General features: G+C 44.5%; 1 protein-coding gene across 3 annotated transcripts; it reads right to left on the bottom strand.

Annotated features, from left to right (window-relative positions):
- Positions 1-46,512: 46,512 nt before the first annotated feature.
- LOC143934347 (cdc42 effector protein 2-like) lies at positions 46,513-109,903 on the bottom strand. Of its 3 annotated transcripts, XM_077458111.1 has the most exons (3): positions 109,723-109,903; positions 80,186-80,307; positions 46,513-48,450 (listed from the first exon to the last, which is right to left on the bottom strand). In XM_077458111.1, the coding sequence occupies exon 3, from the start codon at positions 48,307-48,309 to the stop codon at positions 47,611-47,613; it is 699 nt and encodes a 232-aa protein (XP_077314237.1). In that variant the 5' UTR covers positions 48,310-48,450; positions 80,186-80,307; positions 109,723-109,903; the 3' UTR covers positions 46,513-47,610. The 3 variants fall into 3 exon arrangements, with proteins under 3 accessions (XP_077314237.1, XP_077314153.1, XP_077314066.1); XM_077458027.1 differs by lacking the exon at positions 80,186-80,307 and having other exon boundaries at positions 109,564-109,903; XM_077457940.1 differs by lacking the exon at positions 80,186-80,307 and having other exon boundaries at positions 109,723-109,902.
- Positions 109,904-144,179: the final 34,276 nt, after the last annotated feature.

Raw genomic sequence — 144,179 nt, 5'->3', positions numbered from 1 at the left:
CACAGCCGCGGCGCGGTACACAGTGCAGCAGGCGGTGTTGGCGCTACCACTACCCATGGGTGTCACCCCTCTGGTAGGTGTTACCCGGGTGCGGCCCGCACCTGCCTAAAAACGCCACTGATATTCAGGCAACTGACATCCTCCTTATCAACTGATGATGTCATTGGTCAGGAGGCTGGCAGCTAGAAGGCTATAATGGTGTACAATGAAAACTTGTGGCTTTGTGTAACTAAAAGGCAGGTTTCAGCCACTCACTTGCGTGTATACCATTTTGGGGAAATTTTTAAGCATTTTGCTAAGGCACCCCTGAAGAAACCTCAAGGTACCCCAGGGTACCTGGGCACCCTGTTTGAAAAAGGCTGGTTTAAGGATTGGGAAAAAACACTGCTGCAAGACAATAGCATGAAAAGAAAGCATTCTTTGTCCTTAAAAAAACAATATGTCATTACCTTGTTTTTTAAGTAATGATAAAGGTATTGCTAAATAAGCAAGTCCATAGCAGAAATGGAAAAATTGCTCCGGTCCATAGGAGATGAACAGGTGTGAGAGGTGAATTGATTAAAAAGGAACTTTGCTCTGGGAAGGAAAAAAAATGTAAGTCAGCAGCTACAAACACTGAAGACAACATTGTCTCTCAAAACCACCTACAAAGACATCACCCCAACCTGATATATTTGCAGACTCAGGCTGGGTTTACACCTCCGATGGATGCGGCTTGAAGCAGGGGCCTGGTCGGTGCATCCCTGTTCTTCACTTCAGGGCCCAATTTTTGCCTGAATTCGGCCCTGAAACTGAGCTAAAGATGTACAGCGTTCCTGTGTAAGCCATTCCGCAGCCGCAACGGAGATATGTGAACCGGCTCCGGTCACAATCTCCTGTCATGCAAGTTGGATGTGAGGAAAACCGCATCCAATTCGCATAGGAGTGAACCCAGCCTGAGTCTGCACCTCTCACACTTGTTCATCTCCTATGGCCTCCTGCAGTCCTCCTCGACAAGGGCAAACAGATCAAAGCTTTGGTTGCCAATGCATTAGCGAAAGTAGCTGTTGTTGAATAAAATGACTCCTCAGTGTAACATAGCCAAGTCTGGAAGGTTGTATCTCAATGGGAATCTCACATTAGAGTTGTCAAACCATACGATTTCCATGATTATGAGGTTGCTTATTGTTGCAATTGGTGTAATTTGCCTCAGAACTTGCGGATGAAAACGCAGACAGATATCACTTCCAAGTAAGTCGGTAAAGCAAATAGCTAGTAAAGTAACAAGTCCGCTGGCAGCTACTTCATAATAAGGCCCATAGTCTCTATGGGTATCCCTGGGTTGTTTTTGCATTTATGACTTTTAACACCCACTTATTTTTGTCCAGTACTGTCCTCATCTGGGCTGGTTCTTCACCAGTCTTTGGATCCCCGGTGTCACCTTGGATGAGGGAAGCCAGTTGTGATTTCTTGGTACTTCCCACTACACCAGTACGAGTAGTGCTACGCTTTCTCAATGGACCCACAGCCTCCTAAGACAGGAGGTTGCGGGCAAGGGGGGAAGTGGGGGCGATCCGATCAGAAGTGAAGTGGCTACCTGTCAGAATTAGGTACCTGCTCCAAGAAAAAAATACAACCCTCCAATAGTGGTAGAGGAGGGGGGCAGAGGAGGAGACATAGTGGAATTTCCCTTTTTAGGGAAAGTTACACTTTAAGGCTACATGCACAAGGACATAATTATTCATAAATTATGTCTTTTGCCATTGCATGCATGTACAATGTATTTCACTGTCGCATTTGTGAATTTTTGTTGTATATGCATGTGTTGGTGAATTCTTATGCATACAAGCCTGAGTGTTTACACAAGTACAGGGGTGTACAGCCATTAATTTCTTTGGCCGCTGTATACTGCACCTTTGGCTTCCCAACTGCAAGAAAACAACATGCTTTTAATGCTAGGCATGTCCCAGTTCATGTCTTTCGCTTTAAACTAAGTTCCAGGAACGTGTATAAATACTAGGCAAAATAAAAGTTGACCAAATTCAGACAGTTCTGGAAAATAATCTAAAGATACAAAAGTTTTTTGAACCCTTTAAAGCCGAGGTTCACACCAAAATTTAACCTCCGCTTTTCGGAACCCTCCACCCCTCCAGTGTCACATTTGGCACCTTTCAGGGGGGAGGGGGGTGCAGATACCTGTCTACGCCTCTTCCCGTCCTCCCGTGATGTCTGCTGGGACACACACAGGTCCCAGAGAAAGCAGGGACCATGCGGATTGCACATTGCGACTCGCGTATGCGCAGTAGGGAACCGGGAAGTGAAGCTGCAAGGCTTCATTTCCTGATTCCCTTACCAAAGTTGGCGGCGGCAACAGTATTAGTAGCTGCTGACTTTAAAAAAAATAAAAATTGCGGGACTTCCGCTTTAAGTAAATTTAAATAAATGTGTTTTGCACAGATACAAAGTCACTTAAATGGGAACATAACTCTGGAAGCTGTACCCCAAAAAAATGAAGGCAGAAGGCAAAGAACTAGTCAGTGGTATTGCCTGTGGTCACCCTGCAATGATCTTTCTCCATTACAGACTTACAATGCCTTACAATCTTGGTAGAGACACATTTCCCATGAATGTTTGCATTACTAAGGTGCCTCATGACTGTGCACTTATTTTATATTAATCATTCTCATTAAAATAAGTTAAAAAAACGATGGTGTCGTGCGTTAAAAAATTGTCATTCTCTTTGCATCTTTATTGTGCTTTTATGTAAACGCATGTCAATGATAATGCAGTGATCTGGGCCAAATTCACATTGTTATTCAATGTAAAAAAGCAACTAATTTTCATGAATAAAAAACTGCAGTTTCTCCAACCGCAGTCAAGGCAGTTTAGATCATCAAAATCACTACCATACATTATTGCAGATTATACACATATGATTGTTTACATTAGATTCATTTGATTTGCATGTACAGTATAGTTATAGGAATATTTTGCACTTTGCGTTTAATTCTATCGACGTGATCTTTCAAGAGGGAATGCTGCCCCCTCCTGGCTCCTCTGGGAATTCACATGAGAGGATTTGCTTGCATTCTCTTAGCCCTTGTACACACAGTCGGAGAATCCGTCGGAATGTGTCCTATCGGACCGTGTCGTTGGATAATCCGACTGTGTGTGGTATGCATCGGACTGATTCCGTCGGAATATCCGTCGGACCCAATTTTCCAACATGTTGGAAATATTTCCCGACCAACTGGTTCGATCGGACATACTCTGATCATGTGTAGCAAATTTTGATCGGACCAAGTGCCACGCATGCTCAGATCAAATTTCTACATCAAAGCTATTGGCTACTAGCCTGAACGTAGTCCCATCGTAACGAAATTACGCCATCACGTTCTGAAAGATCGGATTTTTCAACAACTTAGTCCGACCATGTGTATGCAACAGTTTCGGACACAATCCGTCAGACTAAATCCGACGGACAAAATCCGACGGATTTGGTTGGCAGAATCTCCGACCATGTGTACAGGGGCTAAGGGCCCATTCATACCAGAAGCTGCACATAACTGAGCGTTTTTGACTGCATGTTTACATGCATTTGTAATGCACTTGCCACACGCTTGACGCATGCTTGAATATATTTAGTGCTGCTGCGTTTGCAGTGCATTTTTCTATACATTTTTGGGCTTGGCTTTCTTGGCTTAAAGGGGCGCAGTGCGGTGCATTTAAAATGTTTTTGTAGTGCATTACCTGCATTCGCCGCGCAGAAAAATGCAGCATGCTCTACTTTTTTTAACTGTGCTGAACTGCTCTGCAATGATGTGAACTATGCCCATAGGATTACCTTGACTTTGGGCCATCTATGCAGCTGGAGTGCAATTCAAAATGCATCCAACTGCATTCGGTATGAAAGGGCCCTTAGGCTGCATTCACACCTAGTGTATTTGAAATGCACATTTTCAATGCATTTTTCATATGGCAGAGCAGCTAACTGATTTCAAATGGCTACCCTATGTGCGCAAACGCAGCAAAGTCACTCATTGAGCTTTTTGCCACATTCCAGTTGTGTGTTTTTTGTGGAGCTTTTAACGTGTTTGCTGAAAGTTTTTTTTTTGGCAGAAAAATGCATATTTGCGTGCTGTGTTGGGGTGCCATTACTAAATAATGGCGCCTCAAGCACGTCACATGTTTTGCACACAGTCCTATAATGTCCTGATGTGAATGGAGAAATAAAGTAAAAGGTGACAAGGGGAGAGTCCTCAGCTTTGCATAAGCTCCAAGCCCCATAGCTGGTAGAATCAACATTAAGATAAACCCTTCTACTCACTCCTGCACCATTTAAATTTGCCACAAGAACCCTCAGAAATACATGTTACCGCCAGGTATATAGGAACACTTGAAAAACAATAGTGTACCGCCAATATACAGAATATATAAATTTGATGTGCAATAATAAACATAAAAACTGGTGCAAAAATAAAAAGCACAAAACTCCAAATGTGACAGAGAATTAATCCCATGGCATATATAATTGGTGAAAAATACAGTTGACACAGCAATGCCAATATACGTGTAGCATCGTGATGTTTAGGCAGGGTTGGTATCAAATTTATTTGCCAGGTGATAGTTGCCTTGGACAATTGTTAGGAGATCAATTGATTCCTCTCTAAATCTGGACTCTTCTGTCACTAGGTGGCACTATGCTAGTGGCATTACATAAGACAGGGGCTTTGCAAGCTCAGCCAATGGACAGGGATTTTCTTTGGTCCCTTGGCCTGCTGGGAGAGCCTATTTATTTGGGTGGAGTCAGGTGATCTGGGTTCTGTGCCACCTGGATGGCTGTCTGGGTGGACGTGTGTTATGCTGCCCCGTGCTGCTAGGCCGGAAGCCTTACACCTATACTGGGGACACCTGGCTGAGGCATATCTAGGAGCAGGAGAAGCAGCATAGGGTTGGGACTACTGGCTTGTAGTCCAACCAGAAGTAGTGGTTCAGCCAGACGGGGAACCAGTTGTGGTCAGAGGTAGAGGGGAAGCTGTCACCATTAAGGGACCATACACCTTGTTACCGGAGACCACTGTGAGTAAGCTGAAGCCAGTACCAGAGCAGTCTTCTCACCAACGGGGGACAATGAAGAAGTGGGAAAACTTCAGCGAGTGCCAAGTCAGGGACCCAGCGGGACAGCAAAGGTGGCACTTGTGGAGCATCAGTGTGTGCCAAGCCAGAGACCTAGCGGATCAGCAGGGGTGATGCTTGAAGAGTAACTGTGAGTGCCAAGCCAGGGACCCACCAGGGAAGCGGGGGTGATGCTTGAGGCAGATACTGAGTGCTAACAGTGGAAGAGCTCAGGGATCCAGTGGCTATTGGATCTCAAGTCTAGTGAAAGACTGGGAGTTCATTGAGGGAAGATCCACAGTGAGTGATTGTGGAGTAAGAGGAGAACTGTTTGTGTTGGCAATAGTTGAATACAACTACCGTTAGTAACTGCTACAAGATTATTGCCATAAGAGACAGCGGTCCTACCTATACAGAAGTGGTGTCCGGCTGGAGACCTTCACCTGTATAGCTGTCTACCTATAGAAGTCTCGGTGTTGGCCAATTATCATTGCATCTACCTAAGGGTGTCCTGGCCCTAACCCTCTCTCCCCTGTTCTGTTCAAGAGACAATAAATCTCTTTGCAATCAAAAAGTGTCTGACGCCCACCGTTTCATCTTGCATTACACCCACCATGTCTTGTAACCCACTCTACACAGAAGGATGTCAGCTGTCCCTTACTCTGGAGATCACCATTAGGCCTCATGGGAACCAGGACCTGGCTACATACGTGAAGATACTTCTCAAGGTGTTCAGATGTCCAGTCACCAAGATCAAGTGAATTTGAAACTCACCAGAGCAAATGGCTACCATTACAGTAGCATATGTGCCTACTGTATGTATGAATAGAAATCCCTCAGGAGTGAGTACGGCAACCCACTTCCAATGGCACCTTCTGATGTACTCCAACTAGGGATAAATAAAGCTCACCACAAGCCTGTCTAGTATCCTTACCACCTGTCTGCAGATCAAATCACTTTTTTTTTGTTTATTATTGCACATCAAGTTTACATAATCTGTATATTGGTGCTACACTATTGTTTTTCATTTACTGTTTACTGTTTAAGGTTGAACATACTGGGGCAAAATCAAAAGAATCTAAATATAGGGAAATGTGCATGTATCACAGAGATGTACAAAATATGTTGTTTTATACTTTGCCCTAACATACCTTTTAAAACTGATGGCCACAAAAGCCAACTTTAGTATTGGGAGGGCAGTGCTGCTTGGCCTGTAGTGGGAATATCCAGTCTGAGGATCACTCCAGTCTATCTACAGCCATTGATTGGCAGGCTATGCAAACACCTACATCTGAATGTGACATAGATCCCTTCTCCCAGCTGCTGGAATCCTAGAAGGAATGTTGTGATGTTACATAGGCAATACAACTTAAATCTCCTGGACTCAGGAGTGAAAATGACCCCACATGGTAGAGTGAGTTTTGTAGCAAAAAAAAGATCCTGCAGTTCAGCCTTAAAGGGGACACATGTTCGCAGGAATGGATATTTTATACACAGTTACAGAGGCCCAGCTTGGACCAATGTAACTATGTATATACCATAATTGGGCAATTTCCCTAGAACATACCTCACAACTTTCTGAGAAGGGAATGAGGAACACCTATTAGCAAACGTATGTAGGCATGTAGTCCTCACCCCTTATAGCAGAATTGTACAAAAAAAAAAAACATTGGTTAAACCTACAATTGCTTTTTTTGCTATTCCATTATACTGAGTTTTGGAATTTACAAATGCAGCAATTTTGAAATTGGATGAAAGGTTTAGCATTGGGAAACACTTTTTGAAAGATTAATAGTGCATTTTATATACAACTCTAAGGCCGCGTACACACGGGCGGACTATCCGTCCAACTAAGTCCGTCAGACAATCCGACAGACAGTCCGTCCTACTTTTGAATGAACGGACTTGACCACACACGACGAACAGACAGTCCGCTGAAAGCTTGCGCGATGGCGTGTATGGCACATACGACGGGACTAGAAATTCGACGTCCAATACACTGCAATGCAACCTTCGGCCGTGTAAATCCTTTCTGAGCATGCGCCATACTTAGTCCGTCGAACTAGCCTACTCACAAGCGGACTGTCCGCTGAAACCAAGTTTGGACGGACAATATTACGGAAATTCCGAAAGACTTAGTCCGCCAGACTGTCCGCTGAAAAAGTCCGCTGAAGCCTACACACGAGCGGATTGTCCGCTGAAACACGTTTCAGCGGACCAAGTCCGTCAGACAGTCCGCCCGTGTGTACGCGGCCTAAGGATCAGACCAAAAAGAGGGACAAATGAGGAAAGAGGGACAGAGGGACTTTGTTCCAAATCAGGGAAAGTCCCTCAAAATCAGGGACAGTTGGGAGCTATGACCTAGAACAGTGATGGCGAACCTTGGCACTCCAGATGTTTTGGAACTACATTTCCCATTACGATTGTGATCTCCACTTGCTTCTGGATCCCATGCGAAGCAGCTGACCCACTGCATTCTGAACACAGAAGCTTTACAGATCAGCACAGGCACCATTCCTAGAAGGTTTTGTGTTTTCTCAATAAATGCAAAGCATTTTTTGACTGGATGAGATAGAGAGGCGGGGCAGTGATCTTCACTTCATCCAATCATAAAAAGCTTTGCATTCTTTCAAAAAATGCAAAGATTTCTCTAAATGGTGCCCCTGCCCAATGGCCGATCTCCTGTGTTCAGACTGTAGCGGGCCAGCCGATCTGCACCGGACCTGGAAGCAAATGGAGATCATTAGAGTAGGGGTGTCTACTTTAGTGATTTCCAGCTTTCAGCAACATCAGTCAAGTACAGTATATACATAGTTACATTGGTCCTAGTTGGACCTCTGCACCTATGTATAAAATATCCATATGTGGAATTCTTCTTCAAATATCACAAAAAAGGAAAAAGCGAATGTATAGATGGCATAATGCATCAGGTTCATTCAGCTTGCATTTGAGGTCAGGTTGAAATGCTTCAGGAGTCCTCCTTGGTTTCATTGTCTTGGAAAAAGTATGGAAATTAACCCCTTGGCACTGGCTCCCGCCAGCCCTTTAAAGGGGTTTAGTATGCCTAGTGGCGGGGCTGGGTTTATGGCCATGTTACCGCCATGACTGACTGTCACAGCAGTCACATGATCAGTGGGATCAGGAGGTTTCTGTTAACCCGCTGCTTACTATGCCAAGAGCACGTGTTATTGCACTCAACTATGCGGCTCGGTGTAGCTGCATGTGATTGTTTTGGTCTATTCTGTGTTTCACTGGCTGCAGGGTTGACTGCTTCCCCCTGCCTGGAAATGTTCTGGAAGATAGCGGGCTGGGTGAGTTTAATTAGCAGCTGAATATTTATGTAGCTTTGGCCAATTCCTGGGGAGAGGTGCCCAGATGGTGGCTGGTTGTATGTATAAATAAACTTGGAGCAGAAGTGTCATATCCCTGTGGAAGAGATCACATTCATTCAGGTACTACTTGGAAAGTGTCTGGAAGACATTGGAAGGAGGCAATGAATTATGCAAGGACAGTAGTGAGTACAGGCTGGAGTGAGAGACTTGAGACTGTGTGCTGCTGCCATTCCTGTTGCGCTAGAGTCAGTGTTTTTCAAAGGAGACATTGTCTGTGGTGTCCTGAAGAGTTCATTCCATTAACTACTTGAACAAGGACATTTGCTCACAATACTGCTGCTGTTAAATCTCATCTAATAGAGTTAGTTCTACCTAAAGGGAATGCACCATTCTAGTGTTTCTCAAAAGTTCAGTCCAAAATTTGCTGTAAACAAGGACTCATCTCACATTCCTCATGTTTGCTGCTAGATGTTACTGGAATATCCTACAATTACCCTCTACATATCCAAGTTCAAGTTTTCATTAAAGCATCAAAAAGCATACACCTAGACTGGTTAATGAGTCTGAAGAGTGACTGGATCTGTGTGCCTGGCTGCGGGGCAATTACTGGAAGCACTAGGGTCATCAGTTTGGATCCCAATCATGACACTACCTGCCTGGAGTTTGCATGTTCTCCCTGTGCCTGCGTGGGTTTCCTCCGGGTACTCTGGTTTCCTCCCACACTGCAAAGACAAGCTGGTAGGTTAATTGGATCCTGTCTAAATTGGCCATACTATGTGTATGCATTAGGGACCTTCGATTATGAGATCCTTGAGGGCAAGGATTGATGTGAATGTACAATATATATGTAAAGTGCTGCATAAATTGATGGCACTATATAAGTATCTGCAATAAATGAAATACAGTGCCTTGAAAAGTATTCACCCCCTTGGCTTTTTACCTATTTTGTTACATTACAGCCTTTAGTTAAATTTTTTTTTAATGTGAATTATATGTGATGCATCAGAACACAATAGTCTAAGTTGGTGAAGTAAAATTAGAAAAATATATACATAAAACAATTTTTTAGAAATAAAAAAATGACAATTGGCATGTGCGTGTATTCACCCCCTTTGTTATGAAGCCCATAAAAAGCTCTGGTGCAACCAATTACCTAAACTCTTCCTTTTTACTTACCAAATCAGGGTTTTATATAGTGTGTGTGTGAGGTCACGTCCATTTACTGTATACAAAATATCTGGGTGGAAGACACCCGTTTACAGTGACCTGTCACACCTAACATACTTTGTCAACTTCTGTTCATTGTCCTTATACTGGGCCATAACAGTGTTCAGCGATTGGTTATTAGATTCATTCCCTATTTCCAATAGCTCCCCATGCCATTATTTCCCTAGGTATTATCTTCGACCCATTATCCTTTTAAGACCACTTCCCAACCCCTTGTCCAGTTCAGCTTGGATTTGATGGGGGTTAGGTGTCTCCGGGGTTGCGATGTGCAGCAGTCCATCCCCCCACCCATTGCTGGGGGCGGGGCTTGGCCTCCTGCTCATCGGCGTCATGCTTCGACACCGCAAACAGCGGTGTCATTGACGTTGATTTAATGTCTTTTTCACATCCTTAGCCACGCATGAGATGGGTGGAGACCCATTGCTGATGGCTCCTCCCCATGCAGCTGGGAATCCCCTCCCCACCTCTCTTGTGCAGATTGGCCAATCAGGCATGACGTTGACGGGGCCCCTCCCTGGGAATGGGAGTATAAAGTAGCCTTGGAGCAAACGATGGATCATTTCCTTGACTCAATTACAAGGAAGCACACACTGATCCCACACACAGGTTACCCTCTTCACTGGGAGATCAGCCATCTTCTTTTGGTATGTTTTTTTCTTCCCTCTACTTGGTATTATTTCACATACACCCCCTCACGTAGTCCCTTTGTGGGAACACATAGACATTTTGCCACTTTATCTTTACACTTTTACACATGAATCCCTTTTTGACACATTTTTTTTAGGAACACTATGCACTTTTTGTGCACACATAGTCTATTGGATCATGCTGTGACCGCTGTGTTGGGCTCTGGGCACTGTTCTCCGTCTTTGGAGGGTTCCCCCATCTCAGCCCCGGGGGAGACATTATGCCTGTTACCCCCATCTTCCTTGGCGGATACCGGACCTGGCCTTGAGGCTGTGTAGTAAGTATCTCAACCCATCTCCATCTTGTTGGGATACAATCCCTCTGTCCTCCCTTATTCTAAGGGCATTATCATTAACCCCTGTTCATTTCCTTTCCAGTATATTATTTCACAACACTCCTGATGAATGGCTGTAATGCCAGTAAACGCATTGAGTGCCACTAGATGTCAACAGTTACTTGTCTCTATTACATATGTTTTTCAATCGATTTATTATACCATGTATATTTGCCATGTCTATTTTCTATCTGTATTGCATGCTATGAGCAGCGTATTTAGTGTAATGCCGCGTACACACGATCAGACTGTCCGCTGGACAATTTGATCATGTGTGGGCTCCAGCAGACTTTTTCTTTCCAAAAGTCCAGTGGACTTAGAAAGAAGACTTGCTTCAAAATTGTCCACCAGACTCGGCTTTTAGCGGACAATCCGTTCGTCTGTGTGCTAGTTGTTGAGGAGTACAAGTCAGGGTTAGGTTATAAAAAAAGTATCCAAATCTTTGATGGTCCCTAGGGGCACCATAAAATCTATTATAACCAAATGGAAAGAACGTGACACAGCAAACCTCCCAAGAGACGGCCGCACACCAAAACTCATGAACCGGGCAAGGAGGGCATTTATCAGAGAGGCAGCACAGAGACCTAAGGTAACCCTGGAGGAGCTGCAGAGTTCCACAGTTGAGACTGGAGTATCTGTACATAGGACGACAATAAGCTGTACGCTCCATAGAGTTGGGCTTTATGGCAGAGTGGCCCAAAGAAAGCCATTACTTTCAGCAAAAAACAAAATAGCATGTTTTGAGTTTGCGAAAAGGCATGTGGGAGACTCTCAAAATGTATGGAGGAAGGTACTGTTGGAATGACCTAGTCAAAGCCCAGACATCAATCCAATAGAAAATCTGTGGTCAGACTTATGCTGCGCACACACGATCAGATTTTCCGACAACAAATGTTTGATGGGATCTTGTTGTTGGAAATTATGACCATGTGTAGGCTCGATCGGACATTTGTTGTCGGAATTTCCGATAACAAAAATTTGAGAGCTGGATCTCAAATTTTCCGACAACAAAATCCGTTGTCGGAAATTCCGAGCGTGTGTACACAGTTCCAACATACAAAATTCCACACATGCTCTGAATCAAGTACGAGATGGAAGCGCTCGGTCTGGTAAAACTAGCGTTCGTAATGGAGATAGCACATTCGTCTCGCTGCAAATTTTGTAATCTTTCAATGCAGCACATTCTCTTCTTCTTTATAATGCTAGAATAACTAAGTTGTTTTGCAGCTGATATTCACACAGAGTTCTGCCAAACTGATTTCTTTCTGATTTCTTGTGCTCTCATGAATACATTTTTTACATCACATTTACACAAAAAACGTAAAAAAAATTTCGCCAGATCTCCAGAATAATGTTTTTAAATTTTGTTTATAGTGATCTCCTTTTTTTTTTTTTTTTTTTGGAAATCAAGATCTCCTGTTTTGTTTTTTTTCTAGTGATCTCCATAATATTTTTTTTTCGTTTTGTGTGTCAAGTTAGCACAACACCATTATTATCTTGTATTTTTTAACCTCAAGGAGATGGTTGGTGTTGGTGTCCCTTGTTAATTTTACATTGGCTTTTTGAAATGAACCTGCCTACTCACAAACAAACTGTCCTTTTTTAATTATAACACATAGCCAATGATTTAAAGTGGAGGGCCACCCTGAAAAAAAAAAAAAAGTGATGGCGAACCTTGGCACTCCAGATGTTTTGGAACTACATTTCCCATTACGATTGTGATCTCCACTTGCTTCTGGATCCCATGCGAAGCAGCTGACCCACTGCATTCTGAACACAGAAGCTTTACAGATCAGCACAGGCACCATTCCTAGAAGGTTTTGTGTTTTCTCAATAAATGCAAAGCATTTTTTGACTGGATGAGATAGAGAGGCGGGGCAGTGATCTTCACTTCATCCAATCATAAAAAGCTTTGCATTCTTTCAAAAAATGCAAAGATTTCTCTAAATGGTGCCCCTGCCCAATGGCCGATCTCCTGTGTTCAGACTGTAGCGGGCCAGCCGATCTGCACCGGACCTGGAAGCAAATGGAGATCATTAGAGTAGGGGTGTCTACTTTAGTGATTTCCAGCTTTCAGCAGCATCAGTCAAGTACAGTATATACATAGTTACATTGGTCCTAGTTGGACCTCTGCACCTATGTATAAAATATCCATATGTGGAATTCTTCTTCAAATATCACAAAAAAGGAAAAAGCGAATGTATAGATGGCATAATGCATCAGGTTCATTCAGCTTGCATTTGAGGTCAGGTTGAAATGCTTCAGGAGTCCTCCTTGGTTTCATTGTCTTGGAAAAAGTATGGAAATTAACCCCTTGGCACTGGCTCCCGCCAGCCCTTTAAAGGGGTTTAGTATGCCTAGTGGCGGGGCTGGGTTTATGGCCATGTTACCGCCATGACCGACTGTCACAGCAGTCACATGATCAGTGGGATCAGGAGGTTTCTGTTAACCCGCTGCTTACTATGCCAAGAGCACGTGTTATTGCACTCAACTATGCGGCGGCTCGGTGTAGCTGCATGTGATTGTTTTGGTCTATTCTGTGTTTCACTGGCTGCAGGGTTGACTGCTTCCCCCTGCCTGGAAATGTTCTGGAAGATAGCGGGCTGGGTGAGTTTAATTAGCAGCTGAATATTTATGTAGCTTTGGCCAATTCCTGGGGAGAGGTGCCCAGATGGTGGCTGGTTGTATGTATAAATAAACTTGGAGCAGAAGTGTCATATCCCTGTGGAAGAGATCACATTCATTCAGGTACTACTTGGAAAGTGTCTGGAAGACATTGGAAGGAGGCAATGAATTATGCAAGGACAGTAGTGAGTACAGGCTGGAGTGAGAGACTTGAGACTGTGTGCTGCTGCCATTCCTGTTGCGCTAGAGTCAGTGTTTTTCAAAGGAGACATTGTCTGTGGTGTCCTGAAGAGTTCATTCCATTAACTACTTGAACAAGGACATTTGCTCACAATACTGCTGCTGTTAAATCTCATCTAATAGAGTTAGTTCTACCTAAAGGGAATGCACCATTCTAGTGTTTCTCAAAAGTTCAGTCCAAAATTTGCTGTAAACAAGGACTCATCTCACATTCCTCATGTTTGCTGCTAGATGTTACTGGAATATCCTACAATTACCCTCTACATATCCAAGTTCAAGTTTTCATTAAAGCATCAAAAAGCATACACCTAGACTGGTTAATGAGTCTGAAGAGTGACTGGATCTGTGTGCCTGGCTGCGGGGCAATTACTGGAAGCACTAGGGTCATCAGTTTGGATCCCAATCATGACACTACCTGCCTGGAGTTTGCATGTTCTCCCTGTGCCTGCGTGGGTTTCCTCCGGGTACTCTGGTTTCCTCCCACACTGCAAAGACAAGCTGGTAGGTTAATTGGATCCTGTCTAAATTGGCCATACTATGTGTATGCATTAGGGACCTTCGATTATGAGATCCTTGAGGGCAAGGATTGATGTGAATGTACAATATATATGTAAAGTGCTGCATAAATTGATGGCACTATATAAGTATCTGCAATAAATGAAATACAGTGCCTTGAAAAGTATTCACCCCCTTGGCTTTTTACCTATTTTGTTACATTACAGCCTTTAGTTAAATTTTTTTTTAATGTGAATTATATGTGATGCATCAGAACACAATAGTCTAAGTTGGTGAAGTAAAATTAGAAAAATATATATATAAAACAATTTTTTAGAAATAAAAAAATGACAATTGGCATGTGCGTATGTATTCACCCCCTTTGTTATGAAACCCATAAAAAGCTCTGGTGCAACCAATTACCTAAACTCTTCCTTTTTACTTACCAAATCAGGGTTTTATATAGTGTGTGTGTGAGGTCACGTCCATTTACTGTATACAAAATATCTGGGTGGAAGACACCCGTTTACAGTGACCTGTCACACCTAACATACTTTGTCAACTTCTGTTCATTGTCCTTATACTGGGCCATAACAGTGTTCAGCGATTGGTTATTAGATTCATTCCCTATTTCCAATAGCTCCCCATGCCATTATTTCCCTAGGTATTATCTTCGACCCATTATCCTTTCAAGACCACTTCCCAACCCCTTGTCCAGTTCAGCTTGGATTTGATGGGGGTTAGGTGTCTCCGGGGTTGCGATGTGCAGCAGTCCATCCCCCCACCCATTGCTGGGGGCGGGGCTTGGCCTCCTGCTCATCGGCGTCATGCTTCGACACCGCAAACAGCGGTGTCATTGACGTTGATTTAATGTCTTTTTCACATCCTTAGCCACGCATGAGATGGGTGGAGACCCATTGCTGATGGCTCCTCCCCATGCAGCTGGGAATCCCCTCCCCACCTCTCTTGTGCAGATTGGCCAATCAGGCATGACGTTGACGGGGCCCCTCCCTGGGAATGGGAGTATAAAGAGCCCTTGGAGCAAACGATGGATCATTTCCTTGACTCAATTACAAGGAAGCACACACTGATCCCACACACAGGTTACCCTCTTCACTGGGAGATCAGCCATCTTCTTTTGGTATGTTTTTTTCTTCCCTCTACTTGGTATTATTTCACATACACCCCCTCACGTAGTCCCTTTGTGGGAACACATAGACATTTTGCCACTTTATCTTTACACTTTTACACATGAATCCCTTTTTGACACATTTTTTTTAGGAACACTATGCACTTTTTGTGCACACATAGTCTATTGGATCATGCTGTGACCGCTGTGTTGGGCTCTGGGCGCTGTTCTCCGTCTTTGGAGGGTTCCCCCATCTCAGCCCCGGGGGAGACATTATGCCTGTTACCCCCATCTTCCTTGGCGGATACCGGACCTGGCCTTGAGGCTGTGTAGTAAGTATCTCAACCCATCTCCATCTTGTTGGGATACAATCCCTCTGTCCTCCCTTATTCTAAGGGCATTATCATTAACCCCTGTTCATTTCCTTTCCAGTATATTATTTCACAACACTCCTGATGAATGGCTGTAATGCCAGTAAACGCATTGAGTGCCACTAGATGTCAACAGTTACTTGTCTCTATTACATATGTTTTTCAATCGATTTATTATACCATGTATATTTGCCATGTCTATTTTCCATCTGTATTGCATGCTATGAGCAGCGTATTTAGTGTAATGCCGCGTACACACGATCAGACTGTCCGCCGGACAATTTGATCATGTGTGGGCTCCAGCAGACTTTTTCTTTCCAAAAGTCCAGTGGACTTAGAAAGAAGACTTGCTTCAAAATTGTCCACCAGACTCGGCTTTTAGCGGACAATCCGTTCGTCTGTGTGCTAGTTGTTGAGGAGTACAAGTCAGGGTTAGGTTATAAAAAAAGTATCCAAATCTTTGATGGTCCCTAGGGGCACCATAAAATCTATTATAACCAAATGGAAAGAACGTGACACAGCAAACCTCCCAAGAGACGGCCGCACACCAAAACTCATGAACCGGGCAAGGAGGGCATTTATCAGAGAGGCAGCACAGAGACCTAAGGTAACCCTGGAGGAGCTGCAGAGTTCCACAGTTGAGACTGGAGTATCTGTACATAGGACGACAATAAGCTGTACGCTCCATAGAGTTGGGCTTTATGGCAGAGTGGCCCAAAGAAAGCCATTACTTTCAGCAAAAAACAAAATAGCATGTTTTGAGTTTGCGAAAAGGCATGTGGGAGACTCTCAAAATGTATGGAGGAAGGTACTGTTGGAATGACCTAGTCAAAGCCCAGACATCAATCCAATAGAAAATCTGTGGTCAGACTTATGCTGCGCACACACGATCAGATTTTCCGACAACAAATGTTTGATGGGATCTTGTTGTTGGAAATTATGACCATGTGTAGGCTCGATCGGACATTTGTTGTCGGAATTTCCGATAACAAAAATTTGAGAGCTGGATCTCAAATTTTCCGACAACAAAATCCGTTGTCGGAAATTCCGAGCGTGTGTACACAGTTCCAACATACAAAATTCCACACATGCTCTGAATCAAGTACGAGATGGAAGCGCTCGGTCTGGTAAAACTAACGTTCGTAATGGAGATAGCACATTCGTCTCGCTGCAAATTTTGTAATCTTTCAATGCAGCACATTCTCTTCTTCTTTATAATGCTAGAATAACTAAGTTGTTTTGCAGCTGATATTCACACAGAGTTCTGCCAAACTGATTTCTTTCTGATTTCTTGTGCTCTCATGAATAAATTTTTTACATCACATTTACACAAAAAACGTAAAAAAAATTTCGCCAGATCTCCAGAATAATGTTTTTAAATTTTGTTTATAGTGATCTCCTTTTTTTTTTTTTTTTTTTGGAAATCAAGATCTCCTGTTTTTTTTTTTTTCTAGTGATCTCCATAATATTTTTTTTTCGTTTTGTGTGTCAAGTTAGCACAACACCATTATTATCTTGTATTTTTTAACCTCAAGGAGATGGTTGGTGTTGGTGTCCCTTGTTAATTTTACATTGGCTTTTTGAAATGAACCTGCCTACTCACAAACAAACTGTCCTTTTTTAATTATAACACATAGCCAATGATTTAAAGTGGAGGGCCACCCTGAAAAAAAAAAAAAAGTGATGGCGAACCTTGGCACTCCAGATGTTTTGGAACTACATTTCCCATTACGATTGTGATCTCCACTTGCTTCTGGATCCCATGCGAAGCAGCTGACCCACTGCATTCTGAACACAGAAGCTTTACAGATCAGCACAGGCACCATTCCTAGAAGGTTTTGTGTTTTCTCAATAAATGCAAAGCATTTTTTGACTGGATGAGATAGAGAGGCGGGGCAGTGATCTTCACTTCATCCAATCATAAAAAGCTTTGCATTCTTTCAAAAAATGCAAAGATTTCTCTAAATGGTGCCCCTGCCCAATGGCCGATCTCCTGTGTTCAGACTGTAGCGGGCCAGCCGATCTGCACCGGACCTGGAAGCAAATGGAGATCATTAGAGTAGGGGTGTCTACTTTAGTGATTTCCAGCTTTCAGCAGCATCAGTCAAGTACAGTATATACATAGTTACATTGGTCCTAGTTGGACCTCTGCACCTATGTATAAAATATCCATATGTGGAATTCTTCTTCAAATATCACAAAAAAGGAAAAAGCGAATGTATAGATGGCATAATGCATCAGGTTCATTCAGCTTGCATTTGAGGTCAGGTTGAAATGCTTCAGGAGTCCTCCTTGGTTTCATTGTCTTGGAAAAAGTATGGAAATTAACCCCTTGGCACTGGCTCCCGCCAGCCCTTTAAAGGGGTTTAGTATGCCTAGTGGCGGGGCTGGGTTTATGGCCATGTTACCGCCATGACCGACTGTCACAGCAGTCACATGATCAGTGGGATCAGGAGGTTTCTGTTAACCCGCTGCTTACTATGCCAAGAGCACGTGTTATTGCACTCAACTATGCGGCGGCTCGGTGTAGCTGCATGTGATTGTTTTGGTCTATTCTGTGTTTCACTGGCTGCAGGGTTGACTGCTTCCCCCTGCCTGGAAATGTTCTGGAAGATAGCGGGCTGGGTGAGTTTAATTAGCAGCTGAATATTTATGTAGCTTTGGCCAATTCCTGGGGAGAGGTGCCCAGATGGTGGCTGGTTGTATGTATAAATAAACTTGGAGCAGAAGTGTCATATCCCTGTGGAAGAGATCACATTCATTCAGGTACTACTTGGAAAGTGTCTGGAAGACATTGGAAGGAGGCAATGAATTATGCAAGGACAGTAGTGAGTACAGGCTGGAGTGAGAGACTTGAGACTGTGTGCTGCTGCCATTCCTGTTGCGCTAGAGTCAGTGTTTTTCAAAGGAGACATTGTCTGTGGTGTCCTGAAGAGTTCATTCCATTAACTACTTGAACAAGGACATTTGCTCACAATACTGCTGCTGTTAAATCTCATCTAATAGAGTTAGTTCTACCTAAAGGGAATGCACCATTCTAGTGTTTCTCAAAAGTTCAGTCCAAAATTTGCTGTAAACAAGGACTCATCTCACATTCCTCATGTTTGCTGCTAGATGTTACTGGAATATCCTACAATTACCCTCTACATATCCAAGTTCAAGTTTTCATTAAAGCATCAAAAAGCATACACCTAGACTGGTTAATGAGTCTGAAGAGTGACTGGATCTGTGTGCCTGGCTGCGGGGCAATTACTGGAAGCACTAGGGTCATCAGTTTGGATCCCAATCATGACACTACCTGCCTGGAGTTTGCATGTTCTCCCTGTGCCTGCGTGGGTTTCCTCCGGGTACTCTGGTTTCCTCCCACACTGCAAAGACAAGCTGGTAGGTTAATTGGATCCTGTCTAAATTGGCCATACTATGTGTATGCATTAGGGACCTTCGATTATGAGATCCTTGAGGGCAAGGATTGATGTGAATGTACAATATATATGTAAAGTGCTGCATAAATTGATGGCACTATATAAGTATCTGCAATAAATGAAATACAGTGCCTTGAAAAGTATTCACCCCCTTGGCTTTTTACCTATTTTGTTACATTACAGCCTTTAGTTAAATTTTTTTTTAATGTGAATTATATGTGATGCATCAGAACACAATAGTCTAAGTTGGTGAAGTAAAATTAGAAAAATATATATATAAAACAATTTTTTAGAAATAAAAAAATGACAATTGGCATGTGCGTATGTATTCACCCCCTTTGTTATGAAACCCATAAAAAGCTCTGGTGCAACCAATTACCTAAACTCTTCCTTTTTACTTACCAAATCAGGGTTTTATATAGTGTGTGTGTGAGGTCACGTCCATTTACTGTATACAAAATATCTGGGTGGAAGACACCCGTTTACAGTGACCTGTCACACCTAACATACTTTGTCAACTTCTGTTCATTGTCCTTATACTGGGCCATAACAGTGTTCAGCGATTGGTTATTAGATTCATTCCCTATTTCCAATAGCTCCCCATGCCATTATTTCCCTAGGTATTATCTTCGACCCATTATCCTTTCAAGACCACTTCCCAACCCCTTGTCCAGTTCAGCTTGGATTTGATGGGGGTTAGGTGTCTCCGGGGTTGCGATGTGCAGCAGTCCATCCCCCCACCCATTGCTGGGGGCGGGGCTTGGCCTCCTGCTCATCGGCGTCATGCTTCGACACCGCAAACAGCGGTGTCATTGACGTTGATTTAATGTCTTTTTCACATCCTTAGCCACGCATGAGATGGGTGGAGACCCATTGCTGATGGCTCCTCCCCATGCAGCTGGGAATCCCCTCCCCACCTCTCTTGTGCAGATTGGCCAATCAGGCATGACGTTGACGGGGCCCCTCCCTGGGAATGGGAGTATAAAGTAGCCTTGGAGCAACCGATGGATCATTTCCTTGACTCAATTACAAGGAAGCACACACTGATCCCACACACAGGTTACCCTCCTTACTGGGAGATCAGCCATCTTCTTTTGGTATGTTTTTTTCTTCCCTCTACTTGGTATTATTTCACATACACCCCCTCACGTAGTCCCTTTGTGGGAACACATAGACATTTTGCCACTTTATCTTTACACTTTTACACATGAATCCCTTTTTGACGCATTTTTTTTTAGGAACACTATGCACTTTTTGTGCACACATAGTCTATTGGATCATGCTGTGACCACTGTGTTGGGCTCTGGGCGCTGTTCTCCGTCTTTGGAGGGTTCCCCCATCTCAGCCCCGGGGGAGACATTATGCCTGTTACCCCCATCTTCCTTGGCGGATACCGGACCTGGCCTTGAGGCTGTGTAGTAAGTATCTTAACCCATCTCCATCTTGTTGGGATACAATCCCTCTGTCCTCCCTTATTCTAAGGGCATTATCATTAACCCCTGTTCATTTCCTTTCCAGTATATTATTTCACAACACTCCTGATGAATGGCTGTAATGCCAGTAAACGCATTGAGTGCCACTAGATGTCAACAGTTACTTGTCTCTATTACATATGTTTTTCAATCGATTTATTATACCATGTATATTTGCCATGTCTATTTTCTATCTGTATTGCATGCTATGAGCAGCGTATTTAGTGTAATGCCGCGTACACACGATCAGACTGTCCGCCGGACAATTTGATCGTGTGTGGGCTCCAGCAGACTTTTTCTTTCCAAAAGTCCAGTGGACTTAGAAAGAAGACTTGCTTCAAAATTGTCCACCAGACTCGGCTTTTAGCGGACAATCCGTTCGTCTGTGTGCTAGTCCGGCGGACTAAAACCGACGCTAGGGCAGCTATTGACTACTGGCTATGAACTTCCTTATTCTACATCATCATGTTCGTGATCATGTGTGGCCAGGTCCGTTCTCTTGAAAGTCCGGCAGACCTCAGCTGCAAAGTCCGGCGGATATTCTGATCGTGTGTATGTGGCATAAGTCTTGTGACTACTTACCTATTTGATACAAAATATCTGATATGTATTCTAGATTGTAATAAATCATGTACTGTAACTTCACTTCTATGTTGTTGTTTTCTCCTGACATGGCGGTCCCTCATTTAAAGTCCCATAAACTCTTCCTTTTTATATACATAAAACTATTTTTCAGAAATAAAAAAACAGATAATTGCCATGTGCGTATGTATTCACCCCCCTTTGTTATGAAGCCAATAAAAACCTCTGGTGCAACCAATTACCTTCAGAAGTCACATAATTAGTGAAATGATGTCCACCTGTGTGCATTCTAAGTGTCACATGATTTGTCATCACGTATACACACCTTTTTGAAAGGCCCCAGAGGCTGCAACACGTAAGCAAGAGGCACCACTAACCAAACACTGCCATGAAGACCACGGAACTCTCCAAACAAGTAAGGCACAATGTTGTTGAGAAGTACAAGTCAGGGTTAGGTTATAAAAAAAGTATCCAAATCTTTGATGGTCCCTAGGGGCACCATAAAATCTATTATAACCAAATGGAAAGAACGTGACACAGCAAACCTGCCAAGAGACGGCCCGCACACCAAAACTCATGAACCGGGCAAGGAGGGCATTTATCAGAGAGGCAGCACAGAGACCTAAGGTAACCCTGGAGGAGCTGCAGAGTTCCACAGCAGAGACTGGAGTATCTGTACATAGGACGACAATAAGCCATACGCTCCATAGAGTTGGGCTTTATGGCAGAGTGGCCCAAAGAAAGCCATTACTTTCAGCAAAAAACAAAATAGCATGTTTTGAGTTTGCGAAAAGGCATGTGGGAGACTCCCAAAATGTATTGAGGAAGGTACTGTTGGAATGGCCTAGTCAAAGCCCAGACATCAATCCAATAGAAAATCTGTGGTCAGACTTATGCTGCGCACACACGATCAGATTTTCCGACAACAAATGTTTGATGGGATCTTGTTGTTGGAAATTATGACCATGTGTAGGCTCGATCGGACATTTGTTGTCGGAATTTCCGATAACAAAAATTTGAGAGCTGGATCTCAAATTTTCCGACAACAAAATCCGTTGTCGGAAATTCCGAGCGTGTGTACACAGTTCCAACACAAAAAATTCCACACATGCTCTGAATCAAGTACGAGATGGAAGCGCTCGGTCTGGTAAAACTAGCGTTCGTAATGGAGATAGCACATTCGTCTCGCTGCAAATTTTGTAATCTTTCAATGCAGCACATTCTCTTCTTCTTTATAATGCTAGAATAACTAAGTTGTTTTGCAGCTGATATTCACACAGAGTTCTGCCAAACTGATTTCTTTCTGATTTCTTGTGCTCTCATGAATACATTTTTTACATCACATTTACACAAAAAACTTAAAAAAAAATTTCGCCAGATCTCCAGAATAATGTTTTTAAATTTTGTTTATAGTGATCTCCTTTTTTTTATTTTTATTTTTTTGGAAATCAAGATCTCCTGTTTTTTTTTTTTTTTTCTAGTGATCTCCATAATATTTTTTTTTCGTTTTGTGTGTCAAGTTAGCACAACACCATTATTATCTTGTATTTTTTAACCTCAAGGAGATGGTTGGTGTTGGTGTCCCTTGTTAATTTTACATTGGCTTTTTGAAATGAACCTGCCTACTCACAAACAAACTGTCCTTTTTTAATTATAACACATAGCCAATGATTTAAAGTGGAGGGCCACCCTGAAAAAAAAAAAAAATTTTAGAAAAAAAATGAAATTTTTTTTTTTAAATTTACCAGAAATGCCTGTTGCTAGGCACATCATCCTAATCTGCCTCTTCCTCCTCCGCGGTGATCTTCTGTCTTCTCTCCTCCGTGCGGCGTCTTCTGGGTAATGGATCGCCCTGTGTTCTGGGAACTGTGTGTCCCAGAACACAGCGTGCCCCATTCACAAAGCGCTGCGCGACTCACGCATGCGCAGTAGGAAACGGGCAGTGAAGCCGCAAGGCTCCACTGCCTGTTTCCCTTAGCCAAAATGGCGGCGCCGGGACCCGGGAGCCGAGGGACGGGTCAGCCTCGGGCGGCCAACATCGCGGGCGCCCTGGACAGGTAAGTGTGCTTATTAAAAGTCAGCAGCTATAGTGTTTGCAGCTGCTGACTTTTAAGAAAAACATTTTTAAACCGGCCCTCCTCTTTAAGAAAAAATATATACATTTATTAGGGGTCATAACAAAATAAAGAGGAAGGCAATGCTGGATAAACTGGTGAAATTAGCAAAGCATTTGTACCCCAGGGCACACATCAACTATTTGAGAGGCAAAATTGGGAGCCTGAGGAGTTAATTTAATAGGGAGCACAATCCGGTTCAGGACTCCGAGAGATCAGGAACAGCAGCATGCGACATATATGTCCCCAGACTGTGGGCTTACAACAGCCTGCATCTTTTGCCAGACCAGACTGAACCCAGGTCATCACTCTCTTGTCTTCCTTACACGCTTGCTTCCAGGCTGTGGCTCTGGTGTTGAAGTTGTGGCAAGAGGTGGAGGAGGAGGATGGTCCAACTCACACAGGTGGGTTTTGCTTGTGATTTGGCCCCTCAACCCCTTATTTAGGGCCATATATATCAGTTCCTCACAAAAGAGGCATTGGCCCACCTCCATTTCCTGCATTTTGTTGGCAGCCATGCAGGCATAGGCCTCCAGAAGACTGGTGGGGGTTCTGAGGGCCGCAGAAGCCTGCCGAATTAACCCAAGTGCTGACTCCTTCATGCTCCTGGGCCTTTTTTGTTGAAGGTGGAGGGGAGGGACCTGGGATTCACTCAGGCTACTGGGCACGGACCCCTCCTGGCTGCCACTTACCCCTCGCCAGCTCCTGGCTGCCACTTACCCCCCACCACCTCCTAGCTGCCACTTACCCCCACCACCACCTGGTTGCCACTTACCCCTGCCCCCTCCTGGCTCCCACTTTTGCCTGCCACCTATAATGCTATACCTGACTCAAGCTGGGCTCCTCCACATCTTCTTCCTGGGAAGAAGGCCCAGGTTGGACTTTTGAAGCCTCAGCTGGGGTGGAAGGAAGGTTGAAAGGAAGGGTTGAGAGTGATGGCCTGATTTCAGTCTGGTCTGACAGAAATCGTAGTCTGTCATAGTACCACAACCTGGGGACATAAATGTCATCTGCTGCTGCTCCTGATCTCTGGGAATCCTGTACCTTCTTGCGTTCCCTATTATATGTGCACCTCCTGCCACCAATTTTGCACTTCAAATAGTTGATGTCTTCCGTGGGGATCTGCAGCTTCACAAATTCCAGTAATTTATCCAGTGCTTCCTTCCTCTTTAGTCGATTTGTATAAAAGGTGTGTTTTGTCTGCCACAGACAGGGCTGCTCTCTGTACAAATCAATGAATTAGGGGAGGAAATCATGATCGTTGAATCTATCCATTTTCTCTGCAAGAACAACACAAGACAAACCCTAATGTCAGGCTAAACTCGCATAATCTTGTCCCAATATAGGCCTCATTCTATGAGCAGTATAGGCCACTGATGCCTCAAGTTAAAATTGTACCTTCGTTAGAACGATTGGCGCTTCTCCGTGCTTCGCTCACAGATCATACGTACAAGGCACACGTGTTACGCTTTATATACACTGCACATGCGTGAAACTCCACCCGCCCCAACCTTCTTTCTAGTCTATTCCCCCCCCCCTTGTCTTTCGGCGCAGTGGGAGAGCACATGGCGGAGAGACAACGGGTGCATGAAGACAGCAGCAAAGTCAAAAGCCCGGAGCCACGAACCTCCTGATCCCGGAGGAGATTTAAGGCCTCTTATGTGTCCTTTGTAGAGATGGTGGACATCTTGAAGAGGACCGACTATGATGGGAAGCATGGACCTTACCCAAACCCAAATGTGAGAAAGGCCAAAATCATGACTAAAGTTGTGAAAAGTCTGCAGAAGAATTTTGGGGTGTGGCGATTGAAGGATCAATTGAGGAAACGCTGGTCAGACCTCAAATTGAGGGAGCAACATCAATACAGAAGAATCAAGAAAGTGCTGCAAAAAAGTATTTTGTTGTGTGTTCCTATTATTATTATTATTATTATTACGTTCGTGCTGCTCCATGTGCTTTTCTTTACTGTTGTATTGTTGTACAGTTTAAAATGGCAAGTTTTAGGTTCGTGGGCACAGTAATCGTTCGTAGTAAACATCGTTCGTTTACTCACTTATACAATGTTTTTTCCAGGTGCAGGTTAACTACATTTGTTCAGGCCTATTTGTACAAAAAAAATTTTTTTCCAGGTTAACTACATTTGTTCAGGCCTATTTGTACAAAAAAAAAATTTGTACATTGTTGTCTAAATGAGTTTGTTTCTTTAAATATCTGTGTGCTATGTATACCCTTATTTTATTCACATAAGGGAGAAAAGAATCGGGACGTCAGAGGACACAAGGGACTCCCAACCTCCTAAAGAAGGGGAAGTCACCACACCACAATCTCAGGATGTGGAGGAAGGAGGGGTTTATGAAGTGGGCGAAATAGTGACCACAACAGGTGAGTGTCTGAGACCACTGCTTCAGGTAATAGATGTATGCCTGCATATTTATAATAAATGGTGTGTTTTTTTATTTTAGGTGATGTGAATGTTGTGGAAGAAGAATCTCATTTCACTAGTGCAAGTGCCCAGATCCTCATTGGGGTAATCATGGTGTGCAATTAGGATTTACAGAAGATCAAGGAAGACTTCAATGTTGAAAAAATACTCAAAAACATCATTGATATTTTAGGCAGAATATAAAACACACCAAAATGTTATAATTTTTATTAGAACTTTTCTAAAAAATGTTGAAAGCCAAACTTTGAAGATGCACACAGTGTGTCAACATGTGCTATCTGCCATCACGGGATATCAAGGTACGCGTTTTGTGGGTGCAACCCCTTCCTCGCAACTCAAATAGCTGAGAGGAAGGGGTTGTACATCCGAAAAACACATCCATTGATCCCCCATGATGGGAGCTAGCACATGTTGACCTTAGGCACGGGATCAGGAGGGAAATCCCCATTTTGACTCTCAATTTGTGTGCATCTTCAAAATTTGGTTTTCACAGGGGTGACATCACCCCATCTGATGAAGGCAAGATCAACACAGTTTGGACATACTAATGTCTGATGTTGCCTTCAATTGATCAAAGTTAAAGATTGGAGGTACCTGTACGCCAATATGCCTGTCCGTGTCATTCTGCCGAGGTACATCGGCTTGCGCTGGTCGGGAACCGGTTAAATACATATAATGTGATGTTAAAGGATAACACTTACCCTAATATAGTCCTTCTGCAGGACCTGAATGATGGCAGAACAGGTCTCTGGAATAATGATTCCCAGAGCCTGGGGGGAGATGCCTTTCGAGAACTTGATGTCCTGCAGACTTCCCCCCCTTCGCCATGTACCGCAAGGTGGTGACTAGCCTCTGCTCGGGAGTGATGGCTTGCCGCATGCAAGTGTCCTGCTTCGTAAAATATAAGGGTACAGCAAAGCCAACAGACGGTGATAAAAGGGGTCCATCATCCGGAGATAATTCCTGAAATCATCAGGATTATTCTCATGGATCTCCCGCAACAAAGGCATGTGCAAGAATTGGTCACGCTGGAGCAAACAATTCTTCGTCTATGAATTCCTCCTCACCCTGTTCATGGACTGGACTTGGGTCAAAGTAAGAACTCCAACACCAAGCCCCTGCAAAGCACTAACTGTACGATGAGTATGTACATGGCTTCAAAGCAGTCGGCTGCTCAGAACAATATAACAGAATGCACTGAAAATCAGAAATGAGCAGACAAGAACACACTGAAAATCAAATACGTAATATAAAAATACGCACTGAAAACCAGATGCAAAATGACTACACGCACTGAAGAACAGATATGAACCCACGAGCACAAACTAAAGAGCAGTAATAAACTGAAAAGCACAATGCTGAAAATCACGAATCGTCTCTCACCAAACTTCTAATAACACAAGATTAGCAGGAGCCCAAAGGGTGGCACACTGGCTATTGAACTTCCTCTTAATAGTGGCGTCGTACGTGTTGTACGTCAACGTGTTCTTGACGATCGGAATTTCTGACAACTATTGTGCGACTATGTGTATGCAAGAAAAGCTTGAGCCAACATCCATCAGAAAAAAATTCCAAGATTTTGTTGTCGGAATGTCCAATCGTGTGTACGCAGCATAAAAGATTGCTGTTCACAAGTCTAAACCATCCAACTTTAAGGAGCTGGAGCAGTTTTGCAAGGAGGAATGGGAAAAATCTTAGGCCGCGTACACACGGGCGGATTGTATGGCCTACTTAGTCCGTCATACAATCCGACGGACAGTCCGTCATACTTTCGAATGAACGGACTTGACCACACACGGATGCACAAACAGTCCGTCGAAAGCTTGCGCGATGACGTGTACAGCACGTACGACGGGACTAGAAATAGGAAGTCCAATACACAGCAATGCAACCTTCCGCCGTGTAAATCCTTTCTGAGCATGCGCCATTCTTAGTCCGTCGAACTAGCCTACTCACGAGCGGATTGTCCGCTGAAACCAAAGTATGACGGACAGTATTACGGAAATTCCGAAATACTTAGTACGCCAGACTGCACGCTGAAAAAGTCCACTGAAGCCCACACACGAGCGGACTGTCCGCTGAAATGTGTTTCGGCGGACTAAGTAGGCCATACAGTCCGCCCGTGTGTACGCGGCTTTAGTGGTAAGATGTGGCAAGCTCATAGAGACTTATCCAAAGCGACTTGGAGCTGTGATAGCCAGGAAAGGTGGCTCTACAAAGTATTGACTTGGGGGGGGGGGGGGGAGATAGTTATGCACATTGGCTTTTTCTGTTATTTTGTCCTATTTGTTGTTTGCTTCACAATAAAAAAAAATGAAAATATCTTCAAAGTTGTGGACATGTTCTGTAAATGATATGATGCAAATCTTCAAACAATCCATGTTAATTCCAGATTGTAAGGCAACAAAACACACAAAATTCCAAGGGGGGTGAATATATTTGCAAGGCACTGTAAATTAAAAAGAACCCTGGGCATCTATTCAGTGGCTCCTGCAGGGGTAGCACTACACAGGAACCAATTTGAATCTCTGAACCCACTGGCCAGTAACAAACACTTTTTTCCAATTTACACATATACATGCATACTATAGTTATGACACAATGTAGCAAATTATTAACACATCTTTAAATGAAACTAAGAAATATCTAATTAGAATGTATACTTCCAGATGAGTAGGAAGCATCTTGTGCCCCATAATATAGAAACAATGATTTAAATACAAAACCCTTATTACAAAGATTACAAAACAAGGGTAAAAAGCCAAATTAGTCTGATTTATTATACTTATGCAGAACTGAGTTTTGAGTGAAAATATCCAACAAAGCATCATACAAAACAGAATATGTAGCATTACCAATGTGGTCCAGCAGAGGGCACAATGACAGGGAGAGAAAGATGGCTGCCTGAATGGAAGGAGATAGTCGGGATGTGACAGTTATCGGATAGCATGCTGAGCTGACAGGGCGGGGTAGAATTTAAAATACATTTTCCCATCCTAGTCAATTACTGCCACTATTATTGCTTTTGCATAAATTCCTAGTAAGCTTGCCCTGTCCTTTGACCGTTTACATAAAACAAGTGCTGTCAGCCACGGTGTCAAGAAGGACATTCTGACCACCTGCCTGTTCCCAGAAATCTTACCTGCAGAATCTCCAGCAGAAGAGCCAACCGGCTCACCCTAGTGCACGTTAACGCAGGTGGGTGCATGTGGGTGTGCGAGGGCGCATATGGACGCACGCAGGTTCGCTCTAACGCTGTCGGGCGCATGCGGGAGCGTGCTAACGCTGTCAGTCACACGCGGGTGCGCGCTAACGCTAATGGTCACACGCAGGTGCGCGCTAATGATAATCTGAGCGCGCGAACGCGCATGAGTATGCGCGAGCACAGGCGTGTGTGAGTGCGCATGAGCGCGCGCGGACGTGCAGTATGACGGATCTTGGCGCCAAAGGGGCTATTTAAAGGGACCTGTCACCTTGCCTCCCTGCTGTCCCGTCTACAGCCTTCCTGAGAGACCCCTCTGCTATACCTTACTTGTTACCTGATACCTGTTACCCAGCTTGCCTCTGACTACCCTCTGTTTGCTGCCTGCCACTGACCCCAGCTTGTCTTGACTATTCTTCTGCCTGCTGCCTTGGTACCTATCCAGTCCGCCTGTGTATGACCCGGCTTGTCTCTGACTATGCCTTGCCTGCCGCCTTGATGCTGTTCCTGCCTACCAGCATCCAACCCAGCCTGCTTGAAGATCTGCTAGTGTCCTGATCTACCAGACACCTTCCCCTCTGTTCCGGTGTTCTTGCTGCTCCTGCTCTCTGCTGATCCCAGTTCCAGCCTGCATTTGGTTCCCCGTCTGCTACTCGGAGTCCAGACCAGCTCTTGCATTTGTGACCTGCCAGGCACTTGTGCCCCTTCTGTGCTCCTGAACATCTGTCTTCTCTACCAGGAGTTCTTGAGCCAGAGGAATACGAGAAGCTGCTCCCTGCATCCGTGGGCTCAACCATCAGGTACGTGACACACGGTCAATATAAATGAATATTTATCCCAAAGGATTTAAATCGGTGTTCCGGACAACATTTTTATTTTTAGATAAAAATACCCCTATAGTCCTCATGCTTAATGTATTCTAGTAAAGGTATGCTGTAAGCTAAGGTCCGTTTTGTATTTTTGATTTCTTACATTTGTAAGTCCCAGCAGGCCACGGTCATCTCATGTGTGGGCATCTGAAGCCAGACATGTGGGGTTATTTACTAAAGGAAAATCCACTTTGCACTGCAAGTGCACTTAGAAGTAAAGTCGTTGTAGATCTAAGGGGGACATGCAAGGAAAATAAAAAACAGCATTTTAGCTTGCACACGATTGGATGATAAAATCAGTAGAGCTTCCCCTCATTTCAGATCTACCCCTTAGATTTAGAGCGACTGCACTTCCAAGTGCACTTGCAGTGGAAAGTGTATTTGCCTTTTGTAAATAACCCCCTGTATCTCTTCCTGTATTCCATGCATGCTGGTTAGCCAGCATGCACCTCCAGATCTTGCACATGTGCTTAGAGCAGCACGAGCGGTGTAATAGGTTGTAGGTCGGGTTTCCATCATAGCTATGGAGACCTCTCCCCCCCCCCCCCCCCCCCAGCAACCAGGAAGTTTATCTACATTTACTGAGTTCATAAATATAGAAATAGAAATAGAAATATAAAAAGCTCCTGCAAAAGGTAATTACTTTTTTTAAAAGATGCTAATTGTAAATGATATCCCTTGTTTCTGTGCAGATTTTATATATATATATATATATATATATATATATATATATATATATATATATATATATATATATATATATATATATATAAAATATATAAAATATATCTTGTCATATATATATATATATATATATATATATATATGCACAGAAACAAGGGATATCATTTACAATTAGCATCTTTTAAAAAAGTAATTACCTTTTGCAGGAGCTGCCCCAAATTGCCCCAATCAAAATTGCCACATCATATTGCCCCATCAAAACTGCACAATCATGCTGCCTCCATCAAAATTGCCCCATAATACTGCCACCATCAAAATTACCCCATCACAACTGCTCCCATCAAATTGCCTAATCATACTGCCACCATCAAAATTGCCCCATCATACTGCCACCATCAAATTGCACCCAATCGAATTTGCCCCATCAAAACTGCCCTGAACAAACTTGCCCCATCAAATTCCCCCATCATACTGTCCCATCAAAATTGCCCCATCAAATTTGCCCCCATCATACTGCCACCATCAAAACTGACACATCAAAATTGCCCCATCATACTGCCACCATCAAAACTGACACATCATACTGCCACTATCAAAAGTGTCCCATAAAAACTGCTCCATCATACTGCCCCATCAATATTGCTCCATCAATATTGCCCCATCATACTGCCCCATTTAAATCATCCCGATCAAAATTGCCCCCATCATACTGCTCCCATGAAAATTGCCCCCATCATACTGACCCATCAAAATTGCCCCCATCATACTGCTCCATCAAATTTCCTCTCTAACTGGTCAATGAAACAGGTACCCGCCCCCCTCCTTCCCCCTGAAAGGTGACATATGTGTCATCATAGGGGGGGACAAATAAGCGGAGCTTCCCCTTTCGGGTGGAACTCCGCTTATGTATATATTGTAGTAAGCCCTTTATACAGGTGTCACCTACTTATATTTCTGTTTGTTACAGCTTTACAAGTAATCATCTTCTAGATTGTAAGCTTTAACAAGCAGGGCCCTCTGATTCCCCCTGTCTTGAATTGTATTGTATTGTAATGTCTACCCTAATGTTCTAAAGCGCTGCGTAAACTGTCGGCGCTATATAAAACCTGTATAATAATAATAATAATAATAATAATGTACATAGAAATCACATTATACCAATAGATACAGTAAAAAAAAAATATATATCCATTAAAAGCTAAATACAAAATAATCCACTAACTCCTGTTTACAGCAAGCACGGCATAAGCCAAACACAGAAGTCATATTGTAACAACAGAATATTACATAGTTAGGTTGAAAGAAATTATTATTACTATACAGGTTTCATATAGCGCCAACAGTTTGCTCAGCACTTTACAACATGAGGGCAGACATTACATTTACATTACAATTTGGTACAAGAGGAATCAGAGGGCCCTGCTCGTTAGAGCTTACAATCTAAAAAGGAAGGGGCAATTGATACAAAAGGTAATAGCTGTGGGGGATGAGCTGATGAAGGAAGTAAAACAGTGTTAGTTAGAAGCAGGATAGGCTTCTTTGAAGAGAAGGGTTTTCAGGGATCGTCTAAAGATGGATAGATTAGGGGACAGTCAGACAGATTGGGGTAGGGAGTTCCAAAGGATGGGAGAAGCTCTGGAGAAATCCTGGAGGCGAGCATGGGAGGAGGTGACAAGGGAGCTAGAGAGCAGGAGGTCTTGAGATGACCGAAGAGGGCGGTTTGGTTGGTATTTTGGGACTAGGTCAGTGATGTAGCTGGGGGCAGAGTTATGGATGGCTTTGTAAATTATTATTAGTACTTTGAATTTTATTAGTTGGAGGAGTGGAAGCCAGTGCAGGGATTGGCAGAGAGGGGTGGAGGACACTGAATGGCTGGTAAGGTGGATGAGTCTGGCAGCGGCATTCATCATGGACTGGAGGGGGGATAGTCTGTGTAAAGGTAATCCAACGAGGAGGGAGTTGTAGTAGTCGAGGCGAGAGATGACCAGGGAGTGAATTAGAAACTTGGTGGTGTCATTAGTTAAAAAGGGGCGTACTCTGGAAATGTTGCGGAGGCTAAGGCGGCATGATTTGGACAGGGCTTGTATGTGGGCCTGAAAGGACAGTTCGGAGTCTAAGGTTACCCCTAGCACCCTGGCATGTGGGGATGGACTGATAGATGTGCCATTGATCTTGACAGAGAAGTCAGGCGAAGGGGTACGTGGGGGAGGAAATATTAAGAGCTCGGTTTTAGATAGATTAAGTTTGAGGAAGTGGTGTGACATCCAGGCTGATATGTCTGTTAGTAGATCAGTGATGCGTGAGGAGATTGATGGGGTGAGCTGAGGGATATTACATAGTTAGGTTGAAAGAAATCAAATGTTCATCTAGTATGATAAGTAAAGTTGGTCCAGTTAAAAACAAAACAAAAAAAACAACAAGCAGTGAGACTGTTGTCAGGAGACAATATAAGGGTTGTTGTTCAGGACCAGATCAGTGATCTGTAAACCTTCAAACTGAGAGGAAGCAGCTTGCATTGCTCCTGTGAATTTGTGACTTTCAGTGATTGCTATTGCAAATTATCTTGATTTTTTTTAAATTGAACTGAATCAGTTTAACAACATCTATTAATGTGTTTCACAAAGACAAAAGGCCATGCAAAGAAATGCAGGATATTTAAAAATAACATTTTCGATTTTCTGAGAAGGAAGGACCCCCAGACACTGGAAGAGGAAACAAAACAAGGTAAGTATGTTGGACAGAACACCCAGGTGCCAACAAAAATGCCAGACCAAAGAAAGCACGATGAAAAGGTGACCCAGAAAAAATTCTGGGTAAGACCATTTGCTTCGCTTAGACTGACAAAGGATGAGAATCCTAAAGAGAAAGATGAGAAAAAGACTCCAACAAAGAAGGCCAAACGAGGCTTCAGAGAGAGAGAGTTCCAGCTTTCCTAAAGCCTAAAAAGAGCCCTACAGAAAAGGCAGCAGTTCTGGAGACCCCAGAAATGCCAGTAGCTCCTGAGACCACAGAAAAGGCAGTAGTTGTTGAGATTACAAAAAAGCCAGCAGTTCCTGATACCCCGGAAAAGCCTCAAGGTTCTCCAGAGAATGAGAGAAGGAGCTCCACAGAGCATTTTCCAAAGGAGTCACAGCAAGAAGAATTCCAACATCAGGAAACACCAGATGTCATCACTGGCTCAGAGCAAAGAAGTAGCTCAGCATCCGAGGAGCATACAAGCAGTGATGCATACCACTCTTCTGAATCAGGTGAGGAGATAGGGGGAAAGATGAATTCTAAGTCAGAGGGAGGCTTAGTTTCAAGACAAGCATCAAGTAAACAAGAACAAGGCACTTCAGAAAATCCAGCAACTATAGACCCCGAACCTGTACCCTTGATTGCAGAAGGCACTTCAGAAAAACCAGCAGCTATAGACCCTGAACCTGTACCCTTGATTGCGGAAAGCACTTCAGAAAAACCAGCAGCTATAGACCCTGAACCTGTACCCTTGATTGCGGAAAGCACTTCAGAAAAAACAGCAGCTATAGACCCCAAACCTGTACCCTTGATTGCTGGAGAAGATGAAAAACCAGGGCAGTCCTGCACCAGCCTCCAGACAGACCCTGTTGCATTCTCGGCTGAAAAATTCACCTTCCACAAGCTACTGGGGCCAGAACACTTTGGGAGCGTCTTGCTGGCTACCCATCATGAGAAAGGAAAACATGTAGCTGTAAAAAGATTGAAAAAGAGGAGACTGCTACGTTGCAAAGGTTTCATTGGGGAGCACGATGTCTTACAACTAACACACGGATGCCAATTTTTTATTGCAGGGTATGTGGCATTCCACAATGAAAACTATGTATATTATGTTATGGAACTGGCAAAAGGAGGGACTCTCCATGACCTGATATATCAGCGCAAAAGAAAACTGAGCTTTTCAGTGGTGAGATATATCACTGCGGAACTGGTGTGTGCCATTCAGTTTTTACATAGGAAAAACATTATCTATAGAGACATAAAGCCTGACAATGTCTTATTCACAAGCGATGGACATGAAAAACGTACAGATTTTGGCCTTGCCATAGAAAATCCTGATTGGAAACCTAAAAAATATGGAACTGCTGGGACGCCACAATTTACATACCCTACAATGTGAGTGCTGATTGGTTTTCACTTGGAGTAACTGTCTTCGAGATGCTGGCTAAAGAACTCCCCTTCTATGGAAGGACAATAGCACAAATACATGGAATGATTGTTCACAGGGATCCAGACTTTTATGTTCTTAATCTAAAAGGAAGTGGCCTTGTGAGGAAACTGTTGATAAAAGAACCAAATGATAGAGCAAGGTTTACCAATAGGATAAGGAGACACCCATTTTTTTGCACTATTAATTGGCAAAATCTGGAAGCTGGCAGAGTGCCTTCCCCTGTAAAACCTACTAGAGCCTCCTCTGAAGCAGATTTGAAAGAAGAGGTAAAGCTATCTCGTTATGAAGAAAGGAAGACTCCTCTTTCAAATGAAGCACAGTTAGAATTTGAGGACATTGGCTTTGTCTGCCCCAACTGAGCTGACCATTATTATGTAGATTCCACCAATGAAACCCTAAATCCTTAAAGAGGAAGAAAACTTCCCTCTAATGTTTGTCCCTATAGGTAAGTCTATACTAACGCTTACCTATACAGTGGTGTGAAAAAGTGTTTGCCCCCTTCCTCATTTCCTGTTCCTTTGCATGTTTGTCACACTTAAGTGTTTCGGAACATCAAACCAATTTAAACAATAGTCAAGGACAACACAAGTAAACACAAAATGCAATTTGTAAATGAAGGTGTTTATTACTAAAGGTGAAAAAAAATCCAAACCATCATGGCCCTGTGTGAAAAAGTGATTGCCCCCTAAACCTAATAACTGGTTGGGCCACCCTTAGCAGCAACAACTGCAACCAAGCGTTTGCGATAACGTGCAATGAGGCTTTTACAGCGTCCTGGAGGAATTTTGGCCCACTCATCTTTGCAGAATTGTCCTAATTCAGTTACATTAGAGGGTTTTCGAGCATGAACGGCCTTTTTAAGGTCATACCACAATATCTCAATAGGATTCAGGTCAGGACTTTGGTTAGGCCACTCCAAAGTCTTCATTTTGTTTTTCTTCAGCCATTCGGTGGTGGACTTGCTGGTGTGTTTAGGATCATTGTCCTGCTGCAGAACCCAAGTTCGTTTCAGCTTGAGTACACGAACAGATGGTCGGACATTCTCCTTCAGGATCTCTTGGTAGACAGCAGAATTCATAGTTCCTTTTATCACGGCAAGTCTTCCAGGTCCTGAAGCAGCAAAACAGCCCCAGACCATCACACTACCACCACCATATTTTACTGTTGGTATAATGTTCTTTTTATGAAATGCAGTGTTCCTTCTACGCCAGATGTACTTGGACACACACCTTCCAAAGAGTTCCACTTTGTCTCATCGGTTCACAGAATGTTGTCCCAAAAGTCTTGGGGATCATCAAGATGTGTTGTGGAGAAATTGAGACGAGCTTTGATGTTCTTTTTGCTCAGTAGTGGTTTTCTCCTTGGAACTCTGCCATGCAGGCCATTTTTGCCCAGTCTTTTCCTGATGGTGGAGGCATGAACGCTGACCTTAACTGAGGCAAGTGAGGCCTGCAGTTCCTTGGACGTTGTTGTGGGGTCTTTTGTGACCGCTTGGATGAGTCGTCGCTGCGCTCTTGGGGTAATTTTGGGCGGCCGGCCACTCCTGGGAAGGTTCACCACTGTTCCATGTCTTCGCCATTTGTGGATAATGGCTCTCACTGTGGTTCGCTGGATTCCCAAAGCTTTGGAAATGGCTTTATAACCCTTTCCAGACTGATAGATCTCAATTACTTTCTTTCTCAATTGTTCCTGAATTTCTTTGGGTCTCGGCATGATGTGTAGCTTATAAGGATCTTCTGGTGGACCTTACTGTGTCAAGCAGCTCCTATTTAAGTGATGCCTTGATTGTGAACAGGTGTGGCAATAATCAGGCCTGGGTGTGGCTAGAGAAATTGAACTCAGGTGTGGACAACCACAGTTATAGTATGTTTTAACAAGGGGGGCAATCACTTTTTCACACAGGGCCATGATGGTTTGTATTTTTTTTCACCTTTAATAATAAACACCTTCATTTACAAATTGCATTTTGTGTTTACTTGTGTTGTCCTTGACTATTGTTTAAATTGGTTTGATGTTCCGAAACACTTAAGTGTGACAAACATGCAAAGGAACAGGAAATGAGGAAGGGGGCAAACACTTTTTCACACCACTGTAGGTGCTGTAAACATCTTCTAAACTTGCATAGAAAGAGAGAGGGGGTATAAAAGACGGGGTGGGGGGTGAGAGAGAAGGAGTGAGATATATAGAGGGGGGTGAAAGAAAGAGAGAGGGGGTGTGAGAGACAGGGGAGGAGAAATAGGGAGTGAGATATATGGGGGGGGGGAGGAGTGAGAGAGAGGGAGTGAGATATATAGAGGGGGTGAAAGAGAGAGGGGGTGTGAGAGACGGGGGGGGGGGAGAAGAAGTGTGATATATAGAGGGGGGGTGAAAGACTTGGGGGTGAGAGAGAGGGGAGTGAGATATATAGAGAGGGATGAGCGAGATAGAGGAGTGAGAAAGAAAGAGACGGGGAGAGGAGGGTGAGAGATAAACAGAGGGGTATAAAAGAGAGAGAGGGGGTAAGGGAGAAAGAGTGGGATGGGGGGTGATGACAGATAGGGGAATATGGGTGCGGCCTTGAACGGGGACAACAAGGGCTTTGTTTGCAGGTAAGTTTCAGATAATGTGCTAGTATATGCATACTAGCACATTATGCCTTTACTTTGCAAGTAAGAAAAAAAAGATAAAAAAAAGAGGGGGGGGGGGGAGATAAACAGAGGGGTATAAGAGAGAGTGAGAGAAAGGGATGGGGGGGGGGGGGGGTGAGAGAAAAATAAAAAATGGAGGTGAGAGAGAGGGGGCTGAGAAAGGCGGGGGGGGTGAGAGAGAGAGAAAGGGGAGGATGATACTGTATGCAAGTTTGTTTGTGCAGTCTGATGGTTGGATGATGCTGTATGTATGCACAGAAGGTGGGCTGGGATCTCTTTGCTCGCTAAGTCCCAGGGGCTATATGAGTACAGAATGGGCCCTGTGCTCAGTTCAACAGCCGGATGACTCTCCCGCTGCTCTTGTTAAAATGCACATTATTACAAACCCCCAAAACATGACATTTAATTTGCTAAATCACGGTGTTGCTGGTAGGGGATCTATTGTTTGCTGGGGTGGTATTTTGTTGCGTTCATTCACACACTGAAGCATAGTAAACACAGTTACTATGCTTCAGTTATAAACGAATGCTGTTAGTGTGTTCATTTAGAAAAGGAAGGGGATAGTAACTTACAAATTTACTAGCCCTTTCCTCCACTCTCCATTTTGAAACATTCCCTGCAGGAGCTGAGGGGAAAAGAGAGGAGGGTAGCCAGCAGTACTGCAAGAGGGAGCAACAGGGGAAGCCCAGGCGATAGGGGGGATCAGCACCACACAGTGATTAGGGTGTACCCAGGCACACCTGGCACACTTTTTGCGCACACCTATGGATATACTGTATTTTACGGCAATTTTTGTTATTAGCAAATTCGTCAGATACCCTCATATATTACCTAACAAAGGTTTTAACCCCCCCCGCCCAATTGCCCCCCAAATTAACCCTTTCACCTCCTGTCATCAGTGATCACCATATTAGTGTTACGGGTAAGGCTGGTTAGTTTGTTTGTTTTTTATAGCATCGGGGCACCCACCGTATATATTACCCAATAAAGGTTTAACCCCCTGATCGGCTCAACTGTGATATCAGTTAGGTTTCAGCGTCAGTCAGGGTCTGCGTCACCCAGTAGCGCTAACACCCACGCACCATACACCTCCCTTAGAAGTATAGTGTCTGAACAAATCTATATATTTGATCTGATCAGAACTATATTAGCGTCCCCAATAGTTTAGGGTTTCCAAAAACGCAGTATTAGTGGAATCAGCCCAGATACCTGCTAGCACCTGCGTTTAGCCCCTCTGTACAGCCCAGCCCACCTAAGTGCAGTATCAATCTATCACTGTCACTTACAAAATACAACACACATAACTGCATTTCGCAGAGTCAGGCATGATCTCTGCAAACGCTAACTTTTTTTTCATAGCATTTAAATCAGTCACTGACAGTCAGGAGCTCTTTTTCCTGTGAGTCTCACTAGTGTACCAGTAAATTTAGAGACCAAAATGTCAAATCGAAGGCACACTAGAGAAGAGGCCTACACGTTTCTGAGCATGACAGTTGAGAGTGAAGTGGAAGTCACCCATCTGTCAGATTCAGGTTCAGAATATGACCCTGTAGACAGCAGCAGCACCCTGACAGATAGCTCTGACGACGGAGTTGTGGTCCCTGCCAAGGTCAGCCGTACCTGACCCCGTTCTTCTATTGCTGAGGTGCAAGAACCGCAGGGCTCTCATATGTAGCAGAGAGCCAGTAATAGTGCCACTCATCCTTCTGGTGAACTGGCAAGCATGTATGCCCATCATTAGAAGTGGGTGGATGAAGGGCGGTATTCTAATGGTGGGCATACCCACCAATCAATCTCTTTTTTCTGTGTATGCCCAACAAGGACCAGCAACGTACTGGTATGTTGCTGGACTTTGGTTATACCAGAATGATGCCTGCCGAGGTGACGTGGCGAGTGCCATAACTGCAGTTCAAACTGGTGAGGTGACTAGCACAACTAATGTCCCACAGCCACCAAGAAGAAGACAAGCACAGGCTTGTCGAGCCCATAGTGCCCTTCCTGCTGCATTTGCCAATCCTAATTGGGAGTCCACCACTTCTGCAGCACCCATACTTCCCCCATTCACTGGTCAACATGGAAATCAGGTAGAAACAGTTGATTTTATGTCACTTGATTTTTAGTCGCTGTTTTTCATGGAAGATCTCTATAGATCTATTGTGGACCAAAGCAATTTGCATGCTGGTCAATTCATCGCCGCTAATCCCCATATATGCTGAAACATGGGGGCAGAGGTGGAGGGAGGGATTGCCCCCATGCTTCAGCATATATTTTTTAGGCACAGATTGTGTTAAAAAAAATGTTATTTTTAATGTTTTATTGCCTTTGCGCTTTTCAAGTATGGTATGTCTTACTGTTATACTGTAATGTTACTTTGTTTTATTGTTAACCATCATTTTCTTAGCAGGTACGCCATTCAGCTGCAGCACTGATTTATTTATCTTGACAGCAACAGCGTTTGCTCCCACAATAGGTAAATCAGCGACTCCAGCGCTGTAGGAGGTGATTTCACCACCACAGTTAAAAAAAAAATGGTGCACGTATGCCCATCATTAGAAGTGGGTGGATGAAGGGCGGTATTCTAATGGTGGGCATATCCACTGATCAATCTCTTTTTTGTATGTATGCCAATTTCAAAAAAGAGTACCTGCCACTAACTATTGCTATCATAGGGGATATTTACATTTACAGTTAACAATAAAAATAAAAAAAATAAAAATTCAAGGAACAGTATAAAAATAAAATAAAAATGCAAAATAAATCATGAAAAAAAAAAGCACCCCTGTCCCCCCGTGCAAAGGCGAATGCAAGCATCGGTCTGGTGTCATATGTAAACAGCAATTGCACCATGCATGTGAGGTATCACTATGAAGGTCAGATCGAGGGCAGTCATTTTAGCAGTAGACCTCCTCTGTAAATCTAAAATGGTAACCTGTAAAGGCGTTTAAAGGCTTTTAAAAATGTATGTAGTTTGTCGCCGCTGCAACTTTTAAAGCATGTCGTGTTTGGTATCCATGTACTCGGCATAAGATCATCTTTTTTATTCCATCAAATATTTGGGCAATATAGTGTGTTTTAGTGCATTAAAATTTTCACAAAAAATTGGGCTTGAAAAATTGCTGCGCATATACAGTGAAAAAAGATTTAAACACCCACCTTTTTAATCTGTAGGGCCTTTGCTTTAAAAAAATATATGTTTGGGATTAGGGACAAGTATATGGACAAAAAGAAAAACGGGGGAAAGAGGACTCCAGTGCAGGTCAAACCAAATCACTAAAATAAAAATGGTATATAAAAAAAATGGGGTGCTAAGATTTACTGCACCCCACATTGCTTTTTTATATACCATTTTTATTTTAGTGATCACTTTTATCTTGTCATTTGGCATATATGACATGTCTTAATAAATCTGGAGTCCTCTTTCCCCCTGTTTTTCTTTTTGTCCATATGCCTGTTTGGAGCCTATGAGGAATTGTCTGCAGCGATAATATCCTACCTTTGGATACACCTGTGGAGTCCTAGGACCGAGTGCCGAGGATCCTATACTGGATTGGATTGACCATCTCCGAGGTACAACATCAGCTTGAGACCCCATAGGAACTGGAGCCTTTTTGACCCACTGTCATATGACATGTTTGTCCACCTGATTTGGTAAGAGCATCCATTTACTTATTCTTGAAGTATCTTGAGAACAACTACAGACAAGCTGTTTTCTTGTCCCCATTTGGTTTGGTGTCACTTGAATAAGAAGATCATCCTTTGCACATTCACACCTTTGTGGACTGATCTTTTGTATTGATTTATGCATTTTCAAGCTTTTTCACTTTGATTTCGAACATTTATATTTAACGAGTCCCTTTATTACATTGAGATAAATATACACATATGCACTTTATTTCACATATTAGCGCTACACTTTTTGATTTACCATTTATGTCAAACTTTGTTTGAGTGTTTGGCAGTTTTTTCATTTTTGAATTATTTATTTGTGTCTTCAGCGCAGTCTTTCCCCCATATACAATATTACACTGAGAAAAAAAGCTGGAGGCTCTAGTTATGGCCTTTCCTTAGGGCATGATCAAACGTTTTTAATAATGCCGTTAGCATGCTCCCTCCAGTGCAGCCCACCTAAATCCCTAATTGTGCTGCTTATCCCTCCCCCACTGTACTGACTTCAGGCCGATACCAAATTATATATATATATATATACATATATATATATATATATATATATATATATATATATATATATATATATATATATATATATATACATATACATATACACATACATACATACATACATACATATATATATATATATATATATATATATATATATATATATATATATGTACAAACATACACCACACACACACATAGAAACAAGGGATATCTTTTACAATTAGCATCTTTTGAAAAAGTAATTACCTTTTGCAGGAGCTGCCCCAAATTGTCCCATCAAAATCGCCACATCAGTATTTCCCCCGTCAAAATTGCCCCATAAAAACTGTACAATCATACTGCCCCCATCAAACTGCCCCTATCAAAATTGCCCCATCACACTGCCCCATCAAAATTGCCACATCATATTGCCCCCTTCAAAGCTGCACAATCATACTGCCCCATCAAACTGCCCCTATCAAAATTGCCCCCATCATACTGCTCCATCAAAATTGCCACATCATATTGCCCCCATCAAAACTGCACAATAATACTGCCCCTATCAATTTGCCACATCAAAATTGCCCCATCATACTGCCACCGTCAACATTGCCCCATCAAAACTGCACAATCATACTGCCCCCATCAAAATTGGCCCCATCAAATCGCCCATATCAAAATTGCCCCATCATACTGCCCCATCAAAATTGCCCTCATCAAAACTGCCCCCTTTAAAACTGCCCCCATCATAATGCCACCATCAAAATTGCCCCATCAAACAGCCACCATCAAAATTGCCCCATCATACTGCCACCATCAAAATTGCCCCATCATAGTACTCTTTTATAAATGATTAGTAAAGGCTGTGCTGTCCCCAGGGCTCTGTATGTAATCAGAGCTAAGATGTTTCAGCCGCCTCCCCTACCGCCCATCACTGTGTATAAGAAGCTTTGGTAACCATGGCAACAAAAACCTGGTAACTCTTTTTAAAAATGGTGCTGGCCGCCACCTTGCATTGCGTAATTTATGTAATAGATGCCTATTGCCTCCTGGGATTTATGACACACATCTCCCAGGAGGCATTGCAGACAGGAAATGAAGTGCTCAGTCTCGACCCAGAGGAGGAAATGAAGATTTCAGTCTTCATTATAACAGTGAGTTTTCAGCACACACAGCGGCTTGGGATGTAGGGGACTTTAAAAGGTGGGTGGAACTCCGCTTTAAGTGCTTATCATTAAACAAACAAATGACATGAGACTAAATTGTAGCTTGGTGTGACAAATTGATTGTCTGTGATATAAATTACCATCATAAGTCTGTTTTTTTCTGAAAAAATTATTTTAATTTACCACCACAAATAGCGATTCGTTTTTTCAAATTAATCATTTTCAACCCTGCATAACACTTCCACATTGACATTATCTATTTACAAATGACCCATGTCCAAAATACTATTCTTTTGCCCTTGCTACCTGCTAAATCTAATTACTGGGTGTATATACTTCCAATTAGCTGAGCAGTTCTACTTACGACTGGCATAACTGGGTCCTTGTAAAAATCAGTGGGAGTAGGAGGTGGAGCATGTATAGCAATATGCGCCAAAATGTATTTGAAAGAAAAGCATATCTTAGGGCACCATATTACAATATTTGTGCCTTTGTTTATTGAGAATTACCATATCTCCCTGTAAAAACAGGCCATCAATGTCACCTGGGGACATATGGAATGCTAATGGCTCAGAACACAAATCTAGTCCCAGAAATGCAGCAGGCCTGCTTAGCTCTGTGCCCTACACCAATGGTATTCATAGCAATGGGGCACGGTCTGCAGAGGAGTAAGCACAGGCCAAGTACCAACAGCACAGCAGGCCAGCTCAACACCATTGCCCATGCTGACGATTTCATGAGAGCCAGTCACAGCAATAAAAAAAGATGATATTGTTGCAAGAGAACCAGCAAGCTCCCAGGTATGGCTGGCGAGCCTAAATCTAATTTCTGTCTTTACTCTCCTACTTCCGGTCTTAAAGGTAAACTCCAGGCACACTGAAACATTTGCTCATAGTTCACACAAGTATTAGCTGAACGCTAGACTCAGATGCATTGTGTATAGGGTATATTTAAATCAGTGGCCTCAAACTGGTGGCCCTCCAGCTGTTGCAAAACTACAAGTCCCATCATCCCTCATGGGACTTGTAGTTTTACAACTGCTGGAGGGCTACCAGTCTGAGACCCTTGATTTTAAGGATAAGTACTATTTTAGAAATAAAAAAACTTGACCCTCATCAATGAGCTTAGATGTCAGATTCAACTCTTTGCTGCTAGTAGCAGTATTTTTACTGTAAGGCAGTGATTCTCAACCAGGGTTCCTCCAGAGTTTGCTAGGGGTTCCTTCAGCATTGGGCAATTTCTGCCTCTCAGATAAGTTCCTACTGATATTTTTAACTATCTGTAAAGAAGTAATTCTTCCCAATGACCACAAGTGTAAGGACCAATCTTCCCACTGACCAACACACTCCTCTGTGTTGAAAAGGTTGAGAAAGGCTGCTGTAAGGTGATCCCACCTATAGTGAACAACAACTCCAGCCTGGTTGAATGAGCCCAGGAATGGCACTTTTTATTCTATAGAGTAGAGTGATTTTTTTTTTTTTTTTGTAAAACACCACTTATCCGTTAAAAAAAGATTCAAGTTGTTGTCTCAAAAGCTTTTAAAGTGAGCCTATAGTAACATAATCAACACCAAAGCAAATAAAATGCTTTAATGGGCTTTATTGTATATACTGATTGTTGCATCTTAATAGTGTGTCCCTGGTAAGGTATAGCTGAACTCTAGGCAGATATAACAAACCATAAATAATGCAGTTATATATTCTTAAAAGTAAACATGAAATGTTTTGAATGATTTTAAAGCGGTAGCTAAGTCCGCTTTATGCACAGTTTAAGAGATATTCACCCTTGATGCAGCCGATGACGATCAAACCTTGCCCGAACTTTAGAGCTTCGTTGTGGAACCAAGGGCTCACGTGCATGCATGGGAGTGACGTCATCACGGCTCTGGCCAATCACACAGCTTGAGTGCGCAAACCCAGGGGAAGACATCAGCCATTTTAGCGGTGACTGCGTGCCATGGGAGAGCTTCGTTCTAAGGTAAATATTTCATAATGTGCTTGTGTGTAATGCAAACTAGCATAATTGCCTTTCAGGTTTTTTTTTTTTTTCCAGCCCGTTTTCAACAGCTTTAAACGATAGCTGGGGAAGTACCTGAAGCTGTCTTGATATCAGCCTTCTGTAATCAGCTGCACAGCAGTACCGATAGAGGGAGAGGCAGCAGTAGGAACTAATCATGTGCTGACAGGGAATATGCTGACAGATGTTGAGAGTGGATGTAAGACCCCTTTCACACTGGAGGCATTTTTCAGACACTATAGCACTAAAAATAGCACCTGTAAAGTGCCAGAAAACGTCTCCCATGCCTCCCCAGTGCGAAAGCCTGGGTGCTTTCACACTGGGGAGCTGCACTGGCAGGATTTTAGAAAAAGTCCAGCAAGCAGCGTCTTTGGGGAGGTGGAGGAGGGGTATATACACACCTCCTCTACCGCCCCTGCCTATTGAAATGAATGGGCACCGATGTCAAAGCGCCTGCAAAGCGCTTCAGCGTTTTTTGGGTGCATGTAACCCTTTTTTCAGCCTCTAACAGGGGGTTAAAAGCGCTCCACTAAAACTATGGTAAAGGGCTGCTAAAACTAGTAGCGCTTCACCGCTAACATGGCCTGTGGCTCAATGTGAAAGGGCTCTAAGGGAAGACTTAGGCAGGCCATACAAGGTTTGAATCTTGGGAAGTCCCTGCTGAACCGGCTGAAATTCGAACCGTGTATGGGCAGCCCGAATTTACAAAGTTGATTGATCGATCAACTTTGGTAGAACCAGCATACCAGGTTTTACTTGTGATCATCACTAGTGGCTACTATAGCTGCTAGGAACAATCCCTGTCTTCTCCCGGCGAGGACAGTTTCCCCCCGCCTGGAGAAGACAATGGCCCGGCAGGAGGGATACCTGCATCAACACTGTCTGTGTTGATGGGGGAATCGAGGGATACTGGAGGACTGAGGTTAAGAACCACTGGTCTACAGGTAGGGATGGGACCAAGCACAGGGACAAGTTGTTATTTGTGAATTAAATGTAGTTCCAATATCTCCGATAGGACATCTTATTCCGAAGCAAGAGATACAACAATTAGATGGTACAAAAAAAGTCAATTAAAACCCCAGAATTGATTTGTTTTCCAAATGACTTCATCAGAATATTGTTTTTTTTTAGGACCCTTCAGCTCAATTGTTGGAAGGTTGAACACAGCTCTTATTGTGTGTGCTAGCTGTAGCTTTAATATAACACTTTTTTTTTTTTTTTTTTACACAAGCTTCAGTTATTGCTGAAAGGGGTTCCAAAAGTTGTTTAAAGCTTGTAATTTTTTTTTAAAATTTGCTGAATCTGATGTTCTCACACTAGTGTCTACAATTGAATAAAAAGCAATGCCTGTGTGTATATGACATTTGCAAGAGGATATAGTATTGTAATTTTGTACATTTTATTAGTAATTTTGGGGTGAGTGGAGTTACCCTTTAGGACTGGAGAATTTTAGCGTATATAGAATACAGTATTCTATATACGCTAAAATTTTTCAGTAATAAACATGTAATCTGTATCTCCTTTACTGATGGCCATCTATATGACTTTGCACCTTTCAGTGAAACAGTAGACTTCACTTTCTTCTAACCACCCAATATCATCAACCGGTTGAGAACCTAAAGTGTAATTGTGGTTTGGGCAATCATCTGGATGACAATACCGACACCTCCTGATGTATGCACCCACACTACGTTAACTTCCAGACCCTGAAAACTGCTTTGCTTTATTAAGCTATCAGTGGCCCTCTTCCTGCTTCACATGCTTCTAATAGATGGCCTTAAGGGCCAAGAGGGCATTGGGTGCAGCAGTAGGAGGTGGGCCACAGTGTGACTAGTATAACCTTGGCTGGTGGTTGCCTAATAGAGTGTAGTAGACTGCTCTGGAAAGTAGCCAAAGGACACTGCATGCACTCAACTTCATCTGCCTTATCATCCTTATGCTGTTTTAGTATGACAATGGAACCCTCAGGTCTCTGTGAAAAGCAGGATATTATTTTAAATATTAAACTATTGAAATTGTTAAATTTGGCCAATACCACTTTTACCTACTTAATTTTATTGGCAAAAAAATATGCAGTACCAAATCTGGCAATCTGAAAATATATCCATCACATCACTATGCAAGACATTTTTAACTTAATTTTACTACCTTACATTTTCATTTCAGTCTGTAGCCAGCAATACCTTTCTACAGCTTCCCAAACTGTAAATATACCTTACTTGTAAACATGACAACAGTGTTCAGTTCGTACTTGGGATTCCTGGAATTATCATCCCGCTTATTTAACTGGCTTACTGGGTTTCCTAGAAGCATGCACAAAGCTTGAGGTCAAATAACAGTCGTCCACTGAAGTGCCCTGCATTAAAAGTTTTATCTGTAATCAGATTTTACAAAATACTGCATATCTAAAAACAATTCAATGGTTCATATTGCTCTATTGGGACTGATCATATAATTATAGTAGTTACACCCCCCAGTCACTTTTAGCAGTGCATTGGCAGTGGCGACTTCAATGTCTATAGAAAAAACATAAGAAAATCCAATGGAATTATTGCAATTTATATAGCCGTAGTAGTCTTTTTACACAAGATTATTATAAAAAGAAATTAGATTGGATAAGCTTTTACATTTATATCAGATGTGCAACAGTTATTGGACATTTAATATTCATAAATTGAACTGTAAATTGGAGCTTGCTTTTTTCTCTCATTTATATCAATGCAGCACATCTCTTGTAAACCACACCAAAGATAGATTATTGGTTTGGGCACAAATTTCCTGCACTGAAAGCACAAAACATGCATATGGTGTAAATGAGCCATGAGCATTTTTTGGGCTGTAATATTTTGTAGTTTGCCTTTAGATCTTCAACCTGTTAAAGAAATGTGTATAATAAATAGTATTATTCGGAAGTGTCCATGCCAGCAAAATGTCATTCTATAATATATTGTAATATTCTTGGTGCTAATATGAAATACTGTTGTCATAATAGGAAACCAAATATCCATAGGTCTAGTAGGCAGGTGATGTTCCAACTCTACTATTTTGTCACTGGTTCTTTTTGCAGAACTTCTTTACTAATAAATAGTGTCTGTTCACAACTATTTACAAAATGTTTATGTGTTGCCAATGTCATGAAGCTTTATAACCATCCATTATCCTCAAGACATCATCCAAGATGGATGGGCCAAGGTCCAGCTCCAGCCCAAACAGTGACTCAGATGGAGTGTCCACAATCTTAGAATCCGTGTAGTCTGGCTTGTCTTGAGATGTATCTGTCCCATGTTCTTGGGTGAACATGCTTCCAGTAATGGAACCCTCAGAAGAGCAAGCTGAACTTGTCAAAACCCTGCTGCTCTCCTCCTGTGAGATAGAGGAGAATGTTTCTTCTTCTCTATGAAAGCGTCCCTCTCCATAGCTTATAGACATAGAACGTTGGCTTGGAGCATCATCCAGGTGGAGCCTGGGGGGTTTTGGAGGTGCCTTCTCCTTACTTTGGGTACCAGTGAAGACTGGGAGAGACACTGCATTTTTGAGAAAGGGACGGAAGCTTCCATCACTGTCATGAGAATGAAACTGTTGGTCGAGACTGGTATCTGTGCTCTGCAATGTCAACTTCCGGCCCAAGTTTGGAAGTAGATCATACTTTCCTTGCAAAAAGGACAATTCCCCAAACATGTCTTCTTGCCCTTCCAGTCCTATGTGAGCACTATGCCTGAAGTCTCCCAGAGGTGGGCTTATCATCTCCCTTGATAAAACATCACGTAACTTTGGCTTTTTACCCCGCTTGGGGGTTGAGGTCTTCAAATAAATTGGAGTTTTAGCTGGCATTCTGCACTGACAAGGTTGCTTACAAATAAACTTCTTCTAAGTACCTCCACAGGAAGTATCACCAAGGCAATTAAATGTATGTGACGGACATTGTCTTCAGTTGGATAAATATCTTGCTTGAACACTAATCTTCATTTGAACCTGAAAGAAAAACATTCTATATTAATTTGGGAATGTCAATATACAGCATGTATGTAATTGTAATCCTATCACATGTATGAGTTTGCATGAATACATTCTTGACTTACCACAATATACAAAAACATTTTTCAGAAAAACTGTACCTTTTATTACCTTGATTTCCTCACTTTGGAGGGATTTACTCTCGCTTGATTATTAAATCAAGCGAGAGTAAATCCCTCCAAAGTGAGGAAATCCCTACTTATCAATAGTATCACCTGAACTAGCATCACCTTTGGAAGATTTCCCCTCTATTCCTTTTCTAGTGACAGCCCAAAATTTGGAACTTCCTTTTACTTTCACACTCAGTGGTAACAAAAAAAAAAAGGACAAATTGAGAGAGTGTATCTCCTTAACGGGGGTATAGACAACAATAAGAACCCGGCAGGCATTCTAAACCCTCTGCACTCTATCCAAAACTAAAAAACGTTTTGCCTTTAGTTATACTTAAATTAACTGCCGTGACGCAACTTGCAAGAATGTGACGTTGCGAATGGGCTCTGAAAGTGGAACAGACTTTGGGGACCTCAAATGTAGCACAAATTCATATATATATATATATATATATATATATATATATATATATATATATCTGCATAAGATTTCCACTGTTTATTAATAAAGGAAATAAGCAAAAATAGTGCTTCACTTTCTCTTACACTTTGGACCGTCTTTCAGGTGTAATGGCATTCTAATACAAGGCACTGTTGACATTCACTAACACTATGTGCCTGTGACCTCTCAAACAGCAACAATAGAGATTTGTAAATCAATGACTGGTGTGCAGTCATGTTGCAACAGGAAGGGATCATCCCCAAACTGTTCCTACAAAGTTGGGAGCATGAAATTGACCAAAATGTCTTGGTCTGCTGATGCCTTAAAAGTTCCCATTACTGGAACTAAGGGGCTAAGAACAACCAAAAGAAGAAATGGCCGCAATCTGTACTCAATCAAAATTCTTTTATTCAGCACACTTGAAGTGTGTGAAATGCATCTACCAGCTTTCTGTTGACACTTTGGGATGTTATGAATAAAATAATTTTCATCGAGTACACAGTGCGCCCATTTCTTCTTTTGATTATATGTGGAGGCGAGCCGAGGCAGGCACCTGTCCAGATCATCAGGCTTTTAAAACCTCACCTGGAGCAGCGAGTCTTCTTGTTTGGATGGCTAAAAACAACCCCTGAAAAACAACCCCACACCACAATCCCCCATCCACCAAATGATTTGGACCAGTGCACAAAGCAAGGTCCATAAAGACATGAATGAGTGAGTTTGGGATGGAGGAACTTGACTGGCCTGCACAGAGTTCTAACCTCAACCCAATAGAAGACCTTTGGGATGAATATGCGTGGAGACTGAGAGCCAGGCCTTCTTGTCCAATATCAGTGCCTGACCTCATAAATGCACTTCTGGAAGAATGGTCAAGCCTTCCCATAGACACACTCCTAAACCTTGTGGACAGCCTTCGCAGAAGAGTTGAAGCTGTTATAGCTGCAAAGGGTGGGCCAACTCAGTATTGATCCCTACGGACTAAGACTGGGATTCCAATAATGTTCATGTACATGTAAAGGCAGGAGTCCCAATACTTTTGGCAATATAGTGTACCTTTAAGGGAGTGCTGCCATGAACATTGTGTCATTTGTTTGGAGGATTTTCTCAAACAGGTAAGCTAATTAATGTGACTGGTGTTCAACGGCTTAAAAAAGAGCTTAAAGCACGCTTAACATAATTTCGCTAGACACCCCCACTGCCCCGATCTACCACAAGGCCACCTGTTCTCATTTTATGTCAGTTAGAACAATAAAAAAAGTGACTCATTGGTTGTTAGTAGTAAATACACACTGTACATAACTTTCTGCTGTATTAAAAAAAAGGAGGCCATCAGCTTGTTCTATAGGGCATAAAAATCAAAAATCACACTAACAGGAAATGGCATGGTGGGGGGCATAGTTTACTGAGCTTCAGAAACATCATACAGTAGGAATAATCTTTATTTAATCAGGGAGGACAGGCAAAGATAAATATAACGATGGTACACGTTAATTACATGGGATCAGTATTAATAGATTTCCGGGGGAAACCAGGGCTGGCTTTTGGGATAAGCTTCCTTCCCCTTAAACAAACAGGATGGACAAGCCCTCCCAGAGCCTATCACAGAATAATTGCCTGTCACAGTCACTTTCATTCCACTTGGCCAGAACTTTCTCTTGTACTGTTGTTGATATTCTTATGAACTAATTTGCATTGATTAAAGACATACAGAACTTTGGTATGGGTATCAGTACAGATAGGCACCAGTAAATAAGGGTTTTCCCCTCGTTCTAATATAAAAAAAAAAACTTCCACAATCCACTATTATGCAACATATGCTTTCAGCCATAAACTGAGTGATATGCTGCAACTATGAAAATAAAGGATCTTTACTTAACCACTTGACCTTGACCTTTTTTTTTTTTTATTGGTTTGCGCCAAAGTTGTAGCATCTACAAACTATGGTATATATACTGGAATTTTTTTTTTTGATACCAGTAATGATGGTGAACAGCGACTTATATACTATCACTGTCAGGGACAGTGATAGTATGGCAAGCAATCTGATACTAACTGACACTTTGTGGAAACCAGTGACACTAATACAGTGATCAGTGCTAAAAATATACACCGTCGCTGTACTAATGACATTGGCTGGGAATGGGTTAAACATCTTGTGCGATCAAGGGGTTAAATGTGTACCTAACCAGTGTTTATGTGTGTACTGTGAGCTGTTTTTAACTAAGGGATGTGCTTTGCAAGGAAACAAAAACCGACACATCCCCACTGACAGGACAGAGCTCTGCATTGTTTGCATTCCCCGGCGTGAGGGTCAATTTTAGCCAATAATTTATATCTTGTAGCACGTTTTACTTTGTATTTTTGTGTGAACTTCTGTGTTATGCTTCATGCTTGTGTAGCGGCAGCTCCTGAAGAGCATGCGCTATGCGTTTTTTTCAAAGTTAAAATTGCCTAAACTGCAGTTTGGTTTGGGTACAATTATCTAAATTAGACTTCAGCATCAGTCTGACTGGACTGTGAAATGTTCAGCCTGGCCACAGGGGGCACTGTCTCTTCTAGCAGGCATGGAACTATGGTCTGGTTAGGTGTTTAAGTTACTCTCTTGGAGCCCGCCCAGTGGGAGTGGCATTCTCCCTGTGCTTTCTGGGAGAGGGTATTTAAGATGCGGACGTCATGTGGTTCGGGGTTCCGGTCCAGAATGATGTACTGACTTCATTGTCCTGGTCCTCCTGACCAGCCCCCAGGAAGGCTATGGCCTGGGGTGCGGCTCCACCCGATTTTGATGTCTCAGGGCTAGCTAGCCTGAGGCAAGGAAACTGAAGAAGGATTCTGAGGTAGTTGGGTGCCGTCACCGATTTGGGAGAGACCCAGTGACTTCAAGCAATCCAGGGGAGGACTCTTCAGAAGAAGACCACATACGGGTTGGTTTCTTAGTAAGAGCCTGGAAGGGCTGAAGTACCCAAGAGAATCCGGTCTTGTGGATATCGCCAAGCTGGCTGAAAGATCCAGGTATCCTACAAGTGTTTTTAAGCTTAAGTTTCCCTACATGTTCTACAACAAGGGCAGAGACATTATCTTGTACATTCTACAACAACGTCTGTGGCAGAGACTTGTTCCTGAGTAGGGATAAGCCGAACACCCCCCGGTTCGGTTCGCACCAGAACTCTCGAACGGACCCCGCGTTCGTAACGAACGTTAGAACCCCATTGAAGTCTATGGGACTCGAACGTTCGAAATGGAAAGTGCTAATTTTAACGGCTAATATGCAAGATATTGTACTAAAAAGGGTTTGGGGACCTGACTCCTGCCTCAGGGGACATGGGTCAATGCTAAAAAAAAGTTTTAAAGATGGCCGTTTTGGCGGGAGCACTGATTTTAATGACGATTAAAGTGAAAAAAAAAGTGAAATATTCCTTTAAATATGGTGCCTGGGGGGTGTCTGTAGTATGCCTGTGAAGTGCCACGTGTTTCCCGTGTTTAGAACAGTCCCTGCACAAAATGACATTAAACGGAAATAACACCATTTAAAACTGCTTGCGGTTTTAATGTTATATCTGGTTCCTGCAATATGGTTGAAAATCATTCAGAAAAATGGCATGGGTAGCCCTCCCTGCCCATTACCAGCCTATTTGGGTCTTGTACGCATATTAAGGGGAACCCCGTACCCATATTAAAAAAAGGAAATGCGTGTGGCCCCCAGGCCCTATATACTCAGAACAGCAGTATACAGGCGGTGCAAACAAGACAGGGACTGTGTAGGTTTGTTGTGTTAAGTTGAATCTGTTTGTCATTTTCAACTGGTACATTTTTAAAGTGTAGCTCCAGTCAAAAAAACTATTTTTAAGCTTTTTGGAAAACATGGGAAGGGTTATCACCCCTGTATAACTTGTTTTGTCGTCCATCTTTTTTCATCTCACTTGCTGCTGTCTGATGTTTGTAAGTTGGATGTTTGAAAGTAGGGGCCTGCCCTATATGCTCTGCAGAAATGGCGGAACAAGGTGTTGGTTTTGCCACAACATTGTAAGCCCTCAAAGTGACTCTTGGTGGGCGCTGGAGCGCCCTGCTGTGAACGATTATATCAAGAATTGTAATTACATGCCATTGTTGAACAGTGGTAGAAAAATTGACCTTTGGTGGTTGTGGTGCTGGTGCCACAACACTATAAGTCCTCACCGTTACTCTGGGTGGGCACAGGAAGGGGCCCTCCTGTGAAATATTATACCAAGAATTGTAATTACATGTCCCTGTTAAACAGGGGCAGAAAAATTGGGCCTTAGGCACTGGTGCCATCACACTGCAACCTCTGCCATATACTCTAGTTTTATTGCAGGAATTAGCCCTGCTGCAAAGCATTGCATCAAAAATTGTACTTAAACGCCCCTGTTAAACAGGGGCAGAAAAATTGGGCCTTAGGCACTGGTGCTGGTGCCATCACACTGCAACCTCTGCCATATACTCTAGTTTTATTGCAGGAATTAGCCCTGCTGCAAAGCATTGCATCAAAAATTGTAATTAAACGCCCCTGTTAAACAGGGGCAGAAAAATTGGGCTGCTGGCATCACCCAGAACCAAAAATGTTCTTCCAACATATCAGCGGAGGAGGAAGAGGATAGACAATCAACATAACAGGACAGTCACTCAGCATCAGCATAGGCAGTCTTGAAGGGATGTGGTATTTCAAAAAAAATTATTCGATTACATCAGCTTCAGGTGCTTGGTAGCTGTGGGTGATCCAAGACTGATTCATCTTGATGAAGGTCAGTCGATCAACTGAGTCGGTGGACAGACGCACCCTGTGATCGGTAACAAAGCCACCAGCAGCACTGAAGGTGCGTTCCGAAAGAACGCTGGATGCAGGACAGGCCAGTAGCTCAATTGCATACTGTGCAAGCTCTGGCCAGTGATCCATCCTCAAGACCCAGTAAGCCAGAGGATTTTCAGTGGGAAAGGTGTCCAAGTCTGACCTTGCCCCTAGGTATTCCTGCACCATGTAAATTAGACGCTGGCGATGGGTGCTGGAACCAATCATACCTTGGGGCTGCGGACTAAAAAATTGTCTGAAAGCATCAGTCAGACGGCCACCTTCTCCACCGCTCCTTCTGACTGATGCCTCAGCAACACGTTGTCCAGGACCAGGAGTTTGTGACCTCCCAGTCTCTGGGAACGCGTTGCACAGAGCTTTCTGCAAGGCCTCCCGGAGATGTCTCATCCTCTGCTCCCTCTGCGATGGCAAGATAAGGTCGGCAACCTTACCCTTGTACCGTGGATCAAGGAGAGTGGCCAGCCAGTAATGGTCCCTCTCCTTGATCCGAAGAATACGAGGATCCTTCCGCAGGCTTTGCAGGATCAGGGAGGCCATGCAGCGTAGGTTAGCTGAGGCATTTGGTCCGGAGTCCTCTGGGTCACTAAGGACAACATGATCCGCAGCTACCTCCTCCCAGCCACGTACAAGTCCACGTGTTTCTTGGGACTGTAAATCATCCCTATAAGACTGCTGCTGCTGCTGATGCTGATGCTGAGTGCCAGCCTCCACCTCCATGCTGACACAATCATCCTCCTCCTCCTCTTCCTCCTCCTCACCCTCTTCCTGTGTGATGGGTGGCACAGCAGGAACACTGTCTGGATAAAGGGGGCCTTGAGAGGCAAGGAAGTCCTCCTCTTCCTGCCTCTGTTCTGCCTCAAGTGCCCTGTCCATTATTCCACGCAGCGTATGCTCCAAGAGGTGGACAAGAGGTACAGTGTCACTGATGCATGCACTGTCACTGCTCACCATCCTTGTGGCCTCCTCAAACGGTGACAGGACAGTGCATGCATCCCTGATCATGCCCCACTGGCGTGGTGAGAAAAAACCAAGCTCCCCTGACCCTGTCCTGGTGCCGTAGTCGCACAGGTACTCATTGATGGCCCTCTGCTGGGTGTGCAGCCGCTGCAGCATGGCCAATGTTGAGTTCCATCTGGTGGGCATGTCACATATAAGGCGGTTCTTGGGCAGGTTCAACTCCTTTTGGAGCTCAGCCAGCCGAGCACAGGCATTAAATGATCGGCGGAAATGCACACAGACTTTCCTGGCCTGCTTCAGGACATCATGTAAGCCGGGGTACCTGCCCAAGAACCGCTGCACCACCAGGTTAAGGACGTGAGCTACACAGGGCACATGGGTCAGTTGTCCCTGTCGGAGGGCGGAGAGGAGGTTGGTGCCATTGTCGCAAACCACCATTCCTGGCTTAAGCTGGCGTGGCGTCAACCACCTCTCGGCCTGCCCCTGCAGAGCTGACAAAACATCCGCCCCAGTGTGGCTCCTGTCCCCCAAACAAACCAGCGCAAGCACGGCATGGCATCGTTTTGCCTGCGTACTTGCGTAGCCCCTGGAACGCCTACGGAGCACCGCTGGTTCTGAGGACAGAGCACTGGAAGAGGCCATGGAGGAAGAAGAAGAGGAGGGGGTGGAGGAGAGAGGTGTGTCACAACCAATAGTAGCATTTTGGAGGCGTGGTGGCGGAACAACCTCCAACACTACTGCACCTTGTCCTGCATCCTTCCCAGCTGCCAGAAGAGTGACCCAATGGGCCGTGAAAGACAGGTAACGTCCCTGTCCATGCCTGCTGGACCATGAGTCAGCGGTAATATGCACCTTACCGCTGACCGCCCTGTCCAGCGAGGCAAGGACATTGCCTTCCACATGCCGGTAGAGAGCCGGAATCGCCTTCCGTGAGAAAAAGTGGCGTTTGGGGACCTGCCACTGAGGAACCGCACATTGTACAAACTCACGGAAGGGGGCCGAGTCTACCAACTGAAAAGGCAGCAGTTGAAGTGCTAGCAATTTAGCCAAGCTAGCATTCAACCGCTGGGCATGTGGATGGCTGGGAGTAAATTTCTTCCGCCGGTCCAGCAGCTGGGGCAGGGACATTTGCCTGCTATAATCAGACGTGGATGTACCACTAGCAGAGTTCCCGGAAGCACTTGGCTGTGACACACCTAATTCTACACCTTCATTCCTCTCAGAGCAGGTTTCAGAGAGGACTGAAGGTCTAGTGGGGTTGGAGATGCCAGCTGATGAGGAGCAAGGAGAGGTCCGCTTTGTTCTTTGGTGTGGGTCTTTGAGGTACGCTTGCCAACGAGCTGCATGGCAGGTCAACATATGTCTGGTCAAGCATGTGGTGCCCAAACGGCTGATGTTTTGGCCACGTGAGATACGCTTGAGACATATGTTGCAAATAGCAGCGGTGCGATCTGATGCACTCGTCTCAAAAAAGGCCCACACCAAAGAACTTTTAGAATAACGCGCAGAGGAAGCGCTCTGCGCAGGCGGAGCTCTGCGGTGTGATTCAGTCGGTGTGCTGCCCCTAAGCTGGCCCCCGGAGGGCATCCTGCCTCGTTGGACATGTGCCTCCTCCTCCTCCTCCTCCTCCTCCTCCCTCCTTCCAGGCACCCACGTGGAGTCAGTGCCCTCATCATCCCCTCCCTCTTCATCGCTGTAGCAAACCTGGCAGTATGCTGCAGCTTGTGGAACATGACTGCCAGATTGCTGTGCTTCTTGAGCATCCTCTCTCTCTGCGCTCACGCTACTGCCTTCCTCTAGCTGAGTGTCATCATCAGAGCCCACCAAACACTGGGCATCCTCCTGGAGCATGTACCCAACACTGTGCTCAAAGAGTTCAGGAGACTCCTCAGGAGGACGTGGTGGGTCTAGGGAAGGAGTCACTGATGATGACATTGAGAGGAGGGAAGACGATGCGTTGGCAGCTGCTTTGCTACTACCCTGAGACTGGGTGAGAGAGGATGAGGAGGATGAAGAGGGCTTGGTCATCCACTCTACCAAGTCGTTGGCATGTTGCGGTTCAACATGTCCAGCTGCAGAAAAGAAGGACAAGCATGTCCCATGGCCACGTGCTGATGACAATGCACCGCGTCCACGACCAGCACTGTTGTCTCTAGACACAGAGCCTGCTTGCCCTCTTTTATCGGCTCGCGCCTGTCTGCCTCTCCTTGCTGGCCTTCCAGACATGGTAATGGCCTGAAGGGAGTTGGGTAAAACAGTAGTTGGGTAGTTTATATTGTGCTGTAGGCACACAACACCCACTAACTCCTGCAGATGCCTTTTTTATAGAACAGCAGAGTTAAAGGGGTATATACAGATGTATACTGTGCTGTGCTGGAAGCACACACAACTTCCAATAACTCCTGCAGATGACAATTGGGCCCAAATAGAGAACAGCTATGTAGGTAGATTATAGCGGTATGTACTGGGTACAGAGCACGCAGACAGCACGCACTATCTCCTGAGTGACACTACTGACTGCAAGCGCTATTGTTAAAGATGGACCACTAGCTATATAGGTGAGGTGAATATCACGGTGTATACTGCGGTCAGGGCACGCAGACAATAACCAGAAAACAGCAGAGTTAAAGGGGTATATACAGATGTATACTGTACTGTGCTGTGCTGGAAGCACACACAACTTCCAATAACTCCTGGAGATGACAATTGGGCCCAAATAGAGAACAGCTATGTAGGTGGATTATAGCGGTATGTACTGGGTACAGAGCACGCACTATCTCCTGAGTGACACTACTGACTGCAAGCGCTATTGTTAAAGATAGACCACTAGCTATATAGGTGAGGTGAATATCACGGTGTATACTGCGGTCAGGGCACGCAGACAATAACCAGAAAACAGCAGAGTTAAAGGGGTATATACAGATGTATACTGTGCTGTGCTGTGCTGGAAGCACACACAACTTCCAATAACTCCTGCAGATGACAATAGGGCCCAAATAGAGAACAGCTATGTAGGTGGATTATAGCGGTATGTACTGGGTACAGAGCACGCAGACAGCACGCACTATCTCCTGAGTGACACTACTGACTGCAAGCTCTATTGTTAAAGATGGACCACTAGCTATATAGGTGAGGTGAATATCACGGTGTATACTGCGGTCAGGGCACGCAGACAATAACCAGAAAACAGCAGAGTTAAAGGGGTATATACAGATGTATACTGTGCTGTGCTGTGCTGGAAGCACACACAACTTCCAATAACTCCTGCAGATGGCAATTGGGCTCAAATAGAGAAGAGCTATGTAGGTGGATATAGTGGTATGTACTGGGTACAGAGCACGCAGACAGCACGCACTAACACTACTGACTGCAAGCTCTATTATTAAAGCTAGATCACTAGCTATATAGGTGAGGTGAATATAGTGGTGTATACTGCGGTCAGGGCACAGACAGTAACCACTACACAAGAGCAAGATAGTAAATCAGCCAAAAACGATTGGTGTGTAACTGTGTTGAAGGTACACAGAACACCCACTGCTTCAGATGCTAACTAACACACTACACGAGGCCGCCTCAAAGGCGGCCTTATATAGTGTGGGGCGTGCACTACACAGCCTGAGCTATGATTGGCCACAGGCAGGATGCCTGTGGCCAACCATGGCTCTCCTCGCTGCTGGCGCTGCGATTGGCCAAGCATGCGGGGTCACAGTGCATGCTTGGCCAATCGTGAGCCAGCAATGCATTGCGCCATCGCAGTGCATTGTGGGCCACACGAATTTTGCCGCGAACGGCCCAAACGTTCGGAATTCGGCGAACGCACGAACGACCAATGTTCGAGTCGAACTTACGTTCGACTCGAACACGAAGCTCATCCCTATTCCTGAGTAAGCACCTTGTTGGCTGCTGGGCCTTGTGAGAGAGGGACTGCCCAACCTGAGTGATCATCCAGTTGCGAATGGCTATTCTCTGGATGCAGTCAAAGTACGCAAGTTCTTCAACATTTTGACTTTGACACTAAAGCCCCATACACACTATCAGATTATCTGCTGAGTTTTTCCTTCACATTTACCAAAACCATATAATATGAGGACAAACCTTAGGAGTTTCAATGTGTATGCAATCAGGCAGGCCCTTCTACTACATGGTTTTGGTAAATCTGAAGGAAAAACTCAGCAGATAATCTGATAGTGTGTATGGGGCTTAAGAGTACTTGAATTCCCTTTCCAACCCTTTGATCCCAATTTAAGAGACTGTTCATTGTCTACGTTTTGCAAATAAAATACATTCAAGTGGATCTGTTGTCGGTCTCTCGAGTTACTGGGCCATTACCACAGGACACCCCTAAACGTGCAACAAGGAAGACAGAAGGTAACGGTAAGCCCAAATCTAACCAGCAGCTCCTTCGGGGGTTAGTGCTACACTTATATCCCCTGTGTAGGAATTTGTTATCTGGTTTCCCTTTATATGTAAATAAAGACATTGTACCAGAAATTCACCTGGTTCAGCAGGGATTGGCCGAAATCTGATGGATGCATGGGCTAGCTGGTTGTATCCAAGTCAATTTATCGATGGACTTGTGTACAACCAGCCTGCAGGCTTTTCCCAAACGATCAGTGCCGCTGGCTATAGCTGGCAACACTGAACGTTGTATTCTGCCAGCGGGGAAGGTTCCATGCTGGAAGAATACAATAGCTCAGCGGGAGTGTGTCCCCCCATCCACATTGAATATGTGGATGGAAAAATCAGTTCATTTTTTTTGTTAAGCCTGCTGGTTGAACAAAAAAAATTCTTCATGTACTGTATGTCCTGCCTTAGACTCAGCTAACACTTTATAAGCTGTTACAGCAACAGTTTTTTTTTCCCCTTTTGTGTTAAAGGTTTTATATAAATGACTAAAAGCTGATCATTGTAAGCACCCGTCAGTGGTAAAGGGTTTGTCCCAACCCTCAAATTGCCATTTTTCCTATAAAGCTTGGTCTGTTAATGTGAACTAAACACAATGATTTACCTGTTTAAGGCTGGATTCACACCTATGCAGTTTTAGGGCTTTTTGCATTTTGCTGCTTTGCACTACAGTCCATTTATCATTTATCACTACAGAACACATTCCATAGGAAACCATGGTAAATGGAGTGTAGTGCAAATCTCCAAAATGCAAAAAGCACTAAAAATGCATAGGTGTGAATCCAGCAAAAATCTCAGGACAGGAATACACATTTATTTGCAGGTTAAACAGCTCTAGAGACTTGGAATGTATGTGTTCTGCTATGACACCAGCCATTTGATGTCTTCAGACCACAAGCAAAAGTAACCGTTATCATTCACGGCATGCCTTGTTATGCTGAATTCACACCTATGCATTTTTAGTGCTTTTTGAATTTTGCAGATTTGCACTACAGTCCATTTATCATGGTTTCCTATGGAACACGTTCTGTAGTGCAAATCAGCAAAATGCAAAAAGCACTAAAAAATGCCTAGGTGTGAATCCAGCCTAACACAGCTCTACCACACAACAAAGCCCTGTCGGGTAGGGGAGAGGACCTGATCTTTTTCTGCTGCAGTTTCACTTTCACTTACAGGTCTCCTTCCCACCCCCCAACACTGTGGCTGGGAAAGAAGAAGCAGCACAGAGATAAGCTCATCTCTCTTACACTTCCGCCTCTTAGCACGCTCCTTCCACACTTCAGCACATCTGATTGACTCCTTGTGATGCTTCAGGAGCTATAAGAGGCTGAGATCAGGTCCAATTCGGGTACTTACAGTGCTTACATTTAGGAAAAATAAATTTAATGATGTATAAATCATCACAGAGATGCATTAACCTGTGCCTTTGTATCCGCATAGTGTTCAGCTTTAGGATTTGAGGAATACATGATTACTTAGAAGCAAGGACAGGTCATGTTATAGATTAAGAAATATGGATCAGTTACCTGGCCAGACTCTGCAAAGACAGAAGGGGCAATTAGATGCACAGAGCTTTGTGAAGAGATGAAAATATCACGAATCCAGGGACAGGGGTGATGAGGACAGCCGTACCATTCTTTCCCGGATCCCCCTTCTTATATCAGACATGGCTACTCCCAGCAGATGGCTGCAGAGCTGATCTCATAGATTATATCAGATAGCACTAACCTCCCAGATGCCTCCTTCCATTAATGAGAAGCCGGGATACATTTCTGACCATATTTCTGCCCGGAGCTCTTTAAATGCATTTGTCCAGGTGGTCATGTATAGAGCGTTATCTAATTATCTCATCTGCTGCAACCTCGCATTTCCTCTGACATAAAATAAAATGTAGCCATGCTAACGATGGTCTCCTGAGCTGCACCTCCGAGCTCTGATCCTATTACAGGCTTCACCTCCTCCCTCCTTGCCTAATGTGGCTCCAAAATGGCTTCCCTCTACCTTCCCAAACCTCCTAATATAAACGATATAGAATAAGTGCTGCATTTGTATCCTTTATTAAGAGTGCTGCTGCCCATGGCTACCACACTCCATCATATTTCTGAAATTCGCTAGAAAATCAAAGCAAACTTCTCAATAGAGATGAACTTTGACATCTTCCAAACTCTAGACATCCTCTGAACTTGCACTTTTTTTTTTATTCCAATGAACTGCAGGTCAGGTTATTTCCACCTTGGTTCACCTCTTAGTTTACATGAGCTGCGGATCAGAACTAGGGTCAGGTAGACTGAAACCTGGACACATTCAGATTGTGGCTCCTCGAGTAACCAAGATAGTCACACAGAAATCTGTTGCTGTTCAGGAGCTGTGGTGGCTATCTGGGGTCAGGTTTAGAATCACTGTGGGGCAGGGTGATGATGTCAGCAAGATACATTTTGCCACACTCACTGTTTGCTGAGGCACACTATGCACACCGTATTACTACTCTCCTTGGGGGCACCCAAAGGTGTCCCTGGCCACTAAAGTGTTTGGGTTTGGCTTGAAGAAAAGGTGGAAACCCTAGGCAGAACTGACCCAGCTCATTAGAGAAAGTTCGGAGTTTGGCTAGAGATGAGTTTGGAGGACACCTGAGCTCATCACATCTACTCAATTATTAACTATAGTCAACATCTTTTTTTTAACATTAGGCTTTCTCAAAGTGGTTGTAAACCCTTACAGACCACTTTGACTTACAGGTATGCCTATATTAAGGCTTCCCTGTTGGTCCAAGAAATATCTCCTAAACCTACACGGTTTAGGTGATATTTGCAAAAAGACAGGCACAGCTGTCTACGGTGCATGCACCGTAGACAGCAGCGCAAAGGTGCACTGAGTGGTGGCTCCCGTGCACATGCGCGGGAGTGACGTAATCGCAGCTTCGGCCAATCACAGCGCCGGAGCCACGATACCCGGAAAGAAGATGGACGCTCTGTGGAAGAGGGGACAGCGGTGACATCGCTGGCTCCTGTGTCAGGTAAGTGACACATAATGGACTACTATGCGATGCATAGTAGCCCATTATGCTTTACCTTTGCAGGGAAACAAAGAGGACGTAAACCCATTAGGGTTTACGTCCTCTTTAACCAGGGTTATGTTGCACCCTAAGGTTCCCTAAGAAGTTACCAGGGGTTCCTTGAGCTGTGGGCAATAGCAGATTAATCTCAGGCCTACAATGACCATCCATATAAAAGGGACATTTCCAATGTAGGGTCACTTCTAAACTGATTATCAATAAAGGGTATTTTCTCCACGGACCTTCAATGTGATGGCCATGTTTCCATTGACCCCCAATGTAAGTATAACCACAAAAAAGGTGCAAATAATAAATAAACAGTGCTGTGCTATAAAAAAATAAAAATATCAATAATGATAACAGTGTAACTAAAAATGGTTATCAATAAACATATTATTATGATTACCATTTATTCATTTACATTTTTAGTTACACTTTTATCATTATTGATGGTTTTTTGTGCACCTTTTAAGTGAAGTGAGAACACTTGTTATTGATAGCAGCTATTATTAATTATTAAAAAATAATTTGCACCACTTTATTTCACGATTTATATTCACTTTATAACCACAAAAAATACCAAATTATATCAGAATGTATTGGTACAAGAGGGGACAAAATCATGTAAATTTATAAAAATAAAAATTTAATTTCAAAATTAAAATCACAATAAAATGTAAATAGGCACTTTTCTACTGACAGCTAGTGTAAGGGGACACTAACATTTTCATAGTCTGTGTTACATTTCTAGCCAATTATTATTTATTTCATCTAATTGAAAAGAGGAGTGGAGCGTTCTAAAGTATTCTGCTCTGGTTATGCCATTTTTTTTATATTTAAAACATTTAACAACTTACTGATCATGCTAATGTATCATGACCTGTAGGTGTAATCATTTTTAGCAGGGGTTCCCTCATACCTCAAAGTTATTTCACTGGTTTCTCTTGTTGAGAAAGGGTGTTTTACAATATATGGACTGGTGACATAAATGTGCAACCCCACAGACAAAGCTTTTAATATTTGAAATACTGCTTGCGAAAATCAATCAGTCCATTATGGTCATTTAACCACTTCAGCCCCGGAGGATTTGGCTGGCCAAAGACCAGAGCACTTTTTGCGATTCGACATTGCATCACTGATCATGCTCCCGATCACAGGGAGCACTGATCAGTGGCATTGTCATTAGGCAGAATAGGGAGATGCTTGTTTACATTAGCATCTGCCCGTTCTTCCTCTCCGCGAGACAATCGCAGGTATACCTGCGGACATTGAGTCCACGGGACCCGCGATCCGACTCACGGCGTTTGCGGCGGGCACTCACGAGTGCTCCTGCTGTGCAAGCCCCACAATATCACGTAGTATAACGTGATTTCGCAGCAGAGCCAACCTGATGCAGTAAAATTACGGCGGCTGGTCCGCAAGCGGTTAATTACATGCACAGGAGCTTTCAGGCTGGAAAACAGAGTGAGACAATCAGGGCTCTAATACATTTCACAGCGAAGTCAGTCTAACCCTGTAAACACGCTTACAGGAGAGGAGAGCCCAGGAATGACTTCTTCAGTGTCCTGCAGGTTTATAGTTCCATCAGCAGGATGAGGAGGTGACAAATCTCCCATACACACTTTTATATTCCTCCTAAAGCCCCATACACACTATTAGATTTTCTGTAGATTTTTGTCTTCAGATTTACCAAAACCATGTAGTGCAAGCCGTCTGATTGCATACAAATTGAAACTCCTAAGGATTGACCTCATATTATATGGTTTTGGTAAATCTGAAGACAAAAATCTACAGAAAATCTAATAGTGTGTATGGGGCTTTAGGAGGAATATAAAAGTGTGTATGGGAGATTTGTCACCTCCTCATCCTGCTGATGGAACTATAAACCTGCAGGACACTGAAGAAGTCATTCCTGGGCTCTCCTCTCCTGCAGAAAATCTAATAGTGTGTATGGGGCTTTAGGAGGAAGAACATCAGACTAGTTTTCCTATTGTCATCCAGCCACCCATCATTTGGGTGAGTAGCATCACCATGATTTTCAGGGGTGAATGTCTATGAAAACATATTATGTGGTGCATATAACTAACATCCTTAATGTACGAGTTTGCCTGCTGTTCAGCTCTAGTCATCATTTACACTGGCAATTAAATACATGCATTTATCGCAGAATTCTTAACCACTTCAGCTCCGGAAGATTTAACCCCCTTCATGGCCAGGCCATTTTTTGCAATATGGCATTGCGTTATTTTAACTGACAATTGTGCGGTCGCACAACACCGTACCCAAATAAAATCGATGTGCTTTTTTTCTCACAAATAGAGCTTTCTTTTGGTGGTATTTGATCATCTCTGAATTTTTTTTTTTCTGTGCTATAAACAAAAAAAGACCGGCAATTTTGAAAAAAAAAATAATAATAATGTTTTACTTTCTGCTATAAAATGTATCCAATAAAATAAATTTATAACATCAAATTTCTTCATCAATTTAGGCCATTATGTATTCTGCTACATATTTTTGTTAAAAAAATTGCAATAAGTGTATATTGATCAGTTTGTGCAAAAGTTATAGCATCTACACACTATGGAATTTTATTTTTTTCACTAGTAATGGTGGCAATCAGCGACTTATAGCGGGACTGAGATATTGCGGTGGACAAATCAGACATTAACACTTTTGTCACCTTTTTGGGAGCTAGCGACACTAATACAGTGATCGATGCTAATGCGATATTGTGGTGGACAAATCGGACATTAACTGACACTTTTATGGGAACCAGTGACACTAAGCCCTTGTACACATGGTCGGACATTCTGACAACAAAATCCGTCGGATTTTGTCCGACGGATTTTGTCCGAAACTGGTGTTGCACACACACAGTCGGACAAAGTTGTCGGAAAATCCGATCGTTCGGAACGTGATGACGTTATTTAGTTACGACGGGACAACGTTCAGGCTAGTAGCCAATAGCTATGGTCTAGGAATTTGATCTGAGCATGCGTGGCACTTTGTCCGATCGGAATTCTCTACAAACGTTCGGACAAAGTCCGATCGGATCACGTTGTCGGAAAATTTTCATATCCAGCTCTCAAACTTTGTTGGTCGGACATTCTGATGGAAAAAGTCAGATGAAGCCCACACACGGTCGGATTATCCGACAACACGGTCCGATCGGACATTTTCCATCGGAATGTCTGACCGTGTGTACAAGGGCATATAGAGTAATCAGTGCTAAAAATATGCACTGTCACTGTACTAATGACGCTGGCTGGGAAGGAATTTACATCAGGGGCAATCGAAAGGTTAGCTATGTTCCTTGCCCGTGTATGTGCACTGTGCAGGAGGTGCTTTTACCAGGGTAAGGCATGGATCCATGTCCCATTTGGGCCCTCCTTCATGGGTCCGCAGCTGCCCCCCCCCCCACCCCTTCATTTCATTTACAGGTATAGGGTAAGGGGTTGGTGTGTATGCTGCTCAATTAAGAAGATTGCAGGTTTCACAGGTGAGTCAGGTACGGCCAATGGGAACACCATGGCTCCATTTAGGTGTATTCAGTTTAGCTGTGTTTAGAGAATATAGAATTCTGTGCTTAGATACACTGAATGCATTAGTAAGTACATTTAGAAAGCAGGAGAACCTAATCTGGGAAGCATTAAGTGTGTTTATACTTGCCAAATAATTACTCCTGTGTTCAAATAAACCAAACCCTAGTATAGCCAGGAGCTTGGCTAAAGAAGGAGCCACTGACTATGAGATACTTGATTCAATGTTTTCATTGTTATGCAACTATCTGTATATTGTTTGTTGCTTTTTTGTGGCACACTGGATTGTTGTTGTTTGTTCTTTATATGTGTATATGCAATAAAAACGTTTCTGATTTAAAAAAAAAAAACGATTTGACTGAAGAATTAGGACAAATGACGATATCCTAAAGATAGCTGTTCTATAGTATTTACAGTGCAAAAGTAAAAATTAAAAAAATGTAATATTCACTTGCAAAAGTATTCACCCCCTTGGCTTTTTACCGATTTTGTTACATTGCAGCTTTAGTTCAATGTTTTTTTTAAATCTGAATTATATGTGATGTATCAGAACACAATAGTCTAAGTTGATGAAGTAAAATTTGAAAAATATATACATAAAACTATTTTTCAGAAATAAAAAACGGATAATTGGCATGTACGTATATATTCACCCCCTTTGTTATGAAGCCCATAAAAAGCTCTGGTGCAACCAATTACCTTCAGAAGTCACATAATTAGTGAAATGATGTCCACCTGTGTGCAATCTAAGCCCTTGTACAAACGGTCTGAGAATCCGTCAGAATGTGTCCTATCGGACCGTGTTGTCGGATAATCCGACTGTGTGTGGTATGCATCGGACTGATTCCGTCGGAATATCCGTCGGACCCAATTTTCCAACATGTTGGAAATATTTCCTGACCAACTGGTTCGATCGGACATACTCCGATCATGTGTAGAGAATTTTGATCGGACCAAGTGCCACGCATGCTCAGATCAAATTCCTACATCAAAGCTATTGGCTACTACCCTGAACGTAGTCCCATCGTAACGAAATTACGTCATCACGTTCTGAATGATCGGATTTTTCGACAACTTAGTCCGACCGTGTGTATGCAACAGTTTTGGACAAGATCCGACGGACAAAATCCGATGGACAAAATCCGACGGATTTGGTTGTCGAAATCTCTGACTGTGTGTACAGGGGCTAAGTGTCACAAGATCTGTCATTACATATACACACCTTTTTGAAAGGCCCCAGAGGCTGCAACACCTAAGCAAGAGGTACCACGAACCAAACACTGCCATGAAGACCAAGGAACTCTCCAAACAAGTAGGGGACAATGTTGTTGAGAAGTACAAGTTAGGGTTAGGTTATTAAAAAAATATCCAAATCTTTGATGATCCCTAGGAACACCATCAAATCTAACCAAAGAACATGGCACAGCAGCAAACCTGCCAAGAGACGGCTACAAACCAAAACTCACAGATCGGGCAAGGAGGGCATTAATCAGAGAGGCAGCACAGAGACCCAAGGTAACCCCGGAGGAGCTGTAGAGTTCCACAGCAGAGACTGGAGTATCTGTACATAGGACAACAATAAGCCATATACTCCATAGAGTTGGGCTTTATGGCAGAATGGCCAGAAGAAAGCCATTACTTTCAGCAAAAAAACAAAATGAGTTTGCGAAAAGGCATGTGGGAGACTCCCAAAATGTATGTTACGCATTATATCCATATTGTTGTATAGCACAGGTTTTATTCATTGATGAGTATTAGTAGCGCGGCACAGTATAAATACTATAGTTTTTTTCACATTGTGGGGAAGTGTGGGAAGTGCAGGCAGCTGTTCTCAATTTTTAGTCTACGGTAGGGATGAGCCGAACACCCCCCGGTTCGGTTCGCAGCAGAACTTTCGAACGGACCCAAAATTCGTACGAACTTTAGAACCCCATTGAAGTCTATGGGACTCGAACGTTCGAAATTAAAAGTGCTAATTTTAATGGCTAATATGCAAGATACTGTCCTAAAAAGGGTTTGGGGACCTGGCTCCTGCCCCAGGGGACATGGGTCAATGCCTAAAATGTTTTTAAAAATGGCCGTTTTGGCGGGAGCACTGATTTTAATGACGATTAAAGTGAAAAAAAAAAGTGAAATATTCCTTTAAATATCATGCATGGGGGGTGTCTATAGTATGCCTGTGAAGTGCCACGTGTTTAACCGTGTTTAGAACAGTCCCAGCACAAAATGACGTTTAACGGAAATAACACCATTTAAAACTGCTTGCGGTTTTAATGTTATATCTGATTCCGGCAATATGGATGAAAATCATTGAGAAAAATGGCATGGGTAGCCCTCCCTGCCCATTACCAGCCCCTTTGGGTCTTGTACGGATATTAAGGGGAACCCCGTACCCATATTAAAAAAAGGAAATACGTGTGGCCCCCAGGCCCTATCTACTCAGAACAGCAGTATACAGGTGGTGCAAACAAGACAGGGACTGTGTAGGTTTGTTGTGTTAAGTAGAATCTGTTTGTAATTTTCAACTGGTACATTTTTAAAGTGTAGCTCCAGTCAAAAAATCTATTTTTAAGCTTTTTGGAAAACATAGGGAAGGGTTATCACCCCTGTATAATTTGTTTTGCCGTCCGTCTTTTTTCATCTCACTTCCTGTTGTCTCCTTCCATTTGCAAGTAGGAGACGTTTGTAAGTTGGATGTTTGAAAGTAGGGGCCTGCCCTATATGCTCTGCAGAAATGGCGGAACAAGGTGTTGGTGTTGCCACAACATTGTAAGCCCTCAAAGTGACTCTTGCTGGGCACTGGAGCGCCCTGCTGTGAACGATTATATCAAGAATTGTAATTACATGCCATTGTTGAACAGTGGTAGAAAAATTGACCTTTGGTGGTTGTGGTGCTGGTGCCACAACACTATAAGTCCTCACAGTTACTCTCGGTGGGCACTGGAGCAGGCCCTGCTGTGAAATATTATATCAAGAATTGTAATTACATGCCCCTGTTAAACAGGGGCTGAAAAATTGGGCCTTAGGCACTGGTGCTGGTACCACGACACTGCAACCTCTCCCATATACTCTAGTTGTAGTGCAGGAATGAGCCCGGCTGCAAAGCATTGCATCAAAAATTGTAATTAAACGCCCCTGTTAAACAGGGGCTGAAAAATAGGACCTTAGGCACTGGTGCTGGTGCCACAACACTGCAACCTCTCCCATATACTCTAGTTGTGGTGCAGGAATGAGCCCTGCTACAAAGCATTGCATCAAAAATTGTAATTAAATGCCCCTGTTAAACAGGGGCTGAAAAACTGGGCCCTAGGCACTAGTGCTGGTGCCACGACACTGCAAACTCTCCCATATACTCTAGTTGTGGTGCAGGAAGGAGCCCTGCTACAAAGCATTGCATCAAAAATTGTAAATAAATGCCCCTGTTAAACAGGGGCAGAAAAATTGGGCTGCTGGCACTGGTGCTGGTGCCACAACACTGCAACCTCTCCCATATACTCTAGTTGTGGTGCAGGAATGAGCCCTGCTGCAAATCATTGCATCGAAAATTGTAATTAAACGCCCCTGTTAAACAGGGGCTGAAAAATTGGGCTGGTGGCATCACCCAGAACCAAAAATGTTCTTCTAACATATCAGCGGAGGAGGAAGAGGATAGACAATCAACATAACAGGACAGTCACTCAGCATCAGCATAGGCAGTCTTGAAGGCATGTGATATTTTAAAAAAAATTATTCGGTTACATCAGCTTCAGGTGCTTGGTAGCTGTGGGTGATCCAAGACTGATTCATCTTGATGAAGGTCAGTCGACCAACTGAGTCGGTGGACAGGCGCACCCTGTGATTGGTAACAAAGCCACCAGCAGCACTGAAGGTACGTTCCCGAAAGAACGCTGGATGCAGGACAGGCCAGTAGCTCAATTGCATACTGTGCAAGCTCTGGCCAGTGATCCATCCTCAAGACCCAGTAAGCCAGAGGATTTTCGGTGGGGAAGGTGTCCAAGTCTGACCTTGCCCCTAGGTATTCCTGCACCATGTAAATCAGACGCTGGCGATGGTTGCTGGAACCGATCATACCTTGGGGCTGCGGACTAAAAAATTGTCTGAACGCATCGGTCAGACGGCCACCTTCTCCACCGCTCCTTCTGACCGATGCCTCAGAAACACGTTTTCCAGGACCAGGAGTTTGTAACCTCCCAGTCTCTGGAAACACGTTGCACAGACCTTTCTGCAAGGCCTCCCGGAGATGTCTCATCCTCTGCTCCCTCTGCTACTGTAAGATAAGGTCAGCAACATTACCCTTGTACCGTGGATCAAGGAGAGTGGCCAGCCAGTAATGGTCCCTCTCCTTGATCCGAAGAATACGAGGATCCTTACGCAGGCTTTGCAGGATCAGGGAGGCCATGCAGCGTAGGTTAGCTGAGGCATTCGGTCCGGAGTCCTCTGGGTCACTAAGGACAACAAGATCCACAGCTACCTCCTCCCAGCCACGTACAAGTCCACGGGTTTCTTGGGACTATAAATCATCCCTACAAGACTGCTGCTGCTGCTGATGCTGAGTGCCAGCCTCCACCTCCATGCTGACACAATTATCCTCTTCCTGTGTGATGGGTGGCACAGCAGGAACACTGTCTGGATAAAGGGGGCCTTGAGAGGCAAGGAAGTCCTCCTCTTCCTGCCTCTGTTCTGCCTCAAGTGCCCTGTCCATTATTCCACGCAGCGTTTGCTCCAAGAGGTGGACAAGAGGTACAGTGTCACTGATGCATGCACTGTCACTGCTCACCATCCTTGTGGCCTTCTCAAATGGTGACAGGACAGTGCATGCCTCCCTGATCATGCCCCACTGGCGTGGTGAGAAAAAAACGAGCTCCCCTGACCCTGTCCTGGTGCCGTAGTCTCACAGGTACTCATTGATGGCCCTCTGCTGCATGTGCAGCCGCTGCAGCATGGCCAACGTTGAGTTCCACCTGGTGGGCATGTCACATATAAGGACGTTCTTGGGCAGGTTCAACTCCTTTTGGAGCTCAGCCAGCTGAGCACAGGCATTAAATGATCGGCGGAAATGCACACAGACTTTCCTGGCCTGCTTCAGGACATCCTGTAAGCCTGGGTACCTGCCCAAGAACCGCTGCACCACCAGGTTAAGGACGTGAGCTACACAGGGCACATGGGTCAGTTGTCCCTGTCGGAGGGCGGAGAGGAGGTTGGTGCCATTGTCGCAAACCACCATTCCTGGCTTAAGCTGGCATGGCGTCAACCACCTCTCGGCCTGCCCCTGCAGAGCTGACAAAACATCTGCCCCAGTGTGGCTCCTGTCCCCCAAACAAACCAGCGCAAGCACGGCATGGCATCGTTTTGCCTGCGTACTTGCGTAGCCCCTGGAACGCCTACGGAGCACCGCTGGTTCTGAGGACAGAGCACTGGAAGAGGCCATGGAGGAAAAAGAAGAGAAGGGGGTGGAGGAGAGAGGTGTGTCACAACCAATAGTAGCATTTTGGAGGCGTGGTGGCGGAACAACCTCCAATACTACTGCACCTTGTCCTGCATCCTTCCCAGCTGCCAGAAGAGTGACCCAATGGGCCGTGAAAGACAGGTAACGTCCCTGTCCATGCCTGCTGGACCATGAGTCAGTGGTAATATGCACCTTACCGCTGACCGCCCTGTCCACCGAGGCAAGGACATTGCCTTCCACATGCTGGTAGAGAGCCGGAATCGCCTTCCGTGAGAAAAAGTGGCATTTGGGGACCTGCCACTGAGGAACCGCACATTGTACAAACTCACGGAAGGGGGCCAAGTCTACCAACTGAAAAGGCAGCAGTTGAAGTGCTAGCAATTTAGCCAAGCTAGCTTTCAACTGCTGGGCATGTGTATGGCTGGGAGTGAACTTCTTTCGGCAGTCCAGCAGCTGGGGCAGGGACATTTGCCTGCTATAATCAGACGTGGGTGTACTACTAGCAGAGTGCCCGGAAGCATTTGGCTGTGACACACCTAATTCTACACCTTCATTCCTCTCAGAGCAGGTTTCAGAGAGGACTGAAGGTCTAGTGGGGTTGGAGATCCCAGCTGATGAGGAGCAAGGAGAGGTCTGCTTTGTTCTTTGGTGTGGGTCTTTAAAGGTACACTTGCCAACGAGCTGCATGGCAGGTCAACATATGTCTGGTCAAGCATGTGGTGCCCAAGCGGCTGATGTTTTGGCCACGCGAGATACGCTTGAGACATATGTTGCAAATAGCAGCAGTGCGATCTGATGCACTCGTCTCAAAAAAGGCCCACACCAAAGAACTTTTAGAATAACGTGCAGAGGCAGCGCCCTGCACAGGCGGAGCTCTGCGGTGTGATTCAGTCGGTGTGCTGCCCCTAAGCTGGCCCCCGGAGGGCATCCTGCCTCGTTGGACATGTGCTTCCTCCTCCTCCTCCTCCTCCTCTCTCCTACCAGGCACCCACGTGGAGTCAGTGTCCTCATCATCCCCTCCCTCTTCATCGCTGGAGCAAACCTGGCAGTATGCTGCAGGCTGTGGAACATGACTGCCAGATTGCTGTCCTTCTTGAGCATCCCCTCTCTCTGCGCTCACGCTACTGCCTTGCTCTAGCTGAGTATCATCATCAGAGCCTACAAAACACTGGGCATCCTCCTGGAGCATGTACCCAACACTGTGCTCAAAGAGTTCAGGAGACTCCTCAGGAGGACGTGGTGGGTCTAGGGAAGGAGTCACTGATGATGACATTGAGAGGAGGGAAGACGATGCGTTGGCAGCTGCTTTGCTATTACCCTGAGCCTGGGTGAGAGAGGATGAGGAGGATGAAGAGGGCTTGGTCATCCACTCTACCAAGTCTTCGGCATGTTGCGGCTCAACATGTCCAGCTGCCGAAAAGGACAAGCGTGTCCCATGGCCACGTGCTGATGATGACGATGCACCACGTCCACGACCAGCACTGTTGTCTCTAGACACAGAGCCTGCTTGCCATCTTTTATCGGCTTGTGCCTGTCTGCCTCTCCTTGCTGGCCTTCCAGTTACCCTAGCTAATCGAACAGGCTGGATGTGTTGTTGCTGACTAAAGTACCTTGAAATTGTTTTCAAATCCACGGAGGAATTTGATGGATGACGGTGACGCTAGAGAAGTGTGAAGTTCCTCTTGTCCATCTCCTGAATCCAAGTGTTCCCCATTAAAGGCTATTTCGCTGTATACCTTACAGCAGTAAGATAATTACCTGGTGTGGCCAGCACTAACACGTGGAAATCACCTAACGGAGAGAGTTGGCTTGGCACTGTGAACACACAACTACACTATGTTTACTTGGTTGTGATATTTCACCACATTTTTCACGATTGGTCTATCTATGGGTCACCTTGATTAAACCCAATCGGTCTTGAAGTTTTCTGTTATATGCACTTTATCACTCTATATTATACATTTTATCACAGCACTATTGCTGTAAATATTTAAATATTTAAATACTTGTATATCACCTTTAAGTTTTAATATTTTGATATGCTATGCACATATGCACTTTGTTATATTTTTATTTTTTTCCTGACATCATTATTTTAGATATATTAAGCACGTCTGCACTGTGTTTTTTAGTTTTTATTATTTACATTATTATATTTTTGATATCTTTTTTAAGATACAGATTGAGTATTTAGTAGCTGCTGAGTTCTATTTAGGAGCGCAACACAATTTTTTACTTATCTATATTTAAATGAGAGCCAACTCATAAAGTGTTTGCTGCACCTATTAGGATAGAACCTCATTTTCCAATTTCTATATACAGCGCAGGAGCCCTCATATTTATAATGGCCTGAAGGGAGATGGGAAAACCAGCAATTGGGTAGTGTATATTGTGCTGGAGGCACACACAACACCCACTCCTGCAGATAGCAGATGGCTCAATTAGAGAAGAGCTATGTAGGTGGATATAACGGTGTATACTGAGGTCAGGGCACGCAGACAGCACGCACAATCTCCTACAGCTGACTGCAAACTCTATTTAAAAAGAGCAATATAGCTAGCTATATAGGTGGATATAGCGGTGTATTCTGCGGTCAGGGCACGCAGACAGCACGCACAATCTCCTACTGCTGACTGCAAGCTCTATTTAAAAAGAGAAAGATAGCTAGCTACATAGGTGGATATAATGGTGTATTCTGCGGTCAGGGCACGCAGACAGCACGCACAATCTCCTACAGCTGACTGCAAGCTCTATTTAAAAAGAGCAAGATAGCTAGCTATATAGGTGGATATAACGGTGTATTCTGTGGTCAGGGCATGCAGACAGCACGCACAATCTCCTACAGCTGACTGCAAGCTCTATTTAAAAAGAGCAATATAGCTAGCTATATAGGTGGATATAGCAGTGTATTCTGCGGTCAGGGCACGCACAATCTCCTACAGCTGACTGCAAGCTCTATTTAAAAAGGAGCAATATAGCTAGCTATATAGGTGGATATAGCGGTGTATTCTGCGGTTAGGGCACGCAGACAGCACGCACAATCTCCTACAGCTGACTGCAAGCTCTATTTAAAAAGAGCAAGATAGCTAGCTATATAGGTGGATATAGCGGTGTATTCTGCGGTCAGGGCACGCAGACAGCATGCACAATCTCCTACAGCTGACTGCAAGCTCTATTTAAAAAGAGCAAGATAGCTAGCTATATAGGTGGATATAATGGTGTATACTGCACTACAGTAGAGCAAGAACGCAAAATCGGCCGATAACGAACGGTGTATACTGTGTTGAAGGTACACAGAACACCCACTAACTCCTACAGACGCCAACACACTACACAAGGCCGCCGCGCTGGCGGCCTTATATAGTGTGGGGCGTATACTACACAGCCTGAGCTATGATTGGCCACAGGCATCCTGCCTGTGGCCAATCATGGCTCTCCTCGCTGCCGGCGCTGTGATTGGCCAAGCATGCGGGGTCACAGTGCATGCTTGGCCAATCATGAGCCAGCAATGCACTGCGATGGCGCAGTGCATTGTGGGCCGTGAGCGGCACACGAAATTGGCACGAACGGCCCATAACGTTCGGTATTCACGCGAAGCTCATCCCTAGTCTACGGTAGCTTATAGTTTTGGCAGCTCACATGGTTTCATCCATTTGTATGGAGGAAGGTGCTCTGGTCTGATGAGACTAAAATTAAACTTTTTGGCCATCAAAGAAAATGCTATGTCTGGCGCAAACCCAAGGACTGGGAAACTGGTCAGAGTTGAGGGAAAGATGGATGGTGCTAAATACAGGGATATTCTTGAGCAAAACCTGTACCACTCTGTGGCCGCGTACACACGCGGGGACTGTTCGCCCAACTTTGTCCGTCAAACAGTTTCGGCAAACAGTCCGCTCAAAATTAGCATGGACGGACATGGCCACACACGACGGACGAACAGTTTGCTGAAACCGTGCGCGATGACGTGAATGGCACGTACGACGGGACGAAAAATACGACGTCCTATACACTGCATTATAACTTTCGGCGTGAAAATCCTTTCTGAGCATGCGCGCAACTTTGTTTGACGAACAAGCCTACACACGAGCGGACTGTTCGCTGAAACAAGGTTTCAGCGGACAGTTTTTCGGAAATTCCGAAAAACCTTGTCCGTCAAACTGTCCGCTGAAACTGTCCGCTGAAAGCCCACACACGAGCGGACTGTCCGCCCAAACACTGTTCAGCGGACAAAGTTGGGCGAACAGTCCCCGCGTGTGTACGCGGCCTGTGTGTGATTTGAGGCTAGGACAGAGGTTCACCTTCCAGCCGGACAATGACCCCAAACACACTGCTAAAGTAACACTTGAGTGGTTTAAACTGAAACACGTAAACGTTTTGGAATGGCCTAGTCAATGCCCAGACCTCAATTCAATAGAAAATCTGTGGTCAGACTTAAAGATTGCTGTTCACAAGCGCAAACCATCCAACTTGAAGGAGCTGGAGCAGTTTTGCAAGGAGGGATGGGCAAAAATCCCAGTGTAAGATGTGGCAAGCTCATAGAGACTTATTTAATCCAACTTGGAGCTGTGATAGCCGCAAAAGGTGGCTCTACAAAGTATTGACTTGGGGGGGGGGGGGGGTGAATAGTACTGCACACTGACTTTTTTCTGTTATTTTGTCCTATTTGTTGTTTGCTTCACAATAAAATAAAATTTAAAAAAATCTTCGAAGTTGTGGGCATGTTCTGTAAATAAAATTATGCAAATTCTCAAACAATTCATGTTAATTCCAGGTTGTAAGGCAACAAAACACGAAAAATGCCAAGGGAGGGGGGGTGAATACTTTTGCAAGGCACTGTACTTGTTGTCCAAAGTAAGAGGTACTTCTGTTGGAAGGTCTGGGTCTTATGCCGCGTACACACGACCGAACTTTCCAGAAAAGGTCCAACTGAATCATTCTGTCTGATATTACGATCGCTTGCGGGCTTCATCTGACTTTTTTTTTTTTAATTTCTGACGGACCTAGAAATAGAAAATGTTTCAAATCTGTCCGACTGAATCAATTTCTATCGGGAAAACCGTTCGTCTGCATGCTGGTCCGACGGACCAAATACGACGCTAAGGCAGCTATTGGCTACTGGCTATTGAACTTCCTTTTCTAGTCCCGTCGTACGTCATCACGTTCAAAACAAAAGGACTTTGGTCCATTCGTGTGTGGGCAAGTCCGTTCGTTCGGCAGTCCATTGTAACTCCGTCGAAACTTCGTCGGGAAGACCGTCGGACCTTTTCTGCTGGAAAGTCCGGGCGTGTGTACACAGCATAAGCCTAAGCTCCTGTACACACGGTCGGACATTCTGCCAACCAAATCCGTTGGATTTTGTCCGATGGATTTTGTCCGACGGATTGTGTCTGAAACTGTTGCATACACACGGTCGGCCCAAGTTGTCGGAAAATCCGATCATTCAGAACGTGATGGCGTTATTTCGTTACGACGGGACTACATTCAGGCTAGTAGCCAATAGCTTTGGTGTAGGAATTTGATCTGAGCATGCGTTGGAAAATTGGGTCCGACGGATATTCCGACGGAATCACTCCGATGCATACCACACACAGTCGGATTATCCGACAACACGTTCCGATAGGACACATTCCGACGGATTCTCTGACCGTGTGTACAAGGACTAACAATTCATACAGAGTGCACTCTAAGCAGCATAACCTACTGGTCACAGAAAAGTATTTGCAGTATTGATCACCATTGGCATTACTGTTATCTGTGCCATTGGTAAAGGAGTTGTAAAGGCAGAGGTTTTTTTTTTATCTTAATGCATGCAACCATTTCAATACAGGGCATTTTCACCCCCTTCCTGCCCAGGCCAATTTTCAGTTTTCAGCGCTGTAAGATTTTAAATGACAATTGTGCGGTCATGCAACACTTTACCCATATTTTTTTCCCCCACAAATAGAGCTTTTGGTGGTATTTGATCACCTGTGCGGTTTTTATTTTTTGCGCTATAAACAAAAGAAGAGTGACAAGTTTGAAAAAAACAAAAAACACAATATTTTTTACTTTTTGCTATAATAAATATCCCATTTAAAAAAAAAAATTATTCTCAGTTCAGACTGATATGTATTCTTCTACATATTTTTGTTAAAAAATAGCAATAAACGTATATTGATTAATTTGCGCAAAATTTATAGCGCCTACAAAATAGGGGATAGATTTATGGCAATTTTTATTATTATTATTTATTTTTACTAGTAATGGCGTTGATCTGCAATTTTTATTGTGACTTTGCGGTGGACATATCGGACACTTTTGTCACTGTTTTGGGACCATTCACATTTATACAGCGATCAGTGCTATAAAAAATTACTGTATTAATGTCACTCGCAGGGAAGGAGTTAACAGTAGGGGCGATCAAGGGGTTAAATGTGTTACCTAGGGGGTGATTCTAACTGTAGGGGGAGGGGACTGACTTGGGGAACAGACCAATCGGTGTCCCTATATACAAGGAAAACACGATCAGCCTCCTCTCCCCTTAAAGGACGTGGATCTGTGTGTTTACACACACAGATCCATGGTCCTGCTCGGTAACAAGCGATCGCCAGTGCCTGGCGGTAATCGCGGCCACCGGGCGCACGCAGCGGCTCTGCGCTGATGCGGCGCGCTCCCCCTATACCGCTGGAAAGCCGAGAACGTCATTTGCCGCCCACCCAGGATGGGAGGCCCCATCTGCGGACGTCATATATCTTTGGGCAGGTAGGGAAGTGGTTAACATAAAAAACCTCCTGTGTGTAGCAGCCTCCCCAACACCTTCTAATTACTTACCTGAGCCCCATCTCTCTCCAGCAATGTCTACGGTTGTCTTAGCCTTCCAGGACTCTCCTCCTGATTGTCTGAGGCACAGCAGTTGCGCCATTGGCTCCCACGGCTGTCAAAGTCGGTTAGCCAATTAGAATAGAAAGGGGTGGGGCTCTGTGTCTAAATGTACACAGGGAGCTGTGACTCGGCTCGGGTGCCCCCATAGCAAGCTGCTTGCTGTGGGGGCACTTGACAGGAGGGAGGGGCCAGGAGCAGCGAAGAGGGACCCGAGAAGAGAAGGATCCGGGCTGTTCTGTGTAAAACCAACTGCACAGAGGAGGTAAGTATAACATTTTTTATTTTGTTTGTTTGTTTTTTAAACAAGACTTTACAATCACTTTAATTGCTGATTTATAGATTAATCTTTATCGGGTAAAGAACAATTCAAACATATATAACTCCATTTTAAACTGTTATAACCTAGTGATCATGTTGTTTAGTGAACTGTGGTTGACCTATTTCTCTATTTGCTTATTTATGTACATACTGCCATTTATCTAAACCCGTTACAATACAATGAGTTAATTTACCATTAGCCAGTCTGGTGTTTATTTTCTGGTACTGAATCACAGCTGGGAGAAATGTATGCATACTGGTGTTCCTATAAGGGTTTGAAGCAACTTTCGTTCAACCTAATGTGTCAGAGGGGTCTATGTTGTTCACAGAGTTGCAGCAAAAGAACAGAGAACCCAATCTACCAAGCAGCTCCTGTGGGGATAGCGCTACATTAGTGTCAATGTAGCCTAAACGTTAAGGTAAAGCGAATCTAAACTCTATCATTTACAATCAAGGAAGCTGCCATCTAAGCCTCTATTTGATCTGCAGTAGCTGTGGTTCTGTACATACCATGAGTTATGACATTAGCCCTTTGATGGCTTGACAGTTCAGTTGAAAGCACAAGCATTTGTGACAGTTATTCACAGCATGCCTTGAATATAACTGTTTTGGGAAACCATTACATTGATGGGTTTAGTTCCACTTGAAGGATTAGGTTTCTATTAAAATGGAAGTAAACCCTTCCAAACAACTTTGACCTACAGGTAAGCCTAGATTAAGGCTTACCTGTAGGTCCAAGTAATATCTCCTAAACCTATATGGTTTAGGAGATATTTGCCCGAAAATGGGCACCGCTGTCTACGGCGCATGCGCCGTAGACAGCGGCGCGCAGGCGCACTAAATGCGGCAAGTCCAAGAATGGATTTGCCAAATTTGTCTACTCCCGTGCGCATGCGCGGGAGTGACGTCATCGCGGCTCCGGCGAATGGCAGCGTCGGAGCTCCGAGACGCGACTCCCGTGCGCATGCGCGGGAGTGACGTCATCGCGGCTTCTCCGCTGTCATTCGTCGGAGCTGCGAGAGACGCCACAACCAAGATGGATGCGGCGGACTACAGGTGACAGCGGCGACTTCGCTGGCTCCTGTGTCAGGTAAGTGACACATAATGAGCTACTATGCGATGCATAGTAGTCCATTATGCTTTACCTTTGCAGGGAAAAAAAGAGGAAGTAAACCCATCAGGGTTTACTTCCTCTTTAAAGTTAAGGGTTAGGCTTAGGTGTCAACAAAAAACAATCTTTGGTGGAAAAACTTCCATACCCAAAACAGCACAAATAATTCTAATGCTGCGAAAACACGATCGGAATTTTGGACGGAAAAAGCTCTGATGGTTTTCCCGACGGAATTCCGATGGGATTTCGATCAAGCTGTATTGCATACACATGGTCACACCAAATTCCGACGCGGTGACGTACAACACGTACGACGGGACTAGAAAAAGGAAGATAGCCAGTAGCCAATAGCTTTCGTCTCGTAGTTGAATCTGAGCATACGTGAGCTTTTGCGCATCAGAATTGCATACACACGATCGGAATTTCCAAGAGAAACTTTTTCCGTCTAAAAAATTGAGAACCTACTCTCAATCTTTTGCTGGCGGAAATTCGGCCAGCAAAATTCCGATGGAGCATACACACGGTCACACGAAAAGCTCTCATCTGTCTTTTGCTGGCCTAAATTCCGACCGTGTGTACGCGGCATTAGACAACAACAAATAGCTATGAAAAGAAAGTCAGGGTTTCAAACCTCTAGCATCCACCCAAAACCAAGAAATTTCTTGTAGGTGTAAAGACCTTTTGATCTCTTGAGCTAAATGAATGAGCTGTACTTCCACCTGACTGAGGTGTCACGCGCTTGTCTGGCCGCACCTAAAATGAGATAGTGGATTATACCTGGTAGAGGTCACAGCCGGGATACTATTCATGTCAACAACAACGTATGTACTGTATATATAGACAGAGGAGATTAGTCACTTTGCAGTATCAGCAGATTCTACAGCCAGAAATAAACCATGACTGTGCAGTGAGAGTCCTTACTATATATCCATGCATTTATTCCAGTACTCTGCTGTGTCATCATTTTGCTCACATACAATACTTAGAATGATCAGAAAATGACTGTTTCTTAGGTACAACATAACTTTGACATCACATTCCTGCAATCATGTATATATGGGCTAATTCAAAACAAGAGTGTGCAGTACTCTACAGTAAGCCACTAGCTTGCATCACTGGTCTGATTTGATTCAAAATAAACATGACAGAATGCTGTACTGTGTTAAAGAATAAATCAGAAAAAAAGATAACAAACATTTTGGGAAAGCAATAAGAAATTTAAAGAAGTCTTATTGCCTCATCAATTGCTCCTGTTGACATTAGTAGGTTTTGCTAGGTATTAGATACATTCCGGGGACGCTGATAATGTAGTACAGCCGGGCTTCCTGTACTGGGCCCAGGCGAGGACCCCATCAGTTCAAAAGGGGCCCGGGCACCTGTCCAGCTGTACTGCCTCATTGCTGACACTTGTGGATCTCTCTGCAGTGCTGCCGACTTCTATTCTTTTTTCTCCCTCCAGCTGTGCTGCAGAGTAATTGATTCTTGGATCTGCGCCCCCTTCCACCTACCTGCTGTCAGGCCCCCCTGTGTGTCCATCTCCCCCACAGTGTTTCTGGCTTCCGTCCTCTCCTCTCCTGCCGAAAGCTTCTGCATGAACACAGAGGGATTGGTTTCAGGATGGAGAGAAGGGAGGGGAACGGTAAATATGTCATATTTACCCACCCCTTCCTTTCCTAAGTGAACACAGTGAGCGATCAGTACCACTCCTGGGTCTATTCATCACTAAAGCATAGTAAACTATGTATACTTAATGAACAGGAAGCCTCAGAGCGCTTCCCTTTATTCACTGTCCAGTGCAGCTGCAGAGAAAAGGACTAATGAATTTGTGTTTGCTACTGGCATCCAAACTGACAGTTCTAGACCTGAGCTGCTACCCTTTACCATTACTACTGAATGGATCTGGTACTAAAAAGACACAAAAGATGTTATTGGCTAGGAAAATCTGTCTTCAGTTATCCAAAAAACAAAACTTAAACCATATTCATAACTGAGGAGAATGTGTTTGCAGACATCGAAGGACATGTACGGAAATCTATCAGAGACAGAAGAAAAAGAGCATAGAAAACTTTGTGATATATATTATGTGTATACTTCATTTATTGACAAAACTTCCTCAAGTCTGTAAATAGGCTTTACTGGAAATGCTCTGTTGTACATATAGACAGAAGTAAACAAACACTTCCTGCTTCCTACTGGACTTTCCAGTAGATGATTAAATAGCTGAAAGGATCTAGCTACTGCCTCCGTGGCTGCCCAAAAGGGTGGCCTCTTGTTTGTCTAGTGGCCTCTAGTGATTGATGGGTTAATAGGAAATATGCTTCCAGGAGACTGTGAGAAGGAGCTGAACTCTCACCTCAGACCCCCAGCAAGCCCCAAATTGGCTGCGCACAAGACAAGCAGATGGATTAGGCCAAGAACTTTAACCATTCAGATGCACTCTATACACCATTCTCCCATAGCAAGATACTGATCCTACAGAATCATTACGGAGAAAGAGTATTAGTCAGTAGTGTGTGAAAACATAAGGAAAGAAGTCCTCATTTTATTTGTTTACAGAATAATTTAAGATAGAGACATTAATTTGAAATGGTTGGACTGGGCTTCTTGAATACTAACTTATCCAAGATTCTCTGGAATGGCTTTGTATAAAGAGACAGAATTTTTATTTTAGCTCCTAATGTATTTTCTGTGCAACCACTGCTTGGTTTCCTCTGTGTCTCTGTACGACGAGGCAGCATTAAAGGGAAGTTTACGTTCGTCTGTATGCTGGTCCGACGGACCAAATACGATGCAAGCGAAGCTATTGGCTACTGGCTATTGAACTTCCCTTTTGAGTCTCATCTTACGTCATCACATTCAAAACTAACGGACTTTCGAACTGACTTAGTCCGTTAGTGTATGGCCAAGTCCGTTCGTTCGGAAGTCCGTCGGAACTCTGCTGAAAAGTCAGTCGGGAAGACCGTCGGACCTAGTCTGCCGGAAAGCCCGGTCGTATGTACGCGGCATAAGACTAGTTTCAAATGGACACTGGATGCAGAAGCATACCCAGTAGCTGAGTTCATGGAACAACCTTTCAAACGATCTTGACATGGGGAAAAGCCTGACAAATGAACCAATAAAAATCAAAGACCAGTTTATAGATGTTTCACTCAAGATTATTATCAGCCTGAACTCTGCTTGATCTTTTTTGTGCTCTCTATACACCTGTTTCACCCAATACATGCAATATGTCAGAATCAGAGTGTCAGAGAGCAGAGATCCCCATGTTGTATCATTCAGTCTTGCCTCTTCAGTCCCATTTCAACAGGCATTGCTGCCACTCCACTTTTTATTTTATCTTGTGTTTCAGAGAAAACTAATTTGTGGATATCACCACTGGTGGGCATCAGAATGGAGTACTCAACCAACCTTTAGGGACAACATAAACATCCAGATCTAGGCCCCTGATTCAATTATTGCAATCCACAGGTAAGAAATAGACCGTAAAGCATTATCCCTGAGGTATGTTACCACCAGTGCGCTGTTTCAGTCCATTGGACCCATTTCAGCCAGGGTTCTTTGGAGTTCTAGGTTCTTCTAGTCATTGCTAGAGGATCCTTGAGTAGAGAGCAGTAGCATACTGATCTTCTCCCTTATGGTGCTACATAGTTCCAGAGACAGCTTCCCTTGGCAGATCTAAGGACTGGTGTGGGTGCTAGTGTAGCCTCTCCTTGTCTCTCAGGTAGTAACCTCTGACATCAATTACCTTTTTAGCTTTCTGTATGGGAGGCATTTTTCCTCGCAGTGACCGTTTCATGAGGCCTAAAACGTACTTTATAGATTCTTCTGAGGTAAAATAGTTGATAAAGGCTCGTCCAATGGGGGCTTATGCTAAAAGACATCAGCACATACTTTTGTATTCTCTAGTAAACCAAGGCTTCCATGCCATTTGTTCTATTGACAGACATTTGCCCATCTATCTCACTCATAGCTCAGGCCAGGATGATGATGAACAAGTAATCAAGCTATAGTTTACAAATAAACACAAGCTCATCAGCAACTAAAGGTTAAAGAGGAACTGCAGTCTGCTCACATAATTTGTAATAAAAACATCTTTGCCATTCTGACGCTTATCTCCAACCACTTTGCATATTTTTTTTATATATACTGTGATTCTGTACTTGTCAAATATGCTACAGAAATCTTCCTCCACTAAGTCTGGCTGCAACAATTTTTACTGTGGGCAGCTGAAGCTGCTGCCTGTTCACTTCCTGGATTTACACAGACACACAGAGGCACACCTCCAGCTCTGCAGCTTTCATTGGCCCTCTTATAACTCATCCCCCTCCCTTCCCAGCAAACTCTCACGAGAGTGAGAAAGTAATCTGTGTATGATGTCATAAGTCTAGGCTTTTTACCAGACAAGAAATAGGAAGTGGGCTGTATAAGGTATTTACTGGCAGAAAAAAATGTTTTACTATCCAAAGTTAAAACAACAAGGGCAGAAGATTTAATAGATGTAAAGTTGAAAAACTGAAGGTCTGCTTTAAGAGGCTCTTCACTGATTGATGATATTTAAAGCTTCAGAAGAGCAATATTATTATGCAGAGTGCTGTAGTAACATTATGAAAGCTGTAAGAAGACAGAATCACAGACTGAAATCTTCTGTTTCCATTCTGCACCCCAGACTATCCCCGTGGAGTCAGCAAGAGTTTAGCACCAGGGATGGCCTGACAGATGGTGGGCCTCACCCAGTCCTGACACATTCTTGGCTGAAAGATCTGGACAGGAGACAGCAGACCGATACGTGTAATGTAGCCATCTTCCTGCAAGGAAATGCTGACAGCCTGATCACACACAGGCAATGGTCACTTATTAAAGGACCTATTAAGCCTTTCTGATCTTACACACCCAATACAGAGAGGAAGAGAAGAACTCTGCTTCCTCTACTATGTAATATGTCATTTCAGGAAACAAACAAATGCTAAATGTGCACTGTTATGATCAGCAATTTACCAAGAGGTAAAGACACAGAGCTAAGGGTATATCCTTTTTTTTTTATCTTGGAGTCTTTTTTGGACCCATTAAGTAACATTGTCACGCCAGTGGGTGCACACAGTCTGCCAGCTGCCCTGATTATTGTTCCCCAACTGATTAAGCAGCAGAGTGTCTCTACTCCTTGCTTCCCCATTCTCCACTAAAGATACTCAAAAGATAGGCCTAGCTAGCACTCCGCACTGCTTAAGAGCTTCATCTGAGGTCAGTTGGATTGGACCTGCACAATTGACCTTCACATAAAGTCTACGGACAGATACTTTTACACCAGCCAAAACTGAAAACGAAACCTTTAGACCCCTTTCACACTGCCACGCCCATAGCGTTGGCGGTAAAACGCAGATATTTTTAGAGGCGTTTTACCGTCGGATTTGCAGCGCATTTCGGCCGCTAGCGGGGCACTTTTACCCCCTGCTAGCGGCCGAGAAAGGGTTAAAATCACCCGCAATACACCGCAATAGCAGCGTTTTGCCGGCGGTATTAACGCTCTGAGGAGCGGTAAACACACCGCTCCAAAGAACATGCTGGCAGGACTTTTCCTGACGTCCTGCAAGCGCACCACTCCGGTGTGAAAGCCCTCAGGCTTTCACACTGGTGACAATGGTGCAGCAGTTTGAGGGCGGATTGCAGGCGCTATTTCTAAGGCTATAGCGCCTGCAAAATGCCCTGGTGTGAAAGGGGTCTTAGATTGATACAGGAAACATATCCCACACACACATGCTTGTACTGGCCAAGGAAGCATGTTTATGAGTGCGGAATGGGCGAGCAGGTACGTAGACAATCACCGACACTGCCTTATATTCAAATTGTGCTAGTTTTTTTTTTTTTCACAAAGAATCGGCCTGGAGTGTCTGCTACCCGCAGCCACCCACAGACACTTGGGTAATGTCTACCAATACACACAAACATGTACCATATTTGAGTATCTTGTGATCAGCTCAAGCCTGTAAGCATTCCACAAGAAAAGGGATGAGCCGAACCCCCAGCCCCCAGTTCGGTTTGCACCAGAAATTGCAAACAGAGAAAAGAAAAAAATTGTGCGGACACCGTTAAAGTCTATGGGACACGAATGTGAGAAATCAAAAGTGCTCATTTTAAAGGCTAATATGCAAGTTATTGTCATAAAAAGTGTTTGGGGACCTGGGTCCTGCAGCAGGGGACATGTATCAATGCAATGAAGTTTTTTCGGGAGCAGTGATTTTAAGAATGCTTAAAGTGAAACAATAAAAATGAAATATTCCTTTAACCATTTGAATACCAGGCACTTTCGCCCCTTCCTGCCCAGGACAATTTTGAGCTTTCAGTGCTGTCGCACTTTGAATGCGCGGTCATACAACGCTGTACCCAAACTACATTTTTATCATTTTCTTCCCACAAATAGAGCTTTCCTTTGGTGGTATTTGATTACCTCTGCGGTTTTTATTGTTTACTAAACAAACTAAAAAAGTGCCTCATCTTTGAAAAAAAAAAAGTTTTTCTTAGTTTCTGTTATAAAATGTAGTTATCTCCTTCACTGACAGGCACTGATGAGTTGGCACTGATGGGCACTGATAAGGTGGCACTGATGGGCACTGATGAGGAGGTACTGATATGTAGAATTGATGGGCACTGATAGGCGGCACTGATATGCAGCACTGATGGGCACCGATGGGTGGCACTGACAGGCGGCATTGATGGACACTGACAGGCGGCCCTGATCGGCGGCACTGATGGGCACTGACTGGCGGCACTGATTGGCACTGACAGGTGGCATTGATGAACACTAATAGACGGCACTGATGGACAGCACTGATTGGGCAGGTACTGACAGGTGTTAATGCTGGACACTGGTTGACACCATGATGGACACTGATTGGCACTATGGTGGGCACTGATGGGCACTACATTGGGCACTGGCAGTTTTTGCTGCCAAAAGTTACTCTAAAATAAATATTACAATAATAGCACAGAATAAGCTTTCACTGTAGATACAATATAGAGCCCAGCTCCAATCAAATGTTTAAAATCTCAGGTTTTAAGTGATATCTGTTTCCTCCTTGCCCAAGGCTCTCTGACATACTTCCCAACTTTTTAAGAGACCTATCAACAAAAGTATGCAGGCATAGGACACCCCCCCCCCCCCCCCGGCCACACCCCCTTAAAAGGAGAATTTACAAACAAATATGATTTGTTAAACGCACAAATGCTTTTTTTTACCACTAATATTGCTTTATATTGGCTTTTGGAATTTACAAATGCAGCAATTTAGAAATCAGATGAAAGGTTTAGCACTGAGAAACACTTTTTGATAGAAAAAAGTGCATTTTATATACAACTATATAGATCAGACCAAAATGAGGGACAAATGAGGAGGAATGAGGGACAGAGGGACATTGCTCCAAATCAGGGACAGTCCCTCAAAATCAGGTACAGTTGGGAGCTAGCCTATCTCTACTCTTACTTCCTATCCTTAAGAAAAGGAGTCCCATTAACAGGAAGTGATAGGAAATCTCTCAAACAGGGACAGATCCAACAGCAAAAAATCTTCTTTAAGGGTAAGGCTCTTTTGGAGCCATGCCCATAACAAAACTTCTTGTTCCATCCTGTTCTTTCAGTGATTTCCTAATAATTTCGCCTTTTTTTTCTACCTCTTATCTCCTTCCCTACTCTTTGCGCACATCCTTATTCTTTAAATCTGCCCACCCTATTGGATAAAAAAAATCAAGCATACTAATCATCCTTATGGATATGGTCACAACATGCTGATGACACTCAGGCCAGTTGAGCCACATAAACAGGAAGGCTATATCTACCATATAAGATTGCAATTGGCTATTCAGATTTGTTGATTTACACTTTTGACACTGTCCTTCCACTGTTGAGTAATTGTTTGTATACATGTTTGTTCAATTTTGTCTCCACCTGCAAGTGGCTTTTGTACAACTATGTATGATTTTTGTCATTGCATTTCTGTTGTCCTTTGGGTGCTAAATATTCTAAATCAGGGGTCAGGGGTGGGAAGAATAATGCCCCATCCTTGGTGTCAGTGGGAGGAAGAGTGGCTCATTGTTGGTGTCATTGGAATAGTGCCCCAAGGGCCAGATAAAGACAAGCAAAGCAGAGGAGTTTGGAGACCACTGTTATAAATAAATAATCAGCAGGAAAAAAAAACCTTCTTTAGAAGAGTGGGGAAAGCTCTTTAGCTTTTACTGTTATCTGATCCTTCCTGCGCCAGTGACTCTCATCCTTGGGTCACAGGGATAATAAGTGAAATCTGCCAAACAGAGCCACAATCATCAATAAAAACCACAAGGATCCATTTACATTTTTTACAATTCATTTTATTTGAGCTGGCAGTGCCTTTTAAGTATCAGGCATGTACTTTATTAATGTAGTGCACTGCAACACATGGCATGTGCTTTGTGGTAAACTGCAGTGCAGGTGCATTGCCCACTACTGTAACAGTGCATTGGGGTGACATTGAAAACTATTGGCACTACACATAGGTGTGTGCCGCTTATTGCATTAGAGTGTGCACCCCAAAGCTCAAAACACATGCGTGTGTGTGTGTGTATGTGTATCAATATATGGCCCTGGCACATTGATTTCCCTGCCAACACTGTGAAAGAGCAGTAAGCACTTCTCTTATGGCAGAGCCAGTAAAGCCCCATACACACTATCAGATTTTCCGATGAGTTTTTCCTTCAGATTTACCAAAACCATATAATATGGAGGTCAAACCTTAGGAGTTTCAATTTGTATGCAACCAGGCAGGCCCTGGCACTACATGGTTTTGGTAAATCTGAAGACAAAAAAGAGCAGAAAATCTGATAGTGTGTATGGGGCTTAAGAGGGAGATCTTTCCCATCTCCTCACTGCTACACAGAGTGATACAGCTAATGCACACTAGGTGATTAGGGCGTGCCCAAGCACATCCGGCACACCCTGTGCGCACACCTATGACACTACAACACACTGCACTTTGGCGTGCGTAGAACTGTGAGTTGCAGTAAAACGTAGTAAATTTTGGCAGTGTTTTACCATAATGCACTAAAGTGAACGGGCCCAACACTAGTCCCAAAATATTTTGGCTGGGGTTGTACTTTAAGAAGTCAATATTGGAGTAGAACTGCATCAGCTACAATGGAAAATCAAGAGAGCAGGCTGCTGGGAAAAGCTCAGGAGCATACTATTTACAAGAAGGATTTTCCTGAATGCTGCTTTAATGGATTGAATGCATCCTGCAGTATGACACAAAATCAGAGGTACACCAGGGGGCCATGTACATAAATGTGGGAGCAATCCCCATGAGGCAGGAACAAGTGCTTGGTACTCACTTTCACTGTTCGGTAGAATGAGGACTCTTTTCTCCTTACTGTTCTCTTGTAAATCGCACTGAGCCGGATTATCTTAAATGACCCTCAAATCTGTTGCATCCTTTGTGAAAATCACACAGTTTACTCAACATTGCATACTACTGAGCGGCAGTGTGTTCTAGAGAATCACATCACCAGACTGTCAGGACAATCCCAACAAGCCCCTGGGACAGGGGTTTTCTATTGCAGTTCCCATCATTCAGCGCCCTATGCCAGAAATATATTTAATGGCGCATTACGCAATGACCCCAACTTCCTAATACTTCTCCCAACATTGCGAGCTGGCCTGCTCCTTGGAAGTACTTCACACATTTCCAGCAAGAGAAAATCATTTGTAATTATACCCGTTTTGTACAACGTACTTTTTTTGTATAAAAAAAGATGTATATTTATTTATTGCTTTGTTTCACTTGAATTACTGCACTGTGTGCTAATGTTTACATTTCATCTTAAAACTGAGCTATACTCCATCACTAATAGAAAGCAGTATTAAAAACAAAAGGAAACATTTATTACAATTATTTAGATGTGATAGCTGCATTCATTTTGTTTTTTTAGGCTTTAATTTCTACTATTTTAATCTGGTGATCAAGCCAGCAAGTCTGTTTTTTAAAAGCACAAGCTCTCCAGCAGATTGCATCAGTTTATATGAATGAGACAAACCATTTAACATTGGCAGGGGTGCTTAACCGCTTCCCGGCCGCCTCACACAGATATACTGCGGCAGTAGGGCATGTACAGGCAGATTAATGTACCTGTACGTTGCCCTTTAAGAGGCGGTGAGTGGGCGTGCGTTGGGAGCTCTGTGACCGCAATCGCGGGTCCCACGGACCCGATGTCCGCAGGGATACCCGCAACCATCTCACGGTGAGGAAGAACTGGGAGATGCTAATATAAACAAGCATCTCCCTGTTCTGCCTAGTGATAGTGTCACTGATCACAGCTCCCTGTAATCGGGAGCGCTGATCAGTGACGTGTCACACACAGCCCCCCCCCCCCCCCCCACAGTTAGAATCACTCCCTAAGACACACTACCTCTACAGCGCCACCTAGTGGTTAACCCCTTCATGGCCAGTGAAATTTTTACAGTAATCAATGCATTGATCGCTGTATTAATGCCAATGGTCCCAAAAATGTGTCAAAATTGTCCAATGTGTCCATCATAGTGTCACAGTCACGATTAAAACCACTGGTCGCCACCATTACTAGTAAAAAAAAAAAAAATTATTAATAAAAATGCCATAAAACTATCCCCTACTTTGTAGACGCTATAACTTTTGCGCAAACCAATCAATAAACGCTTATTGCGGATTTTTTTTACCAAAAATATGTAAAAGAATACATATCGGCCTAAACTGAGGAAAAAAACTTTTTTTATTATTTTTTGGGGATATTTATTATAGCAAAAAGTAAAAATGAATGCGTTTTTTTCAAAATTTAAGCAATTTTTTTGTTTATAGCACAAAAAATAAAAAACGCAGAGGTGATCAAATACCACCAAAAGAAAGCTCTATTTAGGAGCCACGTTGCATGACCGCGCAATTGTCAGTTAAAGAGACACAGTGCCGAATCGCAAAAAGTGAACTGGTCAGGAAGGGGGTAAATTCTTCTGAGGCTGAACTGGTTAACCACTTGACCTCCGGAAAATGTACTCCCTTCGTGACCAGTCCATTTTTTGCCACAAATAGAGCTTTTTGGTGGTATTTCATCACCCCTGCATTTTTTATTTTTTGTGCTATAGACAAAAGAAGACTGACAATTTTGAAAACACACACGCACATATATATGGTGCTTGTACTAGGGGAAAGCATGGATCTGTGTCCCTGCTTTGAAGAAACACAGGATCCATGTCTTCCCTCCTGACAGAAGGGTAATCTGCCTTGTTTACATAGACATACTGGAGTTCTACATGTGTACTGAGGTGCTGGCGGATATCAAGTCTGCGGCGCCCGCCCATCGGCTCCCGCTGTGAATAATCACAGTGGGAGCGAGCTGCTGCCACTGTGCACTCGCCCACGCTACCCATAAGTGCAGGATCATGTGTATGTATATATATATATATATATATATATATATATATATATATATATATATATATATACACCTCACATTTTTGTAAATATTTTATTATTTCTTTTCATGTGACAACACTGAAGAAATGACACTTTGCAACGATGTAAAGTAGTGAGTGTACAGCTTGTATAACAGTGTAAATTTTCTGTCCCCCTCAACACACATCCATTAATGTCTAAACTGCTGGCAACAAAAGTGAGTACACCCCTAAGTTAAAATGTCCAAATTGGGTCCAAAGAGTCAATATTTTGTGTGGCCACTATTATTTTCCAGCACTGCCTTAACCCTCTTGGCCATGGAGTTCACCAGAGCTTCACAGGTTGCCACTCCTCTTCACATGAGTCCTCTTCCACTCCTCCATGACGACATCATGAAGCTGGTGGGTGTTAGAGACCTTACACTCCTCTACCTTACGTTTGAGGATGCCCTACAGATGCTTAATAGGGTTTAGGTCTGGAGACATGCTTGGCCAGTCCATCACCTTTACCCTCTGCTTCTTTAGCAAGGCAGTGCTCTTCTTGGTAGTGTGTTTGGGGTTGATATCATGTTGGAATACTGCACTGCAGCCCAGTCTCTGAAGGGAGGGGATCATGCTCTGCTTCAGTATGTCACAGTACATGTTGGCATTCATGGTTTCCTCAATGAACTGTAGCTCCCAGTGATGGCAGCAATCATGCAGCCCCAGACCACTCCCACCACCCTGCTTGACTGTAGGCAAGACACACTTGTATTTGTACTCCTCACCTGGTTGCCACCACACACGCTTGACACCATCTGACCCAAATAAATTTATCTTGTCCTCATCAGACCACAGGACATGGTTCCAGTAATCCATGTTCTTCTTAGTCTGCTTGTCTTCAGCAAACTGATTGCGGGCTTTCTTGTGCATAATATTTAGAAGAGGCTTCCTTCTGGAATGACAGCCATGCAGACAAATTTGATGCCGTGTGCAGCGTATGGTCTGAGTATTGACAGGCTGACCCACTTCAACCTCTGCAGCAATGCTGGCAGCACTTATACATCTATTTCCCAAAGACAACCACTGGATATGCTTAGCATGTGCACTCAACTTCTTTGATCGACCATGGCGAGGCCTGCTCTGAGTGGAACCTGTCCTGTTAAACCGTTGTATGGTCTTGGCCACTGTGCTGCAGCTCAGTTTCAGGGTCTTGGTAATCTTCCTATAGCCTAAGTCATCTTTATGTGGAGCAACAATTCTTTTTTTTAGATCCTCAGAGAGTTCTTTGCCATGAGGTGCCATGTTGAACTTCCAGTGACTAGTATGAGAGAGTGAGAGCGATGACACCAAATTTAACGCACCTGCTCCCCATTCACACCTGAGACCTTGTAACACTAACGAGTCACATGACACCAGCAAAGGAAAATGGCTAATTGAGCCCAATTCAGACATTTTCACCTAAGGGTATACTCACTTTTGCTGCCAGCGGTTTAGACCTTAATGGCTGTGTGTTGAGTTATTTTGAGGGGACAGCAAAGTTATACAAGCTGTACACTCACTGCTTTACATTGTAGCAAAGTGTAATTTCTTCAGTTGTCACATGAAAAGATATAATAAAATATTTACAAAAATGTGAGGGGTGTACTCACTTTTGTGAGATACTGTATATATATATATATATATTATCCTGCGCACAGTGGCCACCCTGCAGCAGTAAAACTGCTATAGAGCGGTCGCTAAGTGGTTAAAGAGGTGCTGCTGTCGCAATCGGCCCTTGGTCATGTGATGTCTTTTATAGAAGAGAAGCAGAATTGAGTTGAGCGGATCCTTTTCCTTACTAGAAATCATGTGATCAGCACTATAGGGAACATAGGACATCCAAGTATATATATAAGTATATATATATATATATATAAGTATATATATATATATATATATATATACACATACATATACACACACACACACACACCGATCAGCCATAACATCAAGATCACAGACAAGTATTGATTATCTTGTTACAATAGCTTCTAAAAGTTGGTTGGATATATAAGGCAGCAAGTAAGCATGTTGCCCATGAAGTTGATGTGTTGTGTTGCAAGCAGATAAAATGGGCATAGCAGTTTGTTATACAGTATATGGATCTGCATAGCCGTGGACTGGTCAGGGTGCCCATGCTGACCCATGTCCACAACCAAAGTACCTATAATGGACATGTAAGCATCAGAACTGGACCACAGAGCAATGGAAGAAGGCGACCTGGTCTAATGAATCACTTTTTCTTTTACATCATGTGGATGGCTGGGTACCTGTGAGCCACTTACTTGGAGAAGAGATGGCACCAGGATGCAGTCTGGGAAGAAGATTAGCCGGTGGAGGCAGTGTGATGCTTTGGGCAATGTTCTGCTGGGAAGCTTTAGGTTTCACCAGTCATCTGGATGTTATTCCTGCCTATACCACCTACCTAAACATTGTTGCAGGTCAAGTGCACCCCTTCATAGAAACGGTATTCCCTGATGTCAGTGGCTTCTTTCAGCAGGATAATGCGCCCTGCTGCACTGAAAAAATACTTAAAGCGTTTGTTAGCCCTACACTTCATATTCATGATATGTGCCTGTTGTACCATGTACTTATATGAGAAAGTATACTGTTCTCGTTGCTGCTTTCACAAAAATGATCCATTCAGGTCCGCCTGTCAGTTTTTTAGGCGTACCTGAACGGATGCTCCATAGAGGTCTATGACCGCTGACATCCGACCCGCTCCGATCCAAAAAAGTGTGATGGAGGAAAAACCTATTTTTCCATTCGTAATCGGATCGAATTGGGTGACGACGGACTCTGTGGTCCGTCGTCATCCGATCCTCCCATAGAGGAGAGCGGCTCTCTGACAGGTCCGTCCCTGTGCAGCGTTAAGAGACGGACCTGTCATCTTCCTGCTCAGCGGGGATCGACAGAGCGATCCCCTCTGAGCAAGAGGATGTGCACGGGGCAGATCAGCACGGATCCGCACCGTGTGAAAGAGCCCATATGCGTAGTTATATTGGTCAAACTTGGACCAATGTACCTATGTACTTATATACCATTACTGATCAGTGATCCTGAATGAATTAAAAGCATTCTCTGATTGGAGTAGGTGGAGAGTGTGACATCACCGCCCTGCCTCTCCACCTTGTCCAATCAGAGACTTTGCTTTCATTCAGAATATGCCATGCATTCTCTGAATGGTTCCTGTGCTGAGTGGCTGACCTCCTGCGTTCACAATGCATCAGGCCGGCCACTCATTATAGGAGCCGGAATCCAGTGGGGATCACTGGACTGGAGTGGCGGTGTCTACTTCAGTGTTTTTGATCTTGCCGGGGCATTGACCAGGAATGGTATATACATAGTAATCAATCTGAAAAAATGTAACTATATCTCCATACCTGGAATTCATCTCTAAGCGGAGGTCCACCCTAAAGTGGAGCTTCTGCTCATTGGAACCCTCCCCCCCTCCAGCGCCACAATTGGCACCTTTCAGGGGGGAGGGGGGTACAGGTACCTGTACAGTACAGGTATCTGCACCCACTTCCGGTGTAGATTCTGCAGAAGGTACGCCCCTTTCTGCAGAATCTACGCCCCTTTCCGAAGGTCCCCCGCTGCCTGCTGGGAAACACACGGATTCCAGAGACAGTGGGGACCATCCTTATTGCGCAGCGCGACTCGCGCATGCGCAGTAGGGAACCGGGAACTGAAGTCGCAAGGCTCCACTTCCTGATTCTCATACCCAAGATGGCGGCGGCAGCACCCGAGAGACGATTGAGAGATTGGCTTTGGGTGCCGACATCGCGGGCACGCTGGGCGGGTAAGTGTCATTATTTTAAAAGTCAGCAGCTGCAGTATTTGTAGCTGCTGGCTTTTAAAAAAAAAAAATGGCAGACTCCCGCTTTAAAGAATATTGAGGAAGTCGGACACTTAGCATCCCTAATAACAGATATATAAACTCCACTGAGCACTATTTGCATTTGAATAGGCTACGTATTATACATAACTCCCAAAGCGTAATACTGATTTTCATATAAACCTGATGTCAGTGGCGGCTGTCCATTAGGGGCACGCGGGCTGCTTAAATGAGTAGCAAAACCTGGTGCTGCATCCTGTCCACCAGAGCGGGGGGGAGGGGGATGACTTTCAGAGTGGGTGGTGCTGTATCCTGGTCTGTATTTCCTGATCTGTAGTATATCCTGATCTGTATACCTTTATTTGAAGCTGTACATCCTGATCTGTACATCCTGATCTGCAGGGGCATAGATAAGGGGGGGGCAGGGGTGTTCAAACCCCCCCCCGGGTCAAAATTAAATGCATGGTGTCCCTGCTCTGCAGCTGCACATGGCACCAGCGACAGGCAGCACTGCAGTCAGTGGCACAGAGTGTGATAATGCAGATGCAGCAAGTGTGATAGATCATTAGGCATAACCGCACATGTTGTGGTACACCGCCAGGGCCGATCTATCACCAGGCAGCACAGTTGCGTGTAGTCCTGCCCACTGCACACCATATATTCCCATTGGCTTGCAGTGCCACTCCCACATTGGGCTTGGGAGAGGAGCTTTGCCTGGGCCCTGGAGCACAGAGTGCTTGTAAAGTGCTGTGTAGCCAACAGCCCCCCACATGGATGAACTGCTGCTGTCCTATCCAGGTATGTCCCTCTTTCTCTTCTGGCCTAGTCTCAGAAAGACTCAGTGTCCTTAGACCTACCACTGCTCAGACTGTTGTGCTACTGCTGTGCTGCTGCTGGCATTCTGCTGTTCATACTAGGTAATTGTGATTCAGTGAGAGACTGACTGTGATTCTGTGTGGTAACTGGCAAAGTACTGTATGTGATTGAGGCTGGTTGGGCTAAATTTTGCATTGCTTTTGTAGTGGCGGGCTCCTGAAGAGCACGCGCTATGTGTTTTTCACAATTTTACTTTACCCAAACTACAGATTGGTTTGGGTCTATTTGCCTAAATTTCACTTCTGTGTCAGTCTGACTGGGCTGTGATATATTCAGCCTGGCCACAAGGGGGCTCTGTCTCTGGTGGCAGGCATGGAACTATGGTCTGATTAGGCATTTAATTTACTCTCTCTCGGAGTCAGGTCAATGGGAGTGGCTCTCTCGCTGTGCCCTCAGAGAAGGTACTTAAGATGCGGACGTCATGTGTTTCGGGGTTCCGGTCCAGTATGCTGTGCTGATTACATGGTCCTGGTCCTCCTGACCAGCCCCCAGGAAGGCTATGGCCTTGGGTGCGGATACACTCGGCTTTAATGCCTTGGGGCTGGCTAGCCCAAGGCAAGAGAACTAAGGAAGGGTTCTAAGGTGGATGGGTGCTGCCTCCGGTTCGGGAGAGACCCATTGAACTTCGAGCATTCCAGGGGACTCTAGAAGAACACCATGTACGGGTTGATTTTCTTAACAAGAGCTTGGAAGGGCTGAAGTAACTGAGAGAATCCGGTCTTGTGGATATCGCCAAGCAGGCTGAAAGATCCAGGTATCCTACAAGTGTTCTACTTGGTTCTCTTAGTTTCCCTATGTGCCCTGTGACAACGTCGGTGACAAAGACTTTGTTCCTGAGTAAACACCTAGTTGGCTGCTCGGCCTTGTGAGAGAGGGACTGTCTAATCTGGGTGTTCATCCAGCTGCAAATGGTTATTCCTAGATTGTAAGCTCTAACGAGCAGGGCCCTCTGATTCCCCTTGTCTTGTAATGTCTACCCCAATGTTGTAAAGCGCTGCTTAAACTGTCGGCGCTATATAAATCCTGTATAATAATAATAATAAAAATAATTCTCTGAATGTAGTCAAAGTAAGCAAGTTCTTTAACATTTTTGACTTTGACATTGAGAGTACCTGAACACTAATTTCCAACCCGCTGATCCCAATTTGAAAGACTGTTCAATGGTTTAAGTTTTTGCAAATAAAATCCATTCAACTGGATCTATTGTCAGTCTCAAGTTACTGGGCCATCTACCACGGGACATCCCCTAGATGTGGAACAAGGAGAACGAAAGGTAACGGTAAGCCCAGAGAAAAATAACCAGCAGCCCCTTCGGGGGTTAGTGCTACACTTGTGTTACTGACAGTTGACTGAGGCTAAGCTGGGTTTTCTTTTGCTTGTGTTACTGACAGTCCAGCTTGGCACTGGTAAGCTTGTTGAGGTGCTCACCCTCTTACTGATTCAGCAGTTGACACAACATGTCTGCCAATGCCAGAAGCCAGGCTGGACTTTCTGCTGCCCTCAGTGGCGTGTTTTACCCCTGATTCATACATATGTGGTACAGGAAACGCTGTGATCCCTGTGCTTTTCCGGCACCGCATTGCAATTACACTGTGTTTTTGATCTGCTGCAGGTGTTAATTCAAAGTTAACAGCTCCCCAAAAGAAGGTCACAAAAGCAGTGTTTGTCTGAACCAGATTGCATTGGTTGGTTTTCAAAAAAAGGTACCTGTACTTTTTTGGTACGATGTGGCGCGATTCAGCCCATTCAAAATGGGCTCAAATCACACCACACAGGATCGCATGTGAATTGCACAAGAATGCGGTGCAGTTCCTGTGCGATTTACATGCAAACTATAGTGTGAATCCAGGCTTACTGTATTGATTGCATTGCAATCAAGGCCCATTCATTTTGAATGGGCTCAAATCGCACCAATGTCATGCATGCACCAATTTTGGAACCGCACTGCAACCGGTTTTGCATGGTAGTTTTGTGAATGCGATCTGGTGCGGGAAAACACACTGTGTTTTGCAACCTTTGTTTGGGATGTCGTTAAGATAGCACTGACACCCACTGCAGATTGCAAGGGGGGGTGCAATTTGTGCGAGGTGTATGAAACGTGTGTGGATTGAGGGTTTAGCCGCATTTTAGTGTACCTCCGCGTATCTCCTAAGTAGAAGTATGTTTTACCTCTGCCAGTGCAGGAAGGTGTGCAATTACACACCTTCTCGCGCCCGCTTAGATGTGAACCTAGCCTAAAGAAAAGTCAGTAAATATAAAGATCCCCTAACAAGGAGATCACAGTACCCCCCGGTACAGCAGGACTTTTAAGGCAGACCAAAATATGAGTAAAAAATATATTACAAATTTTTCAGTTGATTGTTTTTTGTTTTTTTTTATTTGTGATTAATTGAAAATTGAGCAAATGTGAACACAGTGAGTGTGCTGCCTTTGACAAGATGGTGCCCTTTGTACCTGCCCAGTGAGATTGGCTATTACGGTGCACTATCCTGTGGTAGGCAGTGCATTCCCTCTGTTTTTTTTAATGTTAATCTGTAAAAGTTAAAAAAGTCAGTGAGAGCTCTGTCTGACAACATGGTACACTTTGCACCATAACAGCCAACCTTACTGAGGAGGTGCAAAGGGCACCATTTCCTTGTAGATAGGCAGCACACCTATACTGGACAATAGCCAACAGCGTTCATAAAAACTGGTAGAAGGAAAAAACTGAAATCAGGTTCGATTTTCTAAAGGACCTGAAAAATACAATTAACCACCTCAATGCAGTGCACTTACACCCCTTTCCTGACCAGACCAATTTTCAGCTTTCAGCGCTCTCACAGTTTGAATGACAATTACTCAGTCATGCAACACTGTGCCCATATGAAACTTGCGTCCTTTTTTCCACACAAATAGAGATTTCTTTTAGTGGTATTTAATAACTAGTGGGTTTTTATTTTTTGTGCTATAAATTTAAAAAAAACGTACATTTTGTGAAAAAAATGCCTTTTTCTGTGTTTCTGTCATAAAATTTTGCTAATTAGTAATTTTTCTTCATAAATTTTGGCCAAAATGTATACTGCTACATATCTTTGGTGAAAATAACCCAGATTAGTGTATATTATTTGGTCTTTGTGAAAGTTATAGAGTCTACAAACTATGGTGCCAATCACTGAAAATTGATCACATCTGATCAGGCCTTCAGTACATCAGGTGTATCTCATTTCTTGAGACACTAACAAGTCAGGAAAGTACAAATACCCCCCAAATGACCCCTTTTTAGAAAGTAGACATTCCAAGGTATTAAGTAAGTAACATGGTGAGTTTTTTTAAGTTGTCATTTTTTTTCCCACAATTCTTTGCAAAATTAAGATTTTTTTTTTTTTTTTTACAAAATTATCATATTATCAGGTTATTTCTCACACACAGCATATGCATACAACAAATTACACCCCAAAATACATTCTGCTACTCTTCCCAAGTATGGCGATACCACATGTGTGAGACTTTTACACAGCATGGCCACATACAGAGCACCAACATTGAAGTGGCAGCTTTAGGCGTTCTACGAGCAAAAATGACACCTCTCATTTCACAGCCACCCATTACACCTTTGAAGGCCCTGGAGTACCAGGACAATGGAATTGCCCATAAAATGACCCCATTTTGGAAAGCTAACACCCCAACGTATAATCTGTGAGGCATAATGAGTCTTTCGAACGGTTCATTTTTCTCCAGAAGTTTTTGGAAAATGTGGAAAAATTAAAACACATTTTTTTTTTTTTTTACACAAAGTTGTCAATTTATAAGATATTTCTAACACATAACATGTATATAGCAAAAATTATACCCCAAAACACATTCTGCTACTCCTTCCGAGTATGGCAATACCACATGTGTAGGACTTTTACACAGCCTGATCACATAGAGAGGCCGAACATTGAAGTAGTACCTTCAGGCGTTCTAGGAGCATAAATGGCACATCTCATTTCATTCCTACCTATCACACTTTTGAAGGTCCTGGAGCACCAGGACAGTGAAATTACACACAAAATGACCTATTTTTGGAAAGCAAACACCCCAACGTATATTCTGAGGCATGGGCTGCAAATAGGTACTCGGGTACTCTGAGGCCGCGTACACACGGGCGGACTGTTCGCCCAACTTTGTCCGCTGAACAGTGTTTGGGCGGACAGTCCGCTCGTGTGTGGGCTTTCAGCGGACAGTTTCAGCGGACAGTTGGACGGACAAGGTTTTTCGGAATTTCCGAAAAACTGTCCGCTGAAACCTTGTTTCAGCGAACAGCCCGCTCGTGTGTAGGCTTGTTCGTCAAACAAAGTTGCGCGCATGCTCAGAAAGGATTTTCACGCCGAAAGCTATAATGCAGTGTATAGGACGTCGTATTTTTCGTCCCGTCGTACGTGCCGTTCACGTCATCGCGCACGGTTTCAGCAAACTGTTCGTCCGTCGTGTGTGGCCATGTCCGTCCATGCTAAGTTTGAGCGGACTGTTTGCCGAAACTGTTGGACGGACAAAGTTGGGCGAACAGTCCGCGCGTGTGTACGCGGCCTGACTGGCTGCAGATAGGCACTGGAGTACTCTGATGGCCCCCATCCTAAAACTTCACCAGCCGCCACTGCCCGATGTCCCTGTGTTTATTATTGCTCACGCATGTCAAATGTATGTTTATTTATGTCATCTGAAGTCACCGTATGCTGGGGGAAATAAAGCTTGCGACTTAAATCCTCTTGGTCTATGAAATGAATTTGAATGCCATCAGGCAGCTGTATGGCACACACACACAAAGATATGTACAACTGCAGAAGCTGATATCCTTGTGCGTCACTTTTAAATGGAGTCTACTATACATACTGGCACAGTTACTGAGGAACTATAAGCTTTGACCTCCAGCATTGCATTTCAGACATGTATGATTATAATTGAGCAGAGATAACACTCTATGCCTTCAGATATGACACAGTTTGGTGGTATTCTTGATACAACTTTAGAGGCTCAGTCACATTATAAAAATACACAGTACTGCCTGATCATATTAAATATTTGGTGAGATGCACTGTGGAAATCTAAGCTGATCTAAGAGTGCCTACTATAGTACTATAAGACTATAGTACTTTTTTAACCCCTAGACGCCGACAGCATGCAAATATGCTGCCTCTCAGTGGGTGATCAGGAGCTTTCCGATCATGTGGTTGCCCTAACAGCCAGTCACATGATCATAAACCCTCCTCCCAGAAACCACATAAAGGGCTGAGGTTAAAGAGAAAGTGAACTCTGGAAGCTTCACCCAGAGGACAAAGATCTAGTCATGAGTATTGCTTATTGTCTCCCTCTCTTACTAAGAATTGTTCTGCACTGCGTCTGTATCAAATACAGACATCTTAGTAGGGGCAGGGATTTGTTTCCTCATGTCAGAGCCTCCAGCAAGGAGAACAGTGAGCAGAACAATGACATAACCAAATCTCACTTCAGATCTTCTAAAACTAACAGTCAGTGGCAGCAGCGCCTGAGATCTCATACTGCACATACTGCAGATTCACAGCTATGAGGATTTAGACACCTAGGATATATAGACACCTGTTCATAGGCACCTTCATATACCAGGAATTGCTCTGCTATTTTCTCAAGATCAATCCTAGACAAACGTTACATTCCAGGGACTGCTTAAAGTGAAGCTATACCCATAACAACTTGATAAAAAATAATGTTCTTTAGCAAGGAACATAAATTCCACATTAATAATTATGCTACCAAAATTAGTGTGTGTGTAATTTGCCTCCAGCATTGTTCCTGTTTTCTTCTTCCTGGAGGCTGCCATTTTGCTGAAGCCCAGAGCCCCCTGAGCAGTAGTAAATCCTAAAGAGGAACTAAATTTGCAGATTTAACGGATTAAAAAAACACTTTAAAACAGGATTAACCACATCCGGCCCATGCTATAGCCGAAAGAAGGCTACAGCGTGGGCTCGCATTATGATTGCGCCTTCCTGCGTGCCCCCTGCAGTGTGTATTCGGACAAAGCTGATTACAGAATGGGATAAAGAACCAATCACAGCAGCTCTTTACTGTGTGGCCAACTGTGTCCAATCACAGCTGATCACAGTGTAAACAGGATTTGCTGGTTATCGGCAGTCCTCACCCACTGTCAGCATGAGGAGAGGACTGCCAATAACCGGCCAATCCTGTTTACACTGTGATCAGCTGTGATTGGACACAGTTGGTCACACGGTGGAAAGGAGAGTCGATAACCAGCAAATCCTGTTTACACTGTGATCTGCTGTGATTGGACACAGTTGGTCACACGGTGGAGAGGAGAGCTGATAACCAGTCGATAACCAGAAGATCCACACAGGGGGCATCTACACTGATATTCAGGGCACTGATCATCGTGTCCTGATTATCAGTACAGTGCCAAAAAGTGCTGCCAATCAGTGCCCATCAGTGCAGCCTCATCAGTGCCCATTTAGTGCAGCCTCATCAGCACACATGTGAACAGAAATTTTATAAGAACTTTTTTTTTGTTTCAAAATTTCAGGTCTTTTTGTTTGTTTAGCAAAAAAAAAAAAAAAAAAAACTGTGGTGATTAAATGCCACCAAAAGAAAGCTTTATCTGTCTAAAAAAATTATACTAATTTCAAGTACGCTCAGGCTTTTACACTGGAGGGAATGGAGCCGCTTTTTTCAGGCGCTATGCAGTCGCTATTTTTAGCGCTGTAGTGCCTGAAAAACACCGGCAGTGTGAAAGGGGTCTAAGCCCTTGTACACACGGTCGGAGAATCCGACGGAATGTGTCCTATCGGACCGTGTCGTCGGATAATCCGACTGTGTGTGGTATGCATCGGACTGATTCCGTCGGGAAATATCCGTCGGACCCAATTTTCCAACATGTTGGAAATATTTCCCGACCAACTGGGCCGGTCGGACATACTCCGATCATGTGTAGAGAATTTTGATCGGACCAAGTGCCACGCATGCTCAGATCAAATTCCTACATCAAAGCTATTGGCTACTAGCCTGAATGTAGTCCCATCGTAACGAAATTACGTCATCACGTTCTGAAAGATCAGATTTTTCGCCAACTTTGTCCGACCGTGTGTATGCAACAGTTTCGGAAAAGATCCGACGGACAAAATCTGATGGGCAAAATCCGACGGATTTGGTTGTGGAAATCTCCGACCGTGTGTACAGGGGCTTAAGGAGATTAAAGCTGAAGGACTGAGACTTCTCTACATGCAGTAAGAGACGTGAGAGTCCTTGGGAGAGGACAGCAAAGACTCCCTTAATAATTAGTTCTGGCCAGCTTAGTAGATAACTTTAAAAAAGACCTGGATGCACTGCTAAATGCAGAAAATATAACTAGGTACTAACGTTTATAGTTTATAACACCAAAGTTTGAAGATACAGGCAATAACCAATTCAGGGGATCAGGAAAATCATTTTTTCCCCAGTTGGAGAAAATTGTATCATGCTTCCTAAAAAAAATGTTTGCTTTCCCCTGTATCAACTGTGGGTTTTATGGTACTGTATTTGGAGGTTTTCAATGTATTTATTTTTATATTGCTTAAACAATATGGGCATGTGTCTTTTTTTTTTTTACCTGATTAACTATGTAACTAGGGTAGCAGCAAATGGAGCCCATTGCTGGAGTCATTGACATTTATAGGAACCCAGGAGGAAAAATCCAACCTATGAGACTCTACCTATACCAATATGATGAGCCTTGGTTTTTGAAGTGAACATGTGCTTTGCAGAGCTTGGGACTCTTTCCGTGCCACCCTTTGTGACAGCACTAGTTGCATGAGCTGCCATTTGTCAAGCCCTAGCGTTGTCATGTGTTAGGAAGGGGAATAAATCACGTGATCACCAAGAAGTACTGGGTACTTGTCTTGGCCTTGGACTGCCAAACACATGGGAAGGGGGGGCTGGGGCAAAGTTATATATGCAGGTGGGCAGTGCAGAAGTTAAGTGAACATGTTGCTTTGCCCTCAATGAGCAATGCATAGGTTCATGTTAATCTCTGCATAATACCACTGCCACAAGCAAACAATACTTTAGTCAAATTATCATGTATAGACAGCTCTAAATTCATTTATTTATTAATAAGTAGAATAAACGCATTTTTTTCTGAAAATGGAAAATCCCAGTATCATTACACTTGGCAGCACTGGTCTGTGGAGGCGACATCCAAGATGTGACATCACTGACAGCTCATAATACATGCCTACGTACGTGCCTGAGGGTTAGTCTAACCAAGAACAATCACTGCTGGTTTATAATGAATCATACCAGGAAATATTACACAATATCAGGGAATTTCTAAGCACTGTGATTTAGCAAAGGAAAGAATGTGCCCCTGTGACCCCGAAATTCCAGACCCAAAATTACCTGGCACAAGACCACACACACACGTTACTCAATAACTAAATAATAGAGGCAGGTCATTGTTATTGAGAGGTCATTGCTGATTGCTTGTTATTGGAGTAATACCCCGACATGAAACCTTCAGATAATGGAACTGTATAAACAGCATGCAATGTCTACTTAGCGATCCTTTAATTTCAGTATTGCATTTATTTTAGCGCTACTGTTCTAGGGAAACATACTGTGGGTATACAGTTTGCTATATATATATATATATATATATATATATATATATATATATATATATATGTATGTATATGATTAGGGTCCTCTTAGACAGACAATACATCATTCGATTATTCTTTCTTTTTTTTTTTTTTTTAAGCTTACTGATGGACAAATATTCTTACTGGGCTATTGTATTCTGACAGCTGTTGACAGCTGTCATAATGCCCAAACAGTGGCTGCTTACGCAAAGGATGCCAACAATTTTATGCCCGTCTCCCTTGATTTTTCAGATAGGAAGGGGCACCCACTAAGCAAATTTCAGCCGAACTACAAACATTGTATGAACACAGCTTATTTTAAATGGTTTTGGTTTTGTCAACCAACCATCTGCAGTTTATGGTACTTGCAGACAGCTCCATCCAACTGTTCTGAAGGGACGTGATTATTCAAATGGGTTGGAAAAGCTGTTGTCTGATAACTGATTCTTCTACAAAGAAGCCATGTTGGAGCTGTATGCTGGATCCCCCAACTTAATTCTTCAAGGGCAAAAGCACATAGACAGTGAATAACATGGATCAGCATCTAGTCATAGACAGATTTCCAGTAGATTGGAAAATCTGTGTGCGAAGAATGCTGCCAAGGCCAAGATATGCTTGTTGTCACTGTTGACCACTGCATGATCTGATTGTCTTAAAGCTGAACTCTGGCCACATTTTTTTTCCCATGTGGTGGGGCTGTGCACGAGAAAAAAATTTGCCCAGAGCTCAATCAGGTCAAGCAGTGGTTAGCTGCAACAAGCATATCTTGGCCTTGGAAGCATTCTTCGCACACAGATTTTCCAACCTGCTGCAAATTATTCTATGACTAGATGATGTTGATGGGCCGTGTTACCTGCTCATTTGTGTCTAGGGGGAGAGGAAAGCGGAAAAATACTTACTTGATCCTCTGATCCTCCCAGGACTTTCCCAATCAGGAAATGGACTGTTCCTGATGTCATCCCTCCCATAGACCTGCTCTGGACGTGAAGATGTCAGGACATGGGGAAGTGCCATTTGCCGCTGGAGCGGAGGATAGGGTGAGTGAGTATACAGCTTTTTGCTCACCCCTTGGCAAAATGAGCACTTAACCCATGCAAAAACTCATGGGAAAAGTGCACTCTGCACTAATTTCACTCGTTCTTTGGGGAATGATATAACTAACAGTCCCTGGCACAAAATCTGAATAGAGACCACCTCATGACTGATACAAAAGCATTCATTGACCTAGTTCAGTTCTTTGGGTTCACAAATTTTATATAATAAGTGAAGGCCTGAGGAGCGATAGCAATAGCGCAGGTGGAACAAGAAATGTGGGGCTCTGCCTCTAAGGGGGGATCCAGGCTGAACTGGAAACAGTGACAAAAATATTGGGCAATATAAGGGCAAACTTGTAGAAAATGTAAAATTTGTGTAAAAAGGTGGCTATAATATTTAAAAAATGCTTTCCCTTTAAGTATGGCCCTTCACTTCATTACAGCTGAACCTTCTAGACCACATATGTCAAACACAGGGTCAGCAGGCCGATTCCACTCCACCAGGCCTTGTCACATGGCCTTCATACCCAGTTTTGCAGTTACAATGTGGCAAAACTCCATTCCACCACCTCCAACTCTCACCCTCCGCTTCCACTCACCAGTGTCCCTTGTAAACACAGAAGTCTTCTGAATTTGCAAGGGACAGCTTTGCTATCAGTAGCTCCTGGATCTAACAGATCCCTGCACACACTCACGATGAGGTACGGCAGGGACAGATCTCTAGAATCTGAGAGTGAGAGAATGAGCTCCCTGCAAGGAGAGGCAGAGCCAACTAACAGGGGGGACCTAGAGCCGGGTCAGCTAGGAGAGAGTAGAGATGTGAGGAAGCTTTGGGGGGGTTGTACTTTGTACACAGCACACTCTGCACATAACACACTCCTGAGCCCTGCACTCTGTGCATAATGCATCCCTAAACTCTGCACTCTGTGCATAGCACACCCCGGAACTCTGCACTCTGTGCATAGCACACCCCGGAACTCTGCACTCTGTGCATAGCACACCCCGGAACTCTGCACTCTGTGCATAGCACACCCCGGAACTCTGCACTCTGTGCATAGCACACCCCGGAACTCTGCACTCTGTAGGTAAAGCACTCCTGAACTCTGCACTGTATGTATCGCACCCCAGATACAACCAGCCCTTTGAGGACAACCATACTGCTGGTGGCCAGCGATGAAATTGAGTTTGGGACCCCTGGTTTAGACCACCCTGAGCTTAGACCTTGCATTATAGCTCATGAAAAAATCATACATAAATGTAATTTCTTGGAAAATATAGTAACATTCAAATGTTTGGAGCTATGTTTTGAGTTGATGAGACAGTCTTGTGTTTTCCTTAAAGCCCCTTCAAATATATATACACACACACACATATTGCAGACAACTTTGCAAATATGACCTAAACATTGCATTGTTTACTTCTAGCCTGTCTTCACAACAGAATAGAAATGGGAACAAGGAATACATTTGCATCTTTTTTTTTTTGGACTCAGCACCATCAGTGCTGGGACTGATAAATGATCATTTTTATGCTGTACTTCACTGATTTGATCACTGGAGTAACAAATCACAATCTGATGAAGGAAGCAGATCTTGCTGGAAGGAAACATGTAAGGGAAGAAATACAACGTATGTAGACTGCCTGAAAATGCTGGTTTCATGGCCTGCCTTCATGCCTTTGACTTTAGTACTGTCTGAGTTACTGACCTAGAATAAACATGCAGATCAGAAAAGTGAGAGCTCCTGACCAGTATACTTGTTCTGGGTCAGTGAAAAAAAGTTTACTGATTTAGCATTACAGCCAGGAAACAAACGTTTTCATAGGAAGTCAGGCATGCCATCTTACATACTGTATGTATTTTCTCTATTTTTAGCTATGCTGTAGATTGAACAATTGTTCACATTGAGCCTGAGAAAAAAAGAATGTATCAGGGATCCATATAGAGGTGTCTTCTGCTTCTCACAATTGGCCTGAACTTATGTAGGGACAGCCTTTGTCCAGAAGTTTGTGATCTGTTTCTCCACTGATTACATGGGCGCAGTGCAGCACACATATCTCTAAAGCCCCATACACACGGTCGGACTTGTACAAACTTTTCCGTGGACTTTTGTACAAAGTGTGTTGTCCACAAGTTTGTATTGCATACACACGGTCGGACTTTTTGACAACAAACACGAACGTGGTGACGTCACAACGTACTGACGCCGCTTCAAAAGAGGACGTTCAATGACTCCAGCGCCACCTTTGGTCAACTTCTGTATTGTAGTCTGATCGTTTGCAATGGTTCTGAGCATGCGTGTTTGTACCTTGTACAAAAGTCCGATGCTTTTGCGTACACACGGTAGGACTTTGCTCCATCGGACTTTTGTTGCCAGAAAGTTTGTCCGTTCGCAGAGCCAACAAAAGTCCGATGAAAACAGAAAAAGTTTGTCCGATGGAGCGTACACACAGTCGGATGTTGCTCCAAAACAGCTAATTTGCATGTTTGTTGTCAAAAAGTCCGACCGTGTGTACGGGCCTTTAGTCTCTTAGCAAGGAGTTCAATAAATTAAATAGGTGTGTGCAGACTTCTTTGGTGACAGTCCTGTCTGCAGCTACAGTGCAGACAACAGACAAGCTGAATGTAAACAATGTGGGCCTGGGCCTGGTATGACATATCTTAAAGCACAGATGAAATTACGACGGAGGAAAGAGGTTATATTTGCAAAGGCGTATGGTTTTCCTGCATACAATTTTGAAGGCTAATATTTTAAAATTGAAGTTATCCTTTAATTTACTGCATATGCAACCACAACACATTCATTGAGTACAATAATGTTTTCTGCTCCCACTGCACCCTCTAGAAATGGAAAGTGAACTATTCCAGTCTGTAAACTACACATGTGATTGTGTGACCATTACTGATTTCCTTGGCAGTTATTATACTACAAGCTTCATGTACATAAACTGGTGGAAAGAAAATCAATGTTTTCACCAACATAGATCAGTGAAATTTTACACCAATCTCTTCATATTTCTGGCAAAGTTTAAAAAATAAAAGCTAACCAATTGGGCTAATTTTTATATGCTTCAGTATCCTAACAAATGCCCCCATGTGGTGCTATTATTACAAGTTAACCCAGCAAACTGAATATGGAGGGAGAAGTCCAAAGAGCTTGCAGTTACCAACGTTTAACATCTCACAGTGTCTCTGTGCATATATCAATTACATCTATAAACAGCCCAGTATACATTTACAAAGTATAAAGTTGGAGGAAGATTCCACACATGGTTGGACACCTTCTGTCATTCATTGGTATTATTAGATCCAATTCCCAAATTCTAGAACCCTGGCAGGATTTCATATGCTTTTTTCTAAAGACCGTAGAAAGCATATCTACAGCTGTATTCAATAAACCTTTACCATCACACCAAGGGCTGCCAATGATCACTCTATTAACATTTTTAGAAACAATAATATTTCTTATTGTAGATACATTGTATACAAATGTAACCTACTTTAAGGGACACCATTTAAAACAGTTGACAGCTATAGCTGTATAATATTCCAGATTTATAATAAATGCCCTTTGAAATGGAGATGTAATCTTATCATGACCAGGCACTGGATTGGGTCTGCAATGATCAGAGCAAACACACGGCATACATCCTCGTTTTTCAATATTCCCCTTTTTGTTCATCAATCTCTATAAACTACCCACATTTCATAGATAAAGCGGTCTGATTTTCTAAAAAGAAATAATAATGCATATGAGATGGCTAGATGAAAATTTTTTGGGAATCTTCGCACAACCACAACGGTGCTTTTATATATATATATATATATATATATATATATATATATATATATATATATACACACACACACACACACACACACACACACACACACACACACACACGTACTATATATATATATATATATATATATATATATATATATATATATATACACACACACACACACACCCACACGTACTATATATATATACACACACACACATATATATATATATATCTATTACACTCTCTCTCTCTCTCTCTCTCTCTCTCTCTCTCTCTCTCTCTCTATATTTGGATGGTACAAGGTGTGATACAAGTATACAAATATACATACTGATGCACAAATCATTTCTAAGCAATAAGCATACTTCTATCATATAGGGATAATATAGTTTACCTAAAATGCTCCTTAAATCGCGTATTTCCAGAAAGAGAAAAGCAGGATTGTAATGCATTTGCTATAGAAGCAGCCTCCTTCCTAATCCCTCTGCAGCCATCCCTGTAGAATGTTGCAGCCTTGCTGCAGTAATCCTGATGGAGTAGAATCAGCACTGACCTGGATGGGAGCTGTATGCAGAGGTGTGATGTTAATGGACAGCTCCTGGGTACCTGTGATGATGTCCCTGTCACAGATGAGGCTATCCAACCTTCAGATTGCTCTCCTCCTTGTCACATACACAGCAGGCTCCAGGCTCTGACTCATTCACTACAGAGAGCCAGGGAGGAGCCTCAGCACATCCACCTTCCCCTGCCCTGACTATGGAATCCCTAAAGACTGTGACATCATATTCCCAGTAACCCCTCAATGGCTAGACATAGAAATACTGTGCAGATGCTCATCATATCCTGGAAATAATTAGCCAATACAAAGAGATCTACTGATAGGATGTGATATCAGGAAGGGATCAGAGTGTTCTATAGTTACTGGAAATCCCTACATGTATATTAAAGACCGGTGTTGCATTTCTAAAAGAGCTCTATTGCAAAATACAGTCTGATAAATGTAGAGATAGTATTTCGTATAATCCTCTTTTTAATTGACGCATCTCACATTATATTTTTCTCCATATTTACATGCGCATTCATCCCAAATATTCCTCATTCAAAGCGGCTGTCCTTCTTTTGGTTTCAAATCCCCCTGTCCCTCTTTCCTTCTCCATTGTCCCTCATTGTAATCTAATGAATAGATCTGTATAATGCCGCATATAGACGACCGGACTTTCTGGCAGAAAAGGTCCGACGGTCTTCCCAATAGATTTTCGATGGACTTCCGAACAAACGGACTTGCCCATACACGAACAGACTAAAGTTCATTCAAAAGTCCATTTGTTTTGAACGTGATGACATACGACAGGACTAGAAAAGGAAGTGCAATAGCCAGTAGCCAATAGCTGCTCCTGCGTCGTATTTGGTCTGTCGGACCAGCATACAGACGAACGGTTTTCCGTTTAGGAATTGAGTCCGTCGGACAGATTTGAAACATGTTCTATTTCTAGGTCCTTCTGATTTTTTTTTAAAGAAAAACGATTGGACTATCCCACACACAATCAGATTATCCGATGGAATGATTCCGTCGGACCTAGTCTGCCGGAAAGTCCGGTCGTGTGTAAGAATATGAATGTAATATTTAAAACTGAACTCTAGGAAACCTAAAAAATCCTTCCTTGCAGGGAGACTGCTTGTTTAGTTATAGGGGAAAGCAGTTTTATTTACCCGGTCCTCTGCTCCTGCAGGCTCTTCCATGTACTAGACCAGTCCCCGCAGTCTCTTCTCCTTTATGCTCTGGAAAGCTAAGCTCCTGTGATGTCGTGAAGACCAATTCAAGGACCATAGCTTTGCATTAAGTGTGAAGACATACCTCCCAACTTTTTGAGATGGGAATGAGGGACACCTATCGGCAAAAGTATGCAGACATAGGACACACCCCTTGTCACGGCCCCTTAAAGGAGAATTGTGCAAAATAACAAGATTGGTTGAACCCACAAGTGCTTTTTTTACTACTACTATTCCTTTATATTGGTTTTTGGAATTTACAAATGCAGCAATTTAGAAATCAGATGAAAGGTTTAGCACTGGGAAACACTTTTTGATCGATAAAAAGTGCATTTTATATACAACTATGTAGATCAGACCAAAATGAGGGACAAATGAGGAGGAATGAGGGACAGAGGGACATTGTTCGAAATCAGGGACAGTGCCTCGAAATCAGGGACAGTTGGGAGGTATGGTGAAGACACTTATGCCCTGTACACACAATCAGACTTTCCGCCAACAAAACCATGGATTTTTGTTCGAAGGTTGTTGGCTCAAACTTGTCTTGCATATACACGGTCACACAAATGTTGGTCAACAATTACGAATGTGGGAACGTGGTAACGTACAAGACGTATGACGAGCCGAGAAAAGGGAATTTCAATAGCCAGTGCAGCTCCTTCTGCTTGATTCCGGGCATGCGTCATCTTTTTTTTTTTTTGCGACGGACTTGTGTACACATAATCGGACTTTCCATCAACAAAGTTTTGTTGGCAGAAAATTTGAGAACCTGCTAGCAAATATTTGTTGGCAGAAAGTCTGACAGCAAATGTTCGATGGAGCATACACACGGTCGAACTTTTCCGACAACAAGCTAACATCCAACATTTCCCGTCGGAAAATCCGACTGTGCATCTCAAAGAAGCTGCTCCTATAGGCTTTTGAGCTCTCATTTTTTTCTGCCTTGCAACTCCCCCCCATGTTAGCCAATGTGTCCATGCACACTATGGCTTTTTTAGGAGTTTACAGGCCTATGCTCTAAGGGCTCGTGTACACTATAGATTCTAAACTTGAGTTTAGAAACTTTTGGTGTTTTTTGCCAAAGCTCCCAAACTCAACTTCATAAAATGTATTGAAATAGTCACACTAATTCAGGAGATCAAAGGCACCCTCATTCCTAATTTGAAATGTATTAGGAGAACTGGAAAAGGGGATTTTATGGTGCTACAAATGACAACAGTTAAAAAAAAAAAAATGAAATATTTTATTAATAGGAAAATATAAAAAAAAGGAGTCAAAATATTGATCAGAACCCTGCTCTCCTGTTCTGAACAAACAGGATTCTGAACAATCTGTTTATCATATACATGATAAGTGAGTTCCACCATTACTGCACATTACCGTATATGAATTCCATTATTGCCATAGCTTATCGATTAGGATGCTATATGCCCTATGTATTATGCATTTTGTAAATATCCAATTGCTTACTAAAATGCATCTGTTTGTTATGATATGTAATAAATTGTTGTTGATGTTGATATCTTTTATTCTGTTTTTTGTATTTTCTTGTAGCCAATATATGCCTTACAGCAGGGGTAGGCAACCTCGGCCCTCCAGCTGTTTTGAAACTAGTCCCATGAGACATTGCAAGACCCTGACAATCACAGGCATGGCTCCTAGAGGCAGAGGCATGATGGGATTTGTAGTTGCCGACCCCTACCTTACAGCTCCTGAAGAAGCATTCAGAAAAACATGTTGAGCCAACAGGCATTTCTATAGCTTTATTAGCTTTATATGCAGTATATTATTTGTTATGCTGTGATAATTTTATATATGTTTGTCTGTTTATGAGAGTCAACATATGTTCACTCCTTTTTTTTAGATTTTCTTATTAATAAAATATTTCATATTTTCTATAAAACTGTTGTCATATTTGTTGTTGTTGGCACCATAAAAATCCCTTTTCCCAGTTCTCCGAATACATTTCAACTCCATAAAAGCCTATGTGTCCATGTACACATAGGCTTTTACAAGAGTTTAGAAGCTGCTGCGGTTAGGGGAGGATCAACCTCCCTCTCCTGAACACAGAAGAATCGGATTCAGGATAAAAACGTTATTCCTGACAGCCACAAAACGCAGTTTAACATTTTCCCAAAGCCAGCGGTCAATATAATCTATGTATCTATCTATCTATCCACCAAATCCACATTTTTGAGAAGAGCTTTTGAGAAGAAAAGACACCTAAGTGTCCAAAAACACAGGAAAAAGCATGAAAAAGTAAAAAAAAAAAAAAAAAAAAATATTGAAAATGCACGAGAAATTAAGGAAAAGTGGGGAAGGGTTTGAGAGAAAAAAAAACGCTTATGCTCAAAAAAGCTCAATAAAAAATCACTCAAAAGAGCACAACAAATCACAAGCTTGTTCAAGCTTTTAGGCAGAGAAATAAAAGCTCAAATGCCTGTAAAAGAGCAGCTTTTTTTTGAGCTGCAGTGTGCATGAGCCCTTAGGCAGCCCATTGCCAAAGCATGGGGAGTGCCGTCTACTGGGGAGCAGAAAATCAAGGATCAGGTAAGTAAAAATGCTTTTTGGGGCCCCCCAATTTTTAAACTGAATGAGGATGCGTAACCCCATGCACCAAAGCCATTGGTATTAAAACCTAACCTTTATTCAAACAATATAAAATGTATTGACTGTGTGTATGTACTGTAATTACTTCAAGGGAGGATTAGTGTTTATTGATAGGCATAAACAATGATTATTGTCGATACAGCCACCTAGACAGAAACAAGGAGTTAGCCCCTGCAGTGCACAGTCCTACAGCAAGGGAGGATTTTCAGGTTTCCTGGAGTTCAGCATTAAATATTACATTATTTATTCCTGGAGTTGAGCTTTAACTACCAAAACCATTGTACTGCACTAAACATTTTATCCAACTTCTTTATTATTGCATTCCTTGTTTTTAAAGGCTAGTATAAAGGAAAGGTGAAAGAAAAAAAAAGAAAAAACTTGTGTGTGTCCTTTTCCTGTATATTTGTACTAAGTAGATATCAAAAAGTTGGTAGGTATACATGCAGACTAAACTGCCCAGCAAAAGTGAGGGACAGGGGTGTGCCCAGCATATTTGGCGCCCATTTTGTAACACCTACCTCCATACATCAAAATGATGTTTATTAATAATAATAATAATGAAATTAAAATTCATGCATGCCAAGGGTGGGAGGGAAGACAGGAGTTGCTGTAATCTGAGATATTGAACTTGGAGGTGTGGCCAATAAAGTGGGTGTTGCTTCATGGTGTATGGCCTGCAATGTGGGAGTAAAATAAGTTCCAGAATTAGTGTAATTGGCAGCAAAAGTAAACCACAGCACGGGTGTTATTGGCAGCAATAATAACCCAGAGCACTGGTGTAAGTGACTTCTATAATCCCCCTCATTGGTGGTCAGTGGCAGTAAAATTAACTCCCCAGCATTGGCGGTCAGTGGCAGGCTGTAAAAATAACACCCTCCTGCATTGGTGGTTAGTGGCTGTAAAAATAATTTTCCGCCCAGCAACGGTGATCAGTCACTGAAAAAAATAATTTCCCGCCAGTATTGGTGGTGGAAGGCTGTAAAACTAGTACCCCCCCCCCCATCATTGTTGATCAGTGGCTGGCTATAACAATAACACCCCCCCCCCCCCCCTCGGCAATGGTGGTCAGTGGCTGCCTAGAACAATAATAATAACCCCCCACCACTGGTGTTTACTTACCTGAACACATGCTCCTGCGCTGAACTCTCTCTCCCAGTCAGGCTGGGACTATATTTCTACTATCAGGCAGAGATCACTAAGGTTATTGTCATGCTGAAGGATGAAGTTCCTTTTCATGTACAGCTTTCTAGCAGAAGCCTGAAGGCTTTGTGTCAATATTAACTGGTATTTGGAACTGTTCATAATTCCCTCTACCTTGACTAAGGACCCTGTTCCAGCTGAAGAAAAACAGCCCCAAAGTATGATGCTGTCCCCACCATGCTTCATGGTGGGTATGCTGTTCTTTTGGCGATGTGCAGTGTTGTTTTTGCGGCAAAAATTTCTTTTAAACTTATGGCTAAAAAGTTCAACCTTGGTTTCATCAGACCAGAATACATTTTCTCACAGGCTTGGATGTTTTTCTTCATAAAAAAAGGCTTCTGTCTTGCCAATCTACGCCATAGCCCAGATATATAAAGAATATGGGAGATTGTTGTCACATGTACCACACAGCCAGTACTTGCCAGATATTCCTGCAGCTCTTTTAATGTTGCTGTAGGCCTCTTGGCAGCCTCACTAACCAGTTTTATTCTCGTCTTTTCATCAATTTTGGAGGGACGTCCAGTTCTTGGTAATGCCATTGTTGCGCCATATTTTCTTCACTTGATGATGACTGTCTTCACTGTGTTCCATGGTATATCTAATTCTTTTGTACCCTTCTCCTGACTGATTCCTTTTAACCACTTCCGATTCACATTGGTACTTTGAAGGATGATATAGTTGTTATGGCAGCAGCTAGCTGCCATAACCCGTTATCCTCCTCTTCAGCGGGTGGTCCGGTTTAAGATAAAAAAGTGTTCTCTGTGGTGGATTTGCAGCAAGATCACTTTTATCGGCGGCGGGAGAGGGGCCCTCCGTGCCCTCCGCCGCTTACCAGAGCCGTCGTCATCGACAGTGGCGATCGCGTCTGTCCCTTTGCTGGGTATGGAGACGAGTGAGGGGAAGATGGCCCTGACCCATCTCCATATCACTGCAGGGTAGAAGCAACGTCAAAACGTCCCTTCCACCCATAGCTCTTAACTGCTTGCTGACCGGCGGCTGTCAAATGACGGCCAGGCAGCGCAACTCTTGTGGCGGGAGGCCATCATATGACGGCATCCCATTTAAACAGGTAATGCGCGCGATCGTGCGCGCGCATCCCTGTTCCTTCGGTGGCGGTGTGTCACGGAGACACCGCTCGCCACCAAGGGGGTGAACAGCCATTGGGTATGATGAAGTCATGGCCGATCACAGATGGTAAAACCCCTACTGTGCACGGCGCGTGCGTGCGATCGCGAGCGCACTGCGCACGCACGTCAGTGGCGGCGTGTTTCCGGGAAAGCTTGTCACCAACGCTGGTAAATAGCCATTGGCCCGCTGTTTACCCACATGATCGGTTTCACAGCCGATCACTAAATGTAAACAAACCGCGGTAACGAGACACACCGATTGTGTGTGAGGAGGAGATTGTGGTAACATCTCGTTACCGCTTACAGTGTACACCAACACACACTGATTAACCCCCCAAATAAAGAGGACCTGTCACCACCCATCATAGTACCTGTCACTTACAGTCCATCTGAGTACCTGTCACAGTCCATCAGAGTACCCGAGTACCTGTCACAATCCATCCGAGTATCCGAGTACCTGTCACAGCCCATCAGAGTATCCGAGTACCTGTCACAGCCCATCAGAGTACCCGAGTACCTGTCACTGCCCATCAGCGTACCTGTCAAAGTCCATATGAGTACCAGAATACCAGTCACTAGGCCATCAGAGAACCTGTCTCCAGGCCATCCGAGTACCCAGAGTACCTGTCACCAGGCCATCCGAGTACCCGAGTACCTGTCACCAGGCCATCCGAGTACCCGAGTACCTGTCACCAGGCCATCCGAGTACCCGAGTACCTGTCACCAGCCCATCAGAGTACCCGAGTACCTATCTGCAGCCCATCAGAGTACCCGAGTACCTATTTGCAGCCCATGCCTCATAGAATATACGTTGGGGTGTTTGCTTTCCAAAATGGGGTCATTTTGTGGGTAATTCCACTATCCTGGTGCTCCTGGACCTTCAAAAGTGTGATGGGTAGGAATGAAATGAGATGTGTCATTTATGCTCCTAGAACGCCTGAAGGTACTACTTCAATGTTCGGCCTCTCTGTGACCAGGCTGAGTAAAAGTCCTACACATGTGGTATTGCCATACTCGGGAGGAGTAGCAGAATGTGTTTTGGGGTGTAATTTTTGCTATATACATGCTATGTGTTAGAAATATCTTATAAATTGACAACTTTGTGTAAAAAAAAATGCGTTTTAATTTTTTTCCACATTTCCCAAAAACTTGAAAAAAATGAACCGTTCAAAAGACTCATTATGCCTCATAGATTATACGTTGGGGTGTTTTCTTTCCAAAATGGTGTCATTTTGTGGGCGATTCCATTGTCCTGGTACTCCAGGGCCTTCAAAAGTGTAATAGGTGGTTGTTAAATGAGATGTGTCATTTTTGCTCGTAGAACGCCTGAAGGTGCTACTTCAATGTTGGTGCTCTGTATGTGGCCAGGCTGTGTAAAAGTCTCACACACTCGGGAAGAGTAGCAGAATGTATTTTGGGGTGTAATTTGTTGTATGCATATGCTGTGTGTGAGAAATAACCTGATAATATGACAATTTTGTACAAAAAAATAAATAAAAATCTTCATTTTGCAAAGAATTGTGGGAAAAAATGACAACTTAAAAAAACTCACCATGCTACTTACTTAATACCTTGGAATGTCATATGGGGGGTATTTGTATTTTCCAGACTTGTTAGAGCCGGGGCACACGACTTCCAACGCGACTTTTGGAGGCAACTTGGAGACGACTTGAGTATGAATAACAGCGCGGCTTGGAGTGACTTCAACACGACTTGGGGCGACTTACAACACGACTTTGGCCGTGGCCAATCAGAGAATAATAAGCTCTCAAGAGGGAACTCCATGCCAAATTTTAAATAAAAATCTGGCATGGGACACCAGGAGAAGAGGCCAAACAGAGTGGAGAAGTCGGAAGAAGACCCCCAGAGCTGATTAATAAATTACTTTAAAAACTTGTGTTATGTTTTTTATTGACACTTTTTCCCCAGGTGAATGGGTAGGGGGCCAGGATCTGGGGTCCCCCTTATTAAAGGGGGCTCCCGGATTCCGATAAGCCCCCGCCCACAGACCCCCAATGGCCAGGGTTGTCGGGAAGAGGCCCTTGTCCTCATCAACATGGGGACAAGGTGCTTTGGGGTGGGGGGGCCCGCAGGGTGCCCTCCTTCCCCAAAGCACCAACCCCCCATGTTAAGGGCACGCGGCCTGGTACGGTTCGGGGGGGGGGGGCGCTCGCTTGTCCCCACCCCCTTCCTGACCGGCCAGGCTACGTGCTCGGATAAGGGTCTGGTATGGACTTTGGGGGGACCCCCATGCCGTTTTTTTGGTATAGGGGGGTTCCCCTTAAAATCCATACCAGACCTAAGGGCCCCATGCCAGTTTTTTATTTAAAATATGGTGTGGAGTTCCCCCTCGAGAGCTCATTATTCTGTGAGAGGCGACATTGTCACCTCAATATAGATGGAGATCCGACTTGGAGGCCACTTCCATTGAAATCAATGGGTACCAGTCGCCTAGAAGTCGGATAGAAGTAGTACAGGGGGGGGGACAGGAACCTTTTCTGAAGTCGGAGCGACTTCAGTAGTGTGCATTAAGACGGCTCTCATTCACTTACATTGATTTTTACATGTAGCGCGACTTAAGGTGACTAGGGGCGACCTGAAGTCGTATCCTGAGTTGCCCCTGTGTGAACGAGCTCTTAGAGCCGGTTCATACAGGGGCGACTCAGATCCGACTTCAGGTCGCCCCTAGTCGCCTCAGGTCGGACAACATGTAAAAATCAATGTAAGTGAATGAGAGCCGTCTTAATGCACACTACTGAAGTCGCTCCGACTTCAGAAAAGGTTCCTGTACTACTTCAATTTGACTTGTAGGCAGGGGCGGACTGACCAGTCGGTCACTCGGACGCCGCCCGAGGACATTAGGGGCCCATACTCGCCCATATGAGAGGCCACTTCCAGCGGCTGAATTACATGCCGCGATGCAGATAAGAACACTGCTAACTGTGCGCTGCTCCCCGCCGGCCCCTCCTTCCCCCTGTCTATCCCAGGTGCTTGTACTGTATGCATCGTGACATCACCTGGGACGGACGAGAAGAGTGGAGAGGCCGGTAGAGAGCAGCGCACCATTAGAAGTGTCTCAGGCTCAGGGGCGTGGCCTGACCTTGCATGGAGTAGGACGTGTGTCTCCGGAGCTCCGCCGAATGATCCTGTCTCCCACGCTGATCCTGTGACACCACAGCACCAATACTTACCTGAATACGTCTGGAAGGCTTCCCTTCATCCCGGTGGACATGTCTCCCTCGAAATCCCAGCGATCGGCGGCAGCGCGGCTGTCTCAATACCGCCGACATGTGAGTGAGGAGGGGGAGGAAAATGGCGGCCTCGGAGGAGACGGGAGGGCCGCGTGCAGCGGGAGACACGGACAGGCTTCTTGAAGCCATTACATTGTGCCGCACGTCCCTTACATCCCAAATTGAAGAAGTGCAAATGGACATCTCTTTAATAAGGCAGGATTTTCAGAAGCTGCGTGACCGGGTGAGGGAAACTGAGACCCGCATTAGCAATGTGGAGGACGCTCTCCCGCCACTGCAAACTGATGCTGACCACATGCAGAAGCAAATAGACCTCCTGCTTGCTAAGCAGGACGAAATGGAAAATCGCATACGCAGATGCAATATCCGACTGATTGGTCTTCCGGAAGGGGCTGAAGGTAAAGACCCCACAACTTTTCTGGAACAATTGCTGATAACTACCTATGGCCGGGAGTCTTTTTCCCCCGTGTTGACGGTTGAGCGCGCGCATCGTATGCCTGCCAGGCCTCCACCTCAAGGTGCACCCCCGCGCACATTCATTGCAAAACTCCTGAACTATAAGGATAGAGATGCTGCCCTGCACATGGCTCGGGAAAAGGGTAACATCCCTATAGGAAATGCTAAAGTTGCAATCTTTCCTGATTTTTCAGCGGATGTCCAGAAACGCCGACAGAGCTTCCTGGAGGCTAAAAGATTGCTGCGTGCACAACAAGTGAAATACTCTATGCTATTCCCAGCGCGCCTCAGGGTGGAGGCAGGGGACCGGGCACTTTTCTTTGAACAACCCAGGGAGGTCATAGCATGGTTGGAACGCAGAGCGCCTCGGGATAGAGCTGACTAAGAACCTGTGGGACGGGTGAGCTTACAACTTTTTTACTTTTCCCCTGGTGTCCTGGAAATATGGCATGCTACCTGATCCCTTTATCCTGCTCCAGCATCGCTAGGATGCTTGCATCTGTGGCGTCCGATACTCTTATGCCTTTTCTACTTTGGGATATGCTGGACTTTCCGATTCTGGACCTAATAGGGGAAGAACTTTTACGCATGCTGATGGTGTCAACGTTCATGGAACAAATTTTTTCCTTTTTTTTCTTCGTGTCCATATTGAGGGACTTTTTCTGCAATACATGCCTGTTAGTTTATCTCAACAATTTTGGGGGGTTTATTTTTCCTTTTTTTTTTTTTCTTCTCCCGGAGCAAGGGGAGACATGTTAGTCCTACGGACTGATTGCAGGGTGCAGCGGAAAACTGCTCTATTGTCTGCTGGGACTTCCTATTGCCATGGGGGAGTTGGTCACTGGGACCGGACAGCAACTGACACTTTTGCCTCTCTACCCAGGTCACCGCTGTGTGCTGTTATGCAGGGTGCTCTACTTTACCTGGCCTTCTGGTACCGGTGGCCACGACCCTTTTTCAGATTTATTGTTCTAGGTTTTCTTTCTAATTCACTGAAACTGGTTTTCCCAGCCAGGCATGTTTGGTTTTTGGGGGAATATACCCGCACAAGTTGGGGCAGGGTAGGGTGGGGGGAGGGGGGTAGATTGGTTTGGGTTTACATACAGAAGAGTATTATGAACAAGCTGGAGTACGTAATTGGATTATATGTGGCTTTTGATGACTGTTTTTTGCAACTACTGACTAAGCAGTCCCTATATGGGCTCGATCAAGCACAATTGTATTGGGGTGCGCTTACAGGAGGGCTGTTAGGGGGAAAGCTGAATGCACTCATTACTGTATATGACTATATGGCATCTATACGATTTTTTGTTTGGAACGTGAGGGGCCTGCGTGATAAAATTAAGCACGCGGCAGCTTTCACGTTCCTCAAGAAGCAAAGGGCGGAGGTGATGGTGTTGGTTGAGACCCATGTGGAGGGTGGACTGCAGATGGCCCTTAAGCGCCCTTTGATTGGGTGGGCATTTCATTCCACCCACACGTCTCACTCGAGGGGAGTTTCGGTACTTGTAGCTAAGTCTGTCCAATTTGAACTTTGCGAAGTTCTTACTGACCCGCAGGGCAGGTTTGTTTTTCTGCATGCTAAATTGTATAGGGAACCCTACCTTATTATGGCCTTTTATATCCCCCCTCCATTTAACATGGCGTTGGTTGTTGAGGGACTGTCTTTTATGTCCAGACACCCGGCGGTTCCTGTTATCTGGCTGGGGGATTTCAACACTACGCTTAATCCTTCCTTGGATAGGCTCAAACCCCCCGAGTTGATGGTGGGGCAGGCTGGGACCACTAGGCTGTCCAGGCTCTTAGCCACCATTCATCTTGTGGACACTTGGAGACACAAATTCCCTCAAAAGAAAGAGTATTCATACTTCTCACCCACACATGGTTCTCTATCACGTATTGATTTTATATTAATATCTCAACAACTCACTGCCAGACTCAGGGAAGCATTGTTTTGCCCCAGACTACTTTCGGACCACAGCCCCTACTCTATAGTGCTTGATGTACCCCTGGGTAGGCCTCCGCGGGCGTGGCGGTTAAATCCGTTCTGGCTGACATTATTACCCGACGATGGCACTATTGAAGCGGAGTGGACAAGATTTTTTGAGGACAATGACCACACGGCCTCGGATCCGGCCGTGTGGGATGCATTTAAATTACATGCTCGTTTGGTACTGACTACCCACATTAATAGGCTCAAGGCTGATTCGGCTACTGCCTTTGCTGGGGCTGAAGCGGATTTGAGCTCCATGGAACACACCTACATAAACAACCCGTCTAAGGCAAACGCTGATGCACTTAGACTGCAGTCGAGAGTGGTTTCCCAACTGCACCATGACAGGGCCCGACAGAAACTTTTTTTTACCAAACAAAAATATTTTGAATCTGGGGAGAGAGCTGGAAAGTTGCTAGCATACTTAGTGCATAAGGAAGACAGACCCCCGATTGTTATCTCTTTGCGTGGACAAGGAGATACAATGGTCACGGACCCTTCTGAGGTAGTGGCTAGATTTCGGGACTTTTTTGCGGACTTATACACCACTACAGTATCCGACGACACTACTCAGATGGACAGCTTTCTAGCTCAGGTGTCCCTCCCCCAAGCCACTGAGGAACAGGTGCAGGCTTTGGAGGCCCCCCTGACCACTGACGAAATAGTGTGTGCTATTGCGGAATTTGCAAGATCCAAGTCACCGGGGTCAGATGGTCTTCCCATTGAATTTTACTCCTGTTATCAAGAAATACTGGCGCCTCGGCTTCTCGCCCTCTACAGGAGTCTTTTTGATACACTGACACTGCCTCCATCCATGAGGGAGGCAACGATATTTTTAATACCCAAGCCTGGAAAAGATCCAGGTTTCCCAGAATCCTACCGCCCAATCTCCCTATTACAGATTGATATTAAGATTTTAGCTAAGATACTTGCTACTCGATTGAACGGAGTGATCCTTACCCTGATCCAGGCTGATCAAGCGGGCTTTATGCCGGGTTGGAATACGTCGTTCAATCTACGCAGGCTCTATATTAATCTACAGGCAACACATGAGGCGGTGGGTGAGCGGGTGGTGGTGTCACTTGACACGGCCAAGGCATTTGACTCTGTGGAATGGGGGTATTTGTGGAGGTGTCTCGAAGGATACGGCTTCGGCCCTAACTTTATTCGGTGGGTGAAACTGTTGTATCATCACCCTACGGCCAGGGTGGTGGCAAATGGGTGGTCCTCCCGGGCGTTTGACCTCAGTAGGGGTACCCGGCAGGGGTGCCCACTGTCCCCACTACTTTATGCCTTGGCTGCAGAACCTTTAGCGGTGTCGATCCGTACAGACCCTGAGATCAGGGGACTGACGGTGGGTCAACTAACGGAGAAAATCAGTCAATACGCTGATGACACGCTGTTATACTTGGCAGACTCTGGCCCTTCCCTCGCAAAGGCCCTGCACATGATAGAGTGGTTTGGTAGCTTTTCCGGTCTTCGTATAAACTGGGAAAAATCCCAAATCTTACCTATTGACAGTTTTCCACAGTCAGAATCTCAGGCCAGCCTGCCTCTTCAGCGAGTGGGAACTATTAAATATCTGGGTGTATATATCTCTAGGACTCCGGCAGATTATATTGCACTGAATATAGAACCTTTATTCCCCCTAGTACGCACCAAGCTTCAACCCTGGGCTCGTCTCCCCCTTGGGGTTTGGGGGCGCGTTAATCTTATTAAAATGGTTTTATTACCTAAAATACTATATGTGCTGTGGCACGCCCCGGTATACTTACCGCTAAAATATTTTAAATCCCTTGAAAGTCTTCTTAGACCCTTTGTATGGGGGAATAATAGGCACAAGCTTGCTTGGCAAGCTTTGAAAAGCCCGACTGATATGGGGGGCATGGCTCTTCCAGATCTAAATCACTACTATATTGCCTCACAACTGTCTCAACTTTTTCATGTGGACAAGATTGATAAACAACGGTTTCTTACCCTTCTCTGCCCCACCTGGGCTCAAATTGCAGATGATCCGATAGCTGCTGTCTCGACGGGGGCTGGGATCTCTGCACTAGAGCCAGGTAAACACTCCATGCTTTTTCATTACAGAAGGATTTGGGATCTGGCATCCACTAAACTGAATGTTATGTCCCCAAATGACTATACACCACTTTGGCATAACAAACAATTGCCAGAACTTCAAAAGATCCAGAGTGTTCAGTTATGGGTGTCGAGGGGCATATACTACATGCATCACCTGCTTCACCATGGCACTATTAAAACATTCCAGACGCTGCAGGAGGAATTTGGTATTCCAAACACTATGCTGTTTCAGTACCTTCAGGTTCAGCATGCACTCAGGGCACAATTTCCGCAGTCATTGCCTCAGCCTGCTCCCAACCCTATTGTCGCCATAGTGAAGGATACTGATCCCAAAAAGCTTATCTCGTGCTTCTATGGTATGCTTGCGGCCCCCATCTCGGCGAGACTGGCATATGCCCTAAAGTCCCGCTGGGAGGGTGATGTAGGTGAGCTGACAGATGAGGAATGGGAGGAGGCCCTGGAGACGTGCAAGCTGGTGTCCCCTAGGCTCCAAGACAGGCTTTCCCAAATTTACATGGTGCATAGAGCGTACCTCACCCCCCTTAGGACCGCCAAATATAATGCGAATCAATCTGTGTTCTGCCCGATATGTACTGTTGAGACTGGGACATTTTTCCACCTTATCTGGTCTTGCCCCAAACTGCAGGAACTTTGGATACAAGTAGTATCATTTCTACATGACGTTATGGGCTCACCCTTGGCCCTCGACCCCAAATCCTGTCTCCTAGGGATATTCCCCGAAGTATTGGATAAATTTACCAAAACTTTTCTGCAGGAAACCTTGTTTTCTGTTCGAAAAGTAATAGCTAGACAGTGGATGAGACCACTTCCGCCCAGGGTGGAGGACTGGAAACGGGAAGTTAATTCCACGCTGCCATATAAAAAATTCATATATAAAAATAGGGGATGCCCAGCCAAATACAATAAAATTTGGGATAGGTGGTTGCAAGAGGCTGCCACGTGTGATCAGGAATTTTGATGTAATGTTGAAGTAAATGCAATATATGTGCTATGACTTTGTTTAGCTGTGATCCATACTGTCTACTGCAACGGAGAAATGTTTCTTTATTTACTGTTATGGTTATGACGCAACACCTTTTGATTGTTCAGTGTTTGCCACTGTGATTGTACTCTTTGCAGTAATGTTCAATAAACAATACATGTTTAACCCAAAAAAAAAGAAGTGTCTCAGGCTCAGCATCCAGTGACTCGGTGAGTGAAGCCCGAGACACCAGGGCCGCCACACGTGATGTGGGGGGGGGGTACACATAGATGCATGGGTCCCGGGTCCCCCCATCCCACAGTGTCCTCCTGGCTGTGTGCATGTCCCCCTGTGCTGTGTAAGTGTCCTGTGTGCATGTCCCCCTGTGTGCATGTCCCCCTGTGCTGTGTGCATGTCCTCCTGTGTGCATGTCCTCCTGTGTGCATGTCCCCCTGTGTGCATGTCCCCCTGTGTGCATGTCCCCCTGTGCTGTGTAAGTGTCCTGTGTGCATGTCCCCCTGTGTTAGTGTCCCCCTGTGCTGTGTAAGTGTCCTGTGTGCATGTCCCCCTGTGCTGTGTAAGTGTCCTGTGTGCATGCCCCCCTGTGTGCATGCCCCCCTGTGTGCATGTCCCCCTGTGCTGTGTGCATGCCTCCCTGTGCTGTGTGCATGTCCCCCTGTGTGCATGTCCCCCTGTGCTGTGTAAGTGTCCTGTGTGCATGTCCTTCTGTGTGTATGTCCTCCTGTGCTGTGTGCATGTCCCCCTGTGTACATGTCCTCCTGTGTGCGTGTCCCCCTGTGTGCGTGTCCCCCTGTGTGCGTGTCCCCCTGTGTGCGTGTCCCCCTGTGTGCGTGTCCCCCTGTGCTGTGTAAGTGTCCTGTGTGCATGTCCTCCTGTGCTGTGTGCATGTCCCCCTGTGTGCATATCCTCCTGTGTACATGTCCCCCTGTGTGCGTATCCCCCTGTGTGCATGTCCCCCTGTGCTGTGTAAGTGTCCTGTGTGCATGTCCTCCTGTGCTGTGTGCGTGTCCCCCTGTGCTGTGTGCGTGTCCCCCTGTGCTGTGTGCGTGTCCCCCTGTGCTGTGTGCGTGTTCCCCTGTGTGCGTGTCCTCCTGTGTGCGTATCCCACCTGTGTGAGTGTCCCTCCTGTATGCGTGTCCCCCTGTGTGCATGTCCCCCTGTGCTGTGTGAGTGTCCCCCTGTGTGCATGTCCCCCTGTGCTGTGTGCGTGTCCCCCTGTGTGCATGTGTCCTCCTGTGTGCGTGTTCTCCTGTGTGCGTGTCCCCCTGTGTGCGTGTCCTCCTGTGTGCGTATCCCACCTATGTGAGTGTCCCTCCTGTATGCGTGTCCCCCTGTGTGCATGTCCCCCTGTGCTGTGTGAGTGTCCCCCTGTGTGCATGTCCTCCTGTGCTGTGTGCGTGTCCCCCTGTGTGCGTGTCCCCCGCGTGCGTGTCCTCCTGTGCTGTGTGCATGTCCCCCTGTGTGCATGTGTCCCCCTGTGTGCATGTGTCCTCCTGTGTGCGCATTCTCCCTCCAGTGTCCCACTGTGTGTGTGCATTCTCCCTCCAGTGTCCAACTGTGTGCGTGTGCGTGTGCGTGTGCGCATTCTCCCTCCAGTGTCCTACTGTGTGTGTGCATTCTCCCTCCAGTGTCCCCCTGTGTGTGTGTGTGTGTGCATTCTCCCTCCAGTGTCCCCCCATGTGTGCGTTCTCCCTCCAGTGTCCCCCCATGTGTGCGTGTGTGCTCTCCCTCCAGTGTCCCCCTGTGTGTGTGTGCTCTCCCTTCAGTGTCCCCGTGTGTGTGTGCTCTCCCTCCAGTGTCCCCCTGTGTGTGTGTGCTCTCCCTTCAGTGTCCCCGTGTGTGTGCGCTCTCCCTCCAGTGTCCCCCTGTGTGTGCATTTTCCCTCCAGTGTCCCCCTGTGTGTGTGCTCTCCCTCCAGTGTCCCCCTGTGTGTGCACGCGTTCTCCCTCCAGTGCCCCCCCGTGTATGTGTGTGCTCTCCCTCCAGTATCCGCCTGTGTGTGTGCTCTCCCTCCAGTGTCCTCCTGTGTGTGCATTTTCCCTCCAGTGTCCCCCTATGTGTGTGCACGCGTTCTCCCTAGAGTGTCCCCCTGTGTGTGTGCCCGCGTTCTCCATCCATTGCCCCCCCCCGTGTGTGCGTTCTCCCTCCAGTGTCCCCCTGTGTGTGTGCGCGTTCTCCCTCCAGTGTCCCCCTGTGTGTGTGCGCGATCTCCCTACAGTGTCCCCCTTTGTGTGTGCGTTCTCCCTCCAGTGTCCCCCTGTGTGTGTGTGTGCGTTCTCCCTCCAGTGTCCCCCTCTGTGTGTGCCTCCAGTGTCCCCCTGTGTGTGTGCGTGTTTTCCCTCCAGTGTCCCCCTGTATGTATGCTCTCCCTCCAGTGTCCCCCTGTGTGTATGCTCTCCCTCCAGTGTCCCCCTGTGTGTATGCTCTCCCTCCAGTGTCCCCTGTGTATATGCTCTCCCTCCAGTGTCCCCCTGTGTGTGCATTTTCCCTCCAGTGTCCTCCTGTGTGTGTGCGCGCGTTCTCCCTCCAGTGTCCCCCTGTGTGTGTGTGCGTTCTCCCTCCAGTGTCCCCCTTTGTGTGTGCGTTCTCCCTCCAGTGTCCCCCTTTGTGTATGCGTTCTCCCTCCAGTGTCCCCCTGTGTGTGTGTGTGCGTTCTCCCTCCAGTGTCCCCCTGTGTGTGTGTGTTCTCCCTCCAGTGTCCCCCTGTGTGTGCGTTCTCCCTCCAGTGTCCCCCCCGTGTGTGTGTGTGCATTCTCCCTCCAGTGTCCCCCCGTGTGTGCGTTTCTCCTCCAGTGTCCCCGTGTGTGTGTGTGTGTGTGTGTGTGTGTGTGTGTGTGTGTGTGTGTGTGTGTGTGTGTGTGTGTGCATTCTCCCTCCAGTGTCCCCCTGTGTGTGTGCATTCTCCCTCCAGTGTCCCCCCCTGTGTGTGTGTGTGCATTTTCCCTCCAGTGTCCCCCTGTGTGTGCATTCTCCCTCTAGTGTCCCCCTGTGTGTGTGCGTTCTCCCTCCAGTGTCCCCCTGTGTTTGTGCGTTCTCCCTCCAGTGTCCCCCTGTGTGTTCTCCCTCCAGTGTCCCCCTGTGTGTGTGCGTTCTCCCTCCAGTGTCCCCCCTGTGTGTGCGTGCGTTCTCCCTCCAGTGTCCCCCCCGTGTGTGTTCTCCCTCCAGTGCCCCCCCCGTGTGTGTGCGTTCTCCCTCCAGTGCCCCCCTGTGTGTGTGCGTTCTCCCTCCAGTGCCCCCCTGTGTGTGTGTGTGTGTTTGTGTGTGCGTTCTCCCTCCAGTGTCCCCCCCATGTGTGTGTGTGTGCGTTCTCCCTCCAGTGTCCCCCCTGTGTGTGTGTGCGTTCTCCTCCAGTGTCCCCCCCTGTGTGTGTGTGCATTCTCCCTCCAGTGTCCCCCCCCCTGTGTGTGTGTGTGTGTGCGTTCTCCCTCCAGTGTCCCCCCCTGTGTGTGTGTGCGTTCTCCCTCCGGTGTCCCCGTGTGTGTGTGTGTGTGTGTGTGCGTTCTCCCTCCAGTGTCCCCCCCTGTGTGTGTGTGTGCGTTCTCTCTCCAGTGTCCCCGTGTGTGTGTGTGCGTTCTCTCTCCGGTGTCCCCGTGTGTGTGTGTGCGTTCTCCCTCCAGTGTCCCCGTATGTGTGTGTGCGTTCTCCCTCCAGTGTCCCCGTGTGTGTGTGTGCGTCCTCCCTCTAGTGTCCCCCTGTGTGTATGTTCTCTCTCCAGTGTCTCCCTGTGCAGGTTTGGCTTGAATGTGGAGACCAAGGGGGCCCCATGATCTTCTATTTCCCGGGGGCCCCATGAGTTGTCAGTCCGCCCCTGTAGGCGACTGGTACCCATTGATTTCAATGGAGGTCGCCTACAAGTCGGATCTCCGTCTATACGGAGGCGACTCTCACAGAATTATCAGCTCTGAAGAGGGAACTTATTTTTTTAATAAATTTGGCGTGGGTTCCCCCTCCGAGAGCATACCAGGCCCTTAGGTCTGGTATGGATTCTAAGGGGAACTCCACTACGCCGAAAAAATGGCGTGGGGGTCCCCCCAGATCCATACCAGACCCTTATCCGAGCACGCTACCCGGCCGGCCAGGAAAGGGGGTGGGGACGAGCGAGCGCCCCCCCCCCCCTCCTGAGCCATATCAGCCCGTGTGCCCTCAACATGGGTGCCCACCCCAAAGCACCTTGTCCCCATGTTGATGAGGACAAGGGCCTCTTCCCGACAACTCTGGCCATTGGTTGTCGGGGTCTGCGGGCGGGGGGCTTATCGAAATCCGGGAGCCTCCTTTAATAAGGGGGCCCCCAGATCCCGGCCCCCCACCCTATGTGAATGAGTATGGGGTACAATGTACCCCTACCCATTCACCTGTGAAAAAAAATGTACAAAAAAACACAACACACAAGGGTTAATATAGTTTATTGCACAGCTCGGGGGGTCTTCCGTCTTCGGGGGTCTTCTCGCCAGACTCGTCCGCTATCTTCTGCTCTTTTGCTAGCTCTTTCACTAGTGGAGGAGCCCGGCTTTCTTCTTCACCGCCGCCCTCTTCTTCCGACTTCGGGGGTCTTGTCCCCCTCTTCGGTGGTCTTTTCCCCCGATGTTGAGGGCACGCGGCCTGGTACGGCTCAGGAGGGGGGGGTGCTCGCTCGTCCCCACCCCCTTTCCTGGCTGGCCGGGTAGCGTGCTCGGATAAGGGTCTGGTATGGATCTGGGGGGACCCCCAGCCCATTTATTTCAGCGTAGGGGGGTAGAATCCATACCAGACCTAAGGGCCCCCGGTATGCTCTCGGAGGGGGAACCCATGCCATTTTTTTTTAAATAAAATTTGGGGTGGAGTTCCCCCTTCAAAGCTCATTCTCTGATTGGCCACGGCAAAAGTTGCCTGGCCTGGGGCGACTTAAAGTCGTGTTGTAAGTCGCCCCAAGTCATGTTCAAGTCATGTCCAAGTTGCCTCCGAAAGTCGTGTTGAAAGTCGTGTCGCCCCTGTGTGAACCGGCTCTTAGGCTGGGTTCACACTGCTGCGGTGACGAGAATCGGATGTGATTCGCACCGCACTGCAGTGTAAATCACATCCGATCTCTGTGCGATGCGAGTTCAGCCATACAGAGTATGGCTGAATTCGCATCACATCCTGCCCAAACTCGCACAGGACCCTTTTTTTGGTCCGCAGCAGAATCGGACCAAGTTTGCAGATCGCACTGCGATATGCGAACTGATCTGGGGGTGTCATTAACGTTTCACTGACACTCCCAGCAGTTCGCATAGGGCAGTGTGAACTGCCGCCGGGAGGCATGCGATGCGGGAACCCGCAGCGGATTTGCAGCGTTCCCGCATCGCTGCAGTGTGAACCCAGTCTAATGCCCCATACACACGATGAGATTATCGGACGAATGATCGTCCGTTTTTTATTGCATGCTAATCTCAGATCGAATCTGATGAGTTTACTAAAGTCACGAAAATTCCCGCACGACAAAAAAAAAAATTCGGAAGTGATGTCATGTGTTGTAATGCATTTGTATTGCATTTTCGAACGATAGCTGTACTGATTACACGAAAATCATACGATCTGGCATCGTACGAAAAAAAATTTCCGTGCACGTCCGATAGAATACTATCGGATGAACTGTTCGAATCGGCTCTCGAAAGCTCTGTACTAACGATCCGATTATCGTACGATCGCTTCGAAAGCGGTATTTCCCGTACGATTTTCGGATCGTGTGTACGGGGCATTAGTGTCTCAAGAAATTAGATACACCTGATGTACTGAAGGCCCATTCAGATGTGATCAATTTTCAGTGATTGGCACCATAGTTTGTAGACTCTATAACTTTCACAAAGACCAAATAATATACACCAATTTGGGTTATTTTTACCAAAGATATGTAGCAGTATAAATTTTGGACAAAATTTATGAAGAAAAATGACTAATTAGCAAAATTTTATGACAGAAACAAAGAAAAAGGCATTTTTTTCACTAAATTTACGTTTTTTTTAATTTATAGCACAAAAAATAAACTTACTAGTGATTAAATACCACTATTTGTGTGGAAAAAAGGACGCAAGTTTCATATGGGTACAGTGTTGCATGACTGAGTAATTGTCATTCAAACTGTGAGAGCACTGAATGCTGAAAATTGGTCTGGACAGGAAGGGGGTGTAAGGGCCGGTTCACACTGCAGGCGAGGCGAGGCGACTCCGACTTGCCTCGCCGCGACCTGCAGCGGCCTCGGCGGCGACTTGCAAATGACTTCTGTATAGAAGTCAATGCAAGTCGCCCCGAGGTCGCCCAAAAGTAGTACAGGAACCTTTTTTCTGAGTCGGAGCGACTCGAGTCGCTCCTCTCAGAACGGTTCCATTGTACAGAACGGGGGCGACTTGCGAGAGCGAGGCGAGTCGTGTCGCCTCGCATCGCCCGCTGTGTGAACCGGCTCTAAGTGCCCTTTATTATTGCATTTTAATGTAAATATGAGACCTGAGGTCTTTTTGAAAAGACCCGCATATGAAAACGGTGTTCAAACCACACAGGTAAGGTATCGCCACGATCAATAGAGTGAGAGCAATAATTCTAGCCCTAGACCTCCTCTGTAAGTTAAAACATGCAACCTGTAGAATTTTTTTAAACGTCCCTTATGGAGATTTTTAAGGGTAAAATTTTTTGCCATTCCACGAGCGGGTGCAATTTTGAAATGTGACATGTTGGGTATCAATTTACTCGCCGTAACATTATCGTTCGCAATATAAAAAACAATTGGCCTAACTTTACTTTTGTCTTATTTTTTAATTCAAAAAGGTGTATTTTTTCCCCAAAAAAGTGCACTTGTAAGACCACTGCGCAAATACGGTGTGCCAGAAAGTATTGCAATAACCGCCATTTTATTCTCTAGGATGTTAGAAAAAAAAAAGTATAATGTTTGGGGGTTCTAAGTAATTTTCTAGCAAAAAAAAAAATTTTTTTAACTTATAAACAACAAATCTCAGAAAGAGGCTCAGTCCTTAAGTGGTTAACAAGGAGATCCCTCTGATGCTTTGGAAGCTCTCTGCAGACCTTGGATTTTGCGGTAGGATTCGACCAAGAAAATGTCAGGAAAGACCTAATAGAACAGCTGAACTTTATTTGGGGTTAATCAGAGGCAAATTAAATGATGGCAAGTGTGTACCGACGTGTGTGCCGTGTTTAAATGTGATTGCTTAATTCTTACACCCCTTTCACACCAGGACGTTTTGCAGGCGCTATATCGTTAGAAATAGCGCCTGCAATCCGCCCTAAAGAAGCTGCACCATTGTGTGTAGTGTGAAAGCCCCGAGGGTTTTCACACTACAGCGGTGCGCTGGCAGGACGTCAGAAAAAAGTCCTGCCAGCAGCTTCTTTGGAGCGGTGAAGGAGCGGTGTGTTTACCACTCCTCCACCGCTGCTCCCCATTGAAATCAATGGGGAAGCGCTGTAATACTGCCGGCAAAATGCCGCTATTGCGGTGTATTGCCGGCGGTTTTAACACTTTCGTGGCCGCTAGCGGGGGGTAAAAGCCCCCGCTATCGGCCGAAATGCGCCGCAAATCCAGCGGTAAAACGCCGCTAAAAATAGCGGCGTTTTACTGCCAATGCAATGGGCGGTGTGGTGTGAAAGGGGTCTTAACACAGCTACATCCCCAGTTATAAGAGGGTGTGCACACTTATGCAACCACATTGTTTTAGTTTTAGAGTTGTGCCGTTTTTAGGTCACATTAAAGTTGAAAAAAGTTCTGAATTTTTTTATCTTTGTCACATTTTTTTACATCACATAAACCTGACATTTTAACAGGGGTGTGTAGTCTTTTTATATCCATTGCATATTTGTTGGCTTTACATATACTGTATCTAATCTATCCTTGGCTGCAAGCGGCCTATTGCCTTTTTAATATTAGTGTGGGCAGTTTGGAGTTTTTTATTGGCAAGTCAGATTTGTTGTGTTTTTTTGCATGTTGAACTAGGTTTCTTAAATTATTTGTTTCTGTACAGGGCACATCAAGGGCCAAAAATATTGATAGGTGCCTAAGTTGCATTGATACACATTTTTGTGTGTTGCAGGGCATACAATTGCAGCAGGTATACTTTTTTTTCTCAGTGCACACTAACAAAATAGTGTGGTGTGAATGGAGCACATGGAAAGCAAATTTAAGCCCCGTACACACGAGAGGACTTATGTCCGACAGACTTCCGAAGGAGTTCCGTCGGAGTTCTGCCGGAGTTCCGACGGAGTTCTGACGGACTTTTCGGCGGAGCGGACTTGGCCACACACAATCACACTAAACTCCGACGGATTCGAACGTGATGACGTACGACTGGATTCGAATACGGAAGTTCATAGCCAGTAGCCAATAGCTGCCCTAGCGTCGGTTTTAGTCCGTCGGAATAGCACACACACGAGCGGAGTTTTCGAAGCATGTTCCATATTCTAAAGTCCTTCGGACTTTGGCGAGTCAACAGTCCGTTGCAGCCCACACACGATCGAATAGTCTGACGGACTCAGTCCGTCGGACTTTGGACGTTGAAAAGTCCGCTCGTGTGTACGCGGCTTAACACCTCCCTTTCTTTCTACTGCACCACAGCACAACACATGGTGTATGCATTGTGCATTGGCAGCTTTTGTACAGCATATTGGGAGGACATTCACAATAAATGACACACTACACAAAGAGCCATGCCTTAAATGTGTTACTGCAGGGCATAGGTGTGCATGGGCCCTAAAAGCTTGTCCTTTTTTCCTTTTTACTTCTATTTTTGTTTCATCTGATCACTTTAAGACACTTGTGGATAAGTCAGCAGTTAAACTGGAGTGAAAAGTCAAGACTGGAGTCAAGAGATCAAAGATGCAGTTAACTCGTAATTTTTAGCAGGCACATGTTTGGAAAGCAGTAAAGAGTGGTTGCAAAAAACACATATGCCTGGCCTTACTTTTTACAATAATAATCACAACCAACAACAGAGCTGTCAACCTTCGGAGAGTAATTTATGTGGTTATTAGGAAGTGGAACATGAAAGAAATGGCTGTGGCTAAACAATTTAAGGAGTGTGGCTTATGCACACAAAAAGACGATTAAATGTGGCCATACATAAGTAAAATTTAATACATTTTCGAGTGGTTTGCTCAATTTTCAAATGGTTAGTTGGGTCAAATTGATGGGATTTTATTTTATTTTATTTTTTTACCCCAGTGATAAGAAATTTGAAAGGAACAGGATGGAAATTTTTTCTTGAACAAGTGAAATTCTAAAGCTGGCCATACATGGATTGAAATTTGGCCAGTTAAGGGACCAGTCGAATTTTGATCCTTATATGGGCAGGCTGGCTGTACAGAAGTCAGTCTACCGATCGACTTCTGCACAACCCTGTCAGTTTTTTTTTTCCCCTTGACCAGTCCTGCCGACTATAGCCAGCAGAATTGATCAGTGACTTCCCCACCATCAGTGTATTCTGATGGTGGGGAAGTCTCTGAACCAGTGGTGGCTGGTGCTAAAAAAATTTGGGGGGCAGAAAACAACCCCCCCGGGTCTACAGTCACCCCCCAGCTGTCATTGTCCCGTGGCTCCCCTGGCTTCTCCTCCTGGCTAATCCAGTCTTCTTTAGATCCACCTCCTGTCCAGATTTGCTGGGAGGAGAAGCCAAAAACCAATAGCGAATATTGATTGTGAGTGTGATTGTATCACAACTGGGAGGGTTCTGCGCCCCAAGCCCTACCTTTTTCAAGCCAATTAGAGCCTCAGGCTCTAATCATGTGCTTGAAAAAAAAAAACGAATAAAGCATTAGTCTGGGGCTCCATGCATGTAAACTAGGGGGGAGGCACCCCTGCACCCCTTATGGACCGACTGCCACTGCTCCCCACTGTCAGAATGCAATAGCTCAGCAGGGAGGACTTCCCCAGCCACATCAAGTGTGAGGATGCGGGAATCTGGCAACCTTCTGGTTGAACAACAAAAAAAAAAAGCACTAATAAATAAGCTGCCAAACTGTGATTATGGTTTTTGTTTGGGAAGAATTGTACAAATTGTAATGTATGCATTATTGGCACAAAAGAAATCTGTTTGATACGTCTGGGATTCCATTCAAGTAACAGGTCTGTATAAAATCTTAAAGGCTTTGGAACGAAGTTAGTTGACTTATTGATAGCAAGACTGAATGCTCCGATGAACAATTTTTCAGAATTGTTGTATGAATGTTGAATAAAATTCTTACTGGTGTATGGCCATCTTTTTATCAAATGTGCATAGTAACGAAGGTGTTGAGCAAACATAAGAAGCTGTGCAGTACAGTGTACATTGAATAAGAACAGATGGCAAGAAGCATTTCCAGAGTGCTAGTGAAGTGGTATCATACCATGCAGCATCCCTGCGGAGATAATTTATACTGAGAATTAATTACATACAGAACAAGAGAAGTGCTACAGAGAAGCGCCTCTTTATACAGAACAAAAATAGATGCAGAAATTTACACCTAGCATCCAAAAATGGAATTTAGAAATCGCGGTAGTTGGACACAATGGCAGAACTTGCAACAGAGTAGGTGTCGGCGAGGTGTATAGAAATCTCATGCGACTCTCGCAGAACTCTAACAAGCCTCTCTCTTGTGAAATGACAGAGAAGCTATTTGGGAAAAAATTGGGAGAGTCATGGAAACATAAAATATCCGACAAAATGTATCCCTCAAAGATGCAACAGTAATTACACATGCGGCATAATTCACTCCAACGTGGTGAATTTGTTGCAGCAATAGCTCCAAACAGTGAAAAAGTGTCACAAAAAAGAACAATGTCACACACATTGGTACTAACAATGAAAATGTTGCAGTACAAGAATTTGGCGGAAGGCTTCTGTCAGCATACATACTGCTAAAAACATATAGCAAATGCCTTATTGACTCCCCTTCAGTGTCTTTATAGAAATGTTATTAGTAGCCAAAGCAGCAAAATACACATTTACTAAATTTTACACACATGAACGTATCAGGACTGTCTTGCACAATTCACCTGACAATTATGATGAGACGTCTGCTCGTCAGGCATCAGGCAAATGAAACGAATCTAAGTAAATTTGTACATCGTTCTGTGTGAGGTGGAGTCTGTATTCTTTCCACTTGCCAACCGCCTAACTGTAAATGTATTTAAATGGGTCTCAGAGAGTGCGCTCTCAGCCCACCCAGGTGTGCTACAACAAAGAATCAATATTCACTGTTGTAACACTGATCCTCCTCCCGGCCAATCAGGAAACTAGTTTTGACACCGCTCACCCAATTGGCTGAAAGGACAGGCGATCCTACTGAATGCCTAGGTGGAGGAGGGAGGAGCCACACAGCGGAAGCCGCTGTGATGCAGAGAGGACACAGGAGCCACTGCCTGCTGCCCATAGGAGCCCGCAACCCACTGCCCATAGGAGACCGCAACTCACCCATAGGAGCCCGCCTGCTTTCAACCGATGGGGTAAGTGCCAGGGTAGGGGGGTGCCGCCTACCGGACCCACCAGCACTGGGGGGCGGTGGTTATTTGCCGCCCCCCCAAAAAAAAAAAATGCCGTCACTGATCGCATCGCATTCAGATCAAACTCGACACAGGACCCTTTTTTTGGTCTGCACCAGAATCAGATCGCAAGGGTAACACTCCCAGCAGTTCACATATGTCAGTGTGAACTGCCGTGGGAGTCTGGTGCAATGTGGGAACCCGCAGTGGATTTGCATGATTGCCGGATCGCACAAGTGTGAACCAAGCTCAATAGACACTTCCTCGTCAATTCTGAGCTTACCAGAGCCGTCGTAAGCTTGGAATCGATCCAATGCTACCGATGGCTAGACAGGAAGCTGAGTGAGGGCAAGATAGCCCCCACTTGGCTCTATGCCCTCAGAGGTCCAGAGCAACCTCCAATGTCTTAAAGTTAAAATTATTTTTTTTTTTTGCTTTTAAAAGGTAAAAGAGAGATCTAGGTTCTTTTTGACGCCAGGTCTCAATAAAGATGACCTGTCGTGCTTATTTCTATTACTACCATTCTTCGATCGCACGCGCAGAAGTGTATGTAAGTGGCGCCCACATATGTAAACATATTCAAACCACATATGTGAGGTATAGCTGCGATTGTTAGAGCGAGAACAATAATTCTAGTGCAAGACCTCATCTGTAAATCTAAACAGATAACCTGGGAACATTTTTAAAACCTCACCTATGGCGATTGTGAAGTACAATAGTTTGTCACCATTCTATGAGCCTGTGTAATTTTAAAGCATGACATGTTAGGCATCTATTTACTTGGCGTAACATCATCTTTTACATTATACAAAAAATTGGGGTAACTTCAGTTTTTTTTTGTTATATTTTTTTATTTATTCAAGTGTATTTTTTCCCAAAAATTGCGTTTGAAAGACCACTACACAAATACAGTGTGACATCAAATATTGCAATGACCGCCATTTTATTCTCTAGGGTCTCTGCTAAAAAAAAAATATATAATGTTTGGGGATTCTAAGTAAATTTCTAGCAAAAAATACAGCATGCTATGGGGGCACCTGAGCAGAGCTGCAGCTCTGTGTGTCCATTCAGACACAGAGCCGCGAACTGGCCCTGCCCCCATTCTCTCCTGATTGGCTAACTTACTTTGACAGCAGCGGGAGTCAATGGCGCCCCTGCTGTGTCTCAGCCAATCAGTAGGGAGAGATGGCCTAGGGACTTGTGCAACATTGCTGGATAGAGAGGGGCTAAGGTAAGTATTAAGGGGGCTGCTAAACACAGAATGCTTTTTATCTTAATGCATAGAATGTATTAAGATAAAAAAAAAAACTTCTGCCTTTACAACCACTTGAAGGTTTGAACATGCATTACAGACACTGATTTAGCCGTTGTGATATATAACGTCTTTATAAAAAAAATAAAAAAAACAAGTTTCATAAACAAACAAAAATATTGATTTTTGACAAGCAGAAAGAAACAACTTTAAAATATATTTAAAAAAAACACCAAAAACTGTAAACTCTGTTGGCTGTAATGCCATTGCACATATTGTGAAAAATAAATGTTATACTCAGCACTGCCTCTATAAACAATAAACACTAATAATAATAAAATAGTGCCTGCATCAATAACATAATATTATTTAACAATATAGTATAAAGTGCTCAGTGCAAACAAAATAAAGTGCAATCATATGAAGTCCATCCAGTGCAGTGTGCTGGGCTTGTGCAAATATGCAATTGATGTGATTCTCAGGTGACACTCCGTGCTCCCCCCCAGGTCCAGCACAAATCTTAAAGTACGCCTGTTGTTATATAAGGGTAATAACTCCCATCCCATCTGGCTGTTGGGTATGGTCATTATAGGGGAATGACTCTTTCCTTCCACTGGTGTATTAAAAAGCGTTTGGAATATCCCATATCCAAATGTATCACCTTCCCAGCTTTCGCGGTGATTGGATGGCCATTTAAAATGCATGGCAATAAAGAGGAAAGAGTATATAGTGTAATACTGCTATTTTTATTCATAAAATCCAAAATTATTACACTTACATCAAAAAATTTAAGATTGTGCATAGAAATGCTGCCTTGGTATGCAAACTACCGTCACTAGGTCTCCTCAACTTGATGCGTTTCGCCCCTCCCACTGGGCGTCATCAGAAGCTAACGGGGCCCGTGACTGGTTGCCTTTTATGTATTAAATCCCGCCTACTACACCCAATAACTCCCACTACTCTCATTAAGTGCGCAGTAGTAATTACCATCACTTCCGGATTCTGTCGGAACCGGAAGTGATGTAACCATCATTCGTATATGTGATCAGCATGAAATCACCTCCTGTTCTCACATGAAGTGCTCATGTCACCATCTTTTATTTTTTTTCCATTGCACATATTACCTGAATATATTAGCAACATTAAATATTAAGAAAAAAATAAGAAAAGCCTTTTTCTTATTTTATTTATTTTTTCTTTCAGCAGCTTAGTAGATGCCCCCTACTTATTTGTGTGCAGTAGTGTAACAGTGCAGTATATGTTTAACTGTTAATGTGCTATTATTACAGGCTGGGGATGGAATTGTGTTGTGGATTTTAGAAAAGGCCAGCAGAGCAGTGTTAATTTTGACGTCTAATTAGGTTTAGTCATAGTCTTTTGACTAAAATACCATTTTAGTTTTATTCATTTTTAGTCATCTGAATTGTTTTAGTTTGAATCATAATTTAGTCAACTAAAATCTCCAGTACTAGTGTTGATTTCCTTGATTAAATGAATACTGCTGGAGAACTTGTTCTGTTGAAAAAGAAACAGACGTACTGGACAGATCACCAGAAGAAAATAAGCCCATGTTCATATTGAGCAAATTTGGCATGCGATTTGACATGTCAAATTGCATGCTAAATCGGTGGCATATGCTGGCAATGGCACACTGTCTGAATCGGTGCAGAGCCAACTTTGCGGTACCACACCGATTTCTAAAGGTAGTTCCTGTGCTGTACTACTTTTGGCGACTTATAACCCCCACAGATGTCTGTCAAATCACCCCCGAAGTCGGACTGCATTACCGGTTTGAAATATTTTTCTAACCCGCATCAGTGTGAACCTGGGCTTAAGAAAAGAAAGTCTAAAATAAAAAAAAGAAAAAAGAAAAAAGAAAGTAGCTATCACATCTAAGAATTGGTAAGCTTCTGATGCGCAAGGCGAGAGAGATGGGCAATATCACATATAATGGAGCAAGGATCTCTCTGTACCCAGATTACTCACTGGAATTGCAGAGGCGAAGAGCCGAATTTTTGGAAGTCAAACGTACTTTACGGACTCATAAGATTACGTATGCACTTTTATATCCTGCACGGTTGAGAATAACAGCGCTTGGTGGTACCCAGTTGTTTGATTCTCCAGCGGAAGTAATCTCATGGCTGGAAGCAAATAAGGGATTATTGTAGAGTGCAAATAAGTTGGGGGGTGGTGGGGGTTTGAGATAATAACGCACGGGGGGGGGAGAGTCGGGGGGGTGGAGGGTTTAATTGGGGTTTGAATCTAGGATGGACAGGGTGAAAGGGGAAGAGGATAATCATTTATTCTTTTTCTTTGATGTTTTCGCTTTCACTTTTATTCACTTCTGTATGAGGGAAAAGTGGTATGAGAATAGGAAGTTGGAGGAGGAGAGGGATAGAAGAGATGAATGTTTAAAGGTCACGTGTAATCCCCTAGGGGAACACCTAGGTAGGTGGAGGATGGGGGGGGGGGTGGTTGGGCGGAGGGAGAGGGGGGAGAGGGGGGAGGGGGGGGGGGAGGGGGGAGAGGTGGGGGGGGGAAAGGATCAAAAAAGTCTGGAAAACCACAACAGTGTTAATGTTGAAGTTAATATAGTTTGCACACAGATATCAATTCAAAAGGGAAATCACGGGATTTATTATAAAAGAGGAAGGAAATTTGTAAGAATCTTCACTTTAAGTGAGAGTAGAATTAGTACAAGGGGAATGAAACACTACAGGGGCTTCTCCCCGATAATTTATGTGTTCGCACTTTGGTTGTTTTTCAATAATTTTGTTACTGTTCTTACACTGAGTGATGCAGGATAAAATACTTAATATAGCCTCTTGGAATGTTAGAGGCCTGGGTAGTCCAGTTAAAAGAGCGGTAGTCCTCTCCATGCTGGAGAGATATGGGATCGGACTAGCCTGCCTGCAGGAGACACATTTAACTAAGATAACAACATCGCAACTTAAAAACAGGAGGTATCAGGCTCAGTACCACTCTACTCACACTTCCTACTCAAGGGGAGTGAGTGTGATGATAGGAGCTGGGGTGAGATTCTCCTGCAGGCAGGCTAGTATTGATGAATTGGGTCGCTACGTTTTTCTGTATTGCACCTTGGAGGATAGATTGTATGTTCTGGCCGGGGTTTATATACCGCCCCCGTTTAAAATGGAGGTGGTGTACAAGCTCACAAATTTTTTGGTAGACAAGGAGGATGTACCAGTCATAATAATGGGAGACTTCAATGAAGTGCTTGATTGTCGGATAGACAGATTCCCAATTAGGTCTCAGGGGGTAGGGATAACGAGACTAAGCCAATTCTTGAAGGAGATTGGATTAATGGATTTGTGGAGGGTGAGGAACGCGAACACTAAGCAATACTCTTGCTGTTCGAGCTCGTACTCAACACTCTCCAGGATAGACTTGGTATTAGGGAATGAAGAAGCACTACAAAATGTGAGGAAGATCGAGTATATGCCCAGAGGGATATCGGACCACTCGCCTTTGATAATAGCATTGAGTACTGGTAGGAGGGAAGAGAGGATGGGGAGTTGGAGAATTAGTCCATTTTGGCTCGAGTTAATGAAAGATGTAGAAGAAGTTTTAAAGAAATTAAAAGAATTTATAATGTTTAACAAAAAAACAGCCCCAATTGATATACCGTATATACTCGAGTATAAGCCGAGATTTTCAGCCTCTTTTTTGAGGCTGAAAGTGCCCCCCTCGGCTTATACTCGAGTCATCGCTGTCTGCCCGCTCGATCAGCGTGTCGAGCAGACAGACAGCGGCCATTCTATTCAAAAGCCGCGCCTCCGGCTCCGCCTTCGCCTGTGATAGGCGGAACACTGAATTTCCCAGCAGCCTGTGTTCCGCCTATCACGGACATCGTATCATCCTCGTACTACGGACGAGGATGATACGACGTCTGTGATAGGCGGAACACAGGCTGCTGGGAAATTCAGTGTTCCGCCTATCACAGGCGAAGGCGGCGGCGCAGCTTTTGAACTTTACAATGGCCGCCGACGAAGAGGGCACGGGACGGCACGGCACGGGACGGGACGGGACGGGACGGGGGCAAGGCAAGGCACGACACGGGACGGATGCAAGGAGGCAAGGCACGGCACGGGACGGAGGCAAGGAGGCAAGGCACGGGACGGAGGCTCGGGACAAAGGTAGGCTGGACACACACACACACACACACACACACACACACACATGGATGGAGACACACACAGGGATGGATGGATGGATGGATGGAGACACACACACACAGGGATGGATGGATGGATGGATGGAGACACACACACACAGGGATGGATGGATGGATGGATGGAGACACACACACACAGGGATGGATGGACGGACACACAGGGATGGACGGACACACAGGGATGGACGGACACACAGGGATGGACGGACACACACACAGGGATGGACAGGCATGTCTCACCCTCGGCTTATACACGAGTCAATAAGTTTGCCAGTTTTTTTGGGGGTAAATTGGGGGCCTCGGCTTATATTCGGGTCGGCCTATACTCGAGTATATACGGTAACCTGGGATGCATTAAAAGCATTTGTTAGAGGAATACTGATTCAACAGGTGGTTAAAATCAAACAAAAATCTAGAAGCTGGGAGGAAAGAATCAGGAAAGAAGTAATAGAGGCAGAGGTTAACTATGTTAAGGATCCAACACCTGAGAAACAGGTAATATGGTTAAATAAACAACAAGGGTATAAATCTGTGATTATAAAAAGAGAAGAAAATAAACGCATCTTTCAGAAACAGTGTAGCTTTGGAGATGGAGAGGGGGTAGGGAGAATGTTGGCTCGTCTTGTGAAAGCCAACTCCCCCCCCTCCTCCATCTCAATGATTAAGTCCATGGATGGGACAGTTACCACCAATGGGAAGGAGATAGTTGAGATCTTTAGGGCCTATTATGAGGATTTATATAGAACACGGGATCAAAGGAAGGAAGAAGATATGTTAGCCTTCCTGGAGAAAGCGATGCCCCCAACCCTTACCCAAGAAGAGAGAGAGGATTTAGAGGCCCCTATAACTTTAGGTGAACTACGCCAGGCAGTGGCCGGAATGGCCTCCCAAAAATCCCCAGGACCAGATGGGCTCCCAGTGGAGGTATACAAGAAGTACAGCGAGATCTTACTTCCGGAGTTGCTCAGAACGTTGGAAGGGGCAAAATTGGCGGGGAGATTACCTGCATCTATGATGGAGGCGATTATTATCGTGATTCCTAAAGAAGGGAAGGATCCCCGGGATGTAGCGTCATATAGGCCAATATCGCTTTTATGCTCTGATATCAAAATATTAGCCAAAGTGCTCTCTAATAGACTGAATAAAGTAATTAATAGGCTTATACACCCGGATCAGACGGGATTTATAAAGGGTAGATCAACTAGTATGAACATAAGAAGGGCATTCTTGAATATACAAACCCCAGCGGAGAGAGGAGGTTCAAGGGCCATTTTGTCCTTAGACATGGCTAAGGCTTTTGATAGTTTAGAGTGGAGGTACCTATGGCTAGTGATGGACGAACTTCCGACGGGACGTTTCGCGAACGCGAAACGCGAACGGACACAAACGTTCGCGAAAACGACCGTTCGCCGCGGGCTCCATTGACTTCAATGGGAGGCGAATTTCGCAAACCTTTAGGTCGAATTTGCGGCCACGGGGTAATTATTAGGGGGTAGCACGTAGTCCCACCACCTGGACAATAGCATAATACATGTATGAGGTGAATTTGGGATCGATAACTACAAGCATTTTTTTTTTATTTGGGAAATTGTTCTGACAATTCAGGACTATGGAGCTAATGAAGGCAATGGAGGAGAGGGAAGGTCAGGGACCAGGGTAGGCAAACAAGAGGGTGCAGGAGATACAGAGCACTGACAGCAGCACCGTAATACAGAGCACTGACATCAGCACCGTGACATACAGCGCTGACAGCAGCTCCGTGACATACAGCGCTGACAGCAGCTCCGTGACATACAGCGCTGACAGCAGCTCCGTGACATACAGCGCTGACAGCAGCTCCGTGACATACAGCGCTGACAGCAGCTCCGTGACATACAGCGCTGACAGCAGCACCGTGACATACAGCGCTGACAGCAGCTCCGTGACATACAGCGCTGACAGCAGCTCCGTGACATACAGCGCTGACAGCAGCTCCGTGACATACAGCACTGACAGCAGCTCCGTGACATACAGCGCTGACAGCAGCTCCGTGACATACAGCGCTGACAGCAGCACCGTGACATACAGCGCTGACAGCAGCTCCGTGACATACAGCGCTGACAGCAGCTCCGTGACATACAGCGCTGACAGCAGCTCCGTGACATACAGCGCTGACAGCAGCTCCGTGACATACAGCGCTGACAGCAGCTCCGTGACATACAGCGCTGACAGCAGCTCCGTGACATACAGCGCTGACAGCAGCTCCGTGACATACAGCGCTGACAGCAGCTCCGTGACATACAGCGCTGACAGCAGCTCCGTGACATACAGCGCTGACAGCAGCTCCGTGACATACAGCGCTGACAGCAGCACCGTAAGCAGCCCCAGGAGGAAGTCAGCACAGCACAGGGATGGTGTGATCCCCTCATAATAAGAACCCCCAGGAGGAAGTCAGCACAGCACAGGGATGGTGGGAGCCCCTCATAATAAGAACACCCAGGAGGAAGTCAGCACAGCACAGGGATGGTGGGAACCCCTCATAATAAGCAGCCCCAGTAGAAATATGACACCGCTCAACCTCTTCAAAGAGGAGGGTAGGGGCATATAGTACGGTGTGCT

This window comes from Lithobates pipiens, unplaced genomic scaffold (genome assembly GCF_037356315.1).
Source record: "Lithobates pipiens isolate NorthernLeopardFrog02 unplaced genomic scaffold, aLitPip1_a1.2 Scaffold_1, whole genome shotgun sequence".
Lineage (NCBI taxonomy): Eukaryota > Metazoa > Chordata > Amphibia > Anura > Ranidae > Lithobates > Lithobates pipiens.
This window is presented reverse-complemented; position numbering and strand designations above follow the sequence as displayed.

Coding starts and splice junctions, on each gene's coding strand:
- LOC143934347 (XM_077458027.1), bottom strand. CDS start 48,309: ATGCCAGCTAAAACTCCAATTTATTTGAAGACCTCAACCCCCAAGCGG.